Source organism: Camelus bactrianus, chromosome 22, assembly GCF_048773025.1.
Source record: "Camelus bactrianus isolate YW-2024 breed Bactrian camel chromosome 22, ASM4877302v1, whole genome shotgun sequence".
NCBI classification, from domain to species: Eukaryota; Metazoa; Chordata; class Mammalia; order Artiodactyla; family Camelidae; genus Camelus; species Camelus bactrianus.
The window spans coordinates 24133704-24248043 of NC_133560.1; the positions used below are offsets into that span (position 1 = coordinate 24133704).

Sequence of the window (114340 nt, forward strand, 5' to 3'; positions counted from 1 at the left end):
GCAATCATCACCATCCATCTTCAGAATGTTTTCATCATCCCAAACAGAAACTGTACCTATTAAGCAAAAACTCTTATTCCCCATGTCCCTGCCCCTCCAACCACTCTATGAATTTGACTACTCTAGGGGCCTCATATAAGTGGAATCATATAATCTATGTCCTTTTCTGACTGCCTTATTTCACTCAGCATAATGTCTTTCAAGTTCATCCATGCTGTAGCATGAGTCAGAATTTCCTTCTTTTTTAAAGTGGAAATCCTTTTTAAAAAATAATGTTTAATTTCTGCATAACGATCAAACATTTCAAGATACAAAAAATTAAATTAAAAGGCATAAAGTAAATATTTACAGTAGAATTTAAAATAAAATTTCCACATAAATATCTCCAATAATAGTTACAAATTTAAATGTTTTAAACAGAAATATAAACATTTAAACGTTAAAGTTTTAAATAATTATTCAAAATTAAAATGTTAATAAAGATATTAAAATCAAACCTAAAAGCATAAAATGTTATGAACAATACTTAAACAAATGTTTAAATATTTAAATACTTTACCGTTTTAAACAGATTTAGAATATTTAAATTAAAATATAAATACGTACGACAAAAAAATTGAAATGCTACGTGAAGGTTTTAAATAAATTTTTAAATTATTGTTTAAATTTCAAACACTTAAATTTTAAACTAAAAACTAAATGCTATTTTTAAAATACAAATTAAAGAGACGATTTTAATAAATTAACTGGTACAATAAATTTAAAATTATACGTGAAGACGTGTAAAAACTACACTACGCCGCGCCTTCTCCCTGCCTGGCACTGAGGCAGCCGGGAAGCCCCTCGCGGGCCCAGGCCCCCAGCAGCCCTCACGCGCAGGCAGCGCCTTGGCCAGCCCGGCCAGCCCGCGAGGACCCCGCACGGCCAAGATGGCTGCGCCCGTGCGGCAAGCGCGCGGCCTGCTCAGGCTGGCGTCGACCTTGGGCCCCGGCTCCCGCAACTACCGGGCGCCGCCGCCTCCGCGCCGCTCGCCGGGACCCTGCTGGCCGGACCCGGATGACCCGCTGACCCCGCGCTGGCAGCTGGGGCCACGCCATGCGGCTAAGCAGTTCGCGCGGCATGGCGCCGCCTCCGGGGTGGCCGCCGGTTCTCTGTGGCCGTCGCGGGAGCAGCTGCGTGAGCTGGAGGCTGAGGAGCGCGAATGGTACCCGAGCCTGGCGGCCATGCAGGAGTCGCTGCGGGTGCAGCAGCTGGCCGAGGAGGAGAAGCGTCAAGCCAGGTGCGTGCGTGCGGTCGAGCAGGCGCGGGGCTGCAGGCCTTGGGTGGATTGTGCCCCAACAGTGCTTACTTGATCCGCCGCTTATCGCGGGGTTTCCGTGCAGTATTTATGTTCCTGCTCACCGACATGCAAAACAAGACTTATGAATAACGGTTCATTTAGTCATTAATCAACAAATCTTTACCGAATGCCTGCTGTGTGCAAGACCTTGTCTCGGGTGCTGAGGACACAGCAGGGAACAAAGATTATTTCATATGGCAACTGAGAGCCATTAGGTAAATAAATTGGGTGGTGAGTGCACGCCCAAAGGCACCTTTGGTTTGGTAGGCCTCAGGCCGCTCTGCGAACTTGATGTTTAAATGTTTAAGCAGACCCCTGAATGGCCAGACATAACCATGGGAAGATCTTAGGGAGAGTATTCCTGGTTGAGGGAGCAGCTGGTGCAAAGGCCCTGAGGTATAGGAACGTGCTTTAAGGAACAGCCTGGACATCAGTGTGGCTGGGGAAGAGTTGGGGGTAATGGGGCATGGAGTCAAGGGCAAAGGTAGGACTTGGAGGCAGGTCTGAAGGATTTAGACTTGAGGGAAGAATGACGGCAAGACCAGGGACATGGACATGCCACCACTTACTGGAGGGAGGGGCAGCCAAAGTTAGGCAGGTGTGATCCTGGTGTTTGTTCCTGTCCTCACAACAGCTCTAAGAGGAACACTCTTTATAGATGAGGAGACTCATCCTGGGAGGAAGTCACTTGTCCAGTCACCCAGGCAGTGAACAGTGGAGCTAGGATGTGACCCCTGTCTCTCATAAAGCCAGTTTTCCCAGCTGGATAACCATAACATGGGGCTTTAGTTCTTTCAGCTTCATGTTTCTAATCCTTAAAATGGGACTGTGCCTGGCACCTAAAAACTCGTAAGATTGAAGGGAAAGGTCCAACCCATTTCTTGCCTTGACTCTTGCACCTAGAACTGGGCCTGGCATACAGTGGGTGCTCAGTGACATCTGTAGGATGGAGTGAGCTGTGGGAATGGCCCCACATAATATGCAGCACTTGAATGGCTCAGCAGACAGCTTAGGGAGATGTTGGGTTGACTTGGGGTCTACTCCTTGGGGTTACTGGGGTTTGGCTTTCTTGTGCTCAAGGTCACACACAAGTTAGTTTCTCTCTCCTACCTCTTTCTTCACTTGTCAAGGACTTTTCTTGACAGTTTTAATGGCCACTGTTAAGTTTTTCAACTTGGAGAGGCAGGATGTGGGCAAAGGCTTGGGATGGGATGTGGATGAGGGCTGCTCTGGCTGGGAGTGGCTGCCCTCACTGACTACCCTTCTACCCCTGCAGGGAGCAGCTCATTGAAGAGCGCATGGCCAAGATGCCACAGATGATTGAGAACTGGCGGCGGCAGCAGCAGGAGCGTAGGGAGAAGGAGCAAGCAGACAAGGAGCGGCGGGCCCGGCTGCAGGCTGAGGCCCAGGAGCGCCTGGGATACCACGTGGACCCACGGAGTGCCCGCTTCCAGGAGCTGCTGCAGGACTTGGAGAAGCAGCACCGCAAGCGCCTCAAGGAGGAGAAACAAAGGAAGAAGAAGGAGGCACGAGCTGCTGCAATGGCCGCTGCTGTAGCCGAGGACCCAGCAGCCTCTGCAACACCCAGCTCTTGAGCTGTGTTCTTTCCCAGTAAAACCTGCTGCTTGATAGCCCCACCCTCAGAGAGCTGTGTCCTCTCATTATGTCCCTCCCTGGGCACCCTGGTTCTTTGCCCAACACCTGGAGCCAGGGAATCCCCCACCCTTCCCTGGCTCTGCTCACTCAGGGACACTAGGCCAGGCCGACTAACTCCGGGGCTTGGGGGGAGAGAAAGGGGGATGCAATGGGGAAATAATGGAGGAGCAGATGGCAGTGTAGAAGAAGGCTTCTGTTTACCAACATTAATCTCCAGTAATTAGCCAATTACCAGGGGGGAAGTGTAGCCAAAACAGACTGTGGTGATGATGGTGGGGGGCAGGGAGAAGCAGCCCTTCCAAGGCTGAGCCAGGGCTGGGGCCCACTGCCTGGGAATGAGACAGCTTGGGGGGAGGGGGTGGAAACACTGGACGCCACAATTTGCAGAAGCTGACAGAGCCCTCTGTCCCTTTGTGGCATGCCTGCATCTCCTGGGCCCAACCAGCCCCCAGACCCAGACAAGCTGAAGTGGGAAGCCCCAGCAGGCACAAACCACAGGACTGGCTTTTGAAACTTTATTCACTTCAAAACCTTTATCAGAGACACGGTTCTGTTCTGGGGTGGGGGGTGGCCTTGACCTCCAGAGCAACTCTGATGTTTCCCCCTCCCCAGGTGGGACAAACCAGGCTTCCTCCTCCCCAGCAAAGGGATGCAGGATGGAGGCCAAAGCCAGACCAGGGAGGGGAATCTTGGGCCTCTGAGTGCTCACCCCAGATGGAAAGATTTGGGCCACTCCAATGGAGGATCAAAGTTTACAGCTCCAGCTTCCCCTCGCCCTGGAAGAGGGTGGGGGGAGGTCTCAGGGGCTCTTTGGGGGATGGGGAAGCAAGCAGCCGCCTCTCCATCTGGCTGCAGGAAGCTGGGACAGAGGCCAAGAGGGGCCCATCTGTCACCTCCAGTCCTGCCAGCTCCTTGGAGCAGGCTGGGCTGGGGCGGGGGAAAGGGGGGACAGCTGTCTGGCCCAGGTCTTCTCAGGCCAAGACAGGAATAGGGGCCACTTTAGGAGGGGGAAATTGGGGTGGGTTTTTTTTTTTAGGTTTTTGATTTTTTTTTCCACTTCTTAAATAAACGTGAATATATATATATACTTTTTCTTTTATAAAACTTTTGTAGAAGGAGGGGTCGATGGGCGGCCTGGCCTCCTGGCATCACTCGTCATCAAAGTTCTGACTCAGGAGGAAGTTGGCAGCCAAGTTCTCATTTTTTTCACAAGCGAAGTAGGCCTGGATCACCAGGCTCTCTGGGAAGCCCAGGGCCTTCAACTGTGGGAAGATGGGCAGGTATGAGCAGGAGGTGGGGACCCTGCCCACCCATGAGGTCACCCCGCAGCCAGGCCTCTTACCCTCTCTATAGCTTCTTTTTCCTGCGGTGTCACCTGGATGTAGTTCATCTGCGGAGCCTCTTCGCCTATTGCACCCACCTCACCCTCCACATCTGAGATGTCTGCCAGCTCCCCAGGGGGCTCATTCAACATCTGGATGAACTGCTCCTGATGCCGGCTGATTTGCTGTGAAGACGGGTGAAGGGATGCTGACCCACAGCCCTTGTCCTCCCTTCCCTAGGTCCCAATCACAGCCCTTGCTTTCTCATTCACCCAGCAGATATTTAGAGAGTGTCTATTCTGGCCAAACAGCAACAAAAATTGGGGGGTAGAAGCCTGAACCAGGAGAGACAGGCCTTCACAGAGGACCTAGAGGACCCTGTCACACCCTAGGGCCACTGCCCCTCTGCTCAGGAACCTGCAAGGGCAGGATGGAGCCCTACTGAGCACAGTGGTCCTGGGTGCTGCCATGCAACCCTAAAGACAAAGATGAAGCCGACAGCTAAAATGCAGAGCTGAGTCAGAGCAAAGGACCCAGAGGCTGGATGCAAACACACACTCCACCAGTTGCCAGGCTGCTCCAAGCCTCTGGCATCTTCCTCCAGAGATGGTGATGATGGTACCACCCACACCTTGCAACGTGGTTGGGAGCGTTACACAAAACCACGTAGGTCATTAGGTCGCAGGGAGGCTGTCTTCCAGTCTTGCTTTCCAAGCGTAGAGACTCCTACCTACCATGCTGGGCCAGGCTCACTCTCTAGGGCTATGGTACCCACTGGGGAGGGCAGGGGGTACCGTACTGACTCACTCTGTGCCCAGGGCAGTACCTGTAAAAGCTGGGGGTTCTCCTGGCCCAGTTGCTGGAGCAGAGCAGGCAGCAGCGCCGGGTTCTGCTGAATCACCTGCCGCATGTTCTGGAACTGGGGCTGATCCCGCAGGAATTCCAGGGGGTTCTCTCCTGCTGGCAGAAGGAAGGTGTGTGGTCAGACACCAACCTGGGCTTCCTGAAGTATGGGGGAGATGAGTCAGATGCCTTTACAGCAGACACGCTACCTGCACACCTCCCAATCCACTCACCTGCTTCTGTGGCCGGCTGCTCAGACGCTTGGCTTTCCTGGACAGAACCGTGTTCTGGCTCGGGGCTCCCAGGAATTCCCTGTCAGGAGTCCTATTTAGCTCAAAGCACAGACTGCCCATGGCCTCCCTCCTGCATACTCAGCCCTGGTAGGAGACAAGTGAGACCTCCATTCTGCCCTCCACAGGCCCACCCCACTGCTCAAGTCCAGGCTCCCACAGGAAGTCCTTCCTGGCCAGAACCATAACCCAAAGTCTCTGAGAGGGAGGTTTTGACCACCCAGCAGGGCACTGAAGCCCACATGCTCCCTTGAGGACTCCCCAGGAGGCAGCGGCCCCACCTCACCGTGAGCAGATACTCCACGGCTCGGTGGGGGTTGTTGTAGCTGGCTCTCAGGGCGGCCACGACCCGCTCCCGCTCATAGCCCATAGACATGATCTCCGTCAGCATCGTCTCATACTCAGAGCCAGTCACTGTGGAGGGAGCAGCAAGAGCTGGGTACCAAGGAGAGGGAAGGGCAGCTCCCAAGCCCTCCCACACCCACATGAGGCCCAGCTGATGGCTGGGGCACCCAGTCATTTCTGCTCTGGGGACCACCCACCCACCTAGCGTGGAGGCCGCGTCTTCCTCTCGCCCGCTGCTACCTGAAGAGGGAACAGAGCTGCAAATTCAAGAGAGAGAAATCGGACCCTGGCTTCTGGTGGCTGGCCCTCCCCCAGGTGTGTGGAACCACAAATGTGGGTGCTGAAATGTGCTGGGAAGACAGGGCCCAAGCTGGGGCTGCTGTTCCCCACCTTACCCTGACACAGACTCTGGGGACGTCGTGGGGACTGATTCCTCCGATGGGCTCTTGTCCTCTCTGGTGGTAGGTGGGGGATGAGACATGCCTGAGGCAGGGGCTGATGGGAAGGATGTGGAAGACTCCAGGGCAGCAGTGGGTGAGGCCTCTGGGGGTACTGAGGTGCCTGGGCTAGTTTTGGCCTGTGAAAGCCAGAAAAATGGAGCAAGCATCAGTATTTCTATCTAGCCCCAACATCCCACTGCAGCTCAGCCCCACCCCGTTCATGGCTAATCTCTCTTGGGCAAACAGGCTCTTTGCCAGCTCCCCAGCTAATCCACCCACCCAGTGTCCCAACCAGCACTCTTCACCCACCTTGGTCACCATGACAACCACAAAGTTCTTCTCATCGATGCGATATTCCCTGATGGGAACATCATCACTCAGGATCTTGCCAGCATAGATGAGTTTCTGTCCAGCCACGGGGAAGGCATCTCGACCCTTCTCAGCTTCTATTTTCTCCTTTAGCACTTTCACCTGAAGGGAGGGGTACACAGTCATTGCAAACCCCAAGATTCTCTCTTCCCTTCTAGTTTTGTTGGGGGGGTGACAGCAAGACCTGAAGGCTGAGGGGCTAAGCTTCAAAATCAAGCATAGGCCGTTCCACCATTCAACAAATATTCACTGAATACTTGTATGGGCCAGGGATAGTTTTAAGCATTGAAGACTTAGCAGAAAATAAAACAATACTAAGTCCCTGTTTTCATGGACATGACACTAATTCGGAAGAAGAAAAAGCAAATATGTATTTCAGATGGTGTAAACATGATGTTAAAAAAGAAAGAAAAAAATAGAATTACAGAACAAAAAGGAGATACAAGGGTTCCTCACTTCAAGCTGCCAACAGTGGCTTTTACTGAGAGAATCCTAAGTTGACAGTCCTATTGTAAATGTACATGTGTCACCAGCTTAAAGCCTTATAACTGGGTGAAATAGTTATCATTAGCATCAATTCATATTTGAGAAGAGAGGAACAGAGAGGTCAACTAACTTGCCCAAAGTCAAACAACTGGGCTGGTCAAAAAATCTGAGCATGTTTCTTTTTCTACAAAAGTGAACCTCAGTGTCTCCCTCATGGGGGAAGTTGTGCAGAAAGTACCAAAAACATATGTTTGATAGGTCCTAAGTAGTCTCTTTTCAGCTAAAAACACAGCATCATGTTTAGACTGTGAACTCTCACTTGAGATAAATCCAAATTGAATTCCAGCTCTGCTATTCTTTCCTGTTTGGGACTGTAGCAAACTTTTCTTTTTTTCGTAGCAAACTTCTTTAACCCCTAAGTTTCCACATCTGTAAAATGGGGAGACTCAGAGTCTCCGAATGACAAGCTTACTTTGCAGATTTAGTTAAGATAGCACTAACGCTCAGCGACTGGTGAAGAACAAACACAGACCACTGAAACTCAAGCCGTTTTATTATCATTATCATCGTCGTTGCTGTCATCACTCAGCATATCCTGGTCACTACTCCCAGATTCAGCCACCAACGTCCTGAGGAGACGCCTACAAAGCTGGCAACTCAGAGGACCCGTCCCAGAGAAAGCGGCCCGGCAAGGAATCTGAGCCTGTGGCTCCCGCGCCCCGCGAGGACGCTGACATTGGAGCCGGGGCCTGGCGGGCGCCCCGGGGGTGGGGCCTCGCCCGGAGACTGACCCAAGAGCACTGCCTGAGCCACCAGGGGCTGGGCCGGGAACCATCGGGGTTGGGGGTGGTCCGGGGAAGTCGGGCAGATTGAGGGAATGGGCAAGGCCCGGCCCCCCGCTGTCTTCCCCGTCTCTCCCATTGGGATGTCGGCCTCCCCGCCCCCACCCCAACCCCAGCACCCGTCGCTCCCGCTCCCGGGCTCCGGCCTGGCTCGCACCGTCTCATCAGGCTCCATGCGGATCTTGAAGGTCTGCTGCTGCAACGTTTTGAGTGTGATGGTGACGGCCATGGTGGGGCCCGAGCGACACGGCGGCCCCCGGATCCTCACACAACATGCAACTCACGCCGCCGCCATCTTAGCGCCCAGCCGCGCCGCACGCAGACCGCTTCCGGGGCAGGCGGTGCGCGCGCCGACCACCGGAGCACGTGACCTGCGCGCGCCCCCCTTGTCCTTCGTGAGCGTGCGCAATTGTGGCCTCGAGCGAGGCATGCGCAGACTTAACTTTGCCCCTTGGCCGGGAGGTGGCTTCTCACTCCGCAAGCACAACCATCACGTGGCTTCCTGCGAGTGACGCCATGCCCGTCAGCGGTGACGTCATGCGGCCACAAAATGGCTCCGATGTCCCCAGTTTCGCGCCCGTAAGTTTCATTTATTTGCTGACGTTGAGCAAAATTTTCATGTACATGTATCGATACTTGTATTTCTTCCATAAAAATCTTGTGTTCATTTTTTTTGCTCGTTCCAATTGGGGCTTATTCTGGTCTGCCCACCCTGACAGGAAGCCTGTCAAGCCCTGAAAAACCTATAAAGGATACTTGAAAGTTACCAACAATTAAAAATACAAATCCCACACACTAAACATGTTTGGCTGTGGAAGCAGGGACACAAGGCCATCTTGTGGCCCCATTCATTCGTGAGGCAAGAGCTGGATTTTTTGAATGAATCTGCAGTTCTAATTCCTAGGTCTCCCATCTCTCTGCAGCTCCTTTCCTGACCATTTGAAGTATTTAAGGAAGATGTAACTTTCTAGTCTTCCCTACATTGAATACAAAATTCCCTCCTTAAACTTTCGCTAGATACATCAATCCTGGAGGCTTCCCAGAAGGCTGGGGCTGGGCCACAGGCCACAGGAAGGAAGCGTGAAGTCCTATCCAAAGAACAAGAATTGAAAGGTTGGTTAGCCAAAGCAGAAGAGGGTGCTGTGGCTGACTGGATGGCGATGGGCTTACCTTCCAGTTAGTGGGTGGACTTCCCCATCCTCCAAAGTCCTCAACTGACCATGAACTTGCCTCCAAACCTGTTCTCACCATTCCCATCCAAGTAGGACTCCAGGCAGTTACCTGTCACCTCTCGTGCATTACCCAATTCTAACTTGGTCCTGCTGCTTCTCCCTTCACTGCACACCATAAGCTTCCAGAATAGGCCAGGCTTCATTGATTCTTACCTCTCCTGCAGCAAGGCACATCAGTTTCCAACTACCTACTGGACTTAAGTGGCAGCCTCATGAAACCCAATAGAGGTGGAGCCAGACCCTCTGCATTTCTGCACCTTCCCTTGAGGCCACCTTTTTCCCTTCCAAAGGTTCAAATCCCAACTTGGCCAACGAAGAACACAGGCATGCTAAATAAAATCTCTAAACCTACTTCCTTGACTATTAAAAAAAAATCTTTTGGCTAGTACTAAGATGTTTAAAACTCTCCAATAGCTCTATGTAATCTTGTTCCTTAGTAGGTAAAAGAGGTACATATATACTAAAGCGGTTCAGTATAAAACAGTCAGTATGAGATAGTGGCTAAGGTGTGGGCTCATATCCCTGTCCCACCTCTTAAAGTCTGGACCTCAGTCTCCTCATCAAACTGGTACTAAAACCAACTCACCAGTTTTATGCAAGGACTCAAAAGAGTTAATACATGGAGTCTCTGTAACAGTACTTTTAAGTTACTCTTTCCCACTCATTTGGGATTCTAGGGGTAAACAAGGGCCCCTGTAACCTTATGGGACATTCAGCCAACACTTTAGTGGCTGAAAAATGAGCCTCACTTAAGTCACCTCCCACAAAAGGAGACACAGGAGGAAGACACAAAACTTAATTTAATAGAAATTTTGTTTGTAGTTCTTACATTCTCAGTATGAGCCGAGCTAGAACCCGCTGCCCCACTCAGAAGTGGCCCATTTCTGGGGGCGGGGAAGAAAGCGGGGGTGGGTCAGAGCCCAGGTCCTAAGAGCCCCATTCTTCCTCAGTGCTGAAAGGCTGGGGATACCACCCTCTTCCCCTACACCCCTCTGGGATCCAGGGAAGATGAAAAGATGGAATCTTGGGCCTGGGGCTTCTCCTCCACACCATATCCCAATCTACCCTGAGTCCCCAAGTTGGAGGGGAACTAAGGGATCTGAGGAGAGCAAGGGACAGGTGAAAATGTCAAATTAAGAAAGATGAAGGCCAGGGATGAGGGCTGAAGGAGAATCAGAGACAAAACACCAGTTAAAAAAAAAGGGGGGGATGGTGGGGGGGACAAAACCAATATCCACCCCTAATCAGAACCCGCCTGGAAAAAAAAAAAAGTTCTCCAGTCTCATAGAGACATTATTTGGCGCGGCCTGCTCTGCAGCAGGAGCGCTCAGGCCTCAGTCCAACCCTGGAGGTGGTGGTGTGGCCCCTACAGCTCATCCTTGGCCTGGCCAGCGGCAGCATCTTCTTCCTCGTCCTCCTCCTTGTCATCCTCGTCCTCCTCGTCCTCCTCCTTGTCATCCTCGTCCTCCTTGTCTGCCTCCTCCTCCTCCTTGCGCTTCTTGTCCTCCTCCTCCTCCTTTAGCCTCTGCTCTTCATCCTGCTTGTCCTTCATTTGCTTTTCTGCTGCCTGTGTGCAAACCACACACCTCAGGGCCTGGACTCCCCTGCCAGCCCTGCCCACTCACCAGCCCAGGACTGGACCCTGCTCCCACCTTTGTCATGCCCCATGTCTCGTTGCCGAACTCCTCAGCATAGGCCTCATCGTTGGTGATGAGGAAGTTGTCAAAGATGGTGCCAGACTTGACCTGGATAGGGCCAGGGTGGGGGAGGGTGGAAGAGTGGTCAGAGGGGGATACCTGTTGGCCTTGGCAAGGGCTCCTGCCCATGTTCCCATAACCACTACACAATGCTGCATCTAATGCTGAGGTAAAAAACAGCCTGCCTGGGTTCAAACCCCAACTCTGCCATTTCCTGCCTATGCAATCTTAGGCTGGTGACTTCACTTCTCTGCACCTCAGTTTCTTCATCTGTAAAATGGGGTCTGACTCCCTTCTTCAGATATTTTCCCAGTACCTACTATGTGCCAGGCACCATTCGAGGTGCAGAAAGTACAGCACTGAACAGAACAAAAATTCAGTCCCTAGATGGGTAGGGAGTTATAGCTCATTGGTACAGCATTCAATCCCCAGTGCCTCTGTTAAGGGGGACAAAAAAATTTGGTGCCTGTGAACCTAATTTTCTAATGGGGTTATCTAATTACTGTCTAGGTTGTTGGGAGCAGTTAAATGAAGTTGGTTCCCATACAGACACTTAAAAAAGTACCAGGCACACAGTAAGTACAATTTCAATGTGGGTGCCGTAAGAACTCCATACAGATCAGGAATTTCTTCAAAAAAAAAAAAAGGCACCATTTTGGAGTCAGATCTCTCTTGTCCCTTTCCTCTTGGGTTGACCCCGAGCACTTGAGGTCCCTTAGGGCACCTCCTCTTCCCTGTGTCTCACCTGCCAGAGATCCAGGCCCAGCACAGCGAAGTTTTCATAGGCGTAGATGTTGCTATCAGGGGAGTACTCAGGGTTGTCGATCTCTGGGTGGATCCAAGTGCCCTTGTAATCCGGGTTGTCAATCTGCCGGGGCTTCCACTCACCCTGCAAAAGGGAACTGGTGGGTGAGCGGAGGGGAGTGCATTCTCCACTGTACACCATCCTGCTCAGAGCCCCAGGCTCACCTTGTACTCTGGGTTCTGAATCACTGGTGGTTCCCACTCTCCGTCCATCTCTTCATCCCAGTCCTCAGGCTTCTTAGCATCAGGGTCAGGAATGTGCTCAGGCTTGTCCCAATCCTGAAGATACACAAGGAGATCAGAGTTGGCCCAGTCTCCTCCGCACCCTTCATAGGGGGTAGCCCCTGCCCACAAACCAACCTCAGGTTTGGAGTCTGTAGGGTCATCGATCTTGGCTCGCTCGTCCCAGTCTTCAGGCTTTGCAGCATCGGGATCCTTTATCTTCTTGGGTGGCAAGAAGTCCCAATCATCCTCCAAGGAGCCTGACTCCACCTGGCTATTATCAATCTTCACCTCATAGGTATTATCGGGCCGCACAATCAGCGTGTACAGGTGTGTGAATTCATCATCCTGAAGAGAGTGGAAGTTGAGCGGCCCCGCCCACCAGACCGGTCTCTGAACCTCCCCAGACAGCCATTTGTCACCACCCCCAGGCACACCTTGCAACGGATATCCTTGTTGATTAGCACGTTCTTGCCCTTGTAGTTGAAAATGACATGAACCTTCTTGGTGCCAGGGCCACAGATGTCCGGGCCTAGGTGAGGAGCAGGTCCAATCAGAGCTGGAGGCTACCTACCATTATAGGCCCCCCAGTCCCTCTAAAAAAAGAAAACTTAGTTCTTAAAATTCAGGTCTGTAAAGCTCAAAAAAGAGATGATCTTGGCTCTAAGGTACTGTAGGTAGACATTTAAAAAAAGAAAAAAATCAGTGCTCTGGAATTCACATTATCTTCACTTGTAGAATTGGGCAACGCCTACATAAAATCGTAGAAATTACCAATCTTCAACCAATGATAAAATGCAGTAAGTTGCTGCCAACTTCAACTATTCCCTCAGCTTCCCCTCCAAAGAAAAGTCAACCCTATTTAAGTGTTTTCTGTGCCCTGAAGACCCCCTTTCAAAGGCTGTGAAGAAATTACGGGGTTTCAGATTCCCTCTAACTAATCAGAAGTCAGCACCAGGGTGGGGCCCCCTCACCAAACATTATGTTGTATTCGGAGTCTCCGTGCATGTCTGTCTGGTCCAAACCATCTGGAAATAGCTTCACATAGCCGCCCCCACAGTCGATGTTCTGCTCGTGTTTCACGGTGAACTGCACCACCAGCGTCTGACCCTTATTGCTGAAGGGCTCGAATCTGGCCGACAGTGCGTAAAACCGGGCATCCTGGCTTGTCTGCAGCCCTAGCAAGGGATGGTAGTAAGGTCAGGGCTCGGCCACAATCCCCGGGGCACCCTAAGGATGAGAGATATAGACGACTCCCGCTTCCTCCACCTGCCCTGCTCCTAGAGATACCCAAACTGTGTGGTGGCTAGGGCTTCCTCCAGGAAGTCCTCCTGGATCTGAGCACCCAACCCTGAGCTCTTACCTTTATCTTTCTCCTGGTCACCGTAGAACTTGCCGGAACTGAGAACGAATTTTCCAAAATCCGGTTTGTGTTTGGATTCAATCCAGCGATCGGTCCACCCGTCTAAAGGATGAAAGGGGCAGGTCAGCGTCGCCGTGTTGATTATCCCCTATCAAACGTCTACCAGGAGCCACAAACAGGTAGGAGCAAGAAAGGAGATTCGCCCCCCACCTCGACTGCCCCCGCCCCAACCTCTAATTTGACACCTCCGTAGGCTTAAACATCCTCGGGTGAACCCTAATTCCCGCCGCGGAAGGCCACTTCGCCCTACACGCTCCCCAGGGACGCAGAGGGAAGGATCGCCTGCAGCTCTAGTCCCTGAAGGGCCACCGTGTTGGCCCGCTGAGCAGTAATTACAGGCGACACGCAGATATGGAATGGGGGGCCAGCCGCGTCGTTAGAACGGCCTCGAGGCGGGACTAGGCGTTACCTCCGTCCAGAAACTGCTCCTTGAAGTAAACCGTGGGTTCAACGGCGGCCAGGCTGATAAGGCCGAGCAGCAGCGGCACCGGTAGCAGCATGGCGGGCCGAGGAGGCGGCGGCTGGCAAGCCCTTTAAGTCACTCCTACAGCAGCTGCTCTGCAATAGGGACGGACGCTGCTGCCGGCCGCGCGCTTTTATACCCGACCGCCTCTCAAACCAACCTGGTCCGGCCTCTTGGCCCGCCTCCCCCACCTTAACATTGGTCTGTGCACATAGCCGTGCCTTTCCATTGGACCTTTGTCGGCTCAGCATGTTAGACTGTGCCTCGGAACGCTGGGTTCCCAGATGGCCGATTTCTATTGGCCGCAACACTGGCCAATGAAGGTCGACCACGCGTTGTGGGGGACGCCCACCGGTGGAGTGGGGGCCTGGAGCGCCTCAGGCTAGGTCATGTGACCAGACCTCGGCCCAACCCCGCCCTTGCCCGCGCGCCTCGCTAGCGATCTGGCGGTTTAAAGAACCCGCGCGAGAGCAGGTGCTACAGTGCAGAACTGCGGATCTGCTCCAGCCTCTACTCCGCTTATCCCCTCTACCAGGACGGGTAGGCAAGGTTTTCGTAGCCTTTTTCTACCCTGAATTTGGGGAACTCCTCCCACTCCGACTCTCCCCACCCACCTCCCCGCCTAGAATGGAGCAGATAGCATCCAGCCCTGGAGATTAATTTCAGCCCAGCACCAGAGCCATGCAAGCCTGCTGGGAGAGTGCCGCCTCTCCTCCGTGCGGCCCCTACTGCCTTGGCAGCCTGTCAGACTGCTGCTGTGTGACCTGGGGCAAGTCACTTAGCCACTCTGAAGTCAGGGAAGTTACTGAAAAGCCAGAAGGAGCGACCCTGGCCAGCTGCTGCCTGGCAGAGATGCTGTTAAAGCTTTGAGAAATGTCCTGGGACAAGGAAAATGAAGCCCAGACGGCTCGAAGTTGTGGCTATAGGTTGTTTGTTCCCCTTGTTAAAGCCGCTCTTTCACCCCCCCCCCCCCGCCTCCTCGGCCTGTAAATGAAAGTGGTCGCTGTCTTGTGGTCTCCCACAAACGGCCTGCTTTTGCAATTAAACGGCTGAGGATGAGAGGGCAGGGGGTTCCGTTGGGGAGGAAAAAAAAAGGGACAGATGGTCGGGAAGATAAGGTTCAAGGGAGATGGGCAGGACCCTTAAGCCTAGAGCCTTCTTCTGAAGCCAAAGGCACATGACTGACAGTGACTGACACCAGCTCTTTTCCCCTAGGCTGCAAGAAGTAGGAAGGAAAGCTGGGGGTTTCCCAAACTGAGCACATAGGCCCTGGACCTAGGAAGTGGGAGTAAACTGCGGAAGCAGTGAAGGAGGGGGGTCCTAGACAAAGGGTGGGAAGGAAGTGCTTCCCCTCTAGGGGTGGGGACTTAGAAAAGGGAGGAATGAGGAATCCTGGAGATGCTGAGGTTCTGCCCCTTCATGAGGCAGTATCCGGTATTGCCCAACCTGGTCCACAAGGACCCCCAAGTCTAGGATGACCACTCTAGGCCTTCCCCTGACCTTCTCGCCTTCCCTTCTTTCCACCATGTGTCATGGACACACAGGCTTGGTGCTTCCTGCCCACAGGTACATACTATACCTGTCTTGTTCACCCCACCATGCCCCAGTGTCTCCTGCAGCACCTGGCACAGAACAAGCTTAAAACCTACTTGATGTGTGACAGAAGGAAGGAAAAAAAGACTCCTGTGGGAAATACATAACAAACAAAAATGAGGAAAGTGCTTTGAAACTAAGAGGAGACTCTGAGGGATGTATTCTGAATTTTTATCAGAACTTCACTGTAGACCTAGGATCAGGGATATTAGTAACCCCATTTTCCAGGCTTAAACAACAATTGTGATGGCTAATGAGTAAATGTTTACTGCTTGGAATAGCACCCATCACACAGTCCACATTCCATTCAGTATCAGCAAATATGATGTACATGTGTGGGCACTATTTCTCTTAATTCCCACAATAACCTGGGCTTGCAGACATTTCCATCCAAGTGAGAAAGCTGAGGCACAGAAAGAATTTGAAAACTTAGTATGAAAAAGGATGTATACTATTTCACTAGTACTTTTATATTGAGTGTTGAAACAATAATTTGGACATTTTAGGTTCTGTAAATTCTCAAATTAATTTCACCCACTTTGTTTTTAACATTGCTACTAGAAAGTGTAAAATTACATTTTTATCTCAAATAATATTTCTATGGGACAGCACTGATCTATACTATGAGTTATATACCTGACATTGAGATTCCCAAAGCATGAGGATGAGGGGAGAAGTCAGGCTCTGGGGTATTTATAATTTCTGACACCATCTCCACCAGCTCCTTACAGTAGCTTGGGCAAGGCATATCATGCTCTAGGCCTCTATTTTCACATCCGTGAAATGGAAATTATATCACTATCTACGTCATATACTTCTGGGGAAAATAAAATAACACACCTGAAGAACTTAGCACTGGGCTGGCTGGGCACACTGGAGAATGTCCATAGAGGTTGGCTGCTACTTCGACTGTAACTATTATTAAGTGAGTACTTTTCCCGTATGTAAATAGAGTTGGGTCCCTACCCAGCCTCCCTTTGAAAATTTTAAAGTAGTTGACATTAGCAGAATGACTATCTCTGGAGCCCACCACCCACAGCCTTCCTGTGGGGTAAAAAAGAATCCTCGAGTGGGGTGGGAAGGGACAGACTGGGATTTCAAAGTTTGTAGATACCGACAGGCATATGCAAAATAGGAAAACAAGATTATACTGTATAGCACAGGGATATATATATATATATATATATGATCTTGTGGTAGTTCACAGCAAAAAAAAAAGTGACAATGAATATATGTATGTCCATGTATAACTGAAAAATTGTGCTCTACACTGGAATTTGACACAACATTGTAAAAGGACTACAACTCAAGAAAAAAAATGTAAAAAGAAAAAAAATCCTCGAAGGGTGACTACTCTGGTCCAAAGAGGGGGAAGTCTAAGGTCACACAGCCCGCTGCAGGCGGGGTAGGTGAAGTTTAAAACAATGCTGTGAGTCTGTCCTTGATGGCATTAATTTGACCTCTCTGGTCAACCAGACACCACCAGTCCAGCTAGGACTGGGTCCTTAACTCGCCTGAAGTTCAAGTGACACACTCAAGATGGAGGCACTCGAGCCCTCAACGTGATACACCACAATCAAGATGGCGGCGCACGCTCCCGGCGCCGGTTCCGGTTCCGGTTGTTCTGGTCGCCGGCAGGGACACGCCGAGCGCACTGGGAGCAGCCATGGCAGACGGCCCCGTGGCGGAGGTGCTGCTGCGGCGGCTGGAGGCGGCTGATGGCGGTCTGGACAGCGCAGAACTGGCGGCCGAGCTGGGCGTGGAGCACCAGGCCGTGGTGGGCGCCGTGAAGAGCCTGCAGGCGCTGGGCGAGGTGAGCGGGGCCCGTGATGCCGGGCCTCCTAGCTTTTTCATCTGTGGTTCCCTTGCCAGGAGGGCTCGGTCTACAGGCCAAACTCTGAGGCCTGGATAAGGGTAATGGTATATGCGTCCAGCCGAGGGTGCGCAGGCGGAGAGTCAGGAACTTGTGAGGGCCCGGGCTCACGGACTTTCCTCATATAGTAAATGTCTATTGAGGCATGATCACTGTCAGGGAGTGGGGAGTATGCTGGTGGACAAGAAAGACGCAGTCGCTGCCTTCACGGAGATTGTAGTCTAATGGGGGATATACCCAAGTGACCAGAGTGGTGAAAGCACAGGAAACTCAGAGGTGACAGTTGACCCCGACTTGGGGATCATCCCAAAGGAGATAACAGCTGAGTCGGGTTTCTGCATTGAGGAGGAAAGTCATGGCATTTTGGGGATCGGTGGGGTGGGGAGGCAAGTGGTGAGAGAGACCAACAGAGCCAGAATTTGCAAGGTATTGTAGGTCTTTATCTCACCGAGGTACTGGGGGGCCGTGGCAGTTGCTGGAGCCACTCAGATGTGCAAACTGCCTCCATCACTCTTGGGAAGGATTGGCAGGGGCAGGACTGGAGGTGAGGGGACAAGGGCAGAGGTTGGCACATTCTCAGACTAGAGGGTGTGGTCTCTGGCTATAGGGAGGCAGCTGGAATGGAGAAACGATTCAGGAGAAGGAATGAAATGAAATTCATGGCAAGGTAGGAGGAGCACCCACTGATGAAGTTCAGCCTTCTAACTTGAACAAGTGAAGGGTGATGGAGCCAGAGGGAGAGGATGCTGAGGGACCTGTGGCTCACCCAGGAGGCTGGATCCACGACTCAAAAGAACAGATCTGGGCTGTCTATTCATCAAGCTCATGTTCTGTGTCCCACTCTAGTCTTAGCTTTATTTATTATCCACTCTTTGATGTAACTTTAGGATGATGATGCTGTTATTATCCCCATTTTGCAGATGTGACAACTTCTGAGCACTGGTCAGACACTTGATCAGTGTCAACAGAAGGAAAAGGCTATCCTGGATTTGAAATTAGGTGCTCAGGCTGCAAAGCCTAAGGTCATCAGTGCACAAAGGAATTGAAGCTATGTTGTATGGGATGACAGTACCTTGATTGAAATTGACATTTGTGTAGGTTACAGATGGTTAAGTAGTGGTAATTTAATGTAATTCAGTCTAAGAACAGTGATGGTAAAATAATAGTAGTAGTATCAGTAGTTAGAACTTATGCAGCATTTCTTGCATGCTAAGCACTCTACATCCTTTCTGTGTATTGATTTAGTGACTCCTGAAAACAACTTTCTGAGGTAGAGTCCACCACACCTTTCTCTCATGAATAAGAAATTTTGCTCAGGGAGGTTAAGCAACTTTCCCAAGATTACACAGCAAGTGTAATAGGAATTAGAATGAAAAGAGAGCTAGGACCTGTGGGTCCCACCCAGCCCTTGTCTTTTTCTGTGTAACCCAAGCCCATCCTCTTCGTGGAGCTTAGGGTTCCCGCGTGTAATGTGGACATACACACCCCAACTCCCGTCCTTCTCTGACACTCCAGGTACTGGGATGCAAACTTGTAAGTGTGCAGATAAATCCTTTCACCTGAGATCATAAAAATCTTTCCCAGGTTCAGAAGTGATAGGAAGAATTTGTTCTTTGTCAGGCAGGCAACACTGTTAGTACTTTACCTCACCCTGGGAGGTGTGAATACTTTTTATCATCATCCCTAGGTCACAGAAGATCAGCCCAGGCTCAGGAGGGGGAGATCAGTCGGCTGGGAAATGGTGCAGCTGGGGTGTGAAGCTGGCTTCAGAGGCTGTGCTTTCAACCATGTACCTGGTGCTATGGCAGAAGGGTGCCTGGATCTGAGCCTTGTCCCTGCCTGTGTCCCCCTATTTTCCTGCAGATCATCCAGGCCGAGCTGCGCTCCACCAAGCGCTGGGAGCTTACCGCGGAGGGCGAGGAGATTGCTCGGGAGGGCAGCCATGAGGCCCGAGTGTTTCGCAGCATCCCCTCGGAGGGCCTGCCCCAGAGCGAGCTCATGGTAGGAGCCGGTGGGGGCGGGCAGGGTCTAGAGAGGTGATGGGGTGATGGCAGCCCTTGAGCCCCGCTCACTGCAGCCTTGATCCCCTAGCGACTGCCCAGTGGCAAGGTGGGCTTCAGCAAGGCCATGTCCAACAAGTGGATCCGGGTGGATAAGAGTGCTGCTGACGGGCCCCGGGTGTTCCGAGTGGTGAGTCCCTGCCAGGGGATGGTCGAGCAGGGTGGGCAGACTGGTGGGCCCCTGGCCCTTGCGGCCCCTCATTCCCATCATCGAGGCAGGTGGACAGCGTGGAGGATGAGGTGCAGCGGCGGCTCCAGACGGTCCGGGGTGGACAGGCTGAGAAGCTGGGAGAGAAGGAGAGGAGTGAGCTCCGGAAGAGGAAGCTGCTGACTGAAGTGTGAGTGGGTGCCACCCCCAGGTTCGCACCCGTGTCACCTGCATGGCCCTGGAGCAGGGGGAGGGGAAGGCAAGCCGTCCCACCTGCCCTGGGCCATGGTGCTGTCAATCTCCTCCCAGCTCTCCTTCACACTGTGCGTGTCAGGCACACGTGCCAGGCTCATGCCAGTTCAGGGCCTTTGCCTGTGCTGTGCCTTATGCCGAGAAGGGTCTTCCTGCTATTTTCCAGTGCAAGTTCCGACATCCAGCCTCTGCTCATGTGTCACCTTAGAGAGGCCACCCTGATACCCTTCCTCCCTTTGAATTCCATAAAAGCTCCTCACTTCTAGTCTCCATCCCTTGTGCCCTTGTTTATTTCCTTTGCAGACTAAGCACTGTCTGAAGTTTAGTGAATGCTGGGACTCGGACAGGCTGGGGCTCTGCACTCACTGGGCTGACATCTCCTTTGAGCAGACGTAGCAGGAGCATGGCAGTAAAAAGAACGCAGACTGGAGTGGGGCTGCCCGATTGCCAGCTCTGCCATGTACTAGCTGTAACCTTTACCAAGTCCCCTGATCTTTCCAGGCTTCTGTTTACTCCTCTGTAAAATGGTCCCTTTTCACAAGATTATGGGGTGATTTCAGTGGAACAGAGCCTAGCATAGATTAAATCCTTAAAACTTGACCTGTTGTTATCACTCCCAGCTATATGCTTAGTGCCTTGAACAGGCCCCGGCACACAGTAGGTTCTCAGTAAATGTTTGTTCACTGAATAATCGCCAAAACATAGGGATGTAGGTGGGGGTCAAATAAGAGGATTTCAGGTGATGATAAGTGTTGGGATAAAAATACAACACAGTGACTTAGTGGGTGATGTTGGTGTCAACATCAGATGGGAGGTCAGGGGAGACTGCTTGGAAGAGGTGACAGCATTGCCTCTCCCCTCAGGACTCTGAAGACCTACTGGGTGAGCAAGGGTAGTGCCTTCAGCACCAGCATCTCCAAGCAGGAGACGGAGCTGAGCCCAGAAATGATCTCCAGGTAGGGGGCAGCCCCAGGGTTGGGGGTCGATGTGGGTGGTAGGCAGCCCCGACCAGGCCCATGTATCCTGCATCTCTCCATAGTGGCTCCTGGCGGGACCGGCCCTTCAAGCCCTACAATTTCTCAGCCCACGGCGTCCTCCCTGACAGTGGCCACCTGCACCCCCTGCTCAAGGTCCGCACCCAGTTCCGGCAGATCTTCCTGGAGATGGGGTGAGCACAGGGCCTGGGGCAGGGCCAGCCCAGCTGCTGGACACAGGCAGGGCAGTCAGGCTGCGTCTCCCACCAGGTTCACCGAGATGCCGACTGACAATTTCATTGAGAGCTCCTTCTGGAACTTTGATGCACTCTTCCAGCCCCAGCAGCACCCAGCACGTGACCAGCATGACACCTTCTTCCTGCAAGGTGGGTGAGCCCCGCCACACCATCAGAGGTGCTCAGCCTAGGCAGAGCCTTTCGGGGTGACATACCATTTTACAGGGTAAACTCTATCCTCAGTGCGGCTAGCAAAGCCTATGTGAGCCACCATCGTCAACTTCTGTGACCTCCTTCCACCTCCCTTCCTGGCTACCTCAGGGCTTTTGCTGGTCTGTGCCTTCTGCCGAAAACTGTCTTCTCCCAGATCTGCATGGTGGGCTCCGGCATCAAACCTCTGCACAGGTGTCACCTCAGAGAGACCACCCTGACATGCCGTTGCCTCCCCAAGTTCTAAAATCTCCCACCACTTGTCTTCCATCTTGGTCTCTGTTTTTTCTTCCACAGCCCTTAGTACTTTCTGAAATTGAATGACTGTCCAACAAAGGTCATTGTCTTCCCCACCAGGAGGGAACAGGAGGCTGTTGGGTGCCCATTACCTGGCCAGGGACAACAGCGTCCTGGTCATCACCATGGCATCCAAAACTTATTGAGCAGTCACTATCCTAATTTTCCAACCAACTATAGGAAGTAGACTGTTAACCCCCTTTTGCAAATGAGGAAACTGGGGCTCAGAGAGGGGACATCACTTACCCAGGGTCACAGCCTCCAAGTAGTAGAGTTGGGATTCAGTATCAGGCTTTTCAGGCGTAGTAAAATTGTGTCTGGAAGGAACCATAAGAACTTGCACATTCAAGCATCATATGTCACTGAGCTGCTACTGTGTGCTGAAGTCTCTGTTAAACACTTGGGTCACAGCCATGAACGGCACAGAAGTCCTTGCCCTGGTGAGACCTGCATGTTCTGGTGGGGGAGACCTGGCCCCTGAGGCTGGCACATGCTTGGTGTGCTGACCACTGAGCAGGGAGGCCCTGTGACTTGAGGAAACGATCAATTAGGAGTGGGAGGAAACAGGAGCAGTGAGGTAACAGGACAGTGTGCAGGGCACTCTGGGCCACAGAGAGAAATTTGGCTTTGGCTTTTTCTCCAAGTGAGATGAGAGCCATGGAAGATTTTGGGCAAAAGAGACATGTGACTGACTCAGGTGTCCTCAGGTGCCTTCTGGCTGCTGTAGGGGGTAAGGGAGGGAGCTGCACATGTCACTGTCTGTTTTCGGTGTAGTGGCTATTTGAGAAATGCTCCTTGACTGACCAGATGTTGCTCTGTCCTGCCCAGATCCAGCCCAGGCCCTGCAGCTGCCAATGGACTACGTCCATCGGGTCAAGCGGACTCACTCTCAGGGTGGCTACGGCTCACTGGGGTGAGGAGGCATCAGGACTTTGGGGTGTCACAGGGAAGGAGGTTGGGGGCCCAAGAGCTAGTTCATGGGCTTCCTGCGTGTCTCCCTGAAGGTACAAGTACAACTGGAAGCTGGACGAGGCTCGGAAAAACCTGCTGCGCACGCACACAACATCAGCCAGCGCCCGCGCCCTCTACCACCTGGCCCAGAAGGTGTGGCTGGGCTTGGGCAGTGCAGGGGGCAGGGGGCTGTCATACTGACCTTCTCACCCACACTGGGGCCTGGCCTGCTTGTAACCCCTAGAAGCCCTTCACACCGGCCAAGTACTTCTCCATCGATCGTGTGTTCCGGAATGAGACCCTGGATGCCACACACCTGGCTGAGTTCCACCAGATTGAGGGCGTCGTGGCTGACCACGGCCTCACCCTGGGCCACCTCATGGGCGTCCTGCGGGAGTTCTTCACCAAGCTGGGTAAGCAGGCAGGCTGGGGCAGGCAGTGTTGGTGGGCAGTGGGAAGATGCCTTGATCATCAGCCTTATCCTCACTGTTCTGCTTGCCTGCCTCCCCCGACCCAGGTATCACCCAGCTGCGTTTCAAGCCGACCTACAACCCCTACACTGAGCCCAGCATGGAGGTGTTCAGCTACCACCAAGGTCAGGCTAGAACCCACTACTAGGGCGGGGAAGGAGGTCTCAGGCTGCCCACCGCTCAGCCTCAGTCCCCGTCACTGCCAAGCCCACACCCCACCTCCCAGGCTAACTGCCAGGCCCAGTATCACCCACACGAGCCACCCTACTCTTCTGCCTCCACAGGTCTGAAGAAGTGGGTTGAGGTGGGAAACTCTGGGCTCTTCCGCCCCGAGATGCTGCTGCCCATGGGGCTCCCCGAGAATGTGTCAGTCATTGCCTGGGGCCTTTCCCTGGAGCGGTGAGTACCCAAACCCCTTTGGATGTCTGGCTGCCTCAGTTGGGTGACTTGCCAGGCATGGGGCCTGCACACTTGCAGCCCCATCCATTCGTTCATTTATCTGACAGACCATTAGTGAGCACCTTCCATGTGCTTGGTCCTGTGCCGTGATTACGACACACACATCTGTGTCAGGGGTGTCTGGTGGAATGAGAAGGATGATAATTAGCAAGATAAATAAGTAAGTTCAACAAGTAAAGCCTAGAGTGTAGCCCAAAACAGTAACTGTTACAGAGAAAACACAGCAGAGAGAGTTAAGGAAACATAGTCAGGGAAGGTCTCGTGGAGGAAATGGCATCTGAACAAAGACTGGAGGTGAATGAATTGATAAGCTATGAGGTTATCTGGGGAAGGATGCTCTAGGCAGAGGGAATAGCCAGTGCTAAGGCCCTGAGGCTTAAACTTGACTGCTGTGTTTGGAGAACACCGAGGTGGCCCTTGTGGCTAGGAGTGAATGAGTGAAGGCTGAGAGTGGGAGGAGACGAGGGTGGGGAGGTGACAGAGAATATTGTGCAGGGCCTTGCAGGCCCCGGGAAGGACTTGGGCTTTTACTTCAAGGAAGGTGGGAGCCCTCAGAGAGGGTCTGATCAGAATAGAACATGACCTGACCTTGTGTTAAACCATGTCCATCCCATCCTCTCCCCCCACCCAAGGCCAACAATGATCAAATATGGCATCAACAATATCCGGGAGCTGGTGGGCCACAAGGTGAACCTGCAGATGGTGTACGACAGTCCCCTGTGCCGCCTGGACAACGAACGGGGACCCCCCTCCAACACAGGAGGCCGCATGACATGAGCCACCCTGCATAGGCCGCCTTCCCCAAGACCCTGCTGCCCGTTGCATCCCTGCCAGTGACCCCTTGTATTTACAAGGCCTCTGTGAGGCCATCCCCCTGCCCCTGGTATCTCCTCTTCCCCACCGGCCCCAGGGTCCCAGGGACAGGGGAGTGGGTAGCAGGTTCATTCTGTTGTCCACCTGTGAGGGTGGGCCTTGAGGGGCCCTACGGGCCAGCTGCTGGCTAATAAAGTGGGCAGTTGCACTCATCTGGTGCCTTTCCTTAGGGGTGACAGGGTGCTGAGCCGCAGATGTGGGGTGTGGTGGGTTGGAGGTCTTAGATCCTCGGGAGCTCCTGGCCCACCTAAGCCAGATCCCCCCAGGGAAGACTCGCTCCATCAAACATTTACTGATCACCTACTGATGCCAGGCCTCTTCTAGGTGAAAGGAACAGAACTTCCTAGGCCTGTGGAAGGGTCATGTGGGAAGGGGAGGCCGAGGCGGGTGTTGGGGGCCCCCAGGAGCCAGGATCCCCACTAACTGGGAGCCTTGGGGCATTGGTGGGCTGGGGCACATAGCAAGGTAAGCCTGTAAAGCTGCCCTTTTTTTTTTTTAAAGAACAGTTTTAGGTTTATAGCAAAATTGAGCTGAAGGTACAGAAATTTCCTGTATACCCCCAGCCTTGACACATAATCACCCAGGTCCATATTTGACATGACAGTTGACGCCCCGTGTTGTACGCAGATTTAGACAAATGTATGGTGATGTGGATTCATCATTACGGTGTCATAGTGTTTTCACTGCCCTAAAAGTCCTCTGTGCTCCACCCATTCATCCCTTTCTCCCCTTAAAAAGCCACTCTTTAAAAAAAAATTCTCATAAGGATTTCAGATGAGCCCAGAATGGAGAGATGAATGGGTAGGTTAAAGCTCCACGAACCCACCACTCACGGTGAACAGTAAGTGAGATCTCACACCCGTATCTGTGAGTTGCTCCCAGCCACCATGTCACTCCACGTCTTCAAGGGCAGTGGACTTGGGGAAACATGGACGGTTTCTTAAGTAACCACAAGGCCACTCATACCCAGTGCAGTTGGTAGGCAGCTAAGGACATGGGTTTTGCTGGTCCCAGAGCCTGTAGGCACCAATCTTCCAAGGGCTCCTCACTCAAATCTTTTGCTTATTTATTTCAAATTAAATAATCCAGTCATATAGAAAAATATTCATGCAATAAGTATGCACTTCTTAAGTACCAGCGGTGTTTATGAACTGAAGGCTCGGCAGTGGGCAAAGCTGGCTCTGGCCCTTGGCTTCAGGAGCTGACACTGGTGGGTGGGGAGGCATGGAGACCTGATGAACAGACAAATACAGAAATGGAGGGAGGGGTAGAGGCCATGTTAAAAGTGAAGGCTGGAGAGGGTGAAGCATGTATAATACAAAGTATAATACAGCGATCACCCAGGAATGCACCCCTACTTCATTCAAATCTGAGCATAGATTATACTTGCTTTGGATCTTTCACTGACTAATAGTTTGAAGACCCTATGGGCTTGTCCTAGTTTCTTTTGCCTCCACCCCACTAAGGTTGACCTCCAGAATTTGGTATTTTATCATTCTCAGGTGTTTTTAAACTTTAGCTACTTACATGTGTTACTTTAACAAGACATAGTTTCATTTTGCATGTTTTCAAAAGTTACACAAACCCTTGCACCTAAAAATTCTGCATTTTTGTTGCTTTTTTTTTTTTTTTTTTTTGGTGTGTGTGTGTTGGTATGCATGCTTAAAGGTAAGTCTGAGATTTTTCTCAGTAGATAATCCTCCAGTCTTCAAATCTGATGCTGGAGGAGGATGTATCTTGTTTAATTTGGAACTTTGCCACAAATTACTAATGTTAGCTACTGTTTATTAAACTCTTAATGTATTCCAGATGTCTATCCCTGAAGCCCTTACAATAGTCTCATGTTTTAGATTTTATTGCCTCAGTAATAGACAAAGATGAATTTTGAGAGTGAGTGGCAGTTTTCTGATTACCCCCACTGGTAAGAGGCAGCCCAGATTCAAACCCATGTTCTCCAGAACGTTGGTGTAAAGGTGTGTGCCCTAGTGTGTGTGCCCAGGGACAGGACTCTGCACAGAAGGGGTTGAGCAATGTGAGCAGATTCCTGATGGCTCTATATAGAAAATATAGGTGTCCCGGAGAAGAGCCCCACCTCCTTCCCAGTCAGTTGGAATAAAGTCCAAACCTCTGGCCTTGGACCCCAGCCCAGCCCCTGTCCAGTTCTTCATCTGCTCCCCACCAGGCCAGGCTTCTCCTCAAACACACTGAGCTTATTCGGATCTCAGGGCCGAATCACCATTTCAAGTTGTTTGCCCATTTTAAAATTGAGTTTTCTATCTTATTGAGCTGCAAGAGGTCTTTGTAGATGCTGAGCACAAGTTCTTAAATATTTTCTCCCAGTCTGTGGCTTCTCGTGTGCCAATTATTATTACCGTTTTCACTATTAATTCATTATTGTTACTATTACTATTTTTATTAATAGGTATGGGCCCAACTTTTAGGGCCAGCCCCGCCATGCTTTCAAGGAACTTCTGGTTTTGAAGTGCAGGTAACTGATTCAAGGTGGTAATTGCATAAATGTTTTCACTGAAGGCAACAGGTTGTAATCAAGGAATAGCAACGGTCAGAACTTTTTATTGGAAAGATTCCTTTGGGAGGAGCAGAGGAACTGAAACGTAAACAATGAAAGCAAAGTCAGCAGGATTCCCCTCTTATATTGGGCCCTCCTGGACCCTCACACATGTGCACACGCACACGCAGAGGCCACCGGCTCCTCCCAGCTGTGAGGGCTGCGCGCGCAGCCCCTGGAGAACCTAACCGCCGCTCAACGGCCAACCCCGCCCCGCTGCGCGCGCAAGTTCCCCTAAAGGGGCGGGGCCAGGAGTGTGCGCCTCAGCACGTGCGCGGGGGCGAGGAGTTCCAGGGGCGGGACCGGCGCGTGCGCAGTGGGCGCAAACGAGAAGGCGGGAAAAGACAGGATGGAGCGACACGGGGTACGCGGCGCTTGTTTCCTTCGCGTGGGCGGCGGTCAGACGGACAGGGAATGGCAGCGATCTCAGGCTTCCCTGGCGGACCGGAGCCCAGTCGCTTGTCTCCTGCCATCGGTGGCTCCTCGTCCGGCTGGGCCCCGATTTCCTGACTGACAGACCTGGCCCTGACTAACAGACCAACTGTGTGACTGACGCGCTCAGCCCAGACGAGGACTGACTTCCACGCTTGGCGAGTGGCAGGAGTAGGGTAGAGAGAGACTCAGACACTCAACGCACCTCACCCGTTTCTTTTCTTCTTTTTCTCTTACCTCTTCTCCCTCCTCAAAGGACTCAAGCCGACCAACACCCCAGTTAGGAGCCCAGCCCCTCCAGCGCCCCATCCGGAGCCCCTGCATTCACCCCAGCCCCTCCGGGTCTCCCCATCTCAATCCTGTACCCCTGGCACAGGGTCCCCCTACCCCACGCCCCCAGTCCTCATGGTGCCTGTCCCAGCTCCCCCCGTCTCTTCTGGGGGTCCCCACCATGCCGCAGAGGCACACAGGGTTGTCAAGGGTTGAAGAGGCGGGAGGTGAGGAATCTGACTACTTCTAGCCCTCCCTCCCTCCTTCGACCTCTCAATTGCTGGCTATGCTCACAGGTGGACATGCCCCACGTAGAGGGCAAGGACCAGGAGCCACAGCTGTTCAGGGAGAGCAAGGAGCAGCAACAGGGCGAGGAGAACCGCGAAGAGGAGGCTGGTCGGGGACCAGCTAGGTGAGGAAGAACCAGCCCAATGGGTCCAAACAGACCCCTGAGTCCTCATTCACCCTTTTCTTCCACAAGACCCTACCAGTGTCTTCTCTTGGTGTATTTGTTGCTCATACTTGTCCAGCATCTCCCATGTGCCTGGGATATAAGTGCTGGGGACACAGCAGTGAGCTGACATTCTGGAGGAGGAGAAGGTCTATAAACTCAGAAATATACAGTAGTCAGGGGAAGGGGAGGGAAATAGGGGTAGAACGCATGCTTAACATGCATGAGGTCCTGGTTTCAATCCACAGTACCTCCATTTAAAAAAAGAAAAAGAAAAAAGTAGTCAGGGGATGCTAAGTGCTATGGGGGAAAAATAGGGAGAGAGTGACAGGTGGCCAGTTTAGATCAGAGGGTCGAAGAAGGCTTCATGGAAGAGGTGACAAGTGAACCATGAGGGTAGAGACAACTATGCTACAGGCAGAGAAACAGCAGCTTCAAAGGCCCTGAGGAAGAACTATGCTAGAGCAGCCTGAGTAAGAAGGAGGTAGGCAGACAGGTAATGGGACTTTGGATGATAATTACCCATGAAGAAGTCTGGAATAGAGAAGTGACAGGAAGTGACTACAGCAGGGTGAGGTCTGTTGTTAATAACGTTTTATTGGAACAGGGCTGCTTCTGCAGAGGTGAATTGTTGTAACTGAGACCATATGGCCTGAAACACTGAAAAGATTTCCTATCTCACCCTTTGTAGAAGTTTGTAGGCCTCTGGACTAAAGTATTAAAAGGCTCCCTCTGGCTGCCATGTAGAGAATAGATTATCTAAGGTAGGCTTGGAAGCAGGGAGGCCAGTGATAAGGCAATTGAAATAATTTAGGTGCAAGATGACTCTGACGTGGATCCCAGGTGGATCCCTGGAATTGATGAGAAGTGGTCAGATTCTGGATAGATTTAAGAAAATAGAACTAACAGAAATTGCTAATGGAGTCAATGTTGGAGTAAGAGAAAGAGCAGGGTCACGGATGACTTTCAAAAGATGTTTTTGTCCTGCACATTAATTTACCAGATATTTATTGATAGTCTATTTTGCCCAGGCACTGTTTTAGATGCTGGGGGTACAATAGTGAACAAATCAGAATTCCTGCTCTCTTGGAGCTGACTTTCTTTCACGTAGCAGTGTGCACTTAAGGTTCCTCCATGTCTTTTCATGGCTTAATAGCTCATTTCTTTTTAATGCTGAATAATATTCTCTATACCACGTGGTACATTTTCACAATGTACCACAGTCTATCTACTTGCCTATTAAAGGACATCTTGGTTGCTTCCAAGTTTTAGCAATTATAAATAAAGTTGCTATAAACACTCACATGCAGGTTTTGTATGGATGTAAATTTTCAGCTCCTTTGGGTAAATATCAAGGACCACAATTGCTAGATCATATGGTAAGAGTGTTTTTAGTTTCATAAGAAACTGCCAAAATATATTCCAGAGTGGTTCAACCCTTTTACATTCCTGTCCTCAGTGAATGAGAGTTCCTGTTGCTCTACATCCTCACCAACATTTGGTGTTGTCAGTGTTTTGGATTTTCCCCCATTCTAACAGGCGTGTATCAGTATCAGTGTTGTGTTGACTTACAACTTCCTGATGAGGTATGAAGTTGAACATCTTTTCATATGCTTATTTGCCATCTGTGTATCTTTTTTGCTGAGATGTCTGTTCAGATCTTTTGTCCGTTTTTAAGTTGGGTTGTTTGCTTTCTTATTGCTGAGTTTAAAGTGTCCTAGTATATTTTGTATATCATTCCTTCATCAGGTATGTGTTTTGCAAAGATTTGTTCCCAATGTGGCTCTTGTCTTTTCATTCTCTTAACAGTGTCTTTTGCAGAGCAGAAGTTTTAAATTTTAATGAAGTCCAATTAACCAATTTTTTTCTTTTGATATTGTGTCTAAGAAGTCACTACCAAACCCAGGGCCATCTATATTTTCTCCTATGATATCTTCCAGGAGGATTATAGTTTTTTGTTTTACATTTAGGGCTATGATATCGATTTTGAGAGAATTTTTGTGAAAGGTGCAAGGTCTGCGTCTAACCAGTTTTTCTGCATGTGGGTGTCCAGTTGTTCCAGCACCATTTGTTACAAAGACTCTCCCTTCTCCACTGAATTTTCTTTGTTCCTTTGTCAAGGATAAGTTTACTATATGTGTGTGGGTCTATTTCTGGGCTGTCTCTTCTGGTCCATTGATATGTTGTCTATCCTTTCACCAGTACCACACTATCTGGATCACTGTAGCTTTGTAGTAAATCTTGAAATCAAATGGCATCAGTCTTCCAACTTAATTGTTCTCCTTCAGTATTGTGTTGGCTATCCTGGGTCTCTTGCCAAGCTGACTTTCTAAAAGATAGACAGTACTTTTAATGTGATTTTAACTGGTGGCAAAGTGATGTGAAGAAACAAAACAGAGAAGGAGCAACTAGAGTGACAGGGAGTTTAGTTGGAGATCTCTAAGGAGGTGACATGAGAAGGAGCCAGCCAGGAGGTACCCATGGGCCCAAACATTCCAGGCAGAAGGAGCCTCCATTACAAGTCCCTGAGGCAGGAGTAAGCTTGGTGTGCTCACAAAACAGTGGGAAGGCCAGTGTGTCAGGCATTGTGATTGGTACTAGGGGTAACCCGGGCACATCGGACAGAAACCCTCATACCCTTCTAGTGCTCCCATCTGACTGGAAGGCATATATTGAACAAGTACTGACACAGAAGAGGTCGGGGTCCTGGGAAAACGTTTTCCCTGTGGTCAACCAGCACTAAATGAGTGCCCTCGAATAGGTGATGCTAAGTCATAAGGTGACGGAGAGTCGGTGCTGAGTAAGCTTGGGGTTGGAAAGAGGAGCTGAGAGAATAGCTCATGCAAAGCCCCTGCCCATGGCTTCAGGGAGCTGAAGGCAGGCCCGTGTGGCATGGGCAGGGGCATGAGTGCAGGAGGAGGGCTCAGCAGGGACCAGGTAACAGCATTTTGTTGGCTATGAACTTGATCCTGAGGATTTTTTTCTGTAACAGCTTTATTGAGCTATAATTCACATACCATACAATTCACCTACCTGAAGTGTACAATTCAGTTGTTTTTAGTGTATTGACAGAGCTGTGCAACCATCACAGTCAAATTTATAACATTTTCATTGCCCTAAAAAGAATCCTTGCACCCCTTAACCATCACTGCGTCTTTCCCAGTCCCTGGCAATCACAACTCTACTTTCTGTCTCTACAGATTTGCCTCTGCTGGATATTTCATATAATACTGGAGTCATACCCTTATGTGGTCCTTTGTGACTGGCTTCTTTTACTGAGCATGATGTCTTCAGGGTTCACCCATGTTGTAACATGTATTAGAACTTCAGTCCTCTATGTGGCCGAATTATATTCCATATTATGGATCTATCACATTTTATTTATCCATTCATCAGCTGATGGAAATTTGGTTTGTTTCTGCTCTTTGGCTCTTGTGAGCAATGCTGCTATGAACAGCCATCTATCAGTTTTCATTTCTCTTAGGTAGATACCTAGGAGGGTCAGAAAAGTGACATGCATTCCTGTTATAAAAAGACACTGGCTGCTTTGTGGAGAATGCGTGAGAGAGGGCATGAGTGGACCTGGGAGAGAGGTGGGAGGCTCCTGAGAGGGTGGCATCTAGCAGGGTAGATGGAGAGAAGATGCGGGGGGCAGTCATTTTGTGAGGCATGAGGAAGAGGATGAGCCGAGGTTGTCTCCCAGCTTCAGTGTGCTGGAGCCAGCTCCTCCTAGCAAGAGCCAGTTCTACTTATCTCTTCTCAACCTGGCATTTAGTGATTTCATGTTGGTAGCTTGAAATTGGCTATAGTAGGAGTCTTTGCACCATGGAAATTGGCAAACACTACAAATCAAGGCTTCCCCCCTCTCCCCACCCAGAGAGCCAGTTGCTAAATGCTTACCAGCACATTACTGCTCCTCAATTTCTGGCTTGAGGTGGCTTGCAGCAGGTGGTGGTCTCCCTGGCAGAGGTGAGAACACGAGTTCCATTTCGCCCTTGTTGAGTATGAGGTGGCCGGAGACATGCACATGTATGCGTCCAGGACAGGGTTGGACTTTCTGACTCAGAACTCATGGTGGGGCCAGGGCTGGAGATGGGAGTCACTGTTCCAGTGAAGCACCTCACCTGGGGATAGAATGAGGCTTGGGACAGGGCCCTGGGGACTCCAGGCAAAAAGCCAGCTTTCTCTGGCCTCCCAGCTTCCTCAGTTGTAAATCAGGCCACTGGGTGGAATGGTTTCCAGGTGTGTGCTGTCAATTGGTGACCAGAAAAAAAGAAGGAAATGGCTGAAGTAGTTTGTTTGATAATGTCTTCCTGCAAGTAGCACATTTAGACTGGGATCTAAGTGGTGAGGAGACAGAAAATTGCAAATCATTGAGAGACTTCAAGGATTTCCAAAAGAGCTCTGGGCCTAGAAACAGATGGGTTAGAACCAGTGCAGGGACCAGTTAATAGATCCAGCAGCAGACTCTCAGTGACATGATTAAAATGTGAACACATTTCGGGAGAGGAAAGCAGAGGGTGAAAGGAACAGGCTCGGCAGCTTCGATTCAAACCTTCCCCCTTCCTGGCTGTACTTCAGCAAAACATCATTTTGCTCAAGCGCCAGAGATTCTGTTGTGTTTCTCCTTGAATGTTTGATTAGCTTGCCTCTCCTCCTGGGACTGCTGCCTGCGGTGGTCATAAGTGGCTGGCGGATTGTTTACTTGTATATCTGTTCGAGGCCACGGAGGGAGGGCTCCACCGGCGGGCGGCTCTGGCTCACACGCCTGCCAATCACAGCTTTACCTGGAGCGAACAGATGGTCTCTTCACTTAGACCCATTTCCTCTGCCGTTCCCGGGCCCCCTGCCAGGCTGGGCCTGGCTTGGATCTATGTCCTAATCCTCGAAGCCGAATTAGGGACTCCGTAGAAGGACAGACCATCATAGATGAGCACAGGGATGTGTTCACAGCCCCCACCCCGACCCCCCCACTGCCCAACCCAGAGCACAAGGGGCCTACTGTGTTGGGCCAACTTCCACTCCCTGGCCTCCATCCAGGCTTGGGCAACAGAAGCAGGCCCGGGAATGGGGGAAGCCAGTGGAGAGGACATGGTGCATTTTGTTTATTAAAGTTAATTGGTGAATGCAGGCCCAGGGAAGCCTATGATTCATTAGCATCCTGATTAATATGCAGCTGCTGAATATTAAGAAAAATGAAATGGAAAGGAATCAATCCCCCAAGGAGAGGTTGGGGGAAATCAAGCAGCTCTCTGCAGACATCTGATGCAGGCCTTTGTCCCACAACGAAATTTGAATGAGCCGAATTCAAGTGATTTTTCACCATTTGTGTAGCTGCCACAAAGACCAGTTCCAGCCTCATCCCTTGAGCCAGAGAGAGGAGTGACTTTGAACAGTTAGCAACTCAAGCAGTTTGTGAGCAATTACACAAAAAGAAGCACCGGGTTCTATCATTGATTTTAATTTCAGTATCCTTACACTGTTGGGATAACAAAGCAACTGCAGGTACAAAGTGGCTCAAGAGCAAGAATGTTACACCAGGCTCTGAGGCAGAAGTTCATTCATTTAGGTATTCTGGGAACATGAACATTTGCGATGCCTTTGGAATGAGTGCAATGCAGTCCCTACCCTGAGCATACATGGTGACCTGGGGGGAACTGACATGTACAAACTGGCAGTGCTGTGATTAGTTAGCAAAAGTATGGTGGAGATGCTCAGAATGTTGCCTTCTGAAGTTGACAGAAAGGGAAAATCATTTCAGGTGAAGTCTGATGGGTTTGGTGTAATTGTGGAAGGTTCCAAATCACTAGGAGTGGAGGGTGAAAAGAAGTGGGGGCCAGGGCCCTGGAAAACCTGCTGTGCTGTGCTAGGGAATTTACTTGATCCTGTGGTTGGTGGGGGCTCTTGGAGGCTGGGGAGCAGGAACAGGAGTGCAGTATCAGATTTCAGGTCTAAGATCACTAGGGCCCAGATGAGAGTGATAGGCATGGGGTTGTAAATGGTTGTAAATGGAGGAGATGATAGGTTTGGGAGAAATAAAGGAGATAGAAATGAGACTTTGTGACAGGATACAGAGGAACAGAGAGAAGCCAGGCTCCAGGCTGACTGCTAAGTTTCTAGTTGATAACCAGGTGGCTTTTGGTGTCATTCAAGGAAATGAGCAGGGAAGACAATATTGGGTTTGGGGGGAAATAATGTTGATGTGCAAATTTAGAGGCATTTGAGATGCCTCTGGGACAGCCAAGTGGAGAAGACCCAGAGGCAGTCAGGTGTGTTGTTGGGAGCTTGGGAGTTAGGCGTGGGCTGGTGATGATGTTTGGGAGACGTGGAAGTGTGGATGATAATGAAAGTCCTTGCTCGTCATTCATTCATTTACTCAATGCTTTCATTATTCTTCACGTGAGGGATAGGTACTGGGGACAGCAAAATGTTTTTTAACAAGAATGCTCAGGGAGCCTTTAGTTGGTCCATTGTTTTCTACCTGATATGTCTTTGCTATAAAATGCCTGCCTCAGTCAGAGGCACACTTTCTCGTCTTGACAAATGCACTGAACACAAGTGTCTGGGCTTGGAGGCAGATGAACATGCATGCTTTGTGTGAAGCCAGAGGAAGGAGGCATAAATCAGAGGGAAGTTATCTTTCATTCATTCAAGAAACAGTGGAGGACTAACTATGTGCTGGATGCTGGGAATGCAGAGGTAAACGGGACACAGCCCTCTGGGGAGAGAAGGGTCTTAACAGTGACAAGCACACAGTGGTAGAGATGGGCTCAGGGTCATAGCTAGCTTCTCAAAGGAGGCAGTGGTCTGGGCTAGGTCTCACAGGTCAGAGAGCAAATACATGCAAAAGCCCAGGGGCAAGAAGCAATCAGGTAAGGAAAACATAAGGACCACGACACAGCCAGTGTCTCAGGCCTGAGGACCTTTGTGCAAATGAGAGCCGTGGCTATCGTGGCTCTTGTGCATCCAAGTTTCAAAGTGCTTGTATCCTGAGCCAAAAGGAAGAGCTCAGGCAGTTGGGGAAAAGCCAAGAAACATAGTTGTCTGGAGAAAGCATCTGAAAATCAGGATGTGTTTTTCTAAGTATCAGTGTCTGGCTTGCAGTCATGGCTGACTCTATGATTGTGTGTGAACCGGTGTATTGAGGAACTGCTGTATTGTCACCTCCGAGTCTCAGCCATTCAGAGCTGGAAGCACCTCAGGGGGTAAGGAGGAAACTAAGGGCCCAGGGGAAATGAGGATTCAGGGAGTCAGTCCACCTGGGTGCCACACCCAGCTCTGCCAGTGACTGGCTGGTGATCCTGAGAAAGTGACACAACTGCTCTGAGCCTGTGTCCTCAGCTATGGGGTAAAGATGATAGGGACAGACCCCAAAGCGTGGTAATGAGGATGTAGCAAGAAGAGGCATGTAACTTAGCATGGTATGTGGCAGATAAAGCAGGGAAATAGGGGGGGAGCTTACCATAATTTTTTTTCTTAATTTAAATCACCATTGGGTCTGCTGAGCAGATTGCAACTTTTTTTTACATGAACCTCATTCATAATGCGTTACTCACAATTTCCACTTTCATGTTTCTAAAGCAGAGTGAAAACTCACAGGCCTTGACAAAGAGATCTGTATACAGAATCCTTCTAGATTTTTATGTTCTTTGCCCCATATATAGTTGTCTCCCCCATACTTGATTTAATAGTTGTTTTATTAAGCTCTTTATTCATTCCATTAAGCTTTAGACAGCTGTCACTTTTTCACCATTTCACTAGCTAACAAGCTAACTGAATTGCATCATTATAGTCATGTGTACAGTGTGGGACAGACCTAACTGTCTAGGGGGGCATTTTTAAATTTTTATTTTTTAACATAACTACCTCTTGACAGGCCACCTCACCGGGTAGGAGCAGAGACATGCAGGTACACTGGCCCCAGATGGTCTGCATACTGTGAGCATCACCCAGATTTAGAAAGGGATGGAAAAAGATGCAGCAGGTTGGTGACGGGAAGATCATCTAAGAAAGCATCTAAACTATTTTTAATTGATGCTTATTTCAAAGCAGCAGGTTGGTGTAATAAAACAACTGTGGGCTTTGGAGTCAGGCAGATCTCCTTGTACTGGAAACTTGGGCAGATTTTGTTTGTGCTTCTGGGTCTGATTTCAGTTATAAGATGGGGATGCCGTCCCTGCCTCTCAGGGGTGTATATGAATGAAATAAACAAGTGTCACCCATGAGAGACACACAACACGGCTTCTCCTCCCACCATAGAGCTAATTGAGACCACTCTCAGGAGAGTTTGGCGCTGATCTCAGTTTCCTATACTTTCAGAAGTCAGGTTTCTAGCCCCTCTGTCGCCACCTCCAGTGCCAACCGCCAGCTGATGATGCTGGAAGGAAAGTCGGGACCCTTTTCCTCTCTGGACTCGAGCATTGACATCCTGAAGAAGAGGGCCCAGGAGCTGATCGAGAATATCAACGAGAGCAGGCAGAAGGACCACGCACTCATGACCAACTTCAGAGACAGCCTCAAGATCAAGGTGCGAGATTCCTCACACTCACTGTGAAGCCCCAGTGAAGGTGGGGTGTTCCTCATGCAAAAGGTGAAAGGCGGGGGCAGGGGGAAATGAAGGCAATAGCTGTCATGTTCACTGCATGGTGCTAGGCAATTTGCCCATTGTACTTCATTTTATCCTGACAGCAATCCTGCAAAGAGATAGAACCCATTTTGTAGATGTGAAAAATGAGGTTTGGAAATAACTTGCCCAAGTCCAAAAACTAGGATGAAGAGCCAAGATCCGTCTGTACCCACAGCCCAGCCCCTTACTTCATGCCAGGGCTAACGGCTGTGGGAGTAGGGGGCTGAGGCATAACCTGAGTTATTACTCCCATCTGTCCTCCAGAAGTCCAATGATTTGTGACAGGAGAGTAGAGGTCCCGGGACATGCCTGGGGCTTGTGTCTAACAAAGCCTGATGTTATGTTCAGATCTGATATTAATGGCTGTCCCTGATGCTTCTTCAGAATGCATAATGGGGGGGGGGGTGTGAATATAGCTCAGTGGTAGAACGCATGCTTAGCATGCACAAGGTCCTGGGTTCAATCCCCAGTACCTCCATTAAAAAAAAAAAAATACATAATGGATCCTGTGAGTGGGACAGCTTGTTGATTCTACATGTCATCTCTCAATGACAGACTTGACTTTTTTCCCTTTTTACGCCCCCCATCCCTACCTACCTGGTACATAGAAAATTTAGACAGTAGAGAAAAATATAAAAAGGCAGAAAAAATATAAAAACATTCATATGATACCACCACCCAGAGCCACTTGGCTGCATGTTTTCTTCTAGTCTCTGCTCTGTGTACTTTCCTCCTAACCTGCTTGAGCTTATACTATTTACATAATTTTGCACCTTGCTTTTTAAAAAGAAAAGTTTAACCTGTAGGCAGTTTCACCCCTAGTCACTGGAGTTGTTTTTACCACTTTTATAAGAGAAACTGCAGAAATCTTAAAGAGCCATCTAGAACAATGTCTTGTGATGCCTCTTGTTTGCTTTTCCAAAAACACACCTTATTCTTTAAAAGGTTTCGGACCTGACAGAGAAGCTAGAGGAGAGGATGTATCAGATCTATAATCACCACAACAAGATCATTCAGGAAAAGCTCCAAGAGTTCACCCAGAAAATGGCAAAGATCAGTCATCTGGAAACAGAGCTCAAACAAGTGTGCCACACTGTGGAGACCGTGTACAAAGACCTGTGCGTCCAGCCTGAGGTATGACAAAACTCACGCATGCGGGCGCAGCCTGAGGAAGGAGAGTTATAGCAGCAAAGATGAAAATCAATGTCAATAGAAAGCAGGGGCATTAGCCCCTGCCGCCCTAAACCCCACAGGGGCCACCACCACCACGAAACCCGTGATGATCCCCATCTCACTTGTGACATTGTGCTCCCCTGTCATGTGAGAGCTGGACCATCATTTCCCATGCTTTGTGTCAGCTCTGTGGTGATAGAAAGGACAAAGTCCCCTCTGCCCTCAGCCCGGAGCCCTGGGCAGTGCCTAACCAGGTTTATTTATTACAGCTGAGCCCAGGACTCAGCCACAGACCAGATCACTCGGGAGCAGGGGAAATCCCCGCCAGGTCCCAGCCCACTTCACTGCCCCGTGTTCCTTTTTCCTGTGACTGAAATAACTTTCAGTGGTTACAAGTAAATGTGTCCAACACTGTGGGGTCAAGCATGCAGACTTTATTATCTCTCCTTCCCCTTTGCTCTGCTCCAACGTCCAGCATAAGGCACTTACCCCACATGAGAGGGTCAGAGGGCGCACAGTGAACTCTTGGGGTGTGTATTGGGGGGGTAGTTTGCTTAGGCAGACACCAGGTGGGTCTCACAAGTTGCCTCCGTGTCACTCTCGTTCCCTCTCCCTGATACCCTGTCAAGAGAAGCTTCTGTTCCAAGGTTAGTGAGTCTGTTCCCATCCATAGTGAAAAGTGGCTTGAGAAACTCAGTACAGAGAGTCCCCTCTTCTTTTTAAGGAACACATTTGAATGACTTCAAAAGGGAAATTTTGATATTTAAAAATCAGTGTCTCTCACTTCCCACCATAAGAATTGGCTCCATCTGCCACCTCTCTGGCTCAGCTCAGAGCACAGCATCTCCCTGGGAAGGAGCTTGGTACCACCCAGGCTCCCGGGTGAAGTGTGTTCACTTGCTGGCCATGAACGCCTGGATCCCTGTGATCGCCCTTCCGAGTATCAGAGCATGAATATCATGAGTGCCTGGGAAAGATAAATGCAGAGTTGGTTTGGAGTCTTAACGGCTCACAACCTCCCTTTAAATTCAATCTTCATGTCCCCCCCACAGGCTACTATTTCGGAAGAAGAACAGACCCACAAAGATGGAGAATGCTGACAGCTGCCAGGAGAGCCCCTCTTAGTGACAGCCACCAAGGGAAGGCTTAGAGGCCACCGTTTAGGCTATGATGAGAAAATTGTTTTTCAGAGTTCTGTAATGCATCTTGGCAAAAAACAAACAAACAAAAACCCAAAGCTCCTTGCGCCAGGCCCAAAACTGCAGGAAGTCCAGCCCCCGCCTTTGGCCCAGCTTTGATGCTCCCACAGATTCACTCCACCCCCAACCCCACACAGTTGATTAAATGTTTCATTTTCAACCCAGCCATGCTTCCTTCCAGCAGAAGTGGAGAGAGCTGATGGGCTTTGTGGAAACATATCAGGCCCCTCCTCACCCACAGGAGGGATGGGAGAGCAAATATGAGACAACTGCTTGTCCCATCTGACCCCCAACATCCTGGAGCCACTGCCCCACAGCCCATCCCATGCCCTCACGTCTAGGTAACACTTTACAGCCCTCAGTGTTTGCATTTGCTTTTCCTCAGCTCCCAGGGGTGGAAGGCAGAGATCATGGCCTCCCTTTTAGGGAGCAAAATAACTGTTTTCTTGCTAAAGGTGCAAATCTGACCCTGCCCCTCCCCTGCATAAAGTCATCTGAAGATCCACCCTGCTTGTCCTCAGGGTACCTGTCCTCAGGGTCGTTCTCGCACCTGTAGGATCACCCCCCTGCTGTTTCTGGAACGTTCCATCCAGAATAGCACATGGATGCTATTTAACCATCTCTGCCCAGGGAGCTCCTACACCTCCCTCAGAGCTTAACATGGTCCCACTTCCTAAGAGATTTGAGCACCTGTTACATCTCCCTCTATTTCTGTATGGCTCACACTGGAATTGTACATCTTTTTTCTTTTTAATCATCATTTTCTTTATCTGTCCTCCCACGAGGCAAGGGGTTCTGGGCCCCATGTGAGTCACCACCAGTTGCCAGGTACAAACACCTCAGCCTGAAAATGATTTACCTCTTCTCTTTCTCACATAAAATAGGGTGCAGCTGCACTCTCACTGCCTTGCATTCACCAGCTCACTGGGCACTGGGCCCCACTGTGGGGATGCCGGAGGAAGCTGTAAGCAGGCTTCGGAACATCCCTCCTCCAGAGCATAATGGGAGAAAGGACTGGGAGTGTTTCACTTCCACAGTCCCAGTGAGCCACTCCAGATGAGGGACACAGAGTGAGATTTGCCCCATTGACACCGCCAGTTGGTGATGGCTGGGAGTAGGACTTGGGCCTGCTTCCCCTCCCCTCCTTGCTGCCCCTCTTCCCCAGTGAGGCCACTGTGACACTCCACCCCCTCCAGGGATCCGGCCCTCACCTTCGTAAGTGTTCACAGACTCCAGGTTCATGACATGCCGGATCACGTGATACTCGTCAGAAATCCCATTCCCCCCGAGCATGTCTCGGGCCTGGCGGGCAATGTCCAGGGCCTTCCCACAGTTATTTCTCTTTAGCAAGGAGACCATTTCTGGGGTGGCCCTGGGAACAGCACAGACAGGCAATAAGCACTGGATTACAAAGAACTGACCCTGCGCTGGGTGTCCAGGCATCCCTACGCCCTGGGCCAACCCAACTGGGGGCCAGGGGTGGGGTGGGGAGTGGTTACGGTCGCAGCAGCAGACACCAAGCTTCCAATGAGGGAGAGGCAGGGTGGCCCTGGGCCATCAAGGCCAAAAGGGAGAGAGAAAGGGATGAGTCCCCAGGGGCCACCAGGAGAGAAGGACTTCTCTCTCCAGGACCAACTGCCACCATGCCCAGAAGCGGCACGGGGTCCTCCTGCCACACCTCCTCCCCGTTTCTCCCCAAACACACAGCCCCTACTTGTCTTGATCCTTCAAGCGGCCAAGTCGCAGACAGGCTTGAAGGCCCAGTGTGATCTCAGTGAGCATGTCTGCCAGCTTCTTCTGAATCAGTTGGTTCTTGGCCAGTGGGACACCAAACTGGATCCTAGGTGGACAAGGTCAGGGTAAGTATGGGGGGGGGCCCACTCCCCAGTCCCATCCCAGGGTCCCACAGGCCCAGGAAGCCTTCCCAGGCTGCCTCAGCCCCCACTCAGCTCGCTCTGGCCCTGCCGCTGACTTAGCCACTCACTGCTCAGGACTTCTTAGGCCATTTCACAGAGCGGGGAACTTAGGTCTAGTGGACAGGGGCTGGGGGGGTGGCTTGAGATGGAACCTGAGCCCCGCCACACCCTCAGGAGTTCTCATGGCAGCCCCCACACACCTGTCCAGGGTGTACTGCCGGGCCGTGTGCAAGCAGAACTCGGCGGCTCCAAGCACGCCCCAGGTGATGCCGTAGCGGGCATTGTTTAGGCAGCCAAAGGGACCCTGTAGGGTTAAGAGGGGGCCTCAGCCCCACCAAGAGAAGCTGAGAGACCCTGTACAGAACTCTTATGTAGGGGGAAGCCCTCTCCCCAGACACCCCAGACATGCAGTCAGTGTAAACGGGGGACTGACTCAGGGCGGCTGTTTAAGTCACACATGACCCTGGCACCAAAACTCATGCTCATGAAGTCTTGCTCACTGCCTGCAGACTCTGGGTTTGCACACAGTTCTACAGTTCTACCCAGCCCAGGATCTGAGTTAGATGCTCAGATCTAGGGGCTGATGTAAGGAGACAGGAAGATGCACATGCATCAAAGGATTAAGCTGGTTCAGGCCCATGTGTCCCAGGCAGAGCCAGCATGAGTGAGATGGTGGGGCAGCTTCTACACATCAATGAGCCTCTCAAAATCACTACGGTGTGGGCTCTTTGTGTGTCTGTTCCCCAGCTGGGTCCCCAGCATGGAGCCTGCCCAAGAAAAGTGAACCAGTAGGTAGCCTCATACCAGTTCCTAAGGTGGTTGCTGCTCACCGACAGACCAGACGCCTTGGGCAGCACATTCTCCTCTGGCACCTCCACATCATCCATGATAACCATACCCGTGGCTGAGGCCCGCAGAGAGAACTTGCCCTCGATCTTGGGGGCCGAGAGGCCCCGCATCCCCTTCTCTAGCAGGAAGCCCCGAATGCAACCATCTTCACACCGAGCCCACACTACAAACAAGTCAGCCACAGGCGAGTTGGTGATCCTGGAGGTGGGACAGACAGTGAGGGGTCTGGCCACCACCTACTGCCCTTGCCCACCTGCCCGAGGCACCCAGACCCCTCACCAGGTCTTGGTCCCATTGAGGGTGTAGCTCCTGCTGGATGGGTTGTGGCGGGCTCTGGTCTCCATGCTGCCAGGGTCACTCCCATGGTTGGGTTCTGTGAGCCCGAAGCAGCCCAGGAGCTCCCCCTTGGCTGCAGGCGTGAGACAGGGTCATGAAGCTGCCTGATCTCCATTCATTCCCTCTCCTGAAAATTGTCGTCCTCTCCACCAAGCCAGGACAAGGCAGGTCTGGCCCTGCCCTCATAGCACTCCCAGGCGGTGGGGAGACAGGTCTTACCCAGGCCATAATTACAATACCATGATGAGGAGAGGCCCCCACAGGAGTCAAGAAGGGGTTATCTAAACTGTCTTGAAGGGCAGTGAAAAGGAGTTAAGCAGGAAGAGGTGTGGAGAAGAACAGAGGGACAAGGTGTGCAAAAGCCCAGTGATACAACTGAGAATTCCAAGTAGCTGGGAAGGAGCAGTCAGAAAAATGGCCAGAGATGAGGTGGAAAGGTCAGCAGAGGCCTGTTCACGTGGGATCTCATGGACCCAGTCAGGGACTTCAGACTTTAAACTTTGGGCTGGAATGGGGAGCACAGAAAGTGAATCATGAGGGATATGATAGTGGTGAGAAAGAGGTAGAGTTAAGAGAGATCTAGGAGGAGGATGTGGGGTATGGCTCAGTAGCAGAGGGCATGCATGAGGTCCTGGGTTCAATCCCCAATACCTCCATTAACCAAAAAAAAAAAAAAGAGAGAGAGAGCTAGCAGGATCAAATGTGGGGGTGAGGCCCAGGGTCTAGCAGGGACCCTAAGTGGCCACTGGTGATATCCTTGAGGTGTGAATAGAAAGCAGGGTTGGGGGACAGCCACACTCCTGAGTTTCAGACCACTGGGACTTTCTTCCTTCCATCAGGCTCCACAGGCAGCTGCTCACCCAGCCGGGGCAGGTACTTCTGCTGCTGCTCCTCACTGCCGTATGCGTAGATAGGGTACATGACAAGGGAGGACTGGACACTCATCGCTGATCTGTAGCCACTGTCCACCCTCTCCAGCTCTCGGGCCAGAAGCCCAAAGGCCACAGATGAGACTCCAGCACAGCCATACCCTGGTTGGGGGCAGGGCAGAAACAGGGCAATGGAGGACAAAGCCCTGCCCAGCTGAGACTAGTGACTCCTGGGGCCCAAGAGACAGAGCTATATATGGGCACCTAAGGAGAATTCACAAGGGTTTATTAGTTTCATCCCCACGGCCACTTTCAGACAGGATAGCAGCCTCTCTACAGGCTGGGAAACTAGGCTCAAGGAAAGGAGGGGACTTGCCAGGACACAGTGGAGAGAAATTGACCCTACCTTTGATAGTGGAGCCCAGCACACCAAGCTCCCCCATCTCTGAGATGACCTCCCGGTGAAAAACTGCAAAGGGACAGATGCACAACTTCAGGCGCAGTCCTGGTCCACTGGAATCCCCACCCCAGGGCCAGAGGTGCCCAAAGGCCCAGCTAGAGCAGCCAGAGCTGATGTGCATGGTAGAGGGTGCAGTTCCAGTAGCAGGAAGAGCTCCAGGGGGCCCACCCGCCTGCCTGGGCACCTTCGTTGCGATTGGCCAGCAGGATGCGGGGCATGAGGCGCTCCTGGCAGTAGGTGCGGAAGCTGTCCCTGATGAGGATCTCATCTGCTGTCAGCTGCTCCTCCAACAATAGTGGGTCTCTCCAGTCAAACTCTGGCCGCAAGGCTGAGGCGAAGTTGGAGGGGGTAGGACTCTACTCAGGCCCACCCAACCACCACACCCCACTGAATCCTCAATCCTCAGTCCCACCCCTTCACCCCTCGTCTCGCTCCCAACAAATGTGGGCTGCAAACAGGACTGACAAAGTAGCCTTTTTCCGGGAAACTCACTGCCTCAGCGCCTCTGGCCCTGGCCACGGCCCTGCCTCCCCGCCCGGGCTACCCTCGGATTCCGGGACAGAGCCCATCCGGACGGACAGACAGTTGGGCAAGGGGTCGAAGAAGACGCGCGGCGCGACGAGGGGTCCTTACACTTGGCTGTTTGGCTCTGCGTCTTCCCGCCCTTCTCTGAAAACACAGAACGGGAAAATTACCCCGGGAAAGTTCCTGAGCCTCAAGTTTCTCCCTCCCCGTCCCACCCCTGGCCCAGCACTGACCCGTCTGCGCCGCCGCTGAGCTCCATGAGCGAAGGACGCGCAGGTCGGTTCCGCGGCTCAGTAGCCGCGCGTAGACGCCTCTCAGGGCCATGTGGGCAGCGAGTGGGCGAGCGCAACAACCACGGCCCACCTGGAGTAGTGGAGGCGTCTGAGCGGAGCAGCTCCCACCAGCTGCCCTAGCCCTTTGCACCCCTCGCCCCTCGCCCCTCTCGCCAGTCCTCACCTGAAGCCTTTCGGCTCACGGCACAGGATACAAAGCAACTGACCACGGCTTTTGACCTCCGGCGAGGGTGGGCGGGGTAGAGGATGAATAGGGCTTGTCATTGGTTCGTCCTAGTACCCAGCTCCTTCACGGCTCTGTTTTTAAAAGGGTTATGGCAGCCTTGCGGGTGGAAGCGGACGCGCCCAAGCCGCGGCATGCTAGCCTCTTTTAAGGAGCAGAACAGTGACGGGGCGGAAGGCGAGTGCGCCGACCCAATTGGCCAACTGTATTCCTGCTCTGATTGGCCTTAGGATGGGGCTCGGCCCACTCCTGGTTGGTCAGTAGTAGGGGGCGTGTGCAGTGGGAGTCAGAAGTTAAACCAGGATACTGAGGCACGAGAAAAATGAGTCCTGGAACCCAGGAGCGCAGAACTCGACATCTCCTTTAATGGGGCGCTGTGTGTGGAAGGGGGAGGTGGGTTCCAGTGAGCGATCTCAGCCCAAGCTGTCTGCCAGTCTGTCGCAGGAAGCATGTGTAGCCACATGTGACTGCGAGTGACTTGGTGTGATTCCTTGTGCTTTGTGATTCTGTGCGGTTGATTGAACCTGAGTGACTGTGTATCTGTATGTGAGTGGGGCTGACTGTGACGTTGTGGGGCTGTTGACTATGGGTGGTTGTGTGCCTATGTAACTGAATGTCTTTTTGGTTTCTTGTCTAATTGTAAGCTTGTGTAATGATATTCTGTGTGGTCATGTGTCTGTGTGATACTATGTGCATGACTGTGTTTTGATGATTTTTCTCTCTGGGTTTGGCTGTTATCTTTGTGAGAATATGACTAGATATTTGTGTGTATATCTGTGCAATTGTGTATACCTGTATGTGTCAGTCTATGTGCAGTTATGTGTGATTGTGAGCTTTAGTGTGACATGAGTATATACCTGAATGAGTGGCTGTGCTCACCTAGATCACTTTTATGAGCATCTGTTTGGTGTGCTTTCGAATCTGAATGCATCATGCTTGACTATATCTGAAAGTCCAAGACCCATTCATTTCCCAGTTGGGGAAAATAAGGCCCAGAAAGCAGAATGGTCTTGCTCAGAGTCACAATGGGCCAGGTGCAGAGCAGGGACCAGTACTGGGATCCAAGCCTGCTGCTTCCCAGGACAGCCTCCCCGCCACCCCACCCACCCAGGAAAACCTCTTCCCACATAGACACTCTGGGTAGTTGTGTGTTAGAGTGTTCCGTCTCACACATCGTCTCTGGCTGAGTATGATAGAAATAACTGTGAGATTGTGCCCTAATGTGATCACTAGCCTGCTTATCCCCAAGTGCCTGGGGACTGGGTGTGTTCAGACTCTTCCACTTTCTGGGCCCTTTTTGCCCTTAATATCCAAATAAAATGTTTTGAACCCTCCTTCTCATTCAGCAGGGAGTAAGCCCCTCACCACCCTGAAATGTCTAGGATTCTGCATAGCTCTTATTCTGGGCACCTCCCTCTGCCTGGAGCCAATGGCCTCCCTCTTTCCATCCCTTCCTTTAGCCAAAGCTCCCTGCTCTGGAGCTGTTGTGGGTGTTGGAGTTCTCTGATGCACAGTGGGTGTAGAGGGTGATGACAGCATACACACTAGGAAACCCAAAGAGTCTCAGGCTATCTTGGAAGACCATCATCTGTACTGGCTACATGCTCCCAAAGGCCTTATCTCCCAACCAGATGCCCCACTGCCCCTCTCTGAACCCTCATCCTCTTGCCTCACCTTTCAGAACCAAACATGCCTGTTAGTGTCTTATCCTAAATCAAGGAGACCTCTTCCCAAGAGAGACTCTGCTTTCCTATCCAGGAGACCACTCTTAATTTCAACCACATAGTTTTGTTGAAGTGAAATTCACATAAAATAAAATAAATCATTTAGAGTGTATAGTTCAGTGGCTTGTAGTATATTCACGACGTTGTGCAATCACCATCTCTGTCTAGTCCCAGAACACTTCCATCACCCCAAAAGGAGACTTGTACCCATTAAGCAGTCACTCCCCATTTCCTTCTCCTTCCCAGCCCCTGGCAACCACTAATCTTTCTGTTTCTGTGGATTTTCCTATTCTGGACATTTCATATAAATGGGAATCACATAGCATGTGACATGTTGTGACTGGCTTCTTTTACATAGCATGTTTCAGCCATGTTGTAACATGTATTAGAACTTAATTCATTTTTATGGCAGAATAATATCCCATTGTATAGATGGACCACATTTTGTTTATCCATCCGTTGATGGACATTTGGGTTGTTTCCACCTTTTGGTGATCGTAACTAGTGCTACTGTGAACGTTGGTGTACAAGTATTTGTTCATGTACCTGTTTCCAATTCTTTTAAGTATATACCTAGGAGTGAAATTGCTGGATCATACAGTGACTCTATGTTAAACTTTTTGAAGAATCATCAAACTGTTTTCCATAGTAGTTGCACCACCAGCAGTGTGTGATGGTTCTCATTTCTCTGCATCTCACCAACACTTGTTATTTCCTTTTTTTTTTTTTTTTTTACTAGTCATCCTAGTGGGTTTGCCAAGCTGGATTTTACATTACATTTTTGCCCCACCTCCCCTTTTGCAGCACATCATTTTTTTGTCTTTTTGTGTGATACATTTATGGTGCCCCAACTCTGGATGTGTCTGTGGTGTGACGTGCCTACATCTCGGTAAGGTTGTATGCCTTTCACTATCAGGGTGTTTAATTCCATGTTAGTGTGGGTGTCTGTGTTTGGGTGCGCCCCCTATTGTTTGGCATTACTAGTTGTGCAGTTGTGTGGCTAATTACATACTGTATCAGAGACAGGTGGCTGTGATTCTGTAAGGTTGTTGGTTTTATATGGTACTGTGTGTTACTGTGTCTGTGCCTGATGTAAAACTGTGTGCATGACTACATTATTGTATGCTTATGAATGTGGGTTGCATTGATGTGTTTTACACTTTTGTGTCTGAGGCTTCATCTGTGTTTGATGGGGTTGTGTGACTGCATCTATTATAGTTCTGTGACAATATACCCAGGAATCTCCGTGTATCTGTTCAGTTGTGGCCTTATTGTGTCTGTGTGATTGTGTGTGATTTGGGTAACTGTGTGATTGTCAGAGCCTGATTATGACTTCTACATCTGAAGGATTGTGTGACTATAATATTGTACGACTGATGTAGTATATGGTTGTTTTCAGGCCTGGGTATAGTATGTCTGTGCATGGTCTCTATGACACACAGATATACAGTTATATGTGCAGGGACCATATGGGGTGTGTGATTTAGGGACTGGGAATTTGTGTCAGTACGTAATCACACAGTGTGTGTGTGTGTGACTATGAATTATGTGTCTGTGATGTGTGTCTCTGTCACCCACCTGGACTCCCTCAGCACCACAGTGGAGGTCTCTGGTGCAGAACCTCATATTCCTCCCCCATATTAGGTAGAATTCAAGCAGCAGCCAGGTCTCCTGCAGGTCAGGTACTTCCTGTGACCCAGTCCAGTGGTCCCATCCCACCCAGGAGTGGGGCTCACCTGCTCCCCAGCCCTCATCACACTGGAGCAGCTGTAACTGCACCAGTCTCAGCCTCCACACAGCCATACTCATGCAGCATACTCATACTTTCCCAGCCCCCACACAGCCATACTCAGGGGGGTGTCTATGGCAGACAGTGATGGCTGATTGGGGGGGTCTTTCCTGCCACTAGTCTCAGACCAGAGAGATCACAGCCCAAGAAAGCTAAAACCAAGCTAATTCCCATCCCCCAGCCCTTTCACTCACTGGGGAAAGAGCCTTGGCTGTTCTGGGCCCCCACCTGATAGCAGCCTCCAACATCTGGGGAGTCTGATAATGCCTGGCTTGGCAGGGAGTTCATGCCAAGTCCCGCCATCAGCACAGTTGCTGCTGTTTACTGGGGAAGGGGAAAGCTGCAAGGCCCTGGTCAGGGGCAAGGGTCTCGAAGCTCCTTCCCAGAATCTCCATTCTGCTCGTCACTCCTTCTCCAGGACAGTAACTGAGAGCAGACCCCAAGTCTCTCCTTTGGGAACCCAGTGCCTCACTCTGCCTAACCCTAGAACCCCCAACCTCAGAACCTCCAGCCCCTGAACCCCCAGCCCCTGAATATCTGATTGGCTTTGGATACAGGATCAATCTTTAAGGCTCAGCCCCAAACAGACCTCAGTGAGGTCTGTTCCCCAGAAACGGTGACCCCCGCCTTTGCCTGCCCCTTATCAGGGGCTGCAGCCAATGAGCTGAGGGCAGAGAGGAGCCCTCCAAGAGGCCATCAGAACCTCAGAGCCCACGAGGTCGCCAAGGGAGAGGAGGCCTGAGTCCCAGGGTGGGCACCAGCCAGCCATGGCTGCAGCGGAGACCGCCTTGCCCTCCATCAGCACGCTGACGGCCCTAGGCCCCTTCTCGGACACACAGGAAGACTTCCTCAAGGTGGGGTCAGGTGGGGTCTAGATGGGCTGGCTGGGGTTCCAGGCTGAGGCCACAGAGCTGGGGGATCAGGTCTGCATCTTGTCCTGGAACTCAGAGATCTGGACAGGACTGGGTGTCCTCAGTGCAAGCCAGGGGTCTGAACTTAGTCTAAAAGCTTAGACTTAGTCTTCTGTCATAAAATACTGAGTCTGGGAACCAAACAACATGGGGATCTAGGCTTAGTGGGACAACCACAATTACCAGAGGGAAATTGCGGACGTGTCTAGGGGACATCCAGGAATTAATCTCGGAATTAATCTTGTTGAGGGACAGGGAAGGAGAGAGAGATTCTGGGGGGGAAACTGAGGCAAGGCTGAGCCTCCCCTAGCCTTCCATTCTTGGCTCTGCCACCCCTTCCCCCATGCCTGGAATGTGACTCCAGATAATGTAAGTCTTATCTCCTGTCTTCAGCCTGACCCGATAGACCTCTGTCCTTGGAGCTGGAGAGGGGCGGGCAGTGTGAGACAGTGGGACAGAATGACATGACAGACAAGCAAACAACACCCCTTTACTGAGTCTCCGGCCAGTCTGCCCCATCAGGGCATCAGGCCCCCAACGCCTCTGGGCAGGGTACCTTGGTATTCACTGAAGCCTCCAGCTACGGGCTCCCTCCCACAGTGGTGGCGCACTGAAGAGGTGCAAGACTTGGGCCCGGGACCACCCGACTCCACCAGGCCACCCTTCCACGTGAGGCCTGAGTTGGAGGACACGCCCAGGGAAGACGAAGACGACGAAAGGGACGCGGCTACCCCCTGGGACCTGGATCTCCTCTTCAACAACTTCCCGTGTCCAGAGCCGGGCGGCGCGCCCCAGATCTGCGCGCCCCAGAACTGCGCTCTGGTGCCTGGCGAGGGCCCCGGGGCGCAATTCCCACCGCCTCTCGAGACTCAGGGCGCGTATGCGGGAGGCCCAGGGCTGGTGGCTGGGCTCTTGGGTCCCGAGGAGCACCCGGGCTGGGTGCGCCCGGCCCCACGAACCCCAGCCCCCGACGCCTTTGTGGGCCCCGCCATGATCCCGGCCCCGGAGCCCAAGGCGCTGCCGCTGCAGCCAATGTACCCGGGGCCGGGTGCGGGGTCCTCTAGCAACTATTACCCGAGGACGGGGCTTTCAGTGCCTGCAGCGCCGGCCGCCCCCTATGGGCTACTATCCGGGTACCCCGCGCTGTACCCGATGTCCCAGTATCAAGGGCACTTTCAGCTCTTCCGCGGGCTCCCGGCGCCAGCGCTCGGCCCCGCCACGCCCCACTCCTTCTTGAGTTGTCTAGGACCCGGGACAGCGGGTGCAGGACTCGGGGGGACCACAGGAGACCCAGGAGGGACTGCGGAAGCCGCACCGTCCAAGCGCAGTCGGCGATCGTGGGCACGCAAGAGACAGGCGGCGCACACGTGCACGCACCCGGGCTGCGGCAAGAGCTACACGAAGAGCTCGCATCTGAAGGCGCATCTACGCACGCACACGGGTGAGGGGGCGGGGCCTGGCGCAGGGGCGGGGCCTTGGGAGCAGAGAGCGGTCGAAAAGCTGTAAACCAGGAGCAAGGGGCGTGGCTAGAGGCGAAGACCCGCCTCAGGGTGCGGACCCGTAATGCCAAAGGCGGGGCTAAAGCAAAGTCTCGGCGCAAAGGGCTGGGCAGAGGAAGCTGGGGACCCGCCTGGAATGTCAGGAGCTGGACGGGTAGCAGTGCAGAAGGCGGGAAGGGACTGAAGGAGGACCCGGAAAACCCAGGAAGCATTTCAGGGAACTGACGGTTAAAACCTGAGCCAGGGACGGGCGGAGGAGCAGAAAGCCCTGCAAGCTGTGTAGGGGCGGGGCTAGAGGAGGGACTGCAGGGAACGGACAAGCTTGGCATACCTGGTGCGGGGCCAAAGACATAGGGTTCAGGTGTGGGGTCAGCGGGAGCAGACTTGGGGGTCAAGCGCTGTAGCCAGTAGTATAAAGGAGGCGGAGCCAGACTGGCATACTGGAGCTCAGGAGATCGGACACAAGGGCAGAGTTAGTTTCAGGGGTCCAGACGCAGAAGTAGGTCCAGGAGAGTAATGGTAAATAGCTGGGAAACTGAGGAGGGTGGGCATAGGAGGAGAAGCTGGGTCTTTAGGAGCCGAAAACAGGGGCGAGAACGTGGAATAGAGGCGGGGAGAAGGGATGAGGCCTATGCTAGCGGTACGCACAGAGGATGGGGCCACATGTACAGACCTGTCCAGGGACACAAGGAGAAGGACCCAAGCCTAGCAGGGGCACAGTGTACTCACCAGAGACAGGGCCTGGAAGACCAGGTGGATTTCGGGGTTCTAGGGCCAAGGCCAGGGGTAGGATTGCGCAGCACCTGGAGGGTCCCCTAGTGTAAGGGAGGGGTTAGAACACAGGGGACACTGCCAAAGGACGAAGATTGGGGCAGCATCTGGACACAAGGCAGGGTACCAGGGCACAGGAAGTAGGGATAGTGGTGTAGAGGATGCGACTTATGTCCATGAAATGAAAATGGACCTGGTGCCAGCAGGTACAGAAGAAAAAGGGTCGGGGTCGCAGAGGCCAGAGCTGAGTGCAGGTTCAGGCCCTCCCCGAGAGTGAATGTGCCTCCTTAAATTTCGCGATCTAGGCACCTCACTTGCCTCATCCTAGTTCTGGCCAAAGCTGGGCAAAAGAGTGCAGCCAGATGCAGGGGAAGACCCTGGGACCAGGGTGGGCAGTGGCACTCAAGGCTCCCTCGTCCCCCCAGGGGAGAAGCCATATGCCTGCACCTGGGATGGCTGTGGCTGGAGGTTCGCGCGCTCGGACGAGCTGACCCGTCACTACCGAAAGCACACCGGACAGCGCCCCTTCCGCTGCCAGCTCTGCCCGCGCGCTTTTTCGCGCTCAGATCACCTGGCCTTGCACATGAAGCGTCATCTTTGAGTCCTGCCCTAGCACTTGGACCTTCCTAGGTAATGGAGTTGGGACAAGAGCGGATCTACATAAGATGGTTTTCCCTTGAATGAATCCTCGTCTGGACTCTTGGCCCCACACATCCACCAGAAGATCAAGGACTGGCCCATAGACTAGGGTGAACCTCCAACGGAAGCTCCCACATGTCCTTGGCCACAGGGAGCCACACAGTCACGTATGGTCTCATAGACCCAGTGAAATAGATCTCCAAATAAACGGACTCTGATGGATACTTATATACTTCTGACAAAGAGACAGACCCTCAGAGAGCTGGACCATCAGACCAGCTCACAGGTTGCCTAGACAGCGGGAGGGGTTGTCGGGTGAGGCTTCCCACGGACCCTGATTCTAGAAATCTTCACACTGTGACTCCTGAAGCTCCACAGTGACTGGCATCTGCTGTGAATGGTTATGGGTCCTGTAAAAACGCCCTCCCAGATAAAGCTTCAGTATTGGCCTGACTTTGTGGGTTTTGGGTGCTGGAAGATGGGAAGATACTGGGGGGCCATACACACTCACATCCTCATCTCCTAAGCCTGCGCAACCCTCCTCGGTCATTGCAGTCCTTGTCGCCCCTCCTTTCCCCACCCCAAGGTCAGATTACATCGTCCTTGTCTCCTGCCTTGAAACCCAGGGACATTCACAGGGACCGTCTTCCTCCATTTAACAGCCCTCAGCCCAGTCCCAGAGCCCCAGCATCCTTCACCCTTCCATGATCCAAAGTGACCCTTTGGCTAGCTCCGGCCGGGGCGAAGGCGAGGCGGGGGGCGGGTGCCGGGGAAAACATGCAGAATGAAAGGGGGAGGATCAAGAGCACAAGCGAAAGTCATGAGTTGGACCTCAGGCTGTAAGGTAGGAAAGGAAAAAATAATTCGCATCTGATCCAGAAGCAGAGAGAGGAGCGCGGTTCGGTGGAAGAATGTTGATTAGCATTAACCCGAATTGAAAGAGACGGAGGCAGGGCCTAGCGGAGTGACGTGAGCTGCGATGGGCCGTAAGAGGGCGTGGCCGGGGCCGAGTCAGAGGGTGGAGTCTATCAGGGACCAATCCTCCAGAAGCAGGAGGCGGCCCCAGGCTGGCCGGGTCGGGGGCGGGGCCTGCAGGGAGCGACTGCCCGAAAGAAAGCCCAGCCCCCGGAAGGATCCTTGACAGCATTTTCAAATCTCTGCTTCTCACCTCGCGGGCGGAGTCTCCATCCTCGTGAAGTCCGGGCCTGGGTTCCCAGGCGGGTTTGGGGAAGTGAAAGCCGCCAGGGACCGGGCCTGGCCCAGCTCGTGACCCTGCGCCTCGCGGTCCGGACACTTATTTCTAGACTCCAGACGAATGGCCGCGCTGAGCCACCTGCTATTGGCCGCGCTGCTCTGGGTTCCTGTAGGGACCCTGACCTGCTACGGGGACTCGGGGAGGCCTGTAGACTGGTGAGTGCTCGGGCACCGACCATCCACCCAGGACCGGACTGGGGATTGCTACGCTGAAGACTGGGGTTCCTTCTCTTCTTCCTCCATTTCTGTCCATTCCCCAACCTCCAGGTTCGTTGTCTACAAGCTACCGGCCCACAGCGGGCCGGGAGATGCGGCCCAGAGGGGTCTGCTGTACAAGTACTTGGACCAAGACTCAGGGGGCTGGCGCGACGGCACAGGGTCCATCAACAGCTCTATGGGGGCCGTAGGCCGCAGCCTACTGCCGCTGTACCAAAACACCACCAGCCAGGTGAAGGGGCCCCCGGCGGAACCGGGGGTTGGACTCTAGGGTGGGCCCAACCTGGGGAAGCCTTCACGTTGCCCCTGTCCATCTTCCTCAGCTCTCCTTCCTGCTCTACAATGACCAACCGCCTAAATCCAGCGGGTCTTGGGACTCTTCCAGCCGTGGGCACACGAAGGGTAAGGGCAGATTGAGGGCTGGGGAAAGGTTCTGGTTTCCCTATGCATTTCCCCAGGAAACCCCCGACCTGTAGGGGGTGAGGGTGAGCTGCTCTGTTAAACCCTGGGCATCTGTTTCCTTATATCAACGTTGTCCTTCCTCTGGACTATGAGAATTGATGGCTGCAGAAACTGAACTCAACAGTGGTCCTGACACTGCCCACATCAGCTCCTGGCCCCCTGCAGAGTTTTCCTGCTTGCACATGTTCTTCTTGGGATGACTCAAGCAGTCTCTCTTAGCCACAATTTCTGGTTCAGGTGTGCTGCTCCTGGACCAAGAAGGGGGCTTCTGGCTGATCCACAGTGTTCCGAACTTCCCTCCACCTGCCTCCTCTGCTGTGTACAGCTGGCCTCCTAGTGCCGAAACCTACGGGCAGACCCTGCTCTGCGTATCTTTTCCTCTCACCCAATTCCTGGATATCAGTGAGTGGAGACAGGGAGGTAGGGTGAGTGCCTGATTACCAGCCCAGACAGAACCTTGGAACAGTCCCTTATTTTCTTCTCCTCTTGCCCTCTAGGCAGACAGCTGACCTACACCTATCCCCTGGTGTATGACCACAGGCTGAAAGAGGACTTCGCCCAGAAATTTCCCCACTTGGAAGAGGTAGTCAAGGGCCATCATGTTCCCCAGGGGCCGTGGAACAACAGTGTAACACTCACATCAAGAGCAGGAGCCACATTCCAGAGCTTTGCCAAATTTGGAAACTTTGGAGATGGTGAGGCTGAGGGTTGGAGGGCTTTTGCTCTGCAGAATGGGTGTCTGGTGTGTCCATGGCTAAGGGCAGGTCAGGGATAAGGGACTAGGATATTTTGGGGGTCAAAATCACATGAGAGGTAAACAACCCACAGACCTATGTTCAAATATTGGTTTCTGGCCATGCGATGCATGATTTAACCAAGGCCTCAGCTGACCTATCTGAAAAATGGGAATACTGATACCTACTTTAAAGGGCTGTTAGGGGTGAAGTGATGCATATAAAGTGGTTAGTAAGGGCTATTAGTCTTAATGTTATAATTCTCCAGGTTGCCGGGAACTGACAACTGAGCTCGGAGAGGGGAAGTGGTCTAGGGAATCCCTAATAGTGACACTGACCTGCCCATTCCCTCTTTCCATCCTCCACAGACCTGTACTCTGGCTGGTTGGCAGAAGCCCTTGGCAGCAACCTGCAGGTCCAGTTCTGGCAGAAGTCTCCTGGCATCCTTCCCTCCAACTGCTCCAGGGTCCAGCACGTGCTGGATGTGACCCAGATAGCCTTCTCTGGGCCAGCTGGGCCAACCTTCAGCACCACAGAAGACCACTCCAAGTGGTGTGTAGCCCCAGAAGGGCCCTGGACTTGTGTGGGTGACATGAATCGCAACCAAAGAGAGGAGCACCGGGGTGGGGGCACACTATGTGCCCAGCTGCCTGCCCTCTGGAAGGCCTTCCAGCCTCTGGTGAAGGCCTGGAAGCCTTGTGGGGAGAAAAGCAGGGCCTTCTCTTCAGGAAGCCCAGCAGAGCACATGAGCTAAGGCTCAGGGGCCAGTTTGGACTTCAGTATGAATCTGTTTAGTCCCTTTCTAGTTGTTTGGCCTTAATCATGTGCCTTAACCTGTCTGTGACTCAATCTACCCACCTGCAAAATGGGAATTATTAACACCTGACTGATTAAGGAATACAAGTAAATTGGTGAACGAGGCTGTTAAACTTTTCTTCAGGTGGGTACTGGGACTCAGAACAACACTGCAGTTTGCTGAGGGTGTGGGGGTAGCTGGAGCACAGGTGAGACAGGTGGGACCAAGGAAGGGTCCACCCAAGACTCATCTCCCATTTTTATGATAACCAGGACTGGAGTTCTGCCTCTCAACAAGCGTAGAGGCAAGGGGGTGGAAATATGATGTTGCGCATTACCAGGGGAGGAGAGGCAAGCTCCAGAATGCTAACACAGCACGGACATACTTTATTTATATGTGTACATATGTATACAGGCAGCTGTACAGCGGAGAGCCAGTGGCTCCCTCTGCTATGGGCCTGGGGGCATGGGGCAGGGTGCCCCTTTTTTGGTTAGGCCTGCTGGGGGCGCAGCTTCAGCAGGGCACAGGGAGGTCAGCCCCACCTCAGGCTTGGTGGTCGGGACCAGGAGGGAAGTGGGTGGGGCTGGGGGCCCTGAACTGCTGGGCACATTCTTTGTTGGGGCTTGGGAGGGGGTCTGGGGCTCTGGGGAGAGCTTGGGAGAGGCAGATTTGGAACGAGGCCCGCTCAGCGTGGTCCGCTCTTCCACTACCTCCAGCACCCAGCGCTCTCGGCCCCGGAGGGCCTCAGGTGCGGGAGGCGCCAGGGGTGTAGATTCCTGTAACCCTTTGGAGTCCAAGCCCAGGGGCTGGGACGCCTCAGCCTTGGCCCCAGGCCTCACGGGCTCTACGACAATGGGCACCGGGGGCGTGCCTGCTTCGCCGGAGCTGCTGCGCCGGCCGGTCTCGTGTTCCTGCACTGGGCTCAGCGCGGCCTTGGCCACGGCCCTGGCTGCCCCACCTGCACCATCCTCTGTCTGCACGCTCTGATGTCGTGTGCCACTGGCATCCCGCTCCAGGGTCCTGCCCCCGGAGGTCGTCGGGCGGGGCGGGGTGCAGGCCTCGGTGCCACCCGGGGACTCCTTCTCCTTACTCGACGCCAGTGGCCTGGGGGCGCCCTCGGGCAGCATTGGGTCCGCGCCCAGGCTCAGGGGCGACTCCTGGCGGCCCAAGCGGCGGACAGCGACCTGCCGGGACGCGCCAGGACCCTCGGTAGGGGGCGTCTCGCCGTCCGACTCGGCGAGGCTATGCAGCGCCAGCTCGCCGTGGAAGTCCTTGCGGAAATCCGGGTGGCCCACCTCCAGGCTGTGTTTGCGCAGCGCGCCCTTCTTGTCAGCGCCCAGCGAGGCTCCCAGCTTCTCTGCCGACTGCACGCGTTTGAGGAGCGGTGAGCGCGGGGGCTCGGCACTCTTGGGGCGCGGGCGCACCACCGGTGGCGACGAATGCAGCTTGGCCGGGAAGCTCTGCGTCGTGTGCGAGCTGCCCACCGTGTGGCCTGGCAGCGGCGGCGGCGACCCCTGCGTTGGGGACGGCGTGTGGGCCAGCGGCGACAGCGGGATGTTGCCAGCCGATTTGCAGCGCGCCGATCGGTACTGGCGGTGCAGCTTCGGCGACAGGCCGTGCAGCGTGCTGGGCCGGATGTGGTGCGACGCCGAAGACGCCGGAGAGTTGGGTGTGCTCGAGGCTGGAGAGCTACTCTGGGATGAGGCACCTGCGGGCAGGCAAGAGCGTGTCGAGCGCAGCGGGCACCACCAGGGCACCGCCCCGCCACTGCAAGCCGCTAGGCCCCGCGCAGGCGCAGGGCGTACCTAGGTAGGCGGAGTCAGGCGTGGAGCGGTAGCTGTGGGTGGGTGAGCGCGCCGGCAGCCCGTGGGTGGGCGAACCCGGGAGGCTGTCGCTGGACGACAGCGAGCGGTTCAATGACGACAGCGAGCGGCTAGTGTGCAGCAGGTTCGACTGCTTCGTGATCTTGCGAAAGAGGGAGCTGCGCTTCTTGCTGGGAGACAAGCAGCAGACCCTGGACCCTTGACCAGACTCCAGAACTTCCTGCTCCTCCCACTTCAGGGCCTCTAGGCACCTTGCCCTCCCGGGACCGCCCACCCTTTAGGCCCTTCCCTCTACAGCTACAATCCACCTATCAAGACTGAAAGAACTAACCTTGACTACATCCCTCATGGCTCCTCCCACCTCAGGCTTCACCCATTCCTTTCTGACCCCTCCAAGTCCAAGCTAGAAACACCATTCAAAACAGAGCCAACCTTTTCTGGCCCCGCCCACATGTCTAGCCCCTTCCCCTCCAGCTAAACCCACCAGTCAGGGCAGAAAGAAATTCACTGGACTCAGCCTGGCTGGTCTCACTCAAACCCCCACGCTCTCCTTGTCCAGGCCAAACCCACTAATCAAAACAGAAAACTGTCCTGGCCCACCCACCTCTCCTAGCTCCTCCTACCTAGAAGGGAAGAAATTGTTTCTACTGGCCCAGTCTTGCCTGGCATGCTCTTCCCAGATACCAAATCTCTTCTCTCAGCCCCACTCAGTCCTCTAAATACATCCAGCAAGGCAGAATCATCTCCAGGACAGAACCCTGTTAGTCTGCTTAATCTGCTGGCTCTGCTCAACACACACCCACAAATGCTTTTCCCCCAAGCCAAGAAGCTAGGCACATTTTCCTTTCCTGGCTCCTCCCACTTTCCCAGCCCCTCCTCTGTCCTCTTGGGTTTTTCTTTTCTTTTCTTTTTTTTTTTTGGAGGGGAGAGAAAATAGGTTTGTTTGCTTGTTTGTTTGTTTAATAGAGGTACTGGAGACCGAACTCAGGATCTCTTACATGCTAAGCATGCACTCTACCACTGAGCTATACTCTGCCCCATCTTCTTGTTGTTCTTCAGTTGGTGACCCCGGCCATCTTTCCTGTGCACAACCACCTCTCCTGTGCTTGTCCCTTCTTCTGTCCTCACCTGTTCCTCTCCCACATAAGCTCTGACCAATGCTAAAAAACTGGAGTGTTCCAGCGGCCTGCCCACTGCATTTGTCTCCACTCACCTCTCCTGGCCCTCCTTGGTAGAGGGCCGCTTGTTCCTCCGAGCCATTTTGGCCTTGTAGCTGCTGCGCCGGGCAGGGCCAATGCGGATGGAGGTATTTTCGAACGGCGTTGTGGTCACGGCCACTTTGTTGCCACTCTGGGGGATGAAAGGGGCAAAGTTCTCCACTGGAAGCTGCTCTAGCTCCCTGGGCTCTCCCCTACCCTTCGCCCCCACCCCCCACCCCTGCCCAGTTCACTCTCTCCCATGGAGTCACCTTAAGGATCAACTCGACGACCTCAGGATGCACCATGCCATGCACAGCCTCCCCGTTCACATGGGTGATGAGGTCTCCGGCACAGAGCCCTGCCTCCTGGGCTGGGCCCCCCTCCTCCACGTGCTGGGAACAGGACACCCCACAGGGTTAGGATTAACAGGATGGGTAACAAGGAAAGTTCCCTAAGTTTATGTGCTGGACACCCAGCTGTGCATGCATGGTAATCTTCGTAACACCTTATGAAATAACAATTATTCTCCCCAGTTTACAAATGAAGAAATTGAGGCTCAGAGAGGAAAGTGACAGAGGCGGGGTCACAGAGGAGTCTCGTCCAGGCTGCCTGGTTCCAGAGTCTGAGATGTCCCTAATCCCTGGGGAGCATTCTCTCTCCATACCCCCACCGTGGAACACAGACTCCACCCGTAAGTGCTCACCCAGACAATGTGGTGTACACTGTAGACATCCGAGTCACCCATGTAGACACGGATGGCACGCAGTGTGAAGCCATACTTCTTGCCCGAGCGTTGGATGGTGATGGGGGAGCGGAGCCCACTGACAGCCGGTGAGTAGTCCCGGCTGGGTGAAGAGTCCCGTGAGGACGGGTTGGAGGACAGAGATCGTGGGGACATGGGGCTGGCCAGGGGTGAGCTTCCATGAGGGTCCACTGCAGACACAGGCCCATGGGCAAAGCTCAGGGCCAACAGACACAGCTTTCCCTGTGTCTTCTCCTCCTTCCTCCCAACTCAGAATCCCAGAGCCAATCACAGTGGACCAGAAAAATGCACTTGGCACAAATGGGGGCAGCCCCTCCCCTGCCAGGTGGGGCCCAGCTTCACCTGCAGGGATCATGACAGACAAGGCAGTGGCCGAGGCTGACTTGATAACTTTGCCCCCTGTTCTAGAAGGCCGCTTCTCTACCGTGGGGTCCCCAGACAGCTGCTGGTGCCGCGCCCGGCGCAGAACCAGGTCATTGGTGGCTCTTGGGCCTGCTGGGTCCCCATCCTTCGAGGTTGGGCAGAGGTCGCCTGGGCGTGGGAGGTCAGCTGCAACAGAGCAGGTGAGTTAGGGGTCATTCCAAGGTCACAAGTTTCTTGCATGCTGTTCCTTCTGCCTGGAATGCTCTTCCTACTTCTCTCCCTGGCTGAATTGTGAGTTTCATGAGAGCAGATAACATTTGCATCTGAAACAGCTCCTGACACAGAGAAGTGCTCAAATACATTTGTTGACTGAGCATGGAATATGGCGTTCCTCATGCTGAGACTCCCAGGTTGGAGGGTTAAGAGTACATGAGAACTTGCAGAAGCAGTACCAGGCTCATTGAACGCTCACTTACGGACACTGAGGAATTGGGAAAGATGGCAGGAGGGGGCACTCACTGGCCTCAGGGTCCCCGGTGCTGGGGGTGCCATCCCCTTGAGCTGCCTCTTTAGGGGCCCGTGCATCCAGCGAGCCTGGGGGATCGGAGCTGGGCCGGGGAGGCCTGCGCAGCCGGGCCTCATCCTCGTCCTCTTGAGGGGCACTGAAGCGGCTGGGCTCCAGCAAGGCCGAGAAACGGCGGCGCGCTCCCAGCGGGGGACTGGCCTCCCCCTCCAGGAAGCTGGCCTCGGACGCCGAGAAGCGCTTGCTGAGCAAAGGGGGCGTGGTCAGAGGAGTTACTCCCCGTCGGGTCCCGCCCCCAAACCCAGCCCGGCTCCTGCTCACATCTCCGGGGAGCCCCCTCTCCAGGTCTTCTCTCGCAGGGTCAGGCCGCCTAGGCCCTCCCGCTTGCCCGACACCTTCTCCTCTGGCCCCTTGGCGCTTGGCTCCCGTTTGCTGACCCCCGCTGCCGCCACGGGGGTCTTGGGCTCATGCTGCGACAGCTGCTCCATACTACTATACACCTGCAAGGATGGGTGCGTGGTGGTGGGAGGCAAGCCGGGCCCCCAGATCCCTCCTTCGGTCCTGAACCAATCAACTTCCCCGCTGCTGGACCGGCCAAAGTACGCTCGGCCCCAGTGAAGCCCTGCCCAATTCTGGGCTGACCCCGACCATCTGCAATTCCTCAGGTTAGGCCCTATCCCATAAAATTAGGCTCCAATCTATTCTAGATCCTGCCTTAACTATGCCCTAAAGAATGTACTCTCCTTCCTTCCCAGCCTCCCCAGGCCCACCCAATTACGTGTACCCTCGCCCAAGTTAGGTCCTGCATACCCCTACATGCTGCTCCTCAAGGAGATCTTGCCCAGCCTTGCCACACCCATGCCCCGCCCCCGCTGCTCATTCTCTCCATCCCCATCCAAGACTTAGCCCCGCCCCACTGTGGGTCCTTTCCACAACTGTCCAGGTTCCTATTAGATTCCACCAATGCCAAAGGCCAGTACCAAGACCCCCATGCTGCCTCCCCACCAGTCTTCATCACTTCCAGATCCCCATCCCCTCAGTAACTTCCCCAGTCTGAGACCTTAGGCTTACGACCCTGCTCCCCACAGCCTCAGCTCCTGCCCTCTCCAGGCACACCTCTATTGGCTACCTCAACACAGGCTCCGCCCTCCCAGGGTCTCACCCTACCCCAGCCCCACCTTGGCCCACCTTGCTGAAGCGCGGGGAGCAGGAGGAAAACTGGCGGATCTCCACAGGTTCCTCCTCCGTCGTGTCTTCCTCATCATAAGAGTTCACGTGGTGATACCTGTCTGAGCGGGCTGGGGTGGAGGTGTGGGCCGTGACCGCGGGCACGGGTCCACTCCTGAAATCACACTCCGCGGGAGCCAGATCCTGCAGGCCCTGCCACGCCCTTGCCCCATTCTCCAATCTGATTCACGCCCCGCCCCCACGCCGGGTCCCTGCCCCCTTCTCTGAGGCTCTGTCTAGCCCCGCCCCCACAGAGGCCACACCCACAGATCCCACCCAAGGAGCTCTTCACCTCGGCTCCGCCTCCGCCAGCCTAAGCTCTTGCTTCATTCTGGGTCCTAGCACCGCCTCCTAACCCAGGCCCACGCCCAGTTTTAGAACTCAACCCAGGCCAGGCCCCACGCCTACCGCAAACTCTTTCCTTAGCTTTATCTCAGACTCAGCCCCGCCTCTATGCCGAACCAAGACCCTCCCGACCTCAGCCCTCTCCTCTCGTCTAGGAGGCTGGTCTCCTACCCACCTGGGTCCCAGCCCAGGCCATATCCAAGGGCACCGCACCACAGGATCCCACCCTCTGTCCTCACTCACTGTCGAAATAGCTGGTGTCATCCTCGGACTCCAGGTGGGGGATGAACTCGGCCTTTTGCCTCAGCAGCCCTGTCCAATCTAGGTCTCGAAAGAAACTGTGCTGCTTCACCTCAAAGGCACCGCCTGGGGAGGAAGGGATGGAGAGGTTCAAGGAGGGAATTCTAGCGACAGCTATGGCCAGCCCAGCAGCACAGCCCCCGACTCGTTTTCTGCCCCAGGGCCACAGCGCTGGGAGCCTTGCTCTTCAACAATGACAACGGCCCCCCCAGCTCTCAGCTTCTCTGCACAGCTGACCCCTTACCTGCCCCTAGCCGGACCAGGGGGTTGGTCTGCAGGAGGCTAGATATCAGGTTCTGGGCATCCGCGGGCAGGGCTTCATCCCCCTCGGGCCACAGGATGTCGTCTGCAGAGCAAGGTGGGGCTAGGGTTCACTTTTGGAGTCCACGAGGCCATGGGACAGCCCACGTCCCGTGCCCCCAGACTGCCCACCGCGGAGGCACGCACCACTGATGACCTGTCCAAAGAGCTCTTCAGGTGTGTCTCCGAAGAAGGGCACGCAGCCAACCAGGAACTCATAGAGAATGATGCCCATGGCCCACCAGTCCACTGGCTTGCCGTAGCCCTGGCGTAGGATGACCTCGGGTGCGATGTACTCTGGGGTCCCACACACCTGGGGGCAGGCCGTCAACCCACGCCCTGGCCGCAGAAGGGGCCTCCCAGGGAAGCAGCGCCCCCCACCAGGACCTGGGCCCCACAGTCCTGCCAGGTCACTCCACCCGCGGTGACCCCCACTCCCGCACACACACCTGTTTATCCAGGAACTCCCGGGCATCCTTCTCTATGTGGCCTTCATATAGGTTGGTGGTCAGACTCATAAGCCCCATCTTGGAGAGGCCGAAATCCGTGAGCTTGATGTGCCCCATGGAGGTGATAAGGAGGCTGCAGGCATGACCCAAGGTCTTAGAAGCCAAACCATCCACTTCACTCCTGGCCCTTCCATGCCAGGGCCTCCCAAGGGGCAAGGAAGGAGAGATGGAAAAGGTCAAGGCTCACTTGTCAGGCTTGAGGTCGCGGTGCACGATGCCATAGTTGTGCAAGTACTCAAGGGCCAGCACTGTCTCAGCAAAGTACATACGGGCCATCTCCACAGGCAGCGCCCCAATGTTCTTCAGCAGGGTAGCACAGTCCCCCCCTGGGGGTGAAGGAATAGGCCCACGTGAAGAGGGAGGAACCCCTGGCCCAAAGCTGAGCACTCCACAGGCACCAGAACACCAAGTCCTCCTCTCACATTGCCCCCATTGTACAGCTAAGGAAGACTGAGGCTCAGAGAGGGGCCTCCCTCTCCCCAGGTTGCATGGGGAATTTGCATAGGGAGTGCCTTCTACCAGACTTTTCTTGCCCTCTTACCATCCTCCAAAGTCAGCCTAATCAGCCGATTTTACACAGGAGGCAATTGGAACTCAGAGAAACGTTGGGTCATGCAGGGAATTGATGGTAGAGATAAAGTTTGGTCAGGACTGAAAATGCCTGCTTATCTACTGAGTTTGGGAGCATGGCCCTCAATCTGGAATCTGACCCTTGAGGGCCTGGGGCCTTAAAATATAGATTCCTTGCCCCCACCAGATTTACTATAAGCATCATTCATATTTTAGTCTGCCCCAGTGTGCATTTCTCCTTTTTCTTACAAGAGTCAGATTTCCTTCCAGATTTAGCAGCTGGGTCAGCATGTAACCCATGTTGCTCCAATGACTGTTCCCTCCTGTAGAATGTAAACTGAGATCTGTTGGATGGGAACCTCACTATATCAGGGCTTGTTCAGAGGGAAGTCCACAGATGGGAGAGCAGAGCCAAGAGATGAAGAGATTCCTATTGACATAATTTGAGCACCTAGATGCAGCCATTCCTGAAGGTGACATTTTTTGGTCACAAGTCAATAAATTTCCTTTCCTTTTTTCTTTTTTTTTTTTCCTTGAGCCAGATTTAGCTAACTGTCAGAAACTGATGAATCTTACTCTCTGAGTATGGTCCCAAGAATCTGAATATGGTCTCAGGTAATCCTGATTTACACTTACACTAAGAATAAAATGCCCTTGTGCCCATGGCCTCCTTGAGCCTTATGGTCCTTGTTGCCATCCTCACTATATGAAACAACCCTATCTCTTTTGGCTTGTTTTTCTTGTTTATTGTCTGTCCACACAAACTAGAATGTTACCTCCATGAGGGAAAGGTGTGTCTGTCTGGATCTCCATTGTGCCACTAGTGCCTAGCACAGTATCAAGGTATCAAGGAGGTGATGAAGGGACATTTGTTGAGTGACTGGATGGTCAACAAAGGCTTGGAGGTGGCACAGCTGTAGCCCTGTGAGATCATGTGTGTGTCCTAATAACCATAGTACATGTGTATTTGGACAATGGATGGATTGATATTTGGGTAAATATAACCGTGGTGGATAGATAAACAGATGAAAAACATATACGTTGGTGGTTAGATGAATGGATGGATGGCAAATAGATGGATAAACTCATGGATGAACTGTGGATAAATAGATGGAGTTAGGCAGCTAGCTAGCTAAAGTGAGATAGGTGCTAGAAGAGAGGTTTGAATGAATGAATAAACAAGGGTGATAAGTGGATGGATGGAAAGATGGAAGGATAGATGATGGATTAATAAATAAGTAGGTATTGGTGAATAGATGGATGGCAAGTAGGTAGGTGTATAAATAGATGGATGAATGAAGGATAGATATAGAAAAAGATGGATGGATGGAACATAGATGTACAGCACAAAGATAGAACCCTAACATTAACTATGGACTTTAGTTAATAATAATGTGTCAATATTGGTTCCTCAATTGTAACAAATGTACCACAATAATACAAGATGTAAATAAAAGGGGAAACTAGGGGGTAAGCGGGAACTCTCTGTACTTTCCAGTCAATTTTCCTATAAACCTAAAACTGCTATAGACCAAAAATGAAGTCTATTAATTTTTAAAAATATATGTATAATGGGTAAACAGATCTATGGATGGACAAACAGATGGGTAATCAAATGGATAGATGGATGGAAGAATGGAAAAATGGCACATAGAAAAACAGATGGATCAGAAAATGAATAGGTGAATGGAAGGATGGATGGTTGGATGGATAGATAATTGGATGGATGTACCTATACTGAGAGAAATGAAAACAGATAAATAGATGGCTGCATAGAAATAAACAGATGGAATGAATAATCAATGACTGGATGGATAAATGGGTGGATAAACATACAGGTGGATAGTCAATATGGTCACTGGGGCCCAGGAGGCCACCCAGCAGCCCTGACCAGTGTGCATTCCCTCATCTTCCTTGCAGCCCTGCAGGCAGCCACACCTTCCACATATTCCATGACCATGCAGAGGTGGCGACGGGTCTCAAAGGAGCAGAACATTCCGACCACAAATGGGTTCTCAGCAAAGGTGAGGATGTCGCGCTCCACAAAGGCCTGCTGGATCTGGTTACGCAAGATCAGGTTCTGCTTGTTGATCTTCTTCATCGCGAAACGCTGCCTCGTGTCCCGGTGCCGCACCAGGTAGACCGCGCTGCAGGGGGAGAGAGCGAGGACCGGCCATCACCTCCGAGACACCCGGCCTCCGCCACCCTCCCCCCGCCAGAGCCCCGGGTGGCTCACCCGTAGGCACCATTGCTTATGAGCTTGATGGTCTCAAAGTCATTCTCCCCAGGTGGTTTCTTAGCCTTGGCACTGCGGCCCTGCAGGGAAAAGATGGAGATCACCCCATCATCATCGTGAGATTGGGACTCTTGTTATTCCATTTAACACATAGGGAAACTGAGGCACAGAAGGGGTGGGTAGGTCCTTCATCCCAGTGCCACAGTGAGGGAGTAACAAAGTCAGGACTTGAACCCAAGACTGTCTGACTCTGAAGCCATATAACTAACTTCTGTCCATTAGTAAACAAACCTACAAAATGGCTAATCACCCTCATATATAAAGAGCTCCCAGAAATCAACAACAAAAAAACCTAACAATTAAAGAGAAAGAATACGCAAGATACGTGAACTAGAGTTAGACCTCTTAATTATGTGAAAAGATGCTGAACCTCACATATAATGACAGAAAGGCACACTAAAACTACCGAAGATACCATTTTTCACCTAGCAGATTGGCCAAAAAAAAATTTTTTTTTTCAAAAAGCTGACACATTCTGTGGGCAAGGCTTTGGGGAAACAGATACTTTTATACCTTGCTGGTACAGCCCCTATGAAAGGTACTTTGGTGTATATCAGAGTTACAAATGCATGTTTCCTTTGATCCAGTTATTTCACTTTTGAATTCATGCTACAGATATGTTTGCACATGTGAAAAATTATATATGTACTGTCTTGCTGACTGCAAGATTGGAAATAATCTATATATAGGAAATTGGTTAAATAAACACATGAGGGATATCTGTATAAAGGAATATTGTACCACTTTTTTTTTTTTTAATGAGGACTATCTCTGTATACTTATTCAGACAAGTTCTTCAAAGTATTTTATTAACTGGGAAAAAAAAAAACAAAGGACAATATATACTGTATGCTTTTGCATAAAAAGGGGGGATATAATCATATTTGGAGGTTATATGCCTATGGGGGACAAGAGTGGACATAAGATTTTTTGCTGTATACCTTTTTAAAAAATGATCATTTTTCTTAGGGACAAGAGATTTGTTACATAAATATTACACAAAGAGATCTATGAGATATAAAAATGCTGAACTTCTATGCTCCTAAGAATGTAGCTCCCAAAAGTCTGACACAAACATTGACAAAATTACAAAGAGAAATTACTCAAACAAGGATTTAACACATCTCTCTCAGAAACTATTAGATTGATCTGGCAAAAAAAAAAATGAATAGGAAGATGGAAGATTTGAATCACTCAATAAACAAGTTTGATTGAATGGAATTACATAGGATCCTACAAACAACAATTAAAGATTAAATACCTTTTTACAGTTTTAAACTTTTGAGTGATGTCATTCCATTACCTATTCAAAAAATTAAACAAATGGCATGTATAATGAGATTAAAAAAATATATATATGTATATACATATAAAGGACAGATGTGTGTGTATATGAGTGTGAATTCACAGACAAAGTTTGAAACAAAGGTTGCAAACTCAAATGCCTTCAGGGGCCAGGCATACCAGGTGAGGGCCATGGATGACTGGGGTATAGGTACCCTGAATCATAGGTCAGCCTCCACTCAATGCCAGCTGGTTCCACCCCCATGTTGTCAGAACTTCTGATTTTTCAAAAGAGGCACAAACCCAGATTTTAAGACAAAATCTTCTGATTTCTATATTTTGCCACAAGTTTTTGAAAAATACTAGGCAATTCAGAGAAAACACATGTACAACCATCATGGACAGGCAATCTCCACTAGATACGTGAAACATCTACCAAAGTGTGGTTGGCCTCAGAGTGGGATTATAGTCATTTTCACTACACTGAGCAGTTAACCCAGAGACATTCAACCCAGTCAAAACTCCCTGCAGAGTTCCTCAAGAAATTAAACATAGAATTACTATGTGACCCAGCAATTCCTAGGTAGGTACCTAAAAGAACTGAAACAGTTGTTCAAACAAGTACTCATACACAAATGTTCATAGCAGCACTATTCACACAATAACTAAAAGATGGAAACAACCAAAATGTCCATCGATGAACAATGGATAAACAAAATGACATGTATTATTCAGTCGTGAAAAGGAATGAAGTACTGATTCATGCTACAACAGGGATAAACTTTACAAACATTATGTCAGACACCAAAGGCCACAGAGTGAATGATTCCATTGATATGAAATATCCAGAATCAGCAAATCCATAGAGAGAGAAAACAGATCAGTGGTTGCCAGGGGCTGAGGGGGATGGGGGAATGGGGAATAACTGCTTAATGGGTCCAAGTTTTCCTTTTGGGATGATGAAAATGTTCAGGAACTCAACAGAGGTAATGGCTGCACAACATTGTGAATGTACTAAATGCCAATGAATTGTTCATTTAAAATTTGTTTAAATGGTATGTTTACTGTGTAGGTATTATGGTTGCATGTATTTTACCAGGAAAAGAAAAAAGCCTATGGAGAAAGAGCCATTATTAACCCATTTTACAGATGGGGAAACTGAGGCTCAAAATGGGGACCAAGCGAGCCACCCAGACTGAGGGCAAACAGCCAGGAGGTGAGCACCTATCAGTCGGGCCACAATCAGCCTGTTGTCTGCTGAGCCACCTGGCCTTACCTCAGAGAGCTCGTCCTGCTCAGGTGTGTTAGAGCCGCCACTGTCCTGTTCCTCCAGGTGCACCACATCTAGGAAGGGAATGAGAGTGAGCAGAGGCTGGCGTCCCAGCCAGTTCACCTACAGTCCCCTGCACCCACCAGCCAGCACCTGGAAAGGGGTCACGGGTGAGGCCCAGCTGGCGGATGATGTAGCGGGGGATGTCCGTCTTGACAAGGTGGCCCTCCTTAGCATGGCCCTCGGCTGCCTCCAGCAAGTGGTAGAACTCCTCAGGGTTGAATTCCTGAGGCAGGGAGGAGGGGTGGGGGGTGGGCTCAAGGCGAATTCTGAGGGGCCACATTCAGCCGCCGCCCCCATCCTTACCCTCTCACACCTTCCATCCCCACCCCATGCCCATGCCCAGCCCCCTCACCAAGCACTCCAGCAGCCTTGCTGGGCGGGAGATGATAATGAGCAGCTTCTTCACCAGCTGAGTGACGAAGGCCACCTCCTGGCTTTCGGAGCGTTCATAGGCCTGGGGCAGGGGTCAGAGTGTGGGTGGGGTTCACAGGCACCTTTCCCGATGCCACCGGAATTGACATCTTTGCTGCTTTTTTTCCATTTTACAGGTGAGAAAACTGAGGCCCAGGCCACATGGTAAAAATAATCATTATTGTTATTACAGCAAACACTGTCCTAAAATCTTCACTCATTCAATTCATCTTCAAAACCACCCTATAATCCAGGACTAGTTAAAAATCCCCCTACCTGGAAGTCTCTCTCCTCAGGTCCCTGGTTGGCTTCCTACTCCTCCTCCTTCAGGTCTCAGCTCAGCTGTCACCTCCTCATGGAGGCCTACCCTGATTTCCCCAATTCAAAATCAGACCCCATCTCCTGGCAGCACCATCAATCACCATTACTCTACTCTCATGCTCCTGTTTTCTTCTTTCTTTCTTTCTTTTTAATTAAAGTATAGTTTATTTACAATGTTGTGTTAGTTTCAGGTATACAGCAAAGTGGTTCAGTTATACATACATATTCTTTTTCAGATTCTTTTTCATTATGGATTATTACAAGATATTGAATATAGTTCCCTGTTCCATACAGTAGGTCCTTGTTATTTATCTATTTTATATGTATAGGAATGTGTATCTGTTAATCCCATACTCCTTATTTATCCCTAACCCCCTTCTCCTTTGGTAACCGTAAGTTTGTTTTCTAGGTCTGTGAATCTGAGTCTGTTTCTGTTTTGTAAATAAGTTTGTTTGTATTATTTTTTTTCAGATTCCACATATAAGTGATATCATATGATATTTATCTTTCTTTGTCTGACTTACTTCTCTTAGTATGATAATCTCTAGGTCCATCCATGTTACCCCAAATGTTATTATTTCATTCTTTTTTATGGCTGAGTAATATTCCATTGTATAATTATGGTGCTCCTGTTTTCTACCAAACAGTCCACATATTAATTTATCTATCATGCCCATCAGGGTTGAGACAACAGGGAGGCAAATGAGGCAGTCACCTTGGGCACCAAAAGCCTCAGTCTTCAAAATAACTAATATTTTAATGCAGTACTTGGAAAAAATCAAAATCAATGCCAAAAAAAATCCATGATAAGCAAAATAGCAAAATTTAAATAAGAGCAGAATCCAAAAGGGCTGTGCCAAGCCATATTGGAGCTTGAATCAAAAGGAAAAGTGTGGAACAATCTCTATGTGTTTTTATGTTTTTAAAATGATTAATAGTTTCAATGAAGATATTATTATGGGTGAGTTTGTTTCCATTAAAACCAGTAGATTATAACAAATTTTGGTTTAATTATAAATAAAATATTTAAGCTTAAAATAATGTTAAATTTTAACATACCTACTTTTTCAACTTTTTCAATAATTACTGTTCTGAAGGAAAAAAAAAAAAAATCACATGCCACATCCTCGTCCCAGCCCTGACACCACCTGAGAAGTAAAGACCTGAAGGAGGTGAGGGAGGTTAAATTCCTGCTTCCTCCATCAGACCTAGAGTCTTTCCCCTCCACCCTTCAATCTTCAGCGCCACACTAGCCGCTTGTCACATGGTAGGCAACCCCCCGAATGAATGTGGGGTGAAGGAAGGGATGGAGGCACAGGGCCTGATTTGGGGGTGTAGAGACTGAGATAGAGCCTGTCTGTGCACTTACGTCCTGCAGCAACTTCTCCAGATTTTCCTGCAATTCGTAGAAGTAGACAGTGGTGATGAGGCCGTCGCGGGACTTGGTCAGGCAGTCCCGGGCCAGCTCGATGATCTGATGGTGGATGAAGCTGAGTACTCCGTCGGCCAGCGGCAGCACGCTGTCAGGTTCGTAGGCGCGGGCGAAGTCTCGCAGCTTCTCTTCCATCTGCGCCGTGGCCTGCAAGAGGGACGGAGGCAGGGCGGGGATGCCGGCGCGGGGCTGAGCGGGGAGGCTGCGGTCTCCAAGAGCCTGTGCTGCCCGGCGCCGGCCACCAGGGGGCGCGCGGAGCTAAGGCGAGTGAGGGCTCCGGCCGCCCGACTTCCCTACGGCCGCCCCCGGCCCCTCCTCACCTTGGGGAACCTCTCCTTGTAGACATGGTTCATCATCACTATCTCGTTGTCGTAGGAGGAGGGGGAGCGCCCGGGGCTGCGGAGAGAGAAACCCATCCTGTCCAACCCCCAACCTCCGAACTGGCAGCAGACGTCCTCACCCATCATGTTGCAAGTTGTTTATTCACGGGGACGGGGGTCTCGCAGTGCCAGCTTGGAGTGGGAGGGGGGTGCAGACCCACCTGAGGCTCCGCGAGCGAGGCCGCACGGCAGGGGAGCGGCGGCCACCATCCTCGTCCGTGATGCTCTCCGTGCTGCCGAAGTGTTTGGAGAGGAAGTGGAGCTCGTCCACGGTGGGTTGATAGGGCAGCTGGTGCAGGCGCTCCTGGGAGGAGCAGGAAGACTGGGGGGAGGGGCGGGGCCGGGGTCAGAGCCACCGCGGTCCCCCCACTGCTTGGGACCATGGGCTGGGACCCCCGCGTCTGACAGGCCACTGAGCAAGGCCAGAATCAGGACTTGACTTATGATTTGGATCCCAAGGCCCAGCTTGGGATTCCTGGCGACAAATGAGGGGGGGTGCTCAGGGATAGACAAGGATGAGAACAGTGACACAGACAGATGTGGCTCAAGAGAGCCGCTTAAAACCTGAGTCAAGTCATAGGCCCCCTCTGGTCAGAACCCTCCATGGCTCCCACCTTACTCATGGTGAATGCCTAAGTCTTCCTCACAGCCCACAAGGTCTTGCAAGACCTGATCCTGTCTCCTTGCCAACACTCCTCCCACTGGCCCCCTCACTTGCTCTGTTCCACCTGCACAGGCCTCCTTGAATGTCCTTGTATAAGCCACACTCCTGCCTCAGGGCCTTTGCACTGACTGTTCCCTGTGCCTGGAGAACATCTACTATGGATCACTCCTCATTCAAGTCTTTGCTTAAATGTCACCCCTCAGGAGGTTTCCTCTGAATACAGACACCCATCATTCCTTCTCCCTGCCACATCTTGTTACTTCTTGCTGTACTTAGCTCCTGACTTACTACCTCTGTTTTACTTATTTGTTATTGGTATCTGCTCCTCCAGGGCAGAGACTTGGTTCTGCTTGGTCCCTGGTCATGGCCTGGTATGCAGTTGGGGCAAACACAGACCCACAGACATCAGTGGAGAAACACAAGGACATCTGCCTGATTCTTCAGGCAGAATAATCTTTTTAAACATGACATCACTCACTCCTCTGCTTAAAACTCTCTGTCTCATCATTATCTATTAAAATAATATTTTTTAAAAGATGGAATAAATGCAAAAAAAAGTGGAGTGGAGGGATAGCTCAGTGGTAGAGCCTGTGCTTAGCATGCATGAGGTCCTAAGTTCAATCCCCAATACCTCCACTTTTAAAAAATGTAAAATAACCTTTTCAGTGCACATAATCTATGACCTACAGAATCATAATTTCAAGTAGTTCATACTGAGATTTTAATAAAAGGCAAAAAAAAAAAATCTCTCTATGCTTCCCACTGCATTTCAAATAAAATCTACCTCACTGCCCTGGCCAAGAAGCCCTCACATGATCAGGGCTGCTGCCTGCCTACCTCCTTTCCTCTACTTCCAACCCAAAGCTCCAGCCACACAGGCTATTTTCAACTTTCCAAATACGGAAAGTTCTCTGCTGCCTCTGGGAGTTTGCACATGCTGTTCCCCTTCCTAAAACACCCTTCCCTCCCTTCTTCCACCTACCAAGCTCCTGCTGATCTTTTGTGTTGGCTTCTATGATGCCTCTTCCAGGAAATCTTCCTTGACCTCCCTCCAGCTGAGTCAGGTGCCTCCCCTCTGCTATTACCTTGCCTTATGCTGCCCCCATCACAGCTCCAACCACTCCAGCACCCTGTGTTGTAAATGTCTTCTTACAGATCTGTCTCCTCTCATGAGGGCTTTGTGACTCCTTGGACTCTGGCCCAGTTTGTAGAGCCCACCCACCACATAACAGTCACATGATAAATGTCTGCTGAACATCATACTGATGTATGGATGAGCTAACCAGGGAGACAGGTAGAAGGGGGGTGGCAGATGGAGATAGAGACTTTGGATATTGCAGTGGATGAGGAAATGGGCTCTGAGTGAAGGATGTGGCCTAGGCCTGGCCGGCTGCAGACACTTGGGCAAATGGCTTAGCCTTAATGTCATTATCTGTAAAATAAGTCCAAGGTGAGTAGGACTCCCCCCTCCCCCAGGAAGATATGTCATAGGTGGAGAGCCAGACCTTGGAGGGGATTGTAACTCACTAACAGGTGGACAGGTGACACCCTTGGAAAATAAGAGAAATCCAAAGGTCTCATTTAGGCCACCCACCAGCCCCGCCTGCCACACTCACCGAGACGGTGGAGCTGGGTGTGTTGGTGCCATAGCCAGACGAAGGGAGTGAAGCCAGAGACCAACGACGTCCATCCGCCCTGGAACCCAGCCGATGTGCTCAAAGGCCGCCAGGCCCCACCAGTCCCCCCAATCCTCAGGGTGTGAGAGAAGCCACTGGCCATGGCCAGGGCTGGGGAGTATATCTGTGCTCTGAGATTCCTGAAGGCCCTCAGAGTCAAGGAGGTAAAGAGGAAGTCTTCCAGCTGGGCACCCAGGACCTGGAGCAAAGATCAGTCTCCTCTGCCCCTTCCTGTGATCCTCCTTTCCCGTCATCCTCATGCCAAGCAAGCCCCCAAAGTGAAAAGCCCACCCCAGGAAGTCATCCCAGAGGGATCCCAAAAGACATCTCCTAGAGAACCTCTCATGAGAAAATTCTCAGAGGAAGACCATTTGGGTCTTTTCAGAGAAGAAAAGTCTCTTTCTCAGACACACACACACACACACACACACACACTGGCACACACCCCCACAGACACAATCACTCTCATGGCCACATCCACTAGTATGACTGTTACTAGTGCGGTTGAGTTCACACACTAACAGTCACACACATTCACACCACATGTCTCAACACAGACATACGCATTCACTGTCCTATACAAGGACTCAAATATCACACGTTTCTAGGCTAACACACAATCATACACGCAAAAACAGACGTACACTCACATATAGACAGATGTACTTACAGAGACCTGGTACTATCACTCTGACCCCCCCCCCACACACTCCCTCACACAATCTAGACTGTCACATTCACGTGACACACATTGATGACACCCTCACGCACACAGTCACACATTCAAAATCTCTCACAGCCGCACCCTCATTCATGCTCCCACACAAATTACACACTCACATGGCCACACACGTGGAGGGACATGCTTCCTCACATATTCACACACATTTACAACCCTACAGGTACACAGCCACACACGTTCACTCTCACAGGCTGATGGTTCACATCCCGTAAACACGTGCAGGCCAAGGCTGTCTCACATACTGACCTCACAAACTCACAAACATCCACATCAGCACACAGATTGCACACTCACATGGACACACATTCCCCCGCGCTTGACTTCTCTCTCCAGGCAATGCCCTCGTTCAGCCTACCCGATTCCCAACTCACCCTCCATGTAGGTGACCACATTCAGCCCAGTCTTGGAGCCCTTTTCTGGCTCCCTACTGCCCTCAACTGAATTCCATAGTCGAAGGTGCCTACCCCTACTCTCCCAAGGGAGACGTCCTCTGCCCCACAGTCTCCTGTGACTCCCACACCACAGCTTTCACCAGACTTTGCAGTTGTCTAGCCTGCGTCCCCAACTCAACTCCAAGAATAAAGACGGGGTGTAGTTCACCCCATAGCCCAGCTCCCAAAATATAGCAGTTTTCAGACAACGTTTTTAGAATGAATGAAGTTCAAAGAGAAAGAGACCTGCCCAAACACCCTGGCAACTCTCAGAATTTTTCCAAAAAACATTCAAGGAATCTCTCTGCCTCCTCAAATTTTGCCAAAGGCCCTCAGAAAGTTTCATCTTAGGGACACTCCAGAAATGCACAGAGACCCCCAGTGGGAAACGAGATTCTTCCTCTTGGGCCCTCAAGAAATAGCCGTAGGCGCCCTCCCTCACGTCGAAGAAACCAAGCCCTTCGATGGGCATCAAGCAGTCGGCGCTTGCGCACCTCATCCCCGCTTCCGTCCTGTTGCTATGGAAACGCCTGGCCTGGAGAGGTAGGCTTGAGAGACTAAGATAGCCTGGGCGCAGAGCGCAAGCGCTTTCGCTCAGCAGCAAAAGAAGCCCCGCCCAGTCCCTGATTCTGAATAGGCGATTGGCCCCGCCTTCTTATAGTTCCCGCCCCTAAGGCTGGGAGCCTGTTCCCGCCAGGACGTTGGGGCATTCTGCGTGCTGGTCCCTCAAGCCCTGACTCAGGTGCAATTAGGAGGGGAACAGATGGCGGCTCAGACGGTGGGTGGGGAGGTTATGGCCAGATTTCTGGGGCCCTGGGGAGAGGGACTCACCTTCGGGAGGATGCAAAGGAAAAGTGGGCTGGGGCGTTGGGGGAGAAGTTGCGGGGGCTGTCCAGGGGACTGCTACCTGTGGTGGAAAGAGGGAGATCTTTAGGCCTGGGGTAGGAAGCAATCCCATCAGGCCTCCTGATTCTCAAAGCGAGTTCCAAACAGCAGTTTGTCCCCTCTTTATTCTAGCCCCATCCATGTATGAGTGGGCCACGCCCCCTTGGCTGTGGCCCCGCCTCTCAAAGTGTTTGGTTACCGAATCAGCCCAACCTCTCTCCAGGCCGATTCCGCCTTCTTCTGGGATGGCCCCGCCCCTCAGATATGGCTCCTCCTTTCCGCCCCATCCCCTTTCCAATCAAGCTCCTCCTGGACCTCCGCCCACATATGCCCGTCCCTCTGCGGACTGGCCAGGCCAACACAAAGATGGCCCCGCCTCTTGTCCAGTCTGGGTTCTGTCCATCCAGACAAACCTTCCGGTGGCATGGACACACCCCTCGCCTGTGGCCACGCCTCCTCTGGCTTGGCCCACAAACCCACCACCTGTCTCACCCAGGTGTCCTGGCAGTGGGGAGTGAGGTCGCGGCAGCGTGGGCGAAGTGCTGGTCAGAATGAGGCTTTTCCGGTTACTGGTGCGGCAGCTGCGGGAAGGCGAGGCAGGGGTCTGGATCCGGCCATAGCCCAGTGAGTTTGTGGGCCCAACCTGCTGACCTCCCATCTCAGATCCCCACCATTCTCCCATTTGTGTGTGCTTGGATGTGCCCCCAAAGGACTCCTCAGAGAACTGTGTATGAGAGGAGATGCGTATGTGGACATGTATGTCTGAGGGTCCTGCTGTGGATCACGTGTGATCGCCTACGACACAGTGTATCGGTCATGAAGTGATAGGTCCGTGTGATACCACTGGAGATACCGAATGTCTGTGTTTTTGGGTGTGTGTGTAACCTTCGCTGTGTGTATTCAGGTGTGGCACCTAGAGTGTGAGTTCAGCACTGGGAGCATCCTACTGTGACATCATGTGTGACAGTTCTTGGGTTTATCTTGTGTGACATGGCCTGTGGCTTTGTGTGTCTATATGACACAATGTAACAGAACTTGTCCATGACTAGATGTGCCACTGTGCACTGTAAAGTACGCAGATGCATGATTTCTGCTACATGTGTCTATGTCTTTGCACAGCATCCTGAATCTGTAAGAGAAACTGTCCTTGTGTCTGAGTGTGACATTCACCATATGTACCTACAAGTGGCATCTACTGGGTGTGAATTTAACACCCTGTGACATGGTGGCCTGAGCATGCCACCATGTGTGACATCGATAAAAATGTGTAAAAACGTGTGATATTGTCTCTCCAACTCTGCAAGGTTCTTTTTGTCTGTTATTCTGTCCTCCGTGTGACATAGCATGTGACATACTTAGGCGATATCATGTTGTGACATTGCATGGATGTCATTGCCACACATGTGTCTCCGTGCATCTCAAATGGCATAATTATGTGTGTGGATCACCATGCAAGTGACATCTTACTGGGTGTACACTACACTGTGCCTGTGGGTTTACTTGTCTGTGTGATGCTGAGAGTGCCCCTGTGTGTGCGTGCCTCTGATCTGTGGTCACCATATGGCTAGGTATGCATGGTGACTCTCTGGTGTATCTGGGCTACTAGGGCTGTTGTGTGTATATGTGTGTGACATCATGTCCTGCGTGACGCTGTGTGTCACTATTTTTCGTTTGAGGCTGTGTTCTTGGGGGGGGGTTTGCTATGATAAAAGCCCCCCTTTCATTCTGCCCCTCAGGAGCCCAGCTTCCAAAGAGAGATCCTCCAGCCCCTCCGTTCCCTTCACCCCTCGTCGCAGTGACTGAGCATATTCGCGCGGCCAGAGCACGAGGCATGGGGGTGGGGGGAGGCCAGGCTGCGGCTATTGTTCTTAGGGTGCTAAGCCCCCCACCCTCCCCGTCTTCCCTTACCCTCACCGGGCTACCGGAGTCCACAGCGCCAGCAGACAAAGGCGCTGCAATCCCCCACAGGGCGCAGCCCCCTCCCCCCGGCGGAGGTCCTTTCTAACGTGCGGTCCCCCCCCAGCTTCAGCCCACATTGCCCCCCATTCAGCCCCATCCCTGGCAGGAAGGCGCAGCACGAGCACCTCTGGCGCAGCTGGACAGGGTGCAGCATCCCGGGCCCCGCCCTGCGGCAGCGGCCGGAGGGTGGCTTTAGGGGGAGGGCCAGGTCCGGGTCTGAGGGATCGGGGTTCTACCTCTTGGTGCGACGGAACATACTGCCGCCAGGGAAGGAGGGCATCGAGAAATTGGAAAGCGCGGTCCAGAGAGAGTCAGACATGACCCGGCGGCGGCGACATGATGGCAGGTGCGGCAGCGGCGGCGGCGCGGGGAGCAAGCGCGCGGGGCGGAGGCTGGAGCCGCAGCGGGCAGGGGAGGGCGGGGGAGGGGAGGGCCTGCGACTGCCGGCCACCAGGAGGGGGCGCTGCTGCTCACCAACGCGCGAGGCCCCGCCCGCGCGCGCGCCTGGCGCCCCCACCCGGGCTGGAGAAGGGGTGGCGAGTCCGGCCCATCTCTCCCCAGGGCTCACCTGCTGCTTTTCCGGGGCAGGGGCAAATCCTTCTGGAAGGCAAAGGAGCAAAAGGATAGAGGTCAGCAGGGACCAGCAGCCACTGCCCAGAGTCCTGTCAGCCCCCTGGAGGGGCAGATACGGTGTGGGACATGCCCCTCATCCTCATCCTCATCGTCATCTGCACCCTTGGCCATGAGCTGAGGGCTGGGCTCCTAGGGGAAGAGGGTACCAGAGTGAGTGATTCCTCTCCCAGCCCCCAGAGACCAGCACAGGGCCCCATATAGGACTCCTGAGTTGGCCTCTCAGTGTGTTTTTGCAAATGAAACAGGAGTCTTTATTTGAAAAATATTTCTTGAGCACTTACTGTACGACAAGTCCTGTGCAAGGCATGGGGGACACAGCTGTGAATGAGACAAAAATTCCTGCCCCTTTGGGACTAGTATTTCAAGAAGGGAAGCAGAAGTCTGGACCCTTTTCTGAGAGCACTAGGGAGAGGGGGCATCACCTTCCAGCCAGTTCTGTGTCCACAGGCTAAGGCGAATAAAAGAGATTGGGTAGGGCTGCTGGTGGAAAGATTCAGGTGAGGGTTTCAAAAGCCCTTTGGTGGGGACTCCAACAAAGGAGAAATGAGGAATGTTCTAGGTTCTTTCTAGGATCTCTTATAGCAGAAAGCCCCAGGTTCGAATCTCAGCTTTGCCATTTATAACCTTGACAAATGACCTTCCAATAGTCCACGCTTTCTAGAGGATTCTGTGAGGCGATGAATGGTGACTAACAAGGTCCTAGGAACAGGAGTTATTGTGGATGGGCATCCTGCATGACAGAAGATAGGCTAAAGGGACTCCACACTCCCATGAACAGAGGACATGGTCGGGGTCAAAGGGCACGCTGTCCAGATGGCAACCCTGCCCTCCTGAGCCTGGGTGACCAGAAATCCATGCCAGGTTTTCCCTCTGTCTTTGCAGGATCCGCTAGAATGAGCCGCCCCCTCGGACCAGCCGGCTAGGCTAGGCGACGGCAATAGCCCAATCAAAAGTAAAACTGGATTTTCTGGCCACGGAGCCCGGTACTCCAGACTTGGGTACACTAGGCCTCCAAAGGTGAGCCCCAGGGGGACCCTTAAGTGCCATCTAGAAAAGTCCTTGAATCTAGCCCCATCCGCTAAAGTCCCTAAACATTCTAGGGTCGAAGAAAAGGTCGATGTGGAGCAGTAGAGGATTTAGATCCTTGGCGTCAGTGTAAACAGACACCTCCTCCATCCCAGGTGCAGAGCCGCTTTGCCCAACGGATTCTGCCTCTCCTCAGGATTAATGGACGGCCCTCTAGACAGGGCATTCGAACTTAGGTTGTTCTAAGATCCCAACTGCACACAGGGTACCCTTGGGCGCTCCATGGTTTTGGGACAGCTCCTAAGGAGTTGCACCAGTGTGTGACACTCTAAGCAGGCAGCGAAGTGGTTAACCCTGCCAAAAGGGAAGAGGTTTGGGCAGGACTTTGGAGGGGTAGCTCGGCCTAGAAGAAACCTGGGGAAGGATGGGTGGTGAGTGGGAGGATCTGAGGCTAGGGGCGGGGTCTTGAGCTGGAGGCCGAAGTCCCGCGTGGCGCTGAGCCAATGGGAGTCGGCGTCGGCCAGGGGGGCGGGGACACACCCCATGCAGGCTCCGCCCCTTTCCGCCCTCTTCTGTGGACCCGACGGCGCGGACCCAATCTGGCTTCAGCACTTGCTCTGGCCTTGTCGCAGCTCTCTCCCTTTTATCAGAACCCATTCTCCTAACCCAGCCCTGGGAAGGGGGAGAAACCAAGGAAGACCTGAAGAGCTCATCAGGGCTCTGGTTAAAAGCAAATTAGCTTTCCACCTCAGGTCTGGCTCCAGCATCATCCATATGCCTGGGAAGTCCTTTCTGCTGTCTGAAATTTCTGGACGAGGCCCTGGGTGAGGGTTTGAATCCTTTCCTTCTCTTCCCAAGCTCCAGACTAGGGATGTAGCCTGAGACCGGGCCCACTCTAGGCTTTATATAAACGCCTCCAGATTACCTAGTTCGGCACTGAGCTTCAAGGAAGCATAGAAGAACCAGTTGCCAGGCAGGACCCAGAGTGAAGCTTTGATCAATTTCCTCTCAGGGGTCAGTTTGGTGGCAACAGCCAACCCTCGTATTAACCCTTAAAAGTGCATGCTGCAGGCAGAAGACAACTCTTCTCGGCTTCAGAATTCCCACCCATCTAGGAGGTGGGAGTTCCTGACGCCTGGATTTGTCCCCGCCTTTCCCACGCTCCACAACAAACCTCAGTATCCCACTCTGTGCAGTGGACCCATGCCTCTCACGCCTGCGCAGCATGGAGACCAACATCTTCTAAGGCTGCAAGGAGCTAAAAATCGCTTCCGCCCACCTACAAGCTGGGCTGGACTTGAGGATCTCGGAGTGGGGCCGGGGGGGGGGGAGTGTTGTAGTGGAGGGGGGTGGAATGAAGAGTGAGGAGGGAGGCTGTCTAGGTGACTGTCCAATTAGGGCAGTAGGAAGAATCCTGGTGGCCGAGCAGGTGCGTGGAGGTCGCAGGGGGTCTTCATGCTTCAGAACGGGACTCCTGGGGTTGTGAGGGGCGAGGCTGCGGCAGAAACATGTTTACCGCTGCTGCGGCGCCGACAGCCCCGAGGGGCGCGAGCCCTGGGGCAATAACTTTGCTCTGCGCCCCTTCAGCCTGGCCGGGAGCCAGGGCAAAGACCTCATACCAGCCCCCTTCCTCTCTGGCAGGCCAGGAGCCCCTCGGGCTATCCTCGAGGGGGAGCGCTAGGCTACATCCCCTCTGTCAGATCCCTGGATCTCCGGGCGGCGCCTGAGGGGCGGGGTCCCCAGCGCGGCGGGACGCGTGGCCACTGTCTTCCCCGCCGGTAGCGTCCCGAAGCCTTGCGAGGGGGTGCCTGGGCCGACCCTGGCGTAAGTTCTCCCGCCTCCTGCCCGGCCCCGCCCCAGGGTGACAACCTCTTACCCTCCACCCGAGGCCGGGGCCGCCGCGTACCTGCATCCTCCGGCGACGAATCAGGCCCGAATCGTCCATGGCGGCGGCGGCAGCGCCTTCGGCCCGGGGGAGGGAGGTGGGAGGTGGCGGCAGCGGTGGCGGCGGGAGGAGGGAGGAGGGAGGGAGGGAGAAGCTGCGGGGACCGCGGCGGCGGCGGCGGCGGCGGCGGCGGCTGAGGGGGGGTGGCGGGGGCGGAGCGAAGTGGGGCGGACCCGGCGCCGTCACTGCGTCTGGGCACCCGAGCTTGGCCTCGGCCAAGGCTGCCCGCGATGGGGGGAGGGGACAGGCGGGGGGAGGAGCCTCCAGGTACCCCCAGGGAAGCCAAACTACAGTGAGACCCCTTTAAGAAGAGACACGCCAGGGGAGAGACATGATCCTGGGTAGAATCCTAACCCAAGAAACACGCCAGGGGAGATATTCTCTCTAAGATATATTCCCTGTGCAGACACACACCCCCTCCAGTGACCCCCTCAGAGACACATTCCCACAGGGAGGTAGTCTCGACGGGGAGGCCCTCTCCAATCAGGAACTCTCCTCTCACCCTGAAAATCATTCCTAAAACAGTCTCTGAGACGTGATGCTTCCAGTCAAAAGCCTACCCTCCAAAGAAGACATAACTCCGCAGAGAAAGATCCCCATGTGTGACATTCCACGTGGGGAGCCTATTGAGTGTACCCCCAATGAAAGACCCCATAAAAGCCATATTCTTTATGGGAAATTGTCCCCACCCACAAGACCCCACATCCCAAGAGATACGTTCTTACAGAGTGACATTTGCACTGAGGAGACTCAACCTCACGGGAGATGCCTCTTCAGAAAAACATTTACATGTATATATCGCTCCCCCTTCCGAAGCAGAGCCTCCCCAGGGAACCCTGCTAGCTTCCTAGCGGTCCTCTCCCTCATCGTCAGGATTAATAAGCCAGACCAGGCTGGGCTGTATTTATAGGAACGATTAGCTGGTAGTTGGAGAGGGGGGCAGCCAAAGCGATTTTCACCACTCCCTCTCCAGTGTTCCTACTCTGAGGCCAAGCCAACTATGCTTCCCAGAGTTGGAGTGGAAAGCTTCGGAGACCTCCCCACTCCAATCCAGGCATTGGAGGGCATGGTGTGGTGGGCCTTCCCAAGGGCCTCAGCCCATAACTGTCCCAAGGCCATAGAGGGTGAGGTCACTGGGCGGTAGCGAGCCCTGCCGGCCAACGGGACCGACCGTGAAGTCTAAGCCCGGGTGTTCCCCAGGGGCCTCTCGACTCATCTCTGCGCCTTTGCCTGAGTTATCTCTGTCTGTTTCTGTCTTCCTCGGCATGTTCGTGTTGCCCCTTGCCGAGTCTGTTCCTCTTACTTCTCTGTCCCAGGCCAGGGCGCCGCTCTTGCCTCCCCTTCTCACGCTCACGGCCACCCCTTCTCAAGCCGGCCTCCGTGGGAGCTCTCCGTGGTGCTGATCTCGAGCCCTCCTGACCGTAGTGCTAAAATACGAGCTCAGGGTCAGGTGAGAGTAGATCAGGGGAAGAAAAGCGTTGTCATGAGGCACAGCCCAGAGGCTGGACAGATCTGACCCATGAGCACCCTGGACTAGCCCAAGATGAACCGGGGGAAGGCTAGAACCACTTGGTCTTGGTTGTTGAAGCCTCCAGGACGTCAATGGGTGCCTGCAGAGGGGTCAGGAGACAATGCCTCCTGATTCGTTTACTCAACAAGTATTGAGCACCTACTGTGTGCAAACCAGTGTTCTGGCATCTGGGAGTATACGTTGGTAAAAAAGATAGACAAAAACTCTGCACTAGTCCCAGAGGAGAGGGAGAGAGATTTGTGGTAGCGGTCACTGCTCACTAAAACACGTATGGACAGTCTACAAGCACAGGCACACATACACACTCTGCAAACATACACACAAACAGAATCATACCAACACGTGCTCAACAAACAGACTCACATACACCTATTCACACACTCGGCAAACACATACTCCACAAAACACACATTCTACAAATACACACACATACAAATACATACTCAGCAAATGCAAATTCACATACAAACACATGCAAACATTTGCAAATATGCACTTAGCACACGCAGAGAGCCCTCTGCAAACACATAAAGAATACAAACACAGATTCAGCAAACACACAAACACATATACTAGTAAACTCACATTCTGCAAATACACATGTAAACACATACTTAGAAAACACAGATATAAACACACTTAGAAAATACAGGCACACACAAATAATACTACAAACACTCAACAAACACAAGCACACACACACCATCCCCAAACCAAGGGAAGCTCAGCTACACACAAACTCTCATCCAAAATACAAACATGGACACACATACACACCGGAGGGCTGTTTTTCTTATTGGACTTTCCCACTAGACTGTCAATTCTGTGAGGGTTGAGATTTCCATGTCTTAGCCACTATACTGCATCCCCAGAACCTGCACACAATAGGTGCTCAATAATTGTTTCTCAAATGAATTGAGGGAATGTTTGCATAAGACACACATTCACAGAAGCTGCAAAGGAACAGACACACACATTCATATACGTTTCAGAAGGAGACACACACCCTCTCCAAACATGACAACACCTCTCTGTCCACTCATTGTGAACATTGATGGTCAACAACACTTATCCACTGACCTATCCACAATTCTTTTGCAGGACACCCATCCTCATCATACATCCTCCTCCCCTGTGTTATCTGACTCTTACTCAAATGGACACACTTGGCTGAGAACACGTGCAGACCTCTTTACCCAGATTTTGAACACACACACCCCTCAAAAGACCCCCATAAGCATACCCTCACAGAACAAACACACATACACACTCAGTACGTACACAGACACACAAGCACAGCCTCATCCAATTACACACATCCACTCCCCACACATATACAGATTTCAAGTCATAAATTCAACATAATGGCAAACACAAGGATATATAAACACACCAGCCAGATCCTCTGGCCTTAGGTCAGCTGGAGCAGAGGGCAGGGCGATGGGAAACCCCTCCCCTGCATCAAACCACGCCCCTTTCAGCTGTCACTATTTCCTGGATTTGACCCTGAGGTGTTTCAGCAGCGCCCTAGACTCCAGTCCCGCTAACAGGTGAGGGGTGGCCAGAGCGGGCAGAGGTGGGGAGGGAACTGCTTTTGTTTCCACAGACCTCCATTTTCCCCTGCCCTGGGGCCTTTGGACCCCAGCGGCAGAACCCGAATCCTGCCACAGCTAAGCTTGGCTCCAAAGGTCCAGCCCTAGGTGGCAGTCCCTAAGCCGATTGTGGGCCAAGAGAAGGTGACCATGAGAGGGGCCAGCGAGGATCAAGAGGGAGGGAGGAGACTAGACAGAAGAGAGAGAAGAATTACTGGACAGGGGGGGATTGGAATATCTGGGAAGGTCCCCTTAGTTCGGAGAATGGAGCAGGGTGGGAGATCCTTCTTTGTGTTTTGGGGGAACCATGGTCAAACGGGGGTGAGGAAACTTATGCCTGAAGGGATGCAAGGGATATGGTTTGATGGTGGGGGGTGTTCCTGGGTCAGAGACAGGCCTTGGTGGCCCCCTGGGATTTGAGAATCCTTGGCTATTGCCTCCTTATCAGCTTCCCATTCTCTGTTCTGCCTGGCACTGTCTCCTGGGTGTGCATCAGAAAGTTGCCACACTGAGCTACCAGAAAGGGACAGCTGAAGCTCACCCCGTATCCTAGCTGATTCTTATCTCAGGTGGACATGGCCTGCAGGGGTCGCACTCCACCCAGGGGCCTGGCCTGGGCCCTACAACTGACCCTGGCATGGATCCTGTTGGGGGCTTATGGAGGGAGCCACCCACTCCCAGCTAGGTCCCAGAGACACCATAGGCTGGTAGCCAATCTGGGCAAAGGCCAGCTGCACCTGGCAGGTAAGCATTCCAGACTCTGACTAACCTCTAACATCCAGAAACCCCAACTCAACCATAATGCCATAATTTCCTTATAAGAGAGGCTTAGGGTGACCAGAGGGGGCACCTGGGTCTAGTGCTGAAGAATGATGGTTAAAGAGTATAAATTGCCTAGGTTCAAATCCCAGCTCTGCCATTTCATAGCTGTGTAGCCTGGGAAAATCACTTAACCTCTCTGGGCTTCATGTGGGCCACTAAGAAAGGGGGAGAAATAATACATCCAGTTCCTAGGGATGTTGTAAACAGGTGTATGTAAGCATATGAGAACTTATATCACTACCAGAGATGTAATAAATAAGCTGCTTATGATAAGTATTATTACTTGAAACTTCATTTGCATCCCAAGCAAAGTGTCTTTAAGTTTTATGTTTGGGAGGACATATAATGGGAGTATCCCCTATTCAGGGGAACCCCAGGCCTTGATTCCCCAACCCTACCTGAGGATCCAAGACCACCACAGGAGTCCCCTTCTCCATGGCCCTCTCGTCCCTCAGAGATGGACACACCATTGGCTTTGGGCCCTGGGATCATCCCGGAGGGCTGTGTGGAGCTGAGCCCAGGGTGAGTACAGCAACCCCCAACATTTTCTTGTGTTCTTTGCTTCAGTTGCCCCCAGCAGGGGTAGAACCCTGGCTCATCCTGACCCATCCGGGCCTGTCTCTCCCGATGTCCAGGTGCGAATCCTTCCTGGGACACCTCCAAGTTGCCCTCCGCAGTCGCTTCCACCTGCTGCTATTGGGGGTACGCCAGACGCAGCCGCTCTGCTCAGAGCTCTGCGATGCCTGGTAGGAGAGGCGGGGCGTGAGGGGTGTGGCCTATGCTTTGGGCGGAGCCAAATGAGGGATCTGAATCTTGATCCTCTGGGTGCCTGAAGGGGCGTGGCCTGTGTCCAACGTCGCCAAGGTCCTAAAGATGAGCCCTAGGATTTAGAAGCTAGGTAGAAAGGGGCGGAGCCTATGGACCTCTGCTTTAAAGACTGGCAGTACGGAGGAGTGGCCAATCTTCCAGGGAGCTCTTTTACTTTTTTAAGGGGAGGGCGTCTTGATTAAAAGAGAAGCTAAAAGGGTAGGGCTGGCCGGGCTAGAATAGATGGTCTGAGACTTTCAGGAAGTGACAATATCTGGGTAAGTACAATGTGGGGCGGGCTGAAATCTGGAGGACGGCTTCCACAGGGGAATGGTTCTAAGAGGCGGGGCCTGGATCTGGGAAAGAGACACACCCAGTGCGAAGCCCTGGAGAGCAGGAATCCTACTAGGACGTGACTACAGAGCCTTTACCCTCCTTTCCACACACCATCCCCAGGTTTTCCACCTGCGAAAGTGATATCACCTGCAGTCCGACTTGGCTGCCACTCCTAGAAAAGAGGGGTTGCGACCCTGGCTGCACTACCTATGGGCAGGTGAGCATGGGACAGAAGAAGCAGGGAAGAGATTGAGACTTCCCCTTGCTATGTCCTGGATTAACCCGTCTAGGTCCCAGAGTCTGGACTGGCACTTCCAAGGCCCCCTGCTCCCATTCTTCCCCCTTCCACAGCCCAGTCTCCAAAGTAGGATACTCCTGTAGCCCCCTAAGGCCCACTAGGTCCAGATATGCCCTCCCAAAGGACCGTCTCCGCTCTAGGCCCGTCCACAGCTCCCCCTGGAAGGCCCAGAGGCCCGAGTCACTTTCCCCAAGGCCCCAATTTTTTTTTTCTTTTTTCTACGTATAGTCACCCAAGGCCCCAGTCTTAATCTGGCTCGTCCCTACCCGAGTCCCCTGGGACCCAGTACGAACTCGCCCTCTCCAAGGCCCCATCCCCACTATGGCCCTGCCCCCAGATTCCCGGGAGGACCTAGAGGCAGGACTTGCCTGCCCTAAAATCGCGCACCCGCCCCCAGGGCATCTGGACTGCGCCCACTCAGGACTTAACTCCACCCCTTTCCCCAGACTTTCGCTGATGGAACGGAGCTTTGCCTCTCGGTTCTTGGCTACGCGCTACCAGTGGCGGATCCTGGCTCCAGTAACTGCCTCAACATTTCCATCTCGGTGCTACCGGGTCCCAGACTCGGACGATGGCCCAGGGAAATCACTTTCCGGCGGTCCCGCCGCCCTCGAACCTCGATCCTGGACGCTGCGGGCAGCGGGAGTGGCAGTGGAAGCGGCAGCGGCCCCTAGCGGGCGCGTGGCCTTGGATGGAAGATGCGCCCCTCCTCTTCACCCCACTCCCACCCTCGCCTCGCCCAGCCCATGGCACCCAGAGTTCCACTCCTCTCTCCCTGCCTTCTAGTTTCCAGAGTCCTATCCTTCCTCCTTGGGGCCCCAGAGACTCACCCCTCCCCAGGTTATTTGAAAAATAACCCAATTGTAATTCGTTTTTTTCCCTCTCGCCCTTAATAAAGTCGTCAGAGCACGCAATGTAGCTACTTCTTGGGGAAAATAGGTGGGAAGGATAGTTGCCAGAAAGTGATAGTTGTCTTACATCTAATCTTCAGCTCCTAAAGTTAGCAACTGATTCACACGAGCATGTGAGTGATGGATAGCCTATATTCTGGAGTATTTGTCACAACTTGGAATATCCAGGTGACAAAAATGAGAAGCGGTCCAGAAAGGACTAACAAGGGGAGCAGGTGTGCTCTCCCACTGTGTGCCACCAGTCCCACAAGAAGCTTCCTAACTTGTACAGACCTCCAGACACCCCTTACAGACTTCCCCTCTGATTAAGCAGCCCCAACGGTGTCTGGCATAATGCCTTCTTCTTTCATTCCTCCCCTTATCCCAAATTCCATTCCTGGACCTAAAGCAAAGTACTGAACTTTTGGGTTGTAAGCACTATACTTAATCCCCCTCCTTGTCCAAAGGCCCTAGGAGAGCCTGTTTCCTCACGTAGAAAACAGGGGCAATAACCCTTTTAGTTCTGTTCAATAGAGCAAGATTGATGGATGCCTCCTTTGTCCAGGCACTGTACTAAAACAGATCCCTGCCCTCAGGGAAGATGAAACAGCCTAAGAAGTATCCCATTGGGAGAGTAGCAGACAGGCATTTTCAGGTGCAAGAGACAAACTCAACTCAAAGTGCCTTTAGCCAAGACAGTAATAAGCTTCAGGAATGGCTGTATCTAGGTTCTTAAATGATATCAGGAATCTACCTGTATTTTTTCCTTGGCTCTAGTCTGGGACAGGATCTCCTCACAGTAGCAAAGATAGACCAGCAACTCCATGATTCTAGTGATTAAAATGGGCTTATTTCTCCATAAAACCAGCCAAGTTCCTAGGGCTGGCTCTCACCGACCCAGCCTCCTCTAAGCCCAGCACCAGTAACTGAGTCAAGGGGGATGCTGTGCTCTCACTGGCCCAATCTGGGTTACGCTTGCACCTGAAGGCCCCTGGTGGGGTGAGTTCCAACTGAACCATGTGGACCGATGATGGGGGTGTCCCCCCAAAAGAAAGTCAGGTGCTGGAACCAGAAGGGGAAGGAGTGCTGACCAGGGAATCTAGAGACACTGACCACAGAAATCGGTGGTCATGACTGACTCTGTAGTACATCTACCTGGATTCACATGCCAGTTCTATTTACTCATTCTGTAACTTTGGGCATGTTGCCCAGCACTTACGAGCATCAGCTTCATCTGTAAAATGGGGATAATCGTTCCTCTCATGGGGTTGTTGGGAGAATTAAACGAGTTAACGCAAGTTGTTCTGATTATGCATCACTGTGTAACAACTCCCAGCTTAGAGGGGCTTTTTTGTAAAACAACAATCATTATCTTTCACGGTTCTGGAGTTTGTCTGGGCTTAGCTGGGTGGTTCTCCCTCAAGGTCTCTCATGCAACTGCAGGTAGTGGCTGGGGCTGGAGTCACCTTGAAGGCTTCCTCATTCACATATCTGGTGGTTGGTACTGGCTCTTGCCATCAACCTCAGCTGTGGCTGTCAGCCAGAATAGCTACCCGTGGCCTATCCCAGTGGCTTGGGCTTCCTCATAACGTGGTGTCTGGGTTCCCAAGGCAAGTGTGCCAAGAAAGAGAGCCACGTGGAAGTTGTCTCACCTTTGACCACTTAGCCTTAGAAGTCACACAATGTCACCTCTGCTTTCTGTTCACTAATATGCGTCACTAAAGGCAGCTCCTACTCAAAAGGGAGGTGTCCTAGACTCCACCTCCTAATGGGAGGGATGTCAAATAAAATGCTCAGAAAATGCCTGGCATGTAATTAACACTCAATAAATGTAGGCATCATCCATGATCACTGTTGTTGTTGATGATGTCACATATGCACTGTTATTGTGACAAGGAGGATAAGCAGGCATTCAAGGAAGAGGAGTGAGATAAGCCTTTAAAGGGTCTCCAGGCAGAGGACCAAGCCACAGCAAAGGGCACTTCAAGCAGGCCTGAAAATTTCAGGTTCTGGGAACTCCCAGCTGCTTGGTGAGCCTGGAACAAAGCATGGGAGCTGGAGTCAAATCACAGAAGGCCTTGAATGCCAGGAGTAGGTGCTGTGAGCTGATGATAAGGGGTGTGAGAGCCCCAGGTTTAAGCAGGGGAAGACCCATCAGACTGACACCCTTGCCTGCCACTTGCCGGCAGGGCAGGGCGGGGCTGAGACTGGAGGTGAGGGGCACCAGTGAGGACCTTGGGACAGGAACTGAAAGATGGGCAGAGGGGGTGAATGAGAGGGAATCAGAGGAATAACCCAGAAGGCTGTCCACTTGAAACTTTCAGGTTGCTATCAACCTCATTTTAAACAAGACCCTGAGGATCTTTGGCAGGTTTGGTGTGGGACTCGAGCTCCTCTTTTCTAACTCCCTGGTGAACTTGATGCTGCTGGCCTGGGAATACCACTCAGAATAGCCAGGGATCCCTAGACATGTGTTAGAAGTATTCGCCAGTTACACCAGCTGCAAGAAAAGAGGGGAACATTACCAATTCTTTCTTATCTTACCAAGTCAAATTCTATCAGCAGTCAGAAGGGCCTATAATTTCAAGATGAACTGTAATTCTAATAATTCTGAGAGGGAAAGAGGCAAGGCTGAGGTACTCCACATTTATAGCATAGAAAAGGGCAGAATCACAAATGGAATCAGGTTCTGTAACGTTTTGCAACTACAATGATAACCACAGGCTGAGGCGTGAATAGATATCTTCAGGTGGAAAAATGGGGTAGTCAGAGATCCTCTCCAAGGCCCGCCCTCATCACCTCCGCTCCAGGTCCTTCATGCAGCTGGGTCTTCTCATCCCGGGGTCTCTGAACTTGCTCTTCCCACTGTCTAGAGCCCCCTTCACCCTCCTGTTTTCTGTTCTGCGCCCTCAACCATCAGATCTTGGCCACTCAGGTCCTCAGACCCTACAAGCCCCAGGCCAGAGCTGGCCGCCGCATGTGCACTCCAAGGGCCCTCTGGTCCTCAATGGGAGGTTTAGGACCCTTTCTGGCTGGTCAGCACTGGCTTCCCCGTGTCCAGCACAGGACATGTACACAGTGCAGAGGTGCTCTGTTATGGGCTGAATCGTACCCCCTACCCCTGCCGCCAAAAAAAAAAAGAAATTTCATGTTGAAGCTCTAACCCCCAGTACCTCAGAATGTAACTATATTTAAAGATAAACCTTTAGAGTAAGTAAAATGAGGTCCTATGGGCAGGTCCTAATCCAACATGACTGGAGTCCTCACAGAGATTAGGACACAGACACACAAACAGAAGACCATGTGAAGACAGGAAGATGGCTATTTACAACCCAAGGAGAGAAGCCTCAGAAGAGACCAATGGGGTCAGCGGTGGGGGGGGGGGGGCGACACACAGATGGGACACACAGCTCAGTGGTAGAGCGCATGCTTAGCACGTCCTGGGTTCAATCCCCAGTACTCCATTAAAATAAATAAATTAAAAAAAATCTAGTTACCCACCCCCCATAAAAATATAAAGAAAAAAAAAAAAGAAAGCAATCCTGTTCTGACGCCTTCATCTTGGAATTTTAGCTTCCAGAACTGTGAGGAAATTAAGTTGTATTGTTTCAGTCCCCTAGTCTATGACACTTTCCTATGACAGCTTTGGCAGACTAATACACGCTCCATGAATAATACTCCCACAATGCCCTTGGCTTCTGCCATCAGAGCATTTATTTAAAAAACCAAAAGACATTCCCTCTTCCTTTCCAGTAAAATCCCTCCGTTCAAGTCAAGGTAGTCGGGGGTGGAGTCAAGGGATGGGGATGGGAGTCTCTCCCTCCCTCCCAGGTACCTATTTTTGGCTCTTTACGCAAGGTATTCCATTCCCCTTGCCAGGGATTCCTTCAGATGTAGATGTGTCCTACTTTCAGCCAGGAAGAGACAGAGTGGCTGCCTGGAGATGAGGCCTTTGGAGGTTGGGATGTGATGTCTGGGGCTGTGGCAGCCATCTTGGGACTATGAGAGGCAAAAAACAAAAACAAAAACAAAAAAACTTTAACTGGCAAAATAGAAGATGGATTTAAAAAATGATGTCTTTGATGTTGTTGAGCCACTTGACTTCCATACCTCTCATGGAGTGAGATAAACCTGTCCCGGTGCCGGCAAGACTGTGAAGGAAACAAGTGCTCACTTACATTGCTGGTGGGAGTGCCACTGAGTATAAGTCTCCACAGAGGGGAATTTGGAAATCTATCCCCAAATAACAAACCACATAGACCTTCTAATCCAGCAATCCTACCTCTGGGAATTTATCCTACAGATTAAAGTGTGAAAAATGATGGCAAACCTGTCACTCCCTGCTGTACACGTTTAACAGCAAGCTGGGGGACAACTCAATATCTATTAAGAGGTATTAAATAAACTATAGGACAGTCATGCCATGGAGGAATCTGTAGCTGTCATGGGAACGAGGAAGGTTTTTAGACACCTATTTGGAATTATCTCCAAAATACACCCAGTGAAAAGAGTTATGTGCACAATCTAACGGATACTATTTCCATTTGTGTAAAAAAAGAACCCTTCAGTTAAGATGTATCCATACATATATTTGTAACATGCCAGAATAACTCCAGAAAGACCTAGAAGGTACCTGCTATGGTCTGAGTATTTGTGTCCCCATCCAAATTCTTATGTTGAAATCCTACCCCCATAGAAGATGGTGTTTCGAGTGGGGCCTGAAGGAGGTGATTAGGTCATGAGTGTGGGGCTCTCACGAGTGGGATTAGGGACCCCACAGAGATTCCCCACCCCTTCCACCATGTGAGGACACAGCAAGTCGGCAGTCTGAGACCTGGAGGAGAACCCTCACCAAACCCCAATCATGTTCATAACCTGATCTTGGACTTCCAGCCTCCAAACTGAGCAGTAACTAGCTGTTGTTTACAAACTGCCAGGCTGTGGTATTTTGGTACAGCAGCCCCAAAAGGACAGACATCCCAGGAAGCCTACCACTGTGCTGAGAGTAGGATGGGAGGGAAGCTTCTCAACGTACTCCTTTCTAATTCTGCATCATACAAATATGTTGCACACTTTAAAAAGCAAGTCACATCAATCAACCAGTGCCCATCCTTTATGTTCCAGAAGTCAGCAACTGGGTCCAGATGCAGACGGAGCATATTCCCACCCCTACATCTGGTCCCCAAGGAGAACTCCCACACTTAGGTTTCCTTCAACAATTTTAATCAAACGGTGGGGGGGGGGGGGGTAAATGGGGTACAGACTGGCAACCTAGAGAGTGGTGGCTGACTCCAGGCCGCGTTCCTGGAAGTAGCGATGGGGGAGGTGGGGGCGGGTTCGGGGGCTTTCACTGAAGTAGGACTTGATCCTCCCGAGTCCCTCCTGATCCCCTGTCTGCGAGTCCTCCCTGTAGGAGAGAGACGGCAACACTGACCATTTCTGGGGATCAGCCCTCCCAGCCAGGGCTGACCCCTGGCCTCTCACCCTCCTTCCTCACACCACCTCCAGGACACCTACCATGTAACATCTTCTGCCTCTGTCTCCAGGATGCTCTGGGCTGTGCGCCAACTGAACCGGACAAACTGGGGGAAGCCGAACACAGGGTCCACGTGCTTCCTCAACCATGCTTTTGTCTTGGGATCTGAGGGAAGGGTAGGGTGAACAATGTGATAGCCCTGAGCCCTGCCATAATGATGCAGCTTCTCAGCCTGGCACCTGTGGCCTGCCACCTCATCTCAGGCCTCCTCTGGAGTCCCTGAGGCACTACCCACTGTCTGAAACATCTTCCTACCTCAGGACCTTTGCACAGGCAATTCCCCCTGACTCTCTAACCAACAGTTGCTCAAGGTGCAGTTTAGGAAGACTGCCTCTGAGACACCTCCTTTACTTCTCCAAGGACAACAGGCCTTAAGCCAGCATTTGTGGATCATGAGGGACTAGGGTAATGCCCATTTCTCCCTGGTAACCACGAACTCAGTGGGCACAGGAAGGTCCTTGTTTGTCTTGCTTATGGACAAATTCCCAGGGCTCAGCTCTGTAGGGCACATACCAGGTGCTGTTAGCACTGAACACTGCCCAATCTCTTTGGCCTGGACCAGGTTTCCTCACTTTGGCCTCACATACATTCCAACTACAGACTGGCTGGGCTGTGCCACCCAAGTGCCAGAGGGATCCTTAAACCCAGCCACTGAATCTTTGCATCTGCCCTTGTGTATCCTTGTAGGGGCTGAGATGCCACGATCACTTCCACTGCACAGACAAGGAGATTGAGCCCCATAATGAAGAGAAACAATGGACTTAAGCTGGGGCCACTGGATGTGAATCAGTATCCCCTCCCTGCTCCTCTCCCCTTAACAAATGGCCAGATACCTATGATGGGGCTCGGTCCTTCACTGGGGCTTCAGAGACAGCAGAGGGAGGGAGGGAGAAGGGAAGACGGAGCCTGCCAGCTGGAATCCAGCTCTGCCACATGTTGGCTAAAAGTAGCCTCCAGCCACCACCACCCCGCCCCCTCTGGACCTCAGCCTCTCCTGCTACAGAACAGGGTGAGCAGAATAACTTAGAAAAGCTCAGAAGCACACCGTCACTATGTTATTGTCACTGCTGTCTGCTCACCATTGGGGTAGCCTGAGCCATAATCAGCATCCAGGTCCCGCAGTTTTTCCACAAACTGCCAGTTCTTCACAGCCTGGTCACGGGCCACCTGCAGGCAAGACAGGCACTTGGGATCTCCCTCCCCATGAAACCGCCACGCCTGCCTCCTGCCCAGGGGGATACTGGGAGCTGACCATGACCAGAGGGGGCCTAACCTTGGCACAGATACTGGCAGCGCTGACCACAGGGAAGAGGGCGTCTGCTTTGGCCTTGACTGTCACCTCAATGCCAGGAAAGCGCTGCTGAAGCCACTTCTGATACGTCTCCGGAGGCCCGACAGTGTCCACAAACACCTGCCACAGTGACAGAAATGTATTCATTGAACAACATCTGGAAAAACAACTGTGCAGGTGATCCAGTTTCAAGGCCTTTGCACTTGCTGTTCCCACTGCCTGGAATACTCTTCTCTCAGCTGGTGCCCAGGCTGTATCTTTCTCCTGGGGTCTCAGCTCAAACATCACATCCCAAAGAGGCTTTTCCTGATCACACTATATCCATTCGACATTTATTGAAAACCTACTGCATGCCATAGTCTGCTCTAGGTGCTGGGGACACAGCAGTGAACATGCCAGACAAAAACCCCTAGCCTCATGGAATGGACACTCTGGTGAGGGCCACAAACAAGAAACAGAATAAATAATAAAGCATAAGGGAGATCTTGAAGGGGTTACCATTTTTAAAATTTTGGGCCTGTTCAGGGAAGGTCACTGTGAACTGGTGCCATGCGAATAAAGATCTGAAAGAGATAAAGGAATGAGCTATGGAAAGATCTGGGAAAGAGTATTCTAGGCAGCGGGAACAGCTAGTGCAAAGGACTTGAGGTGGGACCATATCAAATATGCTGAACAGTGGTACAGAGACCACATGGCTGGAGCAGAGATGAGGTCAGAAAGGTAACAGGAAAAGTGATCTCCATAGCTGTTGTTATTCTCAAAAATCACCTTTGTTATTTGTTTCCCAGCTGCTCATCGTCTCCCCAACTTGGTCATGAACCCCTGAGGGCAGGGTCCTTGTCTGCTTCAGTTACTATATCAGCTTCACATTCCAGTCCTGGACCTCAGCCACCTCCTCAGCAAGGCCTCCCTTTATACATTCTCTATCTCAAGTGCATGCGTCCTTGGTATTCTTTCAAGACATTCTGTTCTTTGCCTCAGAGCACTTGATGCAATGCCAACTTACATTTCTCTCTGGTGATTTAACCTCATTCCCCACTTGCCTGTGAATTTTCCTGATTTAACTTCCACTTTGATCAGAAAATTAAATGCCGAGATTTACATTTTAAAAAGACAACTGTCTGCTTCGTGGGGAGCACACTGTAGGGGAGAGGGCTGGAGGAGGATGGGGCAGGCATCCAGGAGGGGAGGGTGCCCTGGGTTAGGACAGAGACTGTGGGCAGGTGAACAGATGGGGGATTTGTTCTGGACAGTGAGCTTTTAAGACATGGAGACAGATGAGATGGGGGTGAGGCTGGGGACTCCACTATGGTTCTCAGTGCGGCACACATTTAGGATAAGAAAAACAGTAGGACATCGACAGCAGTAACAAATGTTCTTGAGGGACTCCAGGTATGTCTGATGCTGAATCATCCACTGCCCTTTTATACCCTAGTGAGGTGATTAAATGAGGGTAATCCAACAGTTAGCTTACCTGGGCCACTTTCACACCCTGGTCTAACGCATACCGCACCAGCCCAGTGGCTGTATCATGGGACAGGGAGTTCAGGTTGTATTTGACCCTACGATGGGGAACAGAGCTCAGTCAACCTCGTTCCAGCCACTCATCCCTTCCAGCCCATGCTGTCTGCCCCTCCACCCCGGGGCCCCCCTCACCGCCCAAGCATGCTGGTAGAGATGAGGTTTGGAGACAGCACATCCAGTGCCCAGCCCACAAAGTCCCCGTCCTCCTCCATTTTCGCAAAGAGCCTGAACCGCTCGCTCTCCGACAGGGTCTTTGAGTCTGGGAGGAGGGTTGGGAGAGAAGGAAAGCGGCTAGTTCACCTAGTTTCTGCTCTCCCGCTCCAGCCTGCACCCGCCCCTGCATATGCCCAGGAGCCCCCCTCCCTAGATGTACCCCAGGGCTCACCTGCCACTTTCAGGGCTTCCAGATCTGCCAGGCGGGTCAGGGGGCAATAGCAGATGGCATAGACCATGGGCCCTGGGGAAGCGGAGGTCCAACAAGTGAGCCCATGAAAGTCGCCGTCCCTATTATTTCATTATCACCGCTATTTTTTGGAGCCATCACCAATGTCGTGCCCATCACCACTATTACCCCTCCCCTTCCCTGAGTCCGGTGCAATTCCGGCTCCTGTTTCAGGGAAACTTGCATCCCCCTCATCACGCCCCTCCCCGACCCGGCCCTGGGGGCGCACCCAGCACAGGGCCCCGGCCCGCTTCATCGATGCCCAGTACGCAGGGCTCCTTGCGGCACACAGCGGGCACAGGTGAGTTCAGGCGACAGCGGCCCGTATTGTCTCTCTCCAGCTCGCTGAGATCCATGCTGCCTCTGCCGCCACCACCAGCCGCAAGAACGACGTCTCCAAACAAAGGTCTTGCCGCGCGTTTTCCGCGGGCTCCGTAGCAGCGCTAGCTCTCGACCAATCGGCGCGCGGGACACGCCCCCAACGTTCCCGCCGCCGTTGACGTTTGCGCAGCCGGCGCCGGCGCCGCTGCCGTGCGGCTTCCTGGGAATTGTAGTTCCGGGGACAGACAGCCGAGCTCTCGGTTTGGGGAACGGAGTGGGTGGGGTCGCTTTCCAAGCTTCGCCCCGGTGTCTCTGGAGCTTCGCCCGCCGGAGCTAGTGGGATGGGAGGGAAATAAAAGGGAAATTGAGGCGGGCCTTGGAGGACCCGATTCGGTCAGGGCCTAGAAGTTCAAATACCACTATACTCCCAGAATACGGTGTCTGTATCGCTGAATTCCTGTCCCCCATCTGGTTTCAGGCACTTTGTACTCGCGGTCCCTGCCACTCCACACAGTCTAAGACCCGTGGACTAGGAATCCCCGCTCCCATGGAGCTCAAACCTTCATTCTTGGAGTTCCCCAACTGACCCTCTCTGTCGCTCATCCGGAGCGCCCCCCTCCCCTTGCCTGGTACTACCCTCTCTCTCATTCGGGCTAAGACTCCCCGAACCAAGACCGCAGACTTCTAAAGACTCGGCTCAGAGTCTCCACCCACCACGCAGGCTCCTTCCCCCCAACTCGGGGTGCACCCCCCATACCACCCTTCTCCCTCTCCCCCATCTTAGCGAGAAGCACGCCTCCTAGATTTGTCCACCGCGCGGCACGTCTCTTTCGATTCCCTGCTTTCAGCGGGGCTCACGCCCTCGGCCTGTGGATTTCTGTTCCTCACCAGGGTCCCAGTTCCTCCAGCTCCGTTTTCCCCTCTCCGGCCCCACAACCTTTCTTCCTTTCTCCTCGGATATCAGCGGGGCTCACATCTCCTGACTCAGCTCTCCCATCCCACACCGCGATCAAGCCCCAGACTTCGTTTTCCTTTCCGGTGCCCGCTCTTACCCGCCCCCAACAGCCCTTTCCCCTCTCCCTGCCCACCCTGGGAACCCGCGGCCCCTGACTCGCCAGCCCTTCCCGGCCCCACCTCCTCTGCGCCCGATTCTCACCCGGGCTCAGGGCCTCCAGCTGCAGTCGATCGGCTTGCAGGATGTACAATCTTGTTGCCGGCAGGGCCGCACCTGCACCAGATTCTCGCTGTCCATGAACACCGGGCCCGGCGCTGTGCCCAGCACCTCGCGGCTGCGCTCCTGCTTGCCCAGGTCGCAGAAACAGCGCCACTTTCCCCACGGGCCAAGGACAGAGTCTCCCAATTCTAAGGATGGAGGGCCAGGTAGAGGGGAACCTATCCCCTCCCCCTCTAGGGAGGGAGGAGGATAAAGACACTAACACATAACAGCTGTTCATGTTTGCCGGGCTGTGCCTCTGCCAGTACCCCACCATAGATTATCTCATTTAATCTTCCCATTAGTCCCAGGTGAGGAAACTCATAGCTAGAGAGCAAGCCGCCCTTCCAAGCTCACATATCTGGTGAGTGGCCCAGACGGACTGCAAAATAACACTTCCCACCTGTGCCTGCCTGTCCAGTTGGTGTCCACAATCTGAAGGTGACTCCTATCTCTTCAGGGGCGTGATCATGAGTCTGTCCAATGGACAAAGTGTCACCTGACCAGCAGCGTTGTCAGGTGGTAAATTAAATGACATAACTGGCATAATGAAGGTACTTAAAGCCCCTGGCGATGTGCTCACATGTAATACAAAAACAATTATTGTGATCACTTTCAAAGCAGCTGCAACATTTATGAGAGGCCCTTTACAACTGTTCTTTTACTGATTCCTCCCTCCATAAGGCCTGAGTTGACAGGTCTTAGCCTAACTCTGTGGTTCACAAAGTCCTGACACCTCATGTACTCACCAAGCCTCAGCCAGACAATACTGGTCTCTTTCCATTCCCCTGTCATGACTTTGACCTTGGCACTTGCTGTTCTGACTCCCTGGCGCACTCTTCCCCCTAAATCTTCGCATTTTCGTCTTTTGCTTGGCATCTGGCTGCATTGGGTATCTTTCTTCAGCCGGGCCTTCTCTGAGTTCAGAAGTTTACCTGCACCCTTCCTTCTCTATCTCCGCCCTTCCCAGTACTACCCATGACTTTAAGGGTATGTCTGCTTCGGTATTTATTGCCTGCCCGTGTCCCGTCTCCCCGTGTAAGCTGCTTAAAGACAGTCTCTGTCTCAATTTACAGGTGAGAAAACTAAGCCTCAGAGAAAACTAACCAGCCCGAATGGCGCCGCCACGGCGCAGTTGGGCAGAGATTTGCAGTCCCTGGAGGAGGGTCTATTTGCAGCCACCTGGTGAAGTAGGAAATGGGGCACCATTCCTCACAGTCATACCCGCGGCCTGCGGTTACCTTTCTCCTGATGCTGCAGCCGCAGCTGCTCCCAGATGTCCCCTTCGCCCTGCTCGCCGAAGTAATGGTAGTCGGGGGAGACCTGGACAGGGGTCGCCAGCAGCAGGAGCATCAGAGGCGGCAGCAGTAGCGCCGCCCGGCTCCAGGCCATGCCCGACTCCAACCGACCCCGGCGCGCTCCAAAGAGGAGCCCCGCGCGCAGTCTGCGGCGCCCCACACCACCCCCGCGGAAGGGTGCAGTGGTCGGGGCCCACGGCTGCTCGTCTCCCCCCGCGGCCCGCTGGCGCGTGGATGCGACCAGCCCCGCTTCCCCTCCCCTGCGGTTGCAGTGGACCCGACCGCCCGGCTCGTCCGCCCACCCCCCCTCCCTGCGCGTCATGGTTCGGGCCGGGCATAAAAGGCTCCGCGGCCCAGGGTGCACTTGGCGCTGAGAGAGCGAGTCCGCGCATCTGCTGCTCCGCGCGCCACGCCCTTGCCCACGCAGGTATGAACACCTCGAGTGCACCGGGCTGCCTCGATCCCCCTTGGTGCAGCCCAGGCTCCATCCAGGCCTCAGCGCTGGCTGCCTTTATTTTCCGCCCACCCTAGCGACTGCCTTTGTGCTTGCGGGGAAAACCGAGGCCAGAGCCTTGGAGTACAGGCCGCATCCCCAGGCTCCCCGCCCCCTGCTCGCGGCGTCTCCTGCTGGGCCGGTGGGCTTGCGCGGCCGCGCTCAGGCCGACGCGCAAACGAGGGGCCGGGCGGCAGCTGTCCCGCCGCTCTCGCTGTCCAGGGGGGTGGGTCTCCCAAAGTCTCAAGGCCGTGTGGACCTGGTCCCGGAGAGGGTGCAGGGCAGTGCTGCTGTTGCCTCCGCCGCTCTGACTCAGTAACTGGGCCCAGCCCGCCTCGTGACCTTGGGGAGCGAGGACAAAGGGTCCTCCCGGGCGTACTGACCAGGAGGGGGTGGGTCTCAGCTTTCAGTCATGGCTTCAGGCAACGCGCACATCGGAAAGCACGCCCCCGAGTTCCAGGCCACCGCCGTGGTAGATGGCGCCTTCAAGGAGGTGAAGCTTTCAGACTACAGAGGTGAGGGCGGCCTGGAGGGGAGCCTGGTGGGGGCGGAGCACAGGCATTAGAGGCACTGAGCCCTCACTCCTTGTCTATTCGCACCCCGTTCCCCAGGGAAATACTTGGTTCTCTTTTTCTACCCGCTGGACTTCACCTTTGTGTGCCCCACGGAGATCATCGCTTTCAGTGAGCATGCTGAGGAGTTCCACAAGCTGGGCTGCGAGGTGCTGGGGGTCTCCGTCGACTCTCAGTTCACCCACCTGGCTTGGTATGAGTGGGGACCAGCAAGGAGGGAGGGTGCAGCTAAACCTGCCCGTCCATAGGGTCGGAGCTGTGTGTTCTCGTGGCCAGTGTTCAATCTCTGCGCCTCCCTTTCGCATCTTGAAAATAATGGAAATAGTGATGTCCAAAGTCTTTAACGATGATGACAATTAGCATTTGGAAACTAGTCGGGAGGCCTAGAGAGTTGCAGATGTTTTATCTCACTTAGGGCAACACCAGTCTCCCTCCCAAGAACTATTTCAATAAGGTGAAAACTCCAGTTCAAGAGAGTGAAGGGATGGGCGCCAGAACACAGAGATAAAGATAGAAGGATAGAGACTAAGGCAGGTTCTCTGCCCCAAGATGCAGGCAGCCACAAGCACATGTGAAGCCATTTGCTAGAGTATTAGCTTAGTCTTCCCAGCTGGAGGAAACAGCCCTTGCACCCACTTCAGGGTGGGATGGGTGGGGCTCCCCAGGCCTTACTCCAAAGCCCCTTATCGCTCACCTCCAGCACTCCCTCTCCAGCCCTTATCACACCCAGGCCCGCATGGTGAGGACTTTGCTGTGCCAGGCATCCTGAGGTCCCAGCCCTGTCTTCCCCACCCCTAGGATCAACACCCCTCGGAAGGAGGGAGGCTTGGGCCCCCTGAACATCCCCCTGCTGGCTGATGTAACCAGAAGCTTGTCCCGTGATTATGGTGTGCTAAAGGAAGACGAGGGCATCGCCTACAGGTACTGTGGCAGCCTCAGGAAGCCCCTGTCCTCAGGGTGTCAGGGTGAGGGGACCACTCTTGGGTGATGCCCTCCTTGCCCCTAACCCTGTGGCTAGCAGGAAGTCGATACTCCCTCCCCTAGCCCTAATAGTGGGAGCCCCAGCTCCTCACTATGAACCCTGATATCTTAGGGGCCTCTTTATCATCGATGGCAAGGGTATCCTTCGCCAGATCACTATCAATGATTTGCCCGTGGGACGCTCCGTGGACGAGGCTCTGCGGCTGGTCCAGGCCTTCCAGTACACAGATGAGCACGGGGAAGGTGAGCAGACACACACACTGACATGTTCACACGTGGGTACCTATGCAGCCCCTCTATCATGCGTGCGTACATTCATTGCCTGCTTATCACCCGTGTGGGATGGATGTGAGGGCCCCAAAGAAGATTCAGCTCAAGGCCGGAAGCCAGGAAGTTTCTAGTCTGGTGGGGGAAATACCCCAATATGAGACTGGGGAGCTGGGAGGTAATAGAAATCTATAGAAGGTATTTGAGAATGAGTGTCCCAGGCAGGCTTTAATGTTAGTTGGATCAGAGTATCTTCTCATGTGAAGGACACAACCTGATCACAGCCAGGCCCTCGAAGTCCAGTGGGGCTGGGGCTGAGAGAGAAAGATGGGATGAAAGGAGCCAAAAAGGAAGTTAAAATGTCAGCCAGAAAATCCTGCAGCTGGGTTTGGAGGGCTTCTCCATGCAGCATGGTCTTGGGCCTGGAACACTCGGCTCCAGGCTTTTTCTTCTGCAACTCATGCTCTTGCTTTGCCTATCTGTCCCCTCACTATGGCCCTACCTTGAATATGGCCCTTTAACCTCACATGTGCATCTCTGTCTTTCCAGTCTGTCCTGCTGGCTGGAAGCCAGGCAGTGACACAATCAAGCCCAATGTGGATGACAGCAAGGAATATTTCTCCAAACACAACTAGGCTGGCAGACAGGTGGCAAGCTTGGGTCTTGGCCCCCATCTGTGCCCCTGTCTGGGTGCCTTGAGCTGACCCACGAAAGGCCAGACCTGCCCCTTCAGACTCTACAGTCCATGGCCCTAAAGGGCTAGGCCAAGGCCTTCTCAAGCTCCCAGCTGGGAGCTGGTGAATGGTGACCCCCTCCCAGGGCACAGGCCTAGACGTGACCAATAAAGTGTTCGGGACAGTTAAGTCTGTGTTCGTGTGGTTTGTCCTGGTGTGGTACCACACCACTCCCCGCCCCCTTTCTCCAGGCTCTGGTCTGGGAAACTGACTGTAGTTACTGATCTCCACCACAAGGTGGCAGTCGCACCTCACGCTCAGCGCTTACTCTTCCTCTTTTTCCTTGGCCTGAAGGCGGTTGGGGAGTGAGGAAGGTGGCGCTGTTTGCCCCTTGCAGGGAGCAAGTCCCAGGCTGCCTTACAACCTGAAACCTGGCTACTCAGGGCAGCACTCGCACCTTGTCAACAACCAGCTTGGGTTCAAATGCCTCTTAAGAGCTGTGATCTTCCCTGGGTCTCTTCAACAGCAAATTGGGAATAAAGACAACCAACCCACATCACTATACACGTTAAAAGGGATCTAAAAGTATGTGAAGCTCAGGGCCCTGTTAATGGTTATTAGGACCAGGTCCCTGGGGCTGAAAGAAGGTGGGGACTCAATCCTGAGAGCAGAACCAAGAGTGGGAACTTGATGTACACACATAGTCCCTCCTGCAAGTTCTGCCCCACCCCAGATTGGAAGGGCTTTCCATCTGCCCCGGGAGTGGAAGGATGAGAGTGAAGCTGGAAGGCAGGTGTTAGGAGCAAGACAGTGTTAGAAGGAGTGCAGTTTGATGCTGTGCATGTTCAGGGGAGTGGCTTTCCCACTCTAAGCCCCCATTTCCTTCCACAGAACAAGATTGATATGTGTATTTAATCCATAGGCCCATTATTAATATTGCTACCCACCCTAATATGCTCCAAGGTCACTCTTCTCAGCCTTGGAGTTTTATCTACACTCCCCAAGGCCCTGCGTGATCTTCCCTGACCTCATCTCTCCCTTCCTGGTTCACTCCATTGCAGCACACTGGCTTCTTGCTGTTCTTTAACAGGCTGATTTGTTCAGGCCACAGGAACTTTGCATGTGCCGTTCCCTCTGCCCAGAGAGCTGTTACTCAGGATTCTCGGGGCTTGACTTCAAATCTGAAAAATCACTTCATTAAAGGTTCATATTCCCCATCCATTCTCAGCTCAAAGCAGCTCACCTCTCCTGCCCCATCACTACTACTTTGACCAGTTTTTTCTCTTCCTAGCACTTACCACCATCTCCGAATCATGTTTGCTTGTTTATTGTCTGTCTGCCCTGGTCCAAGATTGACACCAAGGCCAGGTTGTTCAGTATTTTATAAATGAATTAATAAAGCGTCTGTTTTAACCCACCTCGCCCCTGTGGCCTGGTTTCTTGGCCTGTGTTTCCCTCTGCTGCTCTGGGGGCCTCCAGCTCCAAAGCCAACCAGACCCCCTCGGGGCTCACCAGCCTCCCTCCACCCGTCCCAGCTACGGGGGAAGCAGCCCCATGCGAGGGCGGCGGCGGCGGCGGCGGCGGCGCCCGGCGGCCCAAGCAGCCGCCCCGGCAGGACCAGACCTGGCAGTCGCCCCGCTCCAGGCCTGGCACCCGGGAGGGGAAACTGGCAGACGGGCACCGCCCTTCCTGGCGGGGGTGGGGGGACCGCGGCAGTCACGACGCGCAGGCAACTGCAACCCCCCGCCCGGGTCAGGTCAGACGGAGCAGGCGTGGGCGCGACAGGGCCCAGGCGCCAGCCCGATGTGGGGAGAATCTGGGGTGGCTCCCAGAGCTCAGGAGCGCGGCCCGCCCACCGCGGACTCTCTGGACCCAGGCCTGGGGCTTTCCGGGCCTCGGCAGCCTTCTGCCTGGGAAAATCCCGGCCCCCTTCCCGGCGCCGCGGCCCTGCCCGGCAGAGCGGGGGAGGGGATTCCCGGAATCTGCCCGGAGACCGCCGTCGCGTCACTGGGCAGAATCGGCCCATGTTTGGACAGCGCTTCCGCTGCGTCAGCGGGGAAAGCCCCGGCGCGCGCGGCTGGGCGGGGCCGCGCCCGCGCACTGCGCGTTTCGCCCCAGGCATCCCGGCCTCTGGTGCTGGCTGGCTGGACCGCGTAACCGCGCTGGACCTCCCAACCTGGAAGATGAGGGGACGCAAGAAGGGTTGGACACCTGAAGTGGGGCCGCAAGATGCCTGAACAGAGCTGGCGAGGATGACACGTACTAGAACGAGGCACAAACAGCAGTGGGTTGGGGGCCGCCCAGTACTCTTCCCTCCGCCCGCCCGGCTTGGAAAAAAAGACAACAGAAATTAATAAAGAACCTTTTTTTTCTTTACTTAAATAGATTCAATAAAAAGTCCGAACAACAAACGCACACACACACACAAACACATCAAAATAAACTCTTTAGATAACAAGTGCGTGTTTCTTTTCCACAGTACGTTGCAGAGGGGGAGGGCAGGGGGCGGAGGTCCCCTCCCCAGTATCCCCGCGGGCTTGAGTACCAGGCGGCGGGGCCAGCTCCGCCGCCATCGCCCCCTCCTCCCCTCCCTGTTAAATACACAAATATATTATATCCAATATGAATTGAGTCTTTCCAGCAAGAAAAAAAAACATACAAAAAACGTGGAAGGGGGGCTTGTAAACGTCGAGGTGGAAGGACTGGGCGCAGAGCGGGCGAGCAGGAGTCCAGTGTGGTTTGCGGCGCCCCCAGGTCCCAAGGCCGGTGCCCACCGCCTGCCCCCTTGCCCCATGGGAGGCGGGCGCCCAGCCGTCCAGGCTGGGGAAATGTCCGTAAGGAGGGGGTATGGGGGGGGCGCTCAGAAGGCGTGTCCCTTGACCCCAAGCAGCAGCTGGCAGCCGTTGCTGACGTGGGTCATGACCTTCTGTTTGAGCTGGGCCACCTGCTCCCGGAGGAGGCCGGCAGTGCTGGACAGCCCCGCGTTCTCGGCCTTGAGTGTCTTCACCTTGTCCTCCAGGCGCGCGATACGCTCCAGCTTCCGCTTCCGGCACTTAGTGGCCGCCAGCCGGTTCCGCAGCCGCTTGCGCTCTACTTTGATGCGCTCCTGGTCTTCCATGTTGATGGGGGACACTGGCGGCGTGGCGTCGCGACTGCGCGCCTCAGGCACGGTCTGCGGTTCCTCCTTGAAGGTGGAGGCGCCGCGACCCAGGCCCAGCTGCGCAGGGTGGCCACCGGCGAAGGGCGGCGCGTGTGGGAGGTAGCTGATGGTGGCCGTCGGGTATGAGCTCCCAGTGCCGACGGCGGTCCCGGCGCCTCCGGAGGGCGCAGAGGCTGGAGAATAGCTGCTGAGGTTGGTGTAGACGGGAGGCGGCTCCGGGCCGGCGTAGACACCCGCGGGCCCGGCCGGGGGACCCCCGCTGGCGCCCAGGGACACGTTGGGGGGTGTCACGTGGTTCATCTTGTGCAGGTCGTCCAGGGCTTTTACAAAGCCGTCGGCGAAGCCTTCCTGCTCCTCGGTGACGCCGCCCCCTGCGCCCCCCGCACCTCCACCGCTGCCACCCCCGCGGGGGTAAAAGTACTGTCCCGGAGGCGTGGGCGTTGTCGTGATCACGCCGTTGCTGTTGGGGACGATCAGGCGCTCCAGCTCCGATGAGGCGAGCTTGAGCGACGCGCCTGTGTCTGAGCCCTGGCCGGAAAAGTAGCTGCCGCCACCGCTGCCCTCTGGGCCGGGACCCCGCGCCCCGGGTGCTTTGAGATTTCGGTAGGGGTCGGCCAGGTTGAGCGCCAGGCTGGGTTTCAGGAGTTTGTAGTCGTGTAGAGAGAGGCCGCCAGGAGTCCGGCCGTATCCCGCCGCTGCGTATGAGTCGTCGTGGTAGAAGGGCTGTTCCATTTTAGTGCACATCCGGCCGGCCCGGGCGGTCTGAGGGGGTCCCTGCGGGGCCGCCCCGGGCCTCGCTGCAGCGAGCGGCGCGCTGTCCGCGGCGGTAGCTGGACTGGGTGGCTGGACGCGGGTTCCTAGGGGCTGGCACAGGCTGGGAGAGGCCAGCGGCGGCAGTGCGCGGAAGCTCTGTGCGGCTTCTCGAGCCCCCCTACCCCTCTCTAGTGCGCTCGCTTTCTTGGTGTCGCTTCCCCCTTGCTCCCTGCTCCCAGCTGGCTCCGATGGTGGCCTGGCCGCGCTCAAGGTCCCAGCCGCTCAGCCGGAGCCACAAGCCTTTATACGGCGATTGTCAGCTGCGGAAGTGCACTCCGATTGGCCGTCGCCGGAGCCAGGCCCCCGCGCCCCCCTCCTGGAGCGTGGGGAAGGGGAGGAGGCGGCTCGCGTCACTGTCAGGAAGCGCGTGTCCTTGTAAACAGCGGCCACGGGCTGGGTGGCTCGGCAAGGCTGCAGGGGGAGGGGCTCAGGGGACCCTGGGGTGCACAACGAAGGGGGTGCTGGAGAGGTCTGAGACACACGGGGAGAGGCTCCAGGGAGGCCGATAATTTCCCTGGAATACGCAATGAGGGTTAGGAGGAACTGGTACAGAGCAAGTGTGTGTGTGTTGAGGGGGTGGTCCTGGAGGGCGCGCTGAAGGCCTGAGGGATCCGGAGTATCCCAGAGGGGCTGAAGGGCTGAGAATGCACTGAGAGATCCCGCAAAGGAGAGACAGGAGAGCTAAGCAGGGTAGCCCCAGGAAGGGTAGGGAGACGCCTGACTCAGGAATTGAGTAGTTGTCCTGAGTCCAGAAGGGTTAAAGGACTGGAATTTTCACGGGAGGAACTGACCCCAGGAAAAGTGAGGAGGAGAGACCAAAGGGGTACACGGGAGTGGCTGGAGAACCCCACTATGCAAAAAAATGAGTAGGGGTCCTGGAGTCCCTGGGAGAGACTGAGTCCCCCACAAGTGGGAATGGGAAAGAATTGGGGGAATCTAGATATGCAGAGAGTGGGTGAGGGTCCTGGGGTATACTGAGTCAAGGAAAATACGTGGAGTAGAAGATTGGGACACTGTCAGAGGTTGGGGGGTCACTGGGCTCACCTTTGAAGCCCCGATGAAGGATAATTAGAAAGGTCAGGGCACTCCTTCAGAGCTGAGATGACACTGACAGAGGGTGCCCGGTTGAGACATAAAAGAAGGAGGGGTCTTTGTGGATCCTGGGGACAAGGACTGCTGGATCTTCCATGATCGGCACCCCTTCTCGTGGGTGAACTCTAGGTGCCTGTATACTCTGTTCCCACCTCAAAGCCCTCCCCCAGTGACCCAGGGCTTGACTGATACCGTGTCGGCTCCTGGTGCCTAGACCCAGCCCGACGGCCGGGGCGCGGTCGCCCAACCCCACTCCTTCCTTAGAAACAGGCTGGGGAAAGAGCGCTGCGGCAGGAAGTGTGGCAACAGCCCCGGGGGAAGGAGCCCGGCCCTGCCTCCGTCACTCGAATCCTACGGGACCATGCGCCCCACCCTGGGTCCAGCTGCGTTCAGAGCCTCGGAAGAGGAACCTAGGCTTGAGACCCCCAGGAGACGAGGGTGCGCCGAACACGCCCAGCTGCTGAGGCCTCCAGTCACCGACCCCCACCCAACAATGGTTCAGCCCTCGGCGCCGGCAGGCGATTGTGGAGGCTGGCGGTCCGGGGACGATTCCATTGGCCCGACAGAGGGGGACTCACGGGGAGCGGGGCCTGGTCGCCTTGGCAACAGGCTGGAGTCCGCGGGCAGGACTGGGGGCGGGGCGGCCCCCGGAGTCTCTCCTCGACACCCATATTAGGGCACAGGAAGGGGTGTGGTCAGCCCTGTCCTGGGGCCCCCGGCCTGCAGCCGGGAGCCCGGGTATCTGCCAGGTCCCAGGGCGCGCCAGGGCCCCCGAACGGCTAGTCCCGACCAGCCCCGGTCGCCGCCCCCGGGGCCCCCACGGCCGCCTGGCCCGGCCCCACCCAGCCGCTCTGGAGCTACGTCCTGCCAGGCCCTGCCCGGCCCGACCCAGCCTGGCAGGTCCCCGCCTGCCCGCGGGCCTGGGTCGGACTTCGCCCCCGGCCCGACCCGACAGGGCGTGGAAGGGGCGGGCCAATGCCTCGAGGAGACCCCGGCGCCTTGGTGGGCTGGCACGGCTGCCTTGTACCTCGAGCAGGGTGCCCTTGCTTTCTGTCAGGAGGTCTGGGGTCCTTCCCCACATTCATCTCTAGGGGCTGGGGTGCCCCCTCTTTCACTCATGTGCGTGAGAGGCCCTACTCCTGTTTTCGTGTGTGTGGGGGTGGGGTCTCCTCACCATTCAGAATACCTAAAGGGGGGATCCACCCCCTCATCTGAGGGCATTCCTCCTCTCCAGACAGAAGGGACCTGAAAATCCAAGGGGAGAATCTGAAAGAACCCCTCCAGAGCCCCTTCCCCAGGAATGAGTGAAGGTTTCGATGATGAGGCTTCTAGTTAGACCTAAGGTGAGACTTCCAAGCAGATAGGATATGAGCCACTAGAACCAGAGGTGAGAAGCTCAGTCTCTTCCTCTCCACTCCCGCCACATCTCAACCTCTCTGTCTTTCTCCGAGGGAGAGAGAGAGAGAGACCTCTGTCTTTGGAGAGCATGAAGTTTCTTTAGGGTAGAAAGAGGCTGAGAGAGAAGGGCTAGCTAGCCTTCATAGGGCAGACACAGAGCTCACCAAGTGTGGAGGGAAGGAAAATGAAAGAGGCAAAAGAGAAACTGAGCTCTGTGGGGGCAGGGGGAAGTCCAGCAGAGCAGTGGCCTTGGGGAGGAAGGTCCCATGAAGAGCTGGGGGTGTCCCCATCTTTGGAGGGTCCTTGTGACCCCTGGGTACCCCCCTCCCCTCCTCCTCTTATTTGAACGCTCACTCCCCTCCCCCGCCCCAGGCTCAAGGGAGATTCCAGTGGCCACGGAGTCTGGCAGGCACTCTGCCAGGCCTGTGTCTCCCGCCCATGCTAATAACTGCAGCTGACATCTGGCTGGGCCCTGCGGGGGCGCAGCGGGCAGCGTTGGGGGGCTGGGCAGATCTGGCCAGAGGGCAGCATCTCAGGAAGCCAACCTGCAGGTCCCACAGGCCAGGAGGCCACAGTGAGTCAGCCCTGACCAGTGCTGAGGCTGGCCATGCCAGGGAGAGAGGTGAGGCAGGCCCAGTGAGGGCAGAGTTGGAGGGCAACAACCGAGCAGGGATGTATGGGGGTGGGGGTCAGGGCTGGGAGAGATGCAGGGTAAGAGTCATGCAGACACATGGCACTACTCAGAGACACTGAAGATAGGCAGACAGATTGAGAAACAATAATTATTATTTTAATAGCTAACACTTATATGGCTCTTACCATAGGTCAGGCACTCTTCTAAGTGGTTTACATAGAATAACTCCCTGCCTGCTTCCAACAACCCAGCAAAATGCATGCCATTTGTGTCCCCATTTAACAAACTAGAAAACTTAGTCCCAGGAAGGTAAGGAACTTGCCTGATGTTCCAACATCTGTAACTGCTGGACTTGAGATAGAACGTCAGCCACTTCTGGGTGGATAATCACAACCAGAGATGCATTTATGGAGTACCAACCATATGCCAAGCTCTGCAGACCTTTGCACAGAGGGTCTCCTTTATCCAGAGATAAATGGGGTTGGGCACAGGGCGGAGGGGTGCTGGTGTTTGGGGGCAGGCCAGCATGCCAGAGTGGGGTCCTGTCACTCCATGCACTCTGCATGGGTGTTTGAGCAGGGGGTGGGGATTGGACAAGTGAGGGAGGGCGGGGGCCCAGCTGAGCTGGTACAGCCGGTTCCAGGCCCCTGCCAGTCTCACCCTTGTGGCCTGGGCGCCACCCCCTCACGCCGCCCCACTGGCGCCAAGGCCAGCCTGTGAGGAGGGTGTGAGGAGAGCCCCCTCCTCCGTCTGCCCTGGGTGCCCAGACTAGCAGCTGGGTACTGCCCAGGCCTTGGGCTCCAGACCAGCCTCTGGCTGAGGAGTCTGAGCCCAGGCTTTGCTCGTGCCCAGGGGCCCTGGGGCCCGGGGGACTGGATAAGGAGGAAGTTCACCCACCCCCACCCACGGGTCTCTCTGGGGCTTTTGGCCCTGGCAGGAGGGACTTCTCCTTCTTATAAATAGCCTGGTGACCCCCTCCTCCCTGGCCCTACTGGCCGGCAGGGCCCTCACCAGGAAGCTGGGCTGGGGGCTGCCTGTGAGTCAGCCAGTGCGCAGGCCAGGGCGAGAACCCACAAGTTAGAGCACCCAGGCTCCCTCATCCCTGCCCCTGGGTGTGGACAGGCAGCTGGCAGGAAGAAGCTAAGAATCCTAGAGGCCCTCCCCCAGGAACCCCTGGCTTGCCAGCTGCTTCCCTCCCCCACCTCTGTGGTTTAGGGGGTCCCTCACCCCTCTCCTGGAGAGGAAGCTGCCTGGTTTTCTTGGAAGCAGGAAGGAGTCTGTCTCCTCAGGCTGACTCAGCTGGGCATGAGGGGAGTTTCCCACAAAGTTGTTTCTGTCCACCCCCCCAGCTGCTGGTGAGGTCTTGGGGGGCCTGAGCATGGCAGAGATCCTGGGTGCCCCATTGACAGGGCATGTGCTAAGGAAACAGGCCCACACCCCACTGAGACTGGGGCTGCTGAGCCAGGCCTCCTAGGGGAAGTGACAAACAACAGGGAGGGAGGGGGGCGATGTTTGGAGAGAGGAAGCACCAGGATCTCCGGGTGGGGGTAGAGATGGGTTGGGAAGCCCAGAGCCCCAAGGCACCTCAGCATGGTCCAGAAGCACGCATGTGTGTCTGGCTAGCTGTGGGTTTGTGTGTGGCTGGCCTGTTGGGGCGTGTGAGAGTGTGTGTGAGGCCTGTCTTCTCAGGGCATGTATCTTTGTGTTGGCCCAACCCTAGAGGGGTGTGTAGGGCCTGTCTACTTTGGGGGGGGGGGGGCGAGGAATGTGTGTGTGTGTGTGTGTGTGTGTGTGTGTGGTCTATGGAATAAGTTGCATGTGGCTGGCCTATATGCATACATGTAGGTTGTTTTGGAGTTCACGTGGCTAACCTATTTGTGTCTGGTGTGTCTGTGTGTGTGTGAGGTACATGGCTTGCCTGTGTGAGGTCTGTGTGTGTGTGAGGTCTGTAGCTGGTGTGTGTCTGTGTCTGTGTCTTTGGCTGGTCTATGTGTGTGTGTCTATGTGGGCTCTGTGGCTGGTTGTGTGTGTGTGTGTTAGCCAACAGGTTCTGTCAGGGTGTCTCTTTGCCAGCGTGTTTATGAATGTCCAGCTGTGGCCTGTCCCTGCTTCTTTATGCTGGGTGTGACTGTCTGGCCAGACCATGCCTGTGAATATGTCAGTCTGTCTGCTTACATCTGCCCAAACTGTCTGAGGGTCTGACGTGCGTGTTATCGGTGAGGGACAGTGAATCTATAAGGCTGAGTCTTGGCATCTCTGAGTGTGGGTGGGGGCGGGGGGCTATCTGTCCCGCTGTGTACATGTCCTTCCCATCCCTCTCTCCATAGGTTGATGTTTGTCTCTCTTGCCTCTGAGTATCTTTTTGAGTCGGTGATCTTGCTAGCGTGTGTGCATGTGTGTTGCCTTCTCTCGTTGCAGGATCTGATAGTGTCTGAACATCTCTCGTGCAGCTTTTGAGGCGCTTGTGCTAAAAGTGACTGTCCTTTCTCCCTGAGTCTATCAACATACATGTGTCTCCCATTTGCATCTGACACATGGTTCTCGGTGTGTCCGTCCTGCCTGTGTGCTTCTGGCCTGTCACATTTGTCTCCAAGCGCCTATGAGCGTGCCGCTGTCTGCCCGGCTATGTGCTTCTCGTCTGAATGTCAATGTCCGTGTTTGTCAGTGGGTCCATTGTGCCTGTATGCCGAGTTGATTTATCTGTGCCACACACCCCCTGCCTTTATGCTTCTGGCTTGCTGGTGTCTTTGTGTATTTGGCAGCATTTCAGTCTTGCTCTTGAGACTGCCCTGTCACTGTGTCTGTTTAACAGCTGTCTTGTCCAGATGTATGTCTGGTCCTGTCAGTGTGTCCCTGGTTGGCAGTCTCTTGGTGGCCAGGGTGACAGGGGTTGTGTGTGTGTGGACTGGCTCTCTCGGGGTGACTGTGTATTTGTACACTCCTTGCCACCCCCCGCAAGTCTGGCCACTCTGGGCCATGTTTACTCTGCCCCCAGCCGATTTCTGCCTGCCCTGCCCGGGGAGGGGCTGACCCTCCCGTCTGTCCAGCCAGCAGTCCACAGGATGTTCCCGAGACGCTGTCTCCGCCGACATCCCCTCCCTTCAGCCACCCTCGGGTCAGGACCCAGGCGTCCAGGGTGGCGGGGGTAGGGCTGCAGCATGGGGGGGGCCTGCGGCGTGGGGGGCTTGTCAGGTCCCCAGAATAGGGTGGGGGATGGGGAGGGCGACGGGTTCAACAGGTTCCGCCTCATTCCTACCCCGCCTCTCACTTCCTGGGTGCCTGCCCCGGGCAGGGGGTGGACGGGATGAACCCCATGGCCTCATAGTGCCTGGGTGGGGCATGGCCTGCCCCACAAGGACTCGCTTCTGCTGGGCACTCTAACACCCAGGCCTGAAAGACAGGAAGAGCCTGGGTCCTTCTGCCGGCCAAGCCCCTCCCTGCTTCTGTGCCCAGCTCTGGAAACAAAGCGTCCAATCTATTATTCACTTAATCCCACGAGGCCACAATAAGCCGGTCATAATTATCCCCCATTTTCAGATGGGGAAACTGAGGCCTAGAGAGCAATGAGGGCAGAGGCAGGATTTGAACCCAACTCCGCATGCTACGCAAGACCCCCCCCCCAACCAAGGCAGCTCACCAACAGCCTTCCCTCCCCTCTCTAAAAATGGTACATATAGGGTGGAGTACGAACCCAGGCCCCACGAGGCCCGGCTCAAGGGGGCGCCTGGCTTGCTCTGAGTCAAAAGGGGCCCCTGGATGAATAAGAAAACGGCTTTAACCGTTTCATTGCCACGACAGGCTCTGCCAAAACTTCCTGTGGGCTGGCGGGGAGGGGCTGGGGGCTGGGTTCCCGGAGGTCTAGGGGGGTAGGCCCTGCCAATTCACGGTGGGGGAACGCCGCTAGTGACCTTGGCAGCGGTTGGCTAAGGGAAGACACCAGACACGACCCTCGCTGGAGGGAGGGCCCCTCCCCGCGAAGCTTGAAGTCCCTACTACTTGGTTCTCAGTTCCCACTGCCTGGAAGAGGGGTCTCAGAGTCCGCAGCCCCCTCCCCAGGGTCTTGAGTCACACGCGGGGAAAGCCTCGAGGGGTGAGTCACGGGGTGGGGAAGGGGGAGAAAGGTCGGCTGCGGCCAGGGGACCCTCGGGCTACCCTGAGTCACGCAGCCCCTTCTCCAGAGACCAGGAGCGGGAAGCGCATTGTCGGGTGGACTATGGAGCTGGAGGAAGAGCGGTAAGGGGGAGGAAGCACGCGCCCGAGCCGCGCGGGAAGCTCCGGTTCCCATAGTAACTGGAGGGGTCTCTCAGCTCTCTGGCTGGGGTTCCTCCCTCGGCAGGGACGGTCCCTGCGCACTGGGGAAGCCCCCGCGCGCTCTGTCGAGGGGCCACAAGTTTCAGGTCGGGCAGGAAGGGGTTAACGGCAGCCTCCACCACCCTCCTCCAGGGTTTCACCCGCGCCCAAAGTCCCCGTGCGGGGTGGGGCCGTGTCCCGCGCGCTCCCAACCCCCGCGGCCGCCCACGCACGGACGCACGCACGCACGCAATTAGCCCATCCCCCCGCGCTCGCAGGCATGACCGCGTCGGGCTCCACGCACGCAGCGACCCCCGTCGTGCTTCACGTCACGCACGACGCACGCGCCCCCGTAGCGCGGGGCGGAGCCCTCTGCTCTGAGAGCGATAGGACGCGGGGCAATTTACAACGCCCCCTGAGCACATAACCGCCTCCCTTGAGCACGCTGTCTCGTGTGACTTTGACACCTCCCCAAGGTCACAAACTCTCTGATCCACAGTGTCACGCGGACACAGGATACACCTGCCACACGTTGGCACAAACCTTCACTAGTCCAACCAACCCCCCAGCGAACGCGGGCAGGGTCATGCTGTCACACACGACACACAGGTACATCTATCACATACCATTTCTGGTGGGGACACAGGGCCATCTTCATACACAGATAGGTGGCATATACAGACACTCCGATAAAGCCACAACATCAAGGTGCACACAGATAAAAGTAAGACACGAAGTAAGACACAAACAGATAAAAGTCTTGGACATCAGGACTCCAGCTATCACACAGCCACTCCTCTCCATGGAGATTGTAGAGGCACAGAGACATAGGAGGGAGACAGACACAGTGGTCATGCTGTCACAGGGACAAATAGGGCACGTGAAGTAAAGTAGGGTCACAGACACCACAAGTCCACACCCAGGGACACCAGATTGTCTTGGGAACATGGACAAACAAAGGGCACACATGACAGGGTCACGCTTTCACAGAAAGATACATGATGGAGAGAAAGTAGGACATGGTCACATTGAAAAACTACCTAAAGCCAGGTTGAGGTACTGACTGTCATACATTCACTTTTCACACAAACAAGACACAGGGAGACAGACACAAAGCAAGGTCCCATAAAGAGAAGCATGTGCCCTAGGCCCTGACAGCACCCAAATCACCAAATCACAGACAGCCTGTTGCATAAATTCCCAGGGCCCCAAGACACACAAAGACACAGGTAGATGCAGACACACAGGCCTGTGCACACACAATCACAGACCCACAGTCTCACACCTACATAAATGTGAACACACTTCACATGGACTCAGAGACATATACACAGACATGGGGAGGGGGTCAGGATGAGAGTCCTGGCAGAATGTCAGTGTCTGGAGGGCACAGCCTGCCAGAGTTCCTCATGGTATAGGGCCTGGTGTCCTCCGTGAGGCTGTGGTCAGCTCTGGGGGGAGGGGCACTATCTCCCAATATGTGAACCCAGGGTCCCTATCTCAGCTCTCATGACTGGGTGTCTGTCCAGATGTGAAGGCCAGAGGGGCGGGCGGGGGTCCAGCTGTAGCC

At 53.3% G+C, this 114340-nt stretch overlaps 14 protein-coding genes and 1 long non-coding RNA gene across 18 annotated transcripts; 8 read left to right on the forward strand and 7 right to left on the reverse strand.

Moving 5' to 3' along the window:
* The first annotated feature begins 888 nt into the window (after positions 1-888).
* GADD45GIP1 (GADD45G interacting protein 1) lies at positions 889-2982 on the forward strand. Its single transcript, XM_010954179.3, has 2 exons — positions 889-1279; positions 2616-2982. Exons 1-2 carry the CDS (start codon positions 930-932, stop codon positions 2932-2934), a joined length of 669 nt encoding a protein of 222 aa, XP_010952481.3. The 5' UTR covers positions 889-929; the 3' UTR covers positions 2935-2982.
* A 514-nt stretch (positions 2983-3496) lies between these two features.
* On the reverse strand, positions 3497-8370 carry RAD23A (RAD23 homolog A, nucleotide excision repair protein). 2 transcript variants are annotated; one of them, XM_045516118.2, is made up of 9 exons: positions 8090-8370; positions 6545-6706; positions 6191-6372; positions 5997-6052; positions 5737-5864; positions 5394-5472; positions 5144-5277; positions 4338-4502; positions 3497-4257 (listed from the first exon to the last, which is right to left on the reverse strand). In XM_045516118.2, the coding sequence occupies exons 1-9, from the start codon at positions 8159-8161 to the stop codon at positions 4144-4146; spliced, it is 1092 nt and encodes a 363-aa protein (XP_045372074.1). In that variant the 5' UTR covers positions 8162-8370; the 3' UTR covers positions 3497-4143. The 2 variants fall into 2 exon arrangements, with proteins under 2 accessions (XP_045372074.1, XP_010952482.1); XM_010954180.3 differs by having other exon boundaries at positions 5144-5274; positions 8090-8359.
* A 1576-nt stretch (positions 8371-9946) lies between these two features.
* CALR (calreticulin) lies at positions 9947-13889 on the reverse strand. The gene is made up of 9 exons (XM_010954181.3): positions 13720-13889; positions 13251-13352; positions 12862-13065; positions 12325-12419; positions 12026-12235; positions 11831-11944; positions 11607-11750; positions 10817-10909; positions 9947-10731 (listed from the first exon to the last, which is right to left on the reverse strand). The coding sequence occupies exons 1-9, from the start codon at positions 13808-13810 to the stop codon at positions 10531-10533; spliced, it is 1254 nt and encodes a 417-aa protein (XP_010952483.1). The 5' UTR covers positions 13811-13889; the 3' UTR covers positions 9947-10530.
* Positions 13890-16962: 3073 nt separating this feature from the next.
* FARSA (phenylalanyl-tRNA synthetase subunit alpha) lies at positions 16963-24321 on the forward strand. The gene is given in 14 exon segments (XM_010954182.3): positions 16963-17179; positions 19103-19240; positions 19331-19429; positions 19519-19637; positions 20563-20655; positions 20739-20867; positions 20944-21059; positions 22245-22329; positions 22421-22520; positions 22612-22780; positions 22885-22962; positions 23122-23236; positions 23929-24034; positions 24036-24321. Coding segments are annotated over 14 exon segments (1527 nt in total). The 5' UTR covers positions 16963-17032; the 3' UTR covers positions 24069-24321.
* A 2667-nt stretch (positions 24322-26988) lies between these two features.
* On the forward strand, positions 26989-38914 carry SYCE2 (synaptonemal complex central element protein 2). Its single transcript, XM_010954184.3, has 5 exons — positions 26989-27102; positions 27737-27852; positions 36211-36418; positions 37463-37651; positions 38743-38914. The coding sequence occupies exons 1-5, from the start codon at positions 27088-27090 to the stop codon at positions 38788-38790; spliced, it is 576 nt and encodes a 191-aa protein (XP_010952486.1). The 5' UTR covers positions 26989-27087; the 3' UTR covers positions 38791-38914.
* On the reverse strand, positions 38110-44454 carry GCDH (glutaryl-CoA dehydrogenase). Of its 2 annotated transcripts, XM_010954183.3 has the most exons (12): positions 44301-44454; positions 44078-44207; positions 43953-43988; positions 43504-43647; positions 43266-43328; positions 42851-43021; positions 41934-42063; positions 41636-41852; positions 41006-41109; positions 40604-40729; positions 40101-40261; positions 38110-38657 (listed from the first exon to the last, which is right to left on the reverse strand). In XM_010954183.3, exons 2-12 carry the CDS (start codon positions 44166-44168, stop codon positions 38584-38586), a joined length of 1317 nt encoding a protein of 438 aa, XP_010952485.1. In that variant the 5' UTR covers positions 44169-44207; positions 44301-44454; the 3' UTR covers positions 38110-38583. The 2 variants fall into 2 exon arrangements, with proteins under 2 accessions (XP_010952485.1, XP_074206754.1); XM_074350653.1 differs by lacking the exons at positions 42851-43021; positions 44301-44454 and having other exon boundaries at positions 44078-44290.
* Positions 44455-48552: 4098 nt separating this feature from the next.
* On the forward strand, positions 48553-52147 carry KLF1 (KLF transcription factor 1). The gene is made up of 3 exons (XM_074350654.1): positions 48553-48727; positions 49385-50225; positions 51480-52147. The coding sequence occupies exons 1-3, from the start codon at positions 48641-48643 to the stop codon at positions 51653-51655; spliced, it is 1104 nt and encodes a 367-aa protein (XP_074206755.1). The 5' UTR covers positions 48553-48640; the 3' UTR covers positions 51656-52147.
* A 593-nt stretch (positions 52148-52740) lies between these two features.
* DNASE2 (deoxyribonuclease 2, lysosomal) lies at positions 52741-55279 on the forward strand. Its single transcript, XM_010954185.3, has 6 exons — positions 52741-53103; positions 53215-53395; positions 53487-53565; positions 53863-54027; positions 54123-54320; positions 54728-55279. The coding sequence occupies exons 1-6, from the start codon at positions 53009-53011 to the stop codon at positions 55111-55113; spliced, it is 1104 nt and encodes a 367-aa protein (XP_010952487.1). The 5' UTR covers positions 52741-53008; the 3' UTR covers positions 55114-55279.
* Positions 55280-55511: 232 nt separating this feature from the next.
* MAST1 (microtubule associated serine/threonine kinase 1) lies at positions 55512-77247 on the reverse strand. Its single transcript, XM_010954186.3, has 26 exons — positions 77128-77247; positions 75425-75513; positions 74879-74954; positions 72815-72893; positions 70696-70856; positions 70475-70550; positions 70092-70301; positions 68343-68444; positions 68081-68213; positions 67934-68001; positions 65314-65393; positions 65016-65224; positions 62695-62833; positions 62448-62580; positions 62146-62311; positions 61943-62044; positions 61642-61764; positions 61015-61124; positions 60148-60326; positions 59823-60070; positions 59283-59489; positions 58881-59110; positions 58447-58569; positions 58192-58328; positions 56961-57148; positions 55512-56863 (listed from the first exon to the last, which is right to left on the reverse strand). Exons 1-26 carry the CDS (start codon positions 77208-77210, stop codon positions 55605-55607), a joined length of 4710 nt encoding a protein of 1569 aa, XP_010952488.2. The 5' UTR covers positions 77211-77247; the 3' UTR covers positions 55512-55604.
* Positions 56811-59552, forward strand: LOC141574667 (uncharacterized). Its single transcript, XR_012501636.1, has 3 exons — positions 56811-56964; positions 58711-58868; positions 59349-59552. It is a non-coding gene; the product is annotated as an uncharacterized LOC141574667 (long non-coding RNA).
* A 6937-nt stretch (positions 77248-84184) lies between the features above and the next one.
* On the forward strand, positions 84185-86789 carry RTBDN (retbindin). Its single transcript, XM_045516121.2, has 5 exons — positions 84185-84371; positions 84887-84962; positions 85076-85186; positions 85704-85800; positions 86328-86789. Exons 1-5 carry the CDS (start codon positions 84194-84196, stop codon positions 86553-86555), a joined length of 690 nt encoding a protein of 229 aa, XP_045372077.1. The 5' UTR covers positions 84185-84193; the 3' UTR covers positions 86556-86789.
* A 3678-nt stretch (positions 86790-90467) lies between these two features.
* RNASEH2A (ribonuclease H2 subunit A) lies at positions 90468-95926 on the reverse strand. Of its 2 annotated transcripts, none has more exons than XM_074350671.1 (8): positions 95794-95926; positions 95508-95579; positions 95255-95381; positions 95073-95160; positions 93581-93718; positions 93387-93474; positions 92289-92412; positions 90468-90770 (listed from the first exon to the last, which is right to left on the reverse strand). In XM_074350671.1, the coding sequence occupies exons 1-8, from the start codon at positions 95918-95920 to the stop codon at positions 90659-90661; spliced, it is 876 nt and encodes a 291-aa protein (XP_074206772.1). In that variant the 5' UTR covers positions 95921-95926; the 3' UTR covers positions 90468-90658. The 2 variants fall into 2 exon arrangements, with proteins under 2 accessions (XP_074206772.1, XP_010952575.2); XM_010954273.3 differs by lacking the exon at positions 90468-90770 and adding an exon at positions 91978-92178.
* Positions 95927-96077: 151 nt separating this feature from the next.
* On the reverse strand, positions 96078-98674 carry THSD8 (thrombospondin type 1 domain containing 8). The gene is made up of 3 exons (XM_045516122.2): positions 98340-98674; positions 97042-97247; positions 96078-96218 (listed from the first exon to the last, which is right to left on the reverse strand). The coding sequence occupies exons 1-2, from the start codon at positions 98488-98490 to the stop codon at positions 97048-97050; spliced, it is 351 nt and encodes a 116-aa protein (XP_045372078.1). The 5' UTR covers positions 98491-98674; the 3' UTR covers positions 96078-96218; positions 97042-97047.
* Positions 98675-98687: 13 nt separating this feature from the next.
* On the forward strand, positions 98688-101572 carry PRDX2 (peroxiredoxin 2). Its single transcript, XM_010954188.3, has 6 exons — positions 98688-98823; positions 99293-99404; positions 99501-99654; positions 100260-100382; positions 100555-100685; positions 101259-101572. The coding sequence occupies exons 2-6, from the start codon at positions 99302-99304 to the stop codon at positions 101342-101344; spliced, it is 597 nt and encodes a 198-aa protein (XP_010952490.1). The 5' UTR covers positions 98688-98823; positions 99293-99301; the 3' UTR covers positions 101345-101572.
* A 2161-nt stretch (positions 101573-103733) lies between these two features.
* JUNB (JunB proto-oncogene, AP-1 transcription factor subunit) lies at positions 103734-105579 on the reverse strand. Its single transcript, XM_010954190.3, has one exon. It carries the CDS (start codon positions 105285-105287, stop codon positions 104244-104246), a length of 1044 nt encoding a protein of 347 aa, XP_010952492.2. The 5' UTR covers positions 105288-105579; the 3' UTR covers positions 103734-104243.
* Between the last annotated feature and the right edge of the window lie 8761 nt (positions 105580-114340).

What these genes read in the sequence shown, in the direction of transcription:
- DNASE2 (XM_010954185.3), top strand. Translation starts at nt 53,009, where the DNA reads ATGGCCGCGCTGAGCCACCTGCTATTGGCCGCGCTGCTCTGGGTTCCT. An exon ending in TCGGGGAGGCCTGTAGACTG is followed by an intron (nt 53,104 to 53,214) that starts GTGAGTGCTCGG and finishes CCCAACCTCCAG; the next exon opens with GTTCGTTGTCTACAAGCTAC. An exon ending in ATTTGGAAACTTTGGAGATG is followed by an intron (nt 54,321 to 54,727) that starts GTGAGGCTGAGG and finishes CATCCTCCACAG; the next exon opens with ACCTGTACTCTGGCTGGTTG.
- RNASEH2A (XM_010954273.3), bottom strand. Translation starts at nt 95,920, where the DNA reads ATGGATCTCAGCGAGCTGGAGAGAGACAATACGGGCCGCTGTCGCCTG. An exon ending in GGGCCGGGGCCCTGTGCTGG is followed by an intron (nt 95,580 to 95,793) that starts GTGCGCCCCCAG and finishes CCGCTTCCCCAG; the next exon opens with GGCCCATGGTCTATGCCATC. An exon ending in TGGCTCAGGCTACCCCAATG is followed by an intron (nt 92,413 to 93,386) that starts GTGAGCAGACAG and finishes CCCTTCCCTCAG; the next exon opens with ATCCCAAGACAAAAGCATGG.
- KLF1 (XM_074350654.1), top strand. Translation starts at nt 48,641, where the DNA reads ATGGCTGCAGCGGAGACCGCCTTGCCCTCCATCAGCACGCTGACGGCC. An exon ending in CACAGGAAGACTTCCTCAAG is followed by an intron (nt 48,728 to 49,384) that starts GTGGGGTCAGGT and finishes TCCCTCCCACAG; the next exon opens with TGGTGGCGCACTGAAGAGGT. An exon ending in GCATCTACGCACGCACACGG is followed by an intron (nt 50,226 to 51,479) that starts GTGAGGGGGCGG and finishes TCGTCCCCCCAG; the next exon opens with GGGAGAAGCCATATGCCTGC.
- CALR (XM_010954181.3), bottom strand. Translation starts at nt 13,810, where the DNA reads ATGCTGCTACCGGTGCCGCTGCTGCTCGGCCTTATCAGCCTGGCCGCC. An exon ending in GGAGCAGTTTCTGGACGGAG is followed by an intron (nt 13,353 to 13,719) that starts GTAACGCCTAGT and finishes TTCATCCTTTAG; the next exon opens with ACGGGTGGACCGATCGCTGG. An exon ending in TGACCAGGAGAAAGATAAAG is followed by an intron (nt 13,066 to 13,250) that starts GTAAGAGCTCAG and finishes ATCCCTTGCTAG; the next exon opens with GGCTGCAGACAAGCCAGGAT.
- PRDX2 (XM_010954188.3), top strand. Translation starts at nt 99,302, where the DNA reads ATGGCTTCAGGCAACGCGCACATCGGAAAGCACGCCCCCGAGTTCCAG. An exon ending in CAGTTCACCCACCTGGCTTG is followed by an intron (nt 99,655 to 100,259) that starts GTATGAGTGGGG and finishes CCCCACCCCTAG; the next exon opens with GATCAACACCCCTCGGAAGG. An exon ending in GACGAGGGCATCGCCTACAG is followed by an intron (nt 100,383 to 100,554) that starts GTACTGTGGCAG and finishes CTGATATCTTAG; the next exon opens with GGGCCTCTTTATCATCGATG.
- THSD8 (XM_045516122.2), bottom strand. Translation starts at nt 98,490, where the DNA reads ATGGCCTGGAGCCGGGCGGCGCTACTGCTGCCGCCTCTGATGCTCCTG. An exon ending in GCTGCAGCATCAGGAGAAAG is followed by an intron (nt 97,248 to 98,339) that starts GTAACCGCAGGC and finishes CTCCATCCTTAG; the next exon opens with AATTGGGAGACTCTGTCCTT.
- JUNB (XM_010954190.3), bottom strand. Translation starts at nt 105,287, where the DNA reads ATGTGCACTAAAATGGAACAGCCCTTCTACCACGACGACTCATACGCA.
- MAST1 (XM_010954186.3), bottom strand. Translation starts at nt 77,210, where the DNA reads ATGTCTGACTCTCTCTGGACCGCGCTTTCCAATTTCTCGATGCCCTCC. An exon ending in CACCCAGCTCCACCGTCTCG is followed by an intron (nt 70,857 to 72,814) that starts GTGAGTGTGGCA and finishes CCCTCCCCCCAG; the next exon opens with TCTTCCTGCTCCTCCCAGGA. An exon ending in CCTGGTCCGGCTAGGGGCAG is followed by an intron (nt 61,765 to 61,942) that starts GTAAGGGGTCAG and finishes CTTCCTCCCCAG; the next exon opens with GCGGTGCCTTTGAGGTGAAG.
- GADD45GIP1 (XM_010954179.3), top strand. Translation starts at nt 930, where the DNA reads ATGGCTGCGCCCGTGCGGCAAGCGCGCGGCCTGCTCAGGCTGGCGTCG. An exon ending in GAGGAGAAGCGTCAAGCCAG is followed by an intron (nt 1,280 to 2,615) that starts GTGCGTGCGTGC and finishes CTACCCCTGCAG; the next exon opens with GGAGCAGCTCATTGAAGAGC.
- GCDH (XM_010954183.3), bottom strand. Translation starts at nt 44,168, where the DNA reads ATGGCCCTGAGAGGCGTCTACGCGCGGCTACTGAGCCGCGGAACCGAC. An exon ending in GCTGGGCTCCACTATCAAAG is followed by an intron (nt 43,022 to 43,265) that starts GTAGGGTCAATT and finishes GCCCCCAACCAG; the next exon opens with GGTATGGCTGTGCTGGAGTC. An exon ending in CGCTTGAAGGATCAAGACAA is followed by an intron (nt 40,262 to 40,603) that starts GTAGGGGCTGTG and finishes TGCTGTTCCCAG; the next exon opens with GGCCACCCCAGAAATGGTCT.
- RAD23A (XM_045516118.2), bottom strand. Translation starts at nt 8,161, where the DNA reads ATGGCCGTCACCATCACACTCAAAACGTTGCAGCAGCAGACCTTCAAG. An exon ending in GCATGGAGCCTGATGAGACG is followed by an intron (nt 6,707 to 8,089) that starts GTGCGAGCCAGG and finishes CCCTCCCTTCAG; the next exon opens with GTGAAAGTGCTAAAGGAGAA. An exon ending in AAAAAGAAGCTATAGAGAGG is followed by an intron (nt 4,258 to 4,337) that starts GTAAGAGGCCTG and finishes ATCTTCCCACAG; the next exon opens with TTGAAGGCCCTGGGCTTCCC.
- RTBDN (XM_045516121.2), top strand. Translation starts at nt 84,194, where the DNA reads ATGGCCTGCAGGGGTCGCACTCCACCCAGGGGCCTGGCCTGGGCCCTA. An exon ending in TGTGTGGAGCTGAGCCCAGG is followed by an intron (nt 84,963 to 85,075) that starts GTGAGTACAGCA and finishes CCCGATGTCCAG; the next exon opens with GTGCGAATCCTTCCTGGGAC. An exon ending in GCTGCACTACCTATGGGCAG is followed by an intron (nt 85,801 to 86,327) that starts GTGAGCATGGGA and finishes CCCTTTCCCCAG; the next exon opens with ACTTTCGCTGATGGAACGGA.
- SYCE2 (XM_010954184.3), top strand. An exon ending in GCTGGTCGGGGACCAGCTAG is followed by an intron (nt 27,853 to 36,210) that starts GTGAGGAAGAAC and finishes CTATACTTTCAG; the next exon opens with AAGTCAGGTTTCTAGCCCCT. An exon ending in GAGACAGCCTCAAGATCAAG is followed by an intron (nt 36,419 to 37,462) that starts GTGCGAGATTCC and finishes ATTCTTTAAAAG; the next exon opens with GTTTCGGACCTGACAGAGAA.